The following is a 144179-nucleotide window of genomic DNA, read 5'->3' as shown; positions in this document are numbered from 1 at the left end:
TTGTCTCCTTGAGGTGCCAATAACTCTCCTTTGACTCTACAGAACTGTACAATTGGTGCAGATTTCACACCTGATGCTGCAGCTACTGACAGTGGGGTGTAAGCAAATCCCATCCCCAGTGATATGTCAGCACCATTATCAGCTCTCCCCTAGTCTTTACAGACATATTCTATCTCTTTCTGTGTTGAGTTTTTTTCAGGTGTGGTTTTAGATCTTCATTCAAGCTACAAGCATGAATTCTGAAATAAAAGAAGGTCAATGACCTCTGGGGGCTCTCTGCAGAGATAAACACATACACTAATAATGATTTGCCTGCTTCCAATTGCATTTTAAAACGTGTTAACTTAATGAATTGTTTTATCTTTTCTCATTTTTTTCCATTAAAATGCTGTGTGACATAAAATCAAATACACTTTAGAAAAAAAATATCTTATAATAGTCCTGATGACTGACCAGTTATTCATAAACTCATTGTACTTGACTCATGTTAGAGGTTTTCCTTTTGGGAATCTAATCCTACTTATTCTTGGGATCAGTGTCAGATCAGTACATTTAGAAATATCCCATACAATAACAAATGTTCATCCATGCCTCTGAAATGTTCTTTTTTATACAAACCATATTAAAAATCAATATTAACAGTTAAGACTCTTCTCTATTTAGGTAGATATTTCAAATTATTTAATTTCATTTTTGGTAGTTTAAATTTTTGTCAGCCATTAAAGCAAAAAATTAACATCTATAGATAATATAGATAATAGGTAATATAGATAATATAGTCTCCATACAGGACATTATTACATTATATTCTTTGATATATAATAAAATCATCAAACTTATTTTTTGCCTTTTTGCTAACATCTCTGACATTTTTATCTACAATTAAGCATACTATTGCGTTTCCCCCTTTTTAAAGGGCTTTAGAAACTCCTTTTTTTTTTCCTGTTTAGAAATACATGAAATTTCCTATTCAAAGGTTTTCTTATGTCCTTTTTCTTCCTTTCTTAATCTTTTCAAATTCCTTCATTTTAGTTTATATTCTTTCCTCTTCTTCATTATTAATATTCCTGTCTTAATGAATCAGAAATGAACTTCAGGCAGGCACCTTAAAAAATGAAACTATCTATTTGGTCTTCAGAAACACAATGTAATGCAGAAGATCTTTCCCATCACCTCATTCCTAACTCCCAGACACCCAGTTTTTGCCTATCAGGTACTGTAGTAAAGTTCTGCAGCTTGTGCCATCTGCTACTTGACTGGATATTTTGCTATTAAGATTCAGAATGGTGCTCAGTCCCTTTTTTGCTGGGGAAAAAAAATTGGTTTTAGCACACCCTGGATCTAACTGCTTTTTAATTCCAGATATATCCAAGTGGATACAAGCATCCTAAGACTTCCTAAACTTTCTCACTGAGTTGGAAGATGGCAATGGTCTTACAGTAGTGCACGCTAAATTTTTGAGGTTCAGAAAACCTTCCTCCCATTTTTGATCTCTGCATAAGTTTTTGAATCCAAATAAGACTCAGAATAGTTTCAGTTCCAGACAATAAATTATGAGGAAGTTCCTAAATTTTAGGTTTGTATGGGATGAAGTGGGAGATTTGAGGAACTTGAATGCCAAGAGAAGTAGAGTAAGACAAATACTTGCCTAGAATATTTAGTTGTTCAAGACTATGAAACCCAGAGTCAAGTAAAATAAATTATAAGAAAAAACAGAAAAATAGAATATTCATTTTAAACATTTTAAGCTACAGCTCTTCACTTAATAGAAACAATTCACTTTTTGACAGTCTATGGAATCTTGCTTGCACATAGTTCTGAATCTAACACCAGGAAAAAAACAGCAAAGTGGACAGATGTTCCCCAAGAAATTACTGAATTGAAGCACAACTGTGAGATTTACTGTGCTCAGAGTAGTTTCTACATTGAATGTCTTCCAGATCCATTTGAAGTGAATGGTCTCAAAGAATAAATTAGATAATTTAAAGCTCCCTAATCTACTGCAGGGGGGAAAAGAAACAAACCCAACAAAACAAAACAGAATAAGCATACTAAGTTACAAAGCTCAAAACATCCATTGGATGAAACGAGTAGGGAAAAGTAACACTTCTTCTTACACAGGTTCTGGTGAATTATTGTGAGGTTAGTTATTTTCTAATTATTTACTGGCATGAAAAATGGACAGGAATTAACCATCATCATACAGAGGTCCATAAGGGGCAGCAGCCTCCACTTCCTAATCAATTTTAAGAAAAACATGATAATTTTATGAGGAGAATACATGACATGGTTTCAAATCATGCATGTTAACAGTGTACATAACCCAAAATAATTTGAATGCTTCTAGGAGTTCCACAAGCTCCATGACAAGGACTAAGTGACTCTTCTCTGCCTTCTGGGGCTGCTTCACCACAACTCAAGACATCTCATATCTGTAGCCATGATAAAGTTACATAATGCCAGAAATGTAAACATGGAAAACAAGTTAGTATTCCTCTTTTTTATATACCAGGTCTCTTGAAATGTTGCTGATTAAAGCAATAACTCAGCTGAACCAAAATAATAACAGATGTACTGTAAGTGTTCCCAGACCTAAACACCTTGGAAGGTCTGAGATCATATTTATTAAAACTGATCCCTATCTTAAGCAGTTTTGACACATATTCTTGGCCTTGGTGGTAAGCAAATAAGTCCTTTGAAGCATTCTGAAGCAGGCAAACAAGGATCTGTCATATAGGGCTCTTTTGACCTTATATTTTTGCACAAATTTCTCCAACTTAGTTAAAGTCATGAGGATTTTTCAAGTGATGCTTCATGGAGCTGACATTTTAAAGCAACAACCTGTCTGTCTGGGCATGTGTGTGTATAAAATGGAAGACAGCACCTACATATTCAAAAGTCATTGGAAGTAAACTGGAGGTGACATATCATCAAAAAACTATAGAAGTGTTCTCTACTGATCAGATTCAAATATATTTTCAATCTATTTCCTTTCTTCTTTATCCTGATTATTACTAAACCAGTAGATGAGCAAACAATCTTTTCTAATTCAGTATATTGTTTTAGTTCAGCATAGGCAGGCATACCCACTACTGCAATATGACAGGGTGAAGATGATGAAAGCCATCTGCTTCCAAAGGTTATGGTTCAGAATTTCACTCAAAATGTTGTGCAATGGTTCCAATTACAGATGCTGATATTCATATGCCAGTGGCATAAAGAACATGAAAAGGCAGTCTCACCAGATCTGTCCAGAAACAGGTTCATCATAACTTCCCAGATTTTTGCAGACAACCCCAAAATCACAGCTGGCCACATCTTAGGCCACCCAAGACATTTCCACACCACCAGCTGGTATTTATATGTTCCAAGGCATTGATTTTTCACTGTGGCTTTACAGTTCTGTTAACCTATCTGAGGCCTTAGGGAAAGAAATGGTTGAGAATAAATCTTTAGGACCAAAAAAAAAAAAAAAACAATATAGATCGAATAACTATTTATATTTAAGGCAATAAGCTGGTACTTTGTTTAGTATTTGTACACAATAAAATGTTTTAATTAAAAAAAAAAAAAACTAGCAGAAAGTACAAGATGGTTAAGGAATGAGCAGGGTGAACTTATAATGATATGTAATGATATGGCATTCAGCTCAGCAGGATGGTTCTTATGTCCTTTCCTGAAAAAAAATTGATTACTATCCACCAAGAATGTGCACTTTCTGTGACGTTGTACACACCCTTTTTAACTCTTATCTTCCACCTTCCTTAATAATCCTGTTTTCTTGCCCTGTTCATTCTTTCTTCTTAGCTTCATTAGACTGAGTTCCTTGTGCTTGGGAGCTTCTTTGGAGTTATAGAACAAATGAGACAAACAGGGTTGTGATGTTGCCTTCCAATAGCAGAGAATAAACTCTCCTGCCAGTGGCAGATTATCATCCCTTGTTTTTCACCCTTGCAGGGCACATGATGAAGTGTTCTATGACAAGCACAGAGTGAAGAAAATCCACACTTCCTCCCACTGCCCTCTGGCTTAGCATGCAACCCGTCTCTGTCTCTAGAGTCCCAATACAGCAAAATTTTGTATTGAATAGCTGCAATTTCTTTATAATTCAAAGATAAAATTCAAAGGTTTCTGCCCATAGGTTTCTAGCTTTTCTCTTTAAAAGCCCAAGGCTGCAGATTAGGTGAAGCCAAATCTTAGTCTAAGGCTTGCTTTTTATATGTATTTCCATATACATATAGTGGGGCAGAGCTGCCTTGCTTACAGGCCTTCCTTCAGAGGCATTCACATAATTTTCCTCTCTTCATCAGCTGAAGAGGAAAATTGGTTTCACATCTGGGCAAGGCTGTCTCACTAGGGGCCTACAGCTCATCCCCAAGTTAAGCACCTTACTTATGGTCACTGGACCTCACCCAAAATCACTTCAGTCAGTCAGGAACAGACAGCTCCAAAGGAGCTGCAAGTATCACTGATGCATGTGAAGTACATCAGAGAATAAAAGTGAAATTAATCTTCCAATTAAAGCCTATATAATGGCTTGGTTCAGGAGGGAAATTAGACACCATTGCAGACAGCACACTAGGAGTTCATGGTCCTCCCCCCAAAAAACCTAACAGCATTCAGGTGCTACAGAAGTATGGAGGAGAGGATGGAAACAGCACAGAAACATGATAATGCCTTTGCATATGTAAAGGACAGAGCTTACTTCAGATACTTCTTGGAGCACCAGACACTGTCCCATAAAACAATATGATAGACTTGGTGAGAGATCACAGAAAAATAACAGAAGTGGAAACGTGGTCTTGTGAATAGAATTTGGAAAGACAGAGGATTTTCCCCTCATGCAAGAAGAAATGAGAAGCAAAATGAAAATATTTTACAGATTAATGTTATCATATAAAACAGCACAGGGAAAGTAGATCAGGGGCTTCCACTCACTTTGGAAGGAAAAACAACAAGGCACTCACTGAAATTAAAAGGTGGGCAAGTCAAAACTGATAAAAGGAAATACCTTTTTATATTACGTGTAATTAAATTGTGGAACTCATTGCCAAAGGAAGTTGTTGAGACCAAAAGCTTCACCAGATTCATCAAGAGATTGGATATTATATCAATATCATAGATATCCAGAGTTATCATAATTAAAGAAAATAAAACTTTTGGAAGAGATATTAAACCTAGTGCTTCAGGGCTTAAACTAGTTTCTCCCAGTTAGTGAATAGGATCAGGAGAGCTCTCTGGAGGCAGATTATTCTGCCTCTGCCTCCTGCAGGGTTCTTCTGTCATTCTTTATAGCATCTATTTCTGCTTGTACCAGATTGAGTAACAGACAAAATGGTTCTCCAGTCTGATTTAGTCAAGGATTCCTCTACCCTTACACTCCTCTGCAAGGAAGGTCTACCTAGAAGGGAGTGCGGATATGTGCTAAACCTTTCTGTGAAAGCACAGGATGGGGTCACAGTTTGATTCTTAGTCACATGATTGCATGTTTGCAGGGATTGGTTTTTTCCTGATGTTAGTGTGAGGTTTGCCCAGCACTCCCGAATTTGTTATTCCAAACAAAGATGCAAAACACCCTTCAGAGACAGGTAAAGAAGTTTTATTTAACAGAAAGATAATCCAGATGATAGATACCTCAACTTGCTCATGATGCCAAAATAACAATACCCATGAAAAGAATAAATCAGTACACAGGACACTCTAAAAAGAAGGCCATTAAAAAGATGACTCTTTTCCCTATTTCTTTTCACATTGGCTTAGTTTTGCTGAGTCTCAACACAAATTCTGATCCCTATCCTGGCATGGGGGTCTTGGAACCTGAGCACACATACAGATCATTTGTGAGATAAGAAACTCATAGTCTTCTTTCTCCAGAGAGATATCCTGTCCACTACATGTAGGTTAAACTTAAAAATCAGCTGCAGTGAGCTCCTTTAATCCAGGGCTCGCAAAAGGGAGATGCCACTATCATGACTTGAGAAGACATACAGCACTGGACTGCCAGTCAGTGGGAAAATACATCTTTTGCATTATTTCCATAGTACAAAACAGGGAGGAAAAATGTTTTGGAATTAATCCAGACATAATTTTTACCTCTTTTTGAACCAACAATAATTGACCTAGTTTTACTCCAAACAACAGCTGACCACTGCAAACATAAGAGGTCCTTAAAACCTGACTTTCCATCTCACCCACCCACCAAAGCTCTTTCTTTCTTTGGAGAACTAAATTGCCTCAGTATAAAGAATTCATACTAGCTTTAGTTCTAGAAATCTGATCCTACATTTTTTTCCCATGAAGAATAATTCCTTGATCTGCTATCTTTGGCACTTTTCCTAATCCTTACAAGCATTCATTATCTATTTTGTTTGGTTGGGTTTTGAGCTACATTTGGAGATATTACTGGCAAGCACTTGTAAATACACAGTAGCCTAGGTAACCCCTTCTTTTGTGTTTGCCTTCATGCACAGGGTTACTTTGAGCTACCTCTGCCAGTGTGGGTAGAAGTTAATAAAGTTTATAACTAGATATTTACTCCATTTGACCATCATTGAAAGTAATTTCTTTAAAAAGAGCTTACTGAAGATACAAATTGAAAGCACTACAAAGGTTTTTACCCTACTAGTTGCTATTTTTCCTATTCTTTCCCCAGCTCAGGCTTTTATACACAAATTTTTCATTATTTCATTCTGAAAGCATTCTGACCATGACAGCTAACCATAAAATTTTTTCTACCTACTTGTAAAATATGAACTTTTTAAAAAATTGATCAAAAGAATCAAGTTTTTGACAGTAGTGTCGTGACTAAAACATATTTCCAACTCTTCTTTGCTTAGTTTTAACTTTCAATGTCTTATTTAAGATTATATGAATACCACAGGAATTCAGATTTGTATTCTTTACTCCCTTATATCCCTATTTTCCCTTTTTTTATCACTTGGTTTAAACCTCCTCCACCCCTATACACTCTACTGAAACACAGGCACAGGAGACTAACACTGGGTGAAAATAGTGTATGGGAATGATTTCCGAACTTATTTCTCCCAAACAGTGAAATTCAAAATAATATGAGTGTGAAAACTATATTTGTGGTGATAAATAATAGCAGTAGCAATAGCAATGCAATTCTGCAGCTGAAAAAATATATTAATGTGTAGCTGTGCATGTACTTTAAATCTTGAATAGAAATTAATTTATACAGATTTCTCTGCAAGTCCCATGCTTGCTTTCTCTGACCCAAGTATTACTGTCAAAAATGCAAAACTTTATCCTGGAGTGATTTTTTTTTTAATAACTGACTCATAAGCCTGTGAATATAGGGGTATTTTTGATGGGAATGCTGACACAGCCCCATCTATTCTAGCTCAGACAGTGCTACCCAGTTTCTTGTGCATAAAACTCATATAAATGCAGTGATGACAAGCGCTTGTGTTTTCACAAGCCCTATAAAGTTCAGTTCAAACAAATACCTGTTATCAGGCTATTCAAGAAAAGGAATGTGGGAGGGGGGGTTGTTTTAATGTTTTACTTAGTTTTGAAGTGGTTGAATGGCTCATCAACCCACTGAGTAGTTTCCTTAATCATTTTCTTTTTAATTAATAGACTTGTGAACAACCACAACTGCCTTGTGGAAACACTAAACAGATGACTAACTTGGAGTGAGCAATCTACTCAATACAGTCTGCCTTAATTTGAGCCATACATGCTGAAAAATAAAAGCATGGCAAGTATGCAGGTTATTGTACAGCTTTGTGTCTGCTTTCAGTTAAAACAAGTCCCTGGTGAGCAGAAAGCAGCAATCATAAAACTGAGAGGGACATTTTAGATTTATTGCCACCTGTTAGCATGACTTTGAGCCGTGTAAGGGACTTGCATTATCAGCCAGGTTCGTGTCACAGTGCTGGTGCTGGTGGCCACCACAGCTGCAGAAAGAAATGGTCAAGTGTCAGCTCTGTGGACCAGGGCAGACATCAGCCTGATTACAGGAAAGATAGCACACTATCACTGTGTTCCTTCTGTCCTGCTTCTGGATAGGAACCATCTACTGGGGGTTCATTAGAAACCAGCCTCGAGGCAAGCCAGCTCTGTAAACTACAGCTGTCTAATTGGTTTTTCTTGTGTGCACTGTCTTTGCTTTTATAATGGGGAAAAGCAACACAGCCATTCTAATTAGATTGTTAAACATAATAGCTGAATGGCACAGCAGTAAAGAATTTGCCCTAGTCTTTGTAATTCCAGAATAAGGCACAGCAAAGATCCAGGATTTTTCCAGCCCATTTCCTCCATCATCATATCCAATGGTAATGAGACTGGGTGTTGGTTTTTTTTTTCCTTAAAATAATGCAAACGATTGTAGGCCTTGCTAAATTCCAAAATAAATGTCAAAACAGAATTCCAGGAGCAAACAGATCTCTCCCTTTATTCTGTTGTCTCTGCTTTCATTTGCTTCAAATGCTGGGGCGATGCACTAATTGGTGTCTTTGTTGGCAGTGAACACAGCGGGGAAAAAATGCACAGGCTTGGAAGATGAGCTCTCCCCTCTGCCCGAAGGTTGTCCCCCTCAGCCAATGCTGAAATGCACTGGTACAGTAGGGAAAGCTCAAAAATCACCATTTGCTGCACCTGTTTTGTGTATTAAGAAAGGAATTTGGTCTGTCAGTTCAGCACCTTTCATAGACTCTAAATTGATTCAGAAGGAATAAGAAAGCTTCACAAAGCCAGTTTTTTCTCACTGCCTTAGATTCAAAGTTCTTGATTCTTTTATAGATCCTTGCTGGTTTTCACATAAGGACTTTGTCAGCATGCTGAGCACATGCAGAAGGATGCAGAGAGGCCTCTGTTTCCATTTGCTTTCTATAGAGTAATTTAATGTATATCCTCACAGACATGATGTGGCTATTTGGAAGGATTCCTAATACTGTTGAAGCTTTTCTCTTTTTTAGAAATCATATTCTCTTTTCCTTTCACAGGGCTATCCTGGTGGAAGAGTCTGCATTAGGTCCATAGGATAAATGGCGTAGGGACCAAATAATCAAGTACCAAATAAATGTGCAATATGTATTGTTTCTAAGGTCTAACCCACTGACAACATGGCAGGGAAATGCCAGCATATTTTACCACAGTCTTCAAGTCATTCAGTGACTCTTTTGTCAGATACTCTTTTTGATTTCCTGGTTATGAAGTGGGAAAAGGAGAATGAGTTGCTATAATAACTAAGCATGAACTTCCCCATAAATGCTCTCTTTGAAAAGGTAAATTCTTCAGTACTCATATAAAAGAGGGGTTTTTATCTGGAATAGCACAGAAACTGATGTTTGAGATATATGAAAGATGTCATGGGAAATAGCAAACTATTCAATGTGCAACTGTAGTAAATAACAGCAAGAGGAACCAGCTGTGCATCTTTCATGTGGGTGTCTCAAAGGAAACAGAAAATGAATAACAAAAGATAAGTGCACTACACTAAGCATGTATTGCTCTCTACTGCCTTAAGCCTTCTGAGTCAAAATTAATTTGATTTCTACACAGTGGCACTTCCTTATCTCTCAGAGTTCTGCAGAATCTTCAGAGCCACAATTCTGGGAGAAATTGGTTGAACCTCATCTTGCACAGTCTCTTTCTACTATGTCATGGTCACATCGTCTTGCATCGCCAGAAGGGCTCACAGCAAATAAAACTCATTTTGTTTCCATAATTGGAGACTTTTCCCTTCTCTTTTAAAACATGAGTTACACTCTTATAAAACATGAGTTTATATCATATAACTCTTTTAGTTCTTGGGAAATTGCAATGTTTAGGTAATAACAGTAATTAGGTAAATAGTAAATAATGAAAAAATTTGGATTAATACACTAGAGCGTCCCAAAAAGCAAGTTCTTTTCTGTAAGAGATTATTTCTGAATATGAGAATGACAAGTAGGTACTTTCAAGAAATTGACATTAATTCCTTATCTGCCTTTCCCCTGGCTCATCCAACTGTGATATAAACATCGTTTTAATAAGTATATGTGAGTCTATCACAACTGTATTCACCAAACAAGATCTCTCCAGAATGGTAATACCTAATTCCAAAAATTAGTTTCTGAGATCTCCATTAAAGATCTTCTTCATAAAATAGATTTGAGAGATCTTCATTTGATGTTTTATACTGTTACATGATGTTGCTTATGGCTTTTTTCTGTTGAATTTTGGTTATCTCCAAGGATGGAGTGTTCAGAACATCTCAAGGCAATTTGCACCAGTGCTAGACAATCCACATGGTGAAATTTATTTCCTGATATCCAGTAAAGATTTTCTTGTTTTGTACTTTGTGTGCATATTCCTTCTCATGCTTTTGTTGAGCATCCCCAAGAGAAAACAGTATTAAGATCTGGCTTTGCTTTCTGTCCCTCAGACTGAGCAAATTAGGGTTTCTCAGATAGTCCTTGTGCATCAACGTCTTAGCAGATAATCCATCGCAGTAAGTCCGGGTGATAGACTGGACTCATTCCAGTACCTTGGGCTTTGTTTTGCCTTGGGGAGTTCAGACATACGCCTTCAGATGTACTCTCAGAGGTATGGAACAAAGAATTTGCTCTTGCCCCAGTCTGGAGACTCTTCTCTCACTAGCTCAAGTCACCCACCAGGACTCTTCTCTTTTCAGAGTTGCCACCCCCCCAGCCTGTCCTGTTGCATGGGACTGTTCTATACCATGTTGGAAGAATTTACACCTGCCCTTATTGAACTTCATAAGTTTTTTCTAAGCCCACTCTTCTAGTGCACTGATGTCTTAAGTGTGTTTCTTCCTCATTCTTGTCACTGCTTGGAAGAGAGAAACTTGCCTTTCCAGTAGTGTTTTTCATGGCTGCTGGGGAAAACCTTCTGTTAAAAGTAAGCAGAGTCTTCTCTCTAAAACCAGCTGGAGGTTCTTTCCAGGAGGTTCTGTAAGACCTTGTCCAGGAAAATCCCACCTCTCTGAAGCACGAACACATAGAAAAAGTTGAGGCAGCAACCAGGAGGACCTGTGTTGCCTGAGTATGATGCATTTGTTCTGCAGGGTCTGAGAGGAATGTGTCTTAGTGAGAGAGCAGGAAAATGAGATCTCTTCCCAAAATGGCCAAAATTGAGAGAGCCACACCCTGGAAGCTTTAGCATGAGGTATGAGACACTGCTAGACAAGAGAAATGAAGCTGGCACCCACTTTCACCTGTTTGGGTCAACATTCATCAGATGGGAGAAAAGTGTGTTTTAAACCATCAGCTGCTACTGAAGAATTCTTGTTGGCTGCCAAAGAATAGCATAATTTAGCAGTGAAACCTTTTTACAGTAGAGTATAAAGTAGTCAGACCAGAATGCTTCTTATGGAAAATGGAGTTGGTATAAGCAATCAACAAACAAATGCATTCTGCTCATTTATATTAGGTTTTATCCCAAAATTTTAATGAAAACTAAAAAAAAGGAGAGAGAGAAAGAGAAGTTTATCAAGACTGTTGTCCAGGACCTTGCAGCATCATGCTTTTTCATTAGAAAGTGCCAGTTCTCAAGACCAAATTACTTTATGGCACTGTGTCTGTTTTAACAAAATTCTGTAAGAGATTTTCTGTACTTAATGAGACAACAAATGAGAGGTCACCTGATACTGTAGTGAGAAAATATTTTTTCATAAGAGGCCCATGCAGAAGATACTACTCAGCCCTGATTCAGGTCCTTTCTTCTTGATCCAATGATATGAAGTGAAACAGGCCCAAAAGCAGACACAAACCCATTTGTTAGGGCACTCACCTACATTAAGTAGCTTTGATTCTTTACTGTGAATCAAACCAGACAAGAGCTTGGCTTTCCCCCAAAGGTTCTTCAGCAGATGCTTTAGGCAGAAGCCTACTGTTCTGGGTAAGATTCTCACAAATTCCAGAATTTCAAAGAGTGTTTCTACTTTACTTGTAAGTAAAATGTAACCATTGTTCTCTGGCCAGACCCAGACACAAATTCTGCCAAATTTATAGAAGACAACAAGGCTGGAATTCATCTCATTTAACCCCAAGCATGCTCTCAGACCATGGAAAGAATTAGGCTTTTCTGAGGTGTGATACATCTGGTCTTTCTTAGATACCTTAGGTGAGATTTCTCTTACCAGATGTTCTCACATCCGAGCTGGTCTCCCAAGTCAGTGGACCAAAAAAAGCAACTCTAGAGCACAGTTTGCTTCATTCTAATGTAAATGTCTAAAATTATCTAAAATTGTTAGTTTCTTCCCATTGACTATAAGCAGAATAAAGAAGAACAAATCAGGGTTAAACACCTTTCTCATAGATATTTGAAATTGGATGCAATGAATTCTATCCTAAGAGGAAAACTTTGTGTCCATTTTTGGAGTTATGGCTCATATCCAGCTTTAATGAAGAGAGGGTGAAAACAGGATTTAAGAGGAGTGTGGGGTTGATTTCTTGGCTTTTGCAGGCTTTGGAGGAAAACCTATACTGTGCTCTTTCTTAAGTTATGTGCTGAAACACATTTTCTATGTTGTCAAAGATTAAATAATTAGTAGAACACAGTCAAGATCAAAAGCCTGTTCCATGTCATAGCTAATTTGAGAGTTACCACAAATATGACAAATAGTGATTCCTGCTGGTCCAATACCTGCTGTAGCCAACCATGTGGATTCAGTGTGAAATGTAATACACTCACATTGTGTTTTAATGCAAGTTGTCATAAGGTGTTAATTTAAGAACTGAATATATTTTTACCACTCCTCATCTCCCAGTTACTATTAACATAAAAATGAATAATGGGCTTCTATTCTGAGCAGGAATAGTTAAACACCTGGCCAGTGACCTCTCAGACACCAGTTTCAAAAAAAGTGTATTCAATAAAAAGCTTTATGCTGACTCTATGCACAGCTTTATCAGAAAGTAGCCTAACAATACTATTACTGCATCTTGCCTGAGGGGGTGATATATTTTCCTTCTTTTGTTTTATTTTCTCTCATTTTCTTCTCTTTCTTTCTTTCTTTCTTTCTTTCTTTCTTTCTTTCTTTCTTTCTTTCTTTCTTCCTTCCTTCCTTCCTTCCTTCCTTCCTTCCTTCCTTCCTTCCTTCCTTCCTTCCTTCCTTCCTCTCTTTCCCTCTCTCTCTTTCTTCTTTTCTTTCTCGTTTCCCTCTCCTTCTTCATCTCTTTCTCTTTCTTCCTCTCCTTCCTTGGCATATTGAGGACATCCATCTATATATTCTGTAAGGATCAGTATCTTTGTTATGCAGCAAACAAAGAAAGCGACTGATATAGAGGAGAATCATTTGATTTGGCATTTTTCTTAGATTTGAAAAGCAGTAAGCAAGAACATTGTATTACTCTGATGCAATAAAGTTATTCATTCTGTGCCAGTAACATGCATCAATGCTTTGATATGCATAAGCTGAAACGTTCAGCCTCAAATTAACCTTTGTATCTTGCTGTGATCTATCCATCTTCCATCTTAACCACAGACATTATTTGTATGGAATACTGCTCCTACACACTTCCCTGTAAACACTTTTGAATCTACGTGCTACAAAATAGAGTCTTCAACTTCTACAGCCTGATTTGGAGGTTTCAGTTTCAGAGGGAGAACTGCCATAGTCTGATGGCCAGAAGTGAGATTTGTCTTAATTTCTACAGTCTTGTTAATCATCTTTGTATGCTGATTGTTTCGATGCACAAGTACCAACCAAGACAGGAAGATCTGAACCACAGGAATCACGAGTTCCACTACTGGGCACATCAAGCTACACTTGGCTTTGGACTATTCAAGGTGAGATTATTGCACTTAGTTTTTCAGAGGATGTCATATATCTTCTCTTTTTGCATAAAATTAAACTCTATCAAAAAAGTATCTCTTGTATCACCTAGCTGTTCATAGCTTTTTCTTCATCTTCTTCCTCCATTCCAAAGGTAGGTCTCTCCTTTATTCTATTTTTTTTAATCCATCTGTTGCTGTACCAGAACAATCTCATAACTGCCTTAAGCCTCTCTTTTCTCCCATATTCCTCAGATACTGTACTATTTATCATATAGTCTTGATATATGACCTCAAGATCTTCCCACAGACTCTCTTTTTACCTTTGTTCCAGCAATGATTTCAGCTAAAATTCTGTTTAGGAATTTTTAATTAAATATTTTTGGCATTTAACAGATATAACAAATCTTCTACTTTTCATCATATTGTCCCAGTAGTGATTGAATGTAGCAGAGTCAGACCTGCATGATGCAGGACATTATCTTTTATTAGCTGAACTGGAGAAAATATCAGATTTGGTTTGAATTTTGAAGGGCACTAAAGATGAAATAAGGCAACTTGCTTAAATGCCTTTTCTTCTTCTGCAGCAAAATTCAAAATATCTTACGTTTGTTAATAATTTGTTATGCTGCTTCAATCTGACCGTATGCCAGAGCATACAGACACAAGAAGAAGAGTGCCTGAAGGCCAAGAACATTTTTCTGGTCAAAATACCACAACTTAGTGGTTAGGGCACTTGCCTACAAGGCTGGAGGCCTTGATCAAGTCCCAGACTGATTTTTTTTTTCTCTCTCTCTGATTTACCAAAGAAAAAAATCAAAGACCTTATATCTGTTTGACCCTGGGACTGAGCCATTTGGAAACTTCAGTAAAGAAGAAAATGTTCACACATCTCAGAATAAGAATGGTTTTTGACATATCTCTTTTGCTATTTTTCTCTTTTGTACTTTAAAACTCTTCATGCATATTTATTTTTAAGCTGTGTCCTATTTGACATAAGTAAGATGTTCAACTTCCAGCACCTACAATGACAGCAAAACATTTTCTGCCTTCCCAGATAAGCTTCAGTCACCTCATTGTTTTCTCTCCTGTGAATGCAATGAATATTCAGGGTTTGGGGATTTCACTTTTACCTAGATGTCCTTTAGCTATCTTTCTTTAGTTCAGTGCTGGCCTTTAACTGAGGTCCAAAATGCATTGGACTTTACTGAGAGCTTTTGTCTGCTTTCAAATTTGATTATATTATTTTAAAGCACAATATCACAGAGGGTCCAGAGGAAGCTCCTCTACAGTCATTCCTTTTTTACCCTTTCATGTGTCTAGATTCACATCTCATTAAAAATGGATTTTCAATTCCAGTGGAGACAATGAAAGTAAAATCAAATTAGCTTTCAGTGAAGAGAATTTAGTATTGCTGCTGTGAAGGGCATGTAAACCATTATTTTCTTGGAGAGCAGGTTTGAAGATGCTGTCTCAGATCACAAAGCAAGAAAACTATGTACATGTCATAGCCTTCTGCAGAAAGTATGAACTTTCAAACTCCTGTCAATTAAAAAAAAACCCATGAATTTTATTTTGAAATCATAAGAATGATTAGTATTACTGGAGTAACCTGAGTTTTCCATCTTTTGTTCTAAGGATGTGACATTACTGTGAGAGAGATGCACGGGCATCCCAGAGGCAGGGAAAGGCCCCAGGGCATGGAGCTGATGAAAAAGCCTTTTCCACAGGAGGTGACAAGGACACTGCCCACAGCAAGAGGCTGTGTGGAAGGGTTGGGGTGGCCTAGGATAGCCCCCAGGGTTGTCCCTGTCCCCATCCCTGTCCCCATCCCAGCGGCAGAGGCAATGGGAGAGGCTCAGGAAAGGCTGGAGCAGCAAACCACTCCCCAGGCAGCAGGGCCCATAGCATATCCTCCATCCTGCTGCTTGGGATCAGCAGGTCCAGCTCAGAGCACACAGTGCAGCCCAGCACGCTGTGGTGAGTTCTTATCACCATTATTATTTTAGAGAAAACGCATAAACACACATGCACACACTTCATTACGAGTATCATTTAGCAATCTATTCTCAGACAAGATTTCTTCCTCATGTGTAAGATATTAGGTATGATTGTTTAAGGAAGTTCACTGGAGTTACTAAATAGTCTTGTCATATGCTTTTGGGGACATTTTTTTTCCCTAGGCCTATAATCACATATCAGAATTTACAGCATATACTACATTCAGTCTTGGCAAATAGGACTATGGGGAAGAAATTATAGTACAATAATTCATTTTTGTTTTCCCTCTTGTTTTTGTGATAGCACTGACACCAATTACAAAGGAAATATGACTTCAAGTAAGCATTTCTGTGGTTCAAAATGCTGTTTAAACACTTTCAGATCACCGTAGGGAATGTGTTTCCACAAGGATTTTGTTTGGGTGGTTATGTGTGAGTGTAAAAAAGCGTTTCTCTGTGAGAGTGGAAAGCCCATAGGGATGTTTTTTAGTGCATTAGGTTGGGATTTATCATAGCAAAACCTTGCTAAGAAGACTTAGTCTTTTGTTAATTCAAGCTAATCACTTGGTTTTATTTCACCAAATTTTGTAATACCAGTTTGTGGATAAATAGGGTCAGACTGAGGGCAGGAATTGTTTCTATTGTAAAATGTTTTTAAAAATATTAGAAATTGACCTAATAGCTTTAATTTCTCTCTGAACTCTGCCACTTAATTTTCAACATAAAGCTAAGTGTTTTCTAACAAAAAAAAAAAAAAATCCATTTCATCACATTAGAGGCTCCAACTCATCATCACACTTCTGTGTATTTGTTCACATGCATGTTTACTTTAGTGCTTCAATAACATGTGGTTTCCCTGATTCCTTCAGGCCACTACTCATCTTCCAGCTTGGAATTTGGGGTTTGAACAACACTTCTTTTCCCAAAAGACAAGATACATTTCTTTTCACATTATATTCAGCTCTAGTAACATCCATCGAAGCTGAGTCAGGAGGCTACGCTGTTGCTGTGTCTTGCACTCTGTTTCTGCCTGCACAAGTTACTGGATACAGGGACATGGTATCACAGTCCAGCAAAACAACATCTGCTAAAGTGAGTAGAATTACATCACTGCTGGTGGAGAAATTATTTTAAAATTCTTTGAAGTTGAAAAGTCATAGTCACGGGATAATTGATGCAGAATTCTAACAAATTACACAGAGTCCTCAATACCTTTTATTCTATGCCAAAAACTTTACCAAATACCCAACATGAGGTTAGAAACAGGTGTAAATGTGTCTGTTTTGCAAAGACAGATGAATACAAATCAGTGAAATCAGGAAGGTGGCCACTTCAGCCTGCAGAGCTTGGTTCAAATGGCAGAGGGTAGGCTCATACAGCTGTGTGCCCATGGTGATGTGCTGCCACATTAACCTGTGTGCACATTTGCCTCCCACAGAACTCTGCAGTTTGTGTCTGGGGGCTCCCAAGGCACACAGGATGCAAGCAGCCCTTTGCAGGTCTCGTGTTGTGCTTTCTGGTTTTGGAGTTATGTAAGAGTGCAGCTGAACTGGGCAGAGGACCCCAGAGCTGCACTTTGTGAGCCTCCAAACGCTGCTCACAGTCCTTGAGTCCTGGCAGACTGCAGCCTGACCACCCAGGCACTGAGGACTGCAGCACAGAGGGGAGCCACAAACACAGGCTCCAGCTGGAGATCCAGATAAGCTTGCAGCACAGAAGAAGGAGCTGTTCTCAGAACAGTCAAAGTGCTGAGGTCCAGAGACAGCACTTATCAACACTGCCCAAAAAAGCAGAATAATGCTCTTGTGTGCCATGAAGTTCAGATGATGTGTATCCAGCCTCCAACCTTTGTGTTTGTGTGTGTGTGTGTGTGTGTGTGTGTGTGTGTGTGTGTGTGTGCTCACATTGCATTACTTCATCTAATACCTGAGGGAAAGGATGCCAGAAATTATGTTTTATAATCCTCTTCTATATTAAAAAAAAATAAAAGTCAGAAAGGGAAAAGAAAAAAAGCCAGAAGTGTTGCTGTGGCTAGTGTTTACTGATCCCTGACATGTGTCCTTCCTAAAATAAAGGTTCTTAACAGTGGCCCTGGCTATGACAGGGTTATTGTAGAACCAGTCCACTATGAGCACCACAATAGACTAGAAGTTTTTCAGCTGCAATTTTCATTGTCAGATAAGCAAGGTTTAATATCAACAGAGCACAAAACCTTAGCACTTTTCTTGTACAATACCTTGTACAAAATCCCCAATCTTTCTTTATTTCTTGCACTGGAAAACATTTATTAAATTTAATCTTCCCTCATGTGGAGCAGCCACGATCTCAAGCTGGGAATTTAGGGTTTACAAAAAGTGCTGAGCCTTCAGGAAATATACAGCACAGTTTGCAAGAAAAACCTTTGGTCTTTCTAACTTTTAATATTCTCTTCTACTTAAATTTTTGCCTCCTTCATGTACTCATGAGGTTTCAGTACTTGTCTATTCCCAAAATTGCTCACCAGAAATCCAAGTATTTTGCCTAAATTGACTATCTTGGGTGGGGAAAGACTGGCATTTTCAAAAGATAACTGCCTACTGAAACAATGTCCCTTCAAGTGTAATGAATTCTTAATTAAGGTGCTTGCACTAAGGTCCTCAATTAGGGATCTTAAAGATCTTGATTAAGTTCTTTGCCCTTCTGTTACAAAAGAGTTTTAGGGAAAAAGTCACACATAGCATCAGGTGAGATGTTACTTTTCCACCTTTCTGCTGAGGTTGTGAGCAAACTTTCATAGTTTTTAAGTTTACACTGGCCAAATAATTCCTCAGACAATGCTTCTTTCGCTTATTCCTTCCACTTATATCTGAATTATTCACTGTGTTGCACTTTATAAACATTTACAGTTGATATGTTCTAGAGGGAACAAATAACAGTTTGCCTGCTATGAATGTGAGTTTGACTGCCAACTCCAATACCAGCAGCACAGAGAAAAAATTTCTTTACTTTCCCCTTCAGGATATTGCTGGGCAATAAGGCATGGGAAGAACATATTTCTGCTGAAAAGTAGTATTCAGTGCAGAAGCAATTCACATAGCAGAGGAACTTGAAGCTAAAAATTTTTGCTTAAGGAAAAGCTTTTATAACAAACTGTACAATAATTGTAGCTATTTTTTCCTCTAAATTTTTGTTGTCATTAAAAAATCCCTTCAATATTCTTTATATTAGAACTAATTTTGTCAAACAAGAAAGCCAAATGGAAAAAGAAAACTATAAAAAATATAACCCCTAAACAAAGAAGCAACTTGTGAAATTACAAAATTGTTGAAAATATTTAAATTTTGGCTTTAATATTGAAGGAGAAGAAAATCTGCATCAAAATTTCTTACCAGAAAGAAATTGCTCAAGATTCTTTGAAATGCTTTGAAGACTGACAAAACATGCGAAGCAGATCTGTGCACTAAGGATGACTGATGGTTTTTGGATTGAAACAGCTGCTTTTTGCTCAGTATCATAGCATTGCCATCTGGAATTATTAATCCGTAGGATCCCTTCACAGTTTTGACAAATGTAAGGGCAGATTCCCAGGCTAGAAAGCACCAATGTGTCTCTGCAGCCCATTGGGACAGCCTCAGTCTTATCCCTCAGAAGATCTTTCCATGTGGAATACTGAGGAAGAAATAAGCATCCTTGTGCCTGGATTATAATGAGACCACAGAGCAGCCAACACTCTGGGATTGTCTAAGGCATGGTGGGACACCTTCTAATTTCCCAGCAGACAAAGCTTAATTTTAAATCCCCACAGAATGGAATCAAGTCATATTCAGCATATACATTGTTTATCCTAACTCAGAATATATTTGTATATACAGCTTCCTGTTCATCTTGTCAGAGATGGTAGTGAGGACCAATACCAAGACCAAACTCAGACTGATCTGATCTCAGTGATTAATTCTTGAAGCATAAACCAATCTATAATGCAGGTCTTCTGAAAACTACCTTGTAACAAGCAGAGAACTTAACAGATATCACTATCATTACAAGCAGGACAGGTATAAACTCTTCCTAAGTTAATTCAGAGAACATCTTGGCTTGCATCCACTTCAGTCAGGCACTGCTTGCACAGGTGGAGCCAGACAGCTGCCTTTGCATCCCATGAAGAAATGTTTTCATGTAATGTTCTAAGTCCACTGAGTTCACAAAAGGAGTTTTCAAAACGTCTTCTAAGGCAGTGGATGTTTGCAGCACACAAGGATCATGGTGCTTGTTTTCTGTTTCAGTCTACGTGAAGTCACGCCTACGACGGTGTCACTGATCTTTCATTTGTTTTTAGCCCTTGTGCAGAGATACCAAAGCAGGACAGGTCTGTATACTGAGCTGTACATAAAGAGAAGGCAGCACTAGTTGAGATAGCACCTTCTCCAAGAGCAAAGAGAAAGGAAAAGCTTTCTTTCATCTCTATTTTTTTGTGCATCCCAGAACCTTGATGTTTTTATGGTCATGGACTTGGCCTAGGTGTTGAGTGGATATGCCAGTCCTGCAGGACAGGAGCACCTATTCCAGCTTTCAAACACAGTCAACGCAAATTTGACTCCATAGTACACCATGCTCCCTGAACTCCAGCTAATTCATCAGAAGCAAACTGTGGAAGCCTTGCACTGCCCTTGATGAAATGCTGGACACACAGCACAGCTGCCATCCTTGCACTCTCTGAGGATGCAGACACCAGCCTCTTGCTTGGATATTTAAGCTATTCCAAAGCACTAAAGCAGTGGGAAGGGCCTGGCCTCTGCAGACGAGAGACACCAGTAGCTGTGTTTTCTTTGACTCTGTACTGTCCCAGCAATGAGGCTGCTTGACAATTTGCTTCAGAACCACGTTTTTAACTAGATCCACTGGTTTTTAGTTTTTTTTTTTTGTTCTGAGAACACGACAGTATTCTAAAAACAAAATTTTGAAAATTGAAAATAAACTTCACAGAAATCTTCAAAATCTTGCTATTTTCTGCTGAGTAAATCAGTGAAAATAAGATTATCTTCACTTTGGTCTGTGACTTTAAAAGATGAAATCTGAAGTAGCAAATGATATAATCACTACCTGACCTCTCTGGAAAATGAGCTACCAGGAAGAAAAAGCTACTTATGAGCCACAAAGTCCCTGCTTAAACACTCTTGGGGAGTTTGGACAGAGAGAGGCCTTCAGGGCTTGGCTTTGGAACATACACACACACCTCCAGTAAGGAGAAAAAAATGGGGAAAAAGCGTGTGAATTTAATGTAAGTAATTACATTCAGTCTCACGTGTTTGAACATTTATTCTAATGTGAAAGGTTTTCTTGAAACAGAAAGTGACTACCTGGTGTGTTTTGGATCCTAACCCAAGGGAATACACCCCCTCCCATCACACAGTAAAATCACATCCCTGCTGTTAATGGCTCCCTGCACAAAGACTGAGCCTCTTGCACAGTCTCCTGTTGCACTGCAGGGAGAATTTGGGACTTGCACTCAAAAGCACATGAGTTCTGTTCCAGAATCATGATCCTTTTACAGCTGGCTGCTGCACTGATATAGTCACATTTGCTGTGTAACTGAAGTGTGCTGGAAAGCTTCCCCAGTTTGATTATCCCTTCCAGAGCTGTTGAAAGCATGCCTTTTTTTTTTTCTTTTTTTTTTTTTTTTTTTTTTTTTTTTTTTACCAAGTTATCTTGTTTAATCAGGACTAAGTAAACATATTACACACTAATAATAAAATCACTGGAAATTCTCTATTTAATCTCTGTGATTTTCTTTAAAGGGCTCAAAGACCAGCAGGATCTCTAATCTTATGATCAACAAAGTTACATCACCAGCAGCCTCTGTTTTATCTGTTTACAGATCAGGCTAAGGTTGTTAGAGGGTGGTGACATTAACTGTTCCTGTATCAGTAGATAGTGCAATTGCATTAGGCAGCCCAAACTTCACTGTCACCTCTGGCTGCAATTGCTTAGAGGAAACTCCAGGGATTATTTTTAACACCAAGTCATTGTTGTGGCTAAGTTTGGAGCAGTAGATCACAGAGTTGCCACTGAAGATGCCATAGGAGCCTTTGCTGAAGGCTCCAGTCATGCAGGAGAAGCACCCCAGCAGCAAATGCCTTTTGCCAGTGAATGACCGTCCTCTAGGCTAGGAACCCAGCATGGAGAGAGGAATTAGAGGCAAATGGTTCAGTCTGCTCCCCATTCCTTGGACATGATGCCCCTCCAGTCAAAACTTGTTTCCCCACCCTCACACTCTGCATGGTTCCAGGATAACCCTGGGTGCAGGCAGCAAGGATGCAGCTGGCATTGCAGGAAGCCAGCCCAGCCAGAAGGGACCCTGGGATGGGGCTGGTGCCATCCCAGCTGCTGCACAGCTGCAGCATCACCTTCCCTGCCCCTGCACAGGCTGTGACCTGGAAAGAGCTCAGCTGATTATCATCGTGCCTCCCACGCAACAGGGATGTGCTGCAAGGAGCAGTACTCCAGCCAGCCTCCCACAGCTCCTTGCTTGAAGTTAAAAGCCCCATCTAATCCTTAACAAACATGAATAAAAGTGCTGGGGAAGGAATTTTAATTGGCCAGCGCTGTAAATGCTTTGAAGGTGCTGTGTCATTATTGACTAACTTTCAGCACACCTGAGCCAGCCAGAGGGCAGCGATGTCAGTTTTCAACCCAGATATTACTGTCACTGTATCCTAGCACCCCACAGTTAAACTGCATCATCTCTTTGCATGGAACAGATTTGTTGTGCCTCACAGAGTCAATAAAACCTTGCCTTGCTCCTGCACTGAGTTTGCAGGGAGGGTTGGTGCTGGTTTCTTTTCCTACCTCTGCCTGGCACTGCTCCACCACCAGCACATGGCTCCCCCCCAGGCAATTCTGAGCACCCACAGGGTGCAGCAGTGCAGATAACCTCCCCCTCTATCCTCTTCTTCCCAGGACTCCCTGCCCTGAGCTGAGCTGAGCTCTTGTTTCTCCCCCGTGCAGATGCCAATGCAAAAAAAACTGAGGAACAAGGACAAGACAAGAAAGGTGAGTTCATTTTGACTAACATGAAATCAGAAGTCAACCAAATAGGAACCTGAAAGGATGCACACTGAGCCCAACAAAATGTTCCATATGGCACTTAGGCAGTAAGTGTGTGTCAGACAAGTGAAGTTAAATTCATGAAGAGCACTACACAGCCCCATCACAATGCTTTCCAGCAGACATGAGAACTGTTTTTGTATCCTCTGTTGAAGAAAGTCAGAAATTCTATATCTCCACCTTTTCAGGTGGCCTAACCACGAGATGTGGGGAGCTTTGCTCTTTTTTCCTTTAGAAAAGGTCCTTTTAATTAAAAATAAATGGCATCTGATATTTAGGTGTCTGATGCCCTTTGGCTCCTATCTTATTATATTAAAATATCAGGAATACTTCCATTGCAAAATAAAATGTATGATGCAGCTCAGAGGAAGAAACCTTGGAAGTGACAATTTTCACCTTCCAATAGGATGTACACAACTAAATCTAAAGTCTATGCACAAAAGTAGATGAAATATTATTTATGGAAATTCTGCTGACATTGATAACTAAAAACATCACTCCTTTACATTTTTGGTTTGCATTCTGCATTGCTCACGTGAAGGATCTTTTTAATGGCCACTTTTAAACATCCAGGAGACAAGATCAAGCTTTTATCACACTCATTAGCAGCTCCTGAAGAGTTTCTTTCAACCCCCATCAAAAAATTTCTTCTCTGCTTTTAAACCATGAGTTACAAATATTTGAGAATCGTTTTTACTCCCTTCTTCTGTCCTAGCTGTGTAGCCAGTGTCCATAAGTACATGTATCAGGGATAACCAGTGATAGAGAAAACTGCAGTAGGAGCAAGGCACTGCCTTGGCAGATGGACAGACATCCCCCCCATGGATGAGGGAAGGGTTCCAGCACCCCTGGCCCCACCAGTGATCTGTCACTGAGAGCAGGCCAGTCCACATGAGGGCTACAGCTCCAAAGCAGCACAAAAATAATTCTGCTCTTACAAATAAGTATTTTCATTTGTATATCCAGGTTCCAATGAGGGCTTTAGAAACATTAAGCCTGTTCCCACAGAGGTCAGTAAGATTTACATGTGCTGCCCTGAGACACTGAAATGCCTGAGTAAAAATAGACTGTTGAATGAGAGACCTTCCACAAATGAATTTTCTAATAGCTTTGATATTGTTGTCAGCACAGATTTCATGGATGAGCTGAAACTAGCCTGAACTTGCTGTGCCACCCAAGTTCATCAAAAACTGCAGGAGGAGCTTGGATGGGGAGGGTAGAAAGGCTCTAAAGGTGATTCCCACCACTTTTAAACCTAGACCTGTTATCCAGAACAGCCTCAGTGGTCTCTTTATGGTTTCCCATCATCTGGAAGAAATAATCTGAACCATCACAGTTCCCAGACATGAGACCACGCAAAATAGGTGAGAGACAAGTATACACAATCCAGTAACATCAGCCTGAGAAAGTTCAGGTTGGATGTTTCTTTCAGACAAGCACTTCACATGCATCATGACCTTCAGAGACTGTAAACTCTTATCCTATTGAGGTTATTGAAAAATCAAAGGCCAGTGTGCCAGCAGCTGCACAAGTGAGGAATGCCTAAGAAAATAAATACCAGTTAGAGTGCTATTTAATGCTGTTAACTGCAGTGGGTGGAGGCTGGAGGGCAGTAGCTTTTAGCAGGTTTTATTTGAAAGACTAACTCAGTGTGGTTGTCACGACAGTTGTCTTTGTGACTGAAGTTGTATTGCTAACAGATGGAAATCTGGCAGCTTTTTCTAATTTATGCAGATGCTTTGCAGAAGGAATTACCATCCTAAGTAATTCTAATATTAACCTTACACAAGCCTTTCTCCACTGTGTTAATAAACAAAATGTTTTAAGGCTGTTCTGCTCAAAACAGTCAAAATGCTCAACCATGCTTCCCTTTCAATCTCTTCTCTTGCAATTTAGCTCTAAAATTCTTTTGCATAAAGCCTCTTACTCAATTGAGAGCTGGATATGCAGCAAAAGCCAACCTAGTTCTCAAAATACCCATTTTAATTATAAAATTACCTACCAGGTTGTGTCTTCATTAATGAGCTAAGCTTGTGGACTGTCTTGTTCTTGAAAACTGGCATTCAGTACAATAGCTAAAAAGAATGATTTAACAAGAGAACTATCTAAATTGGCAATCATTTAAAAGGACTGAATAATATTCTTAATAGCTGTGTAACGTTTCATCTTTTTGCTTTGATTGGCACTTTTTAAATTGTTAACACTCTTTTCAAACTGGCAACATATTGCCTCATTCTAATCTGCAGTAAACCCTACAGTGTTACACACCAGTGCGAGTGCTAAACAGGCTCAGAAGCAGCACAGAGCTGAGACATTTTGAGGCATTTGGTTTTTTTATAGTAAGATGTTCTTTATAGTAGATTTTAGGAAATCAGGAGACCATATGCTTTTGTTTTGCCTCTTGACAGTTTGAAAACGTGGGTGATGTAGAGCTCATTGGTGAACGTTTATTTGTATAATCAATGCCCTGATCAGCTGAGTGAAAGGGATACTTGCTACTACAGCTGTAGCTCTTTGAGATTACTGATCATGTGCATCCACACTGCAGGTGACTAAAAACTCTAAAAAGAGCAAAACTCTTGAATTGGTTCCCTGTTTCCATGCATAAGACTTTGACCCTAAGTGACTGAAGGCAGTGATCATGTAACTCTGTAAGGAACAGACTTGAAAACATGACATTGAGACATGCAGACCATTGGAGAATTTCAGAAAATTAGTCAAAATTAGTTTTGATTTTTCTAAGAGTATCTGCATGAGCTGTCTTTTGGGTCTAAGCAATCTAACTTGAACCAAGGAACTTACCTTTCCTTAAATAATGCACTCACCCTAGAAAATAGATTCATTAGATCCTAAGCTTAGATGTCATACTCAGGAAGGTCAGATCTCTCCATGGAGGCTTTCATCAAATGCCTTTTTTCTTTGGCCATTTTCTTTACAGGACACCAGACACTTCCTTTTGGCCATCATTTCTGTCATTGACTTAGAAATTAGACACAAGTCAGTAAAGAGGATGACCATCTTTTTTTTTCAGTGTTTACAAAAAGCCTGAGTTGTCTGCAACCCAGAATTGTCTACCTTTTCAGACTGCAGTCAGGTGGCAGCTCCAACAGTGCAGTAGCCTTCTCAGCAGCCCCAAAGCATGGACACACACCATGGGCAGAGAAGACAAATGAGTGTTTGTTGCAGTACAGGAAGCAAGTTTCCAGACATGTGGCTCAGGCTCCAGTGAAATGGCTTGTTTCCTGCCTGGAAATCTCAGGCAGCTGTTAGAGAGAGGAGAAAAGATGCTTCAGTGGGGTAAGTGAACTTACCTTCTGCTGCTTTTTGGCCCAAAGCATGACCTTGACTTCATATTAGTCTCTGTTCTTTTTCCCTAGCAATCAAGTGAAAAGAAGTCTGAAGTTGTGGTGACTAAATATATCCTGGAACTACTTGTAAGTAAAAAATCTCCAGCTCTCTCCTGAGGGATCCATATAATTTTTCTGGATTAGGTTTTTGAAGGCACCAGATCATTTGCTATTTCTAATTTATTTATACAGGCTTCTCTGTCAGGATGCTTCACCTGCAGAACATCCTGAAAAGGACAATTTTTCCCTTAAACCGCTCAAAGTTTTACAAAATTTTTACTCAAGCAGAAGCTTGAGTTCTACAAAAAGGATACATTGAGGTGGCAGAACAAGAGCTGTGTTCTAGGAAGGATGAAATAATGACTAGCAATGATGAAAAGGGATGAGGACTAACAATATCTCCCAATTCCTCTGACTGTCAAATGCCAACTCAGCAAAGGTTACAATCTCTGTTTGATCATAATCTTGTTTTTTTAGTACTGGGTCTCAGAGACTGCAGGCTTTCCAGAGTGGTTTAACAGTGGCCCAGCTTTGAATGGACATGAGAGAGTAAGCAGCCACTTCTAAAACTAAGGGCATTTTGAAATAGAAGGGTCTTTCAGTTGCTTGACAAACCTTATGAGAGTCCAGAGGCTTAGACAATATGTCAGGTGGGAAGAACCATTGGTCCCAAACAGTTTTACAAGAAAATTAAACCATAAAACCCTGAATTCTGTGCATAAGTAATACTATGAAATTGAGTCTAGTAAGCATTTACGGCACTTTGGGCCTCTGGCTTCATGTGAACTAAGAAAGATCAAAGGCTGAGTGCCCTCAGGACTCAATCAGACCTTCAAGAGGGAGTCCAATATTCCTCCTAGTTGATGACTGCCTCACAGGGAACACTGAGCAGCTTGAAGAATAGGGCCCTAATGCATGTCTGGCACCCAGTTAACTTCTAGAGCAAGTAGTATTTTTTTAATCAGCATTTGTTACACTCCAGTATAAACCGCAGCTAAAAGAAATCTCATGCACCTGGTCTAAATCTTGGTCATTAATTAATAAGCCTGTCAGCCTTATCACAATAAGAGTTAACCTACTCTAGCTAACAAGTTACTGCTATTCATGTTTCTTGTATTTTTCCTTCAGTAAGCTATTTACCATACATTGCCCCTAAAAAATTCCATTACTTCCATAGATAGCAATAGTGCATGAAGTATGTCTCCAGCTGTTTTCAACTTTTGTGACCTCTGTAAACACTGAGCTTTGAAATTGCTTCTGTTAACTCCTATTGAGAATAAGTTAATTCCTCAGCTGACTGATTCTAAGTATTTTAAAGGCTGTGGTCTCAAGTGAGATTTACATTTCATATTTCATCTCAAAACAAAGCTAAAACTTTCCTATCTTTAGCTAGAAAGCTGTAAATCAGTACCATCTCTTTATAATGTTTGTACTATGACAGGGTTTATACCCCTATTAAAAAGACATATTTAAATTTGCAGTATACTAACTAATTTGCACTGCAAATTTCCACACTTAACTAAGTGCCCTGTCAGAGTAAGGCACCATATTTTCTCTTGATTCCACAAAGGGAAACTGCAAACTCACAGTGCTATATTCAAATAAACTTGCTGTAAATTTAAAAATCATGATAAATATCTGTCACACACATGCATTTCTCTCTTCAAACCCAAGAAATGGAGACTGACAGAAGCAAAATTATGAATCAAAAGCTATTCTTAGGGATAGTCAAAACACTAGACAGAGTTGCATATTCTGGTCTGTTCTTCTCCATAGTTTGACTAAGATGCATTCATTTGAAAAATCATACTTTCTACTTATTCTAAGATTCAGCAAAACGGGAATAGCCACTTTAGATCTGTGTGAACAGGTAATTAATAACACCAGCATTTCTACCTACAAACCAGATTTAAACTGATGCAATTCCTTGTGCTGATTCACATACAGAGGACAACAACTCTGCCTGTAAAGCCTTTCTGGGATGCTCTACTTGCTTTATGGGCAGAATCTACCCTTGCACAGTTCAGCCATGAAAGGATCTTCAGGTGGAACCATGGAACCATACAGGATTAGGTTTGGAAGGAGCCTTCATCATCATCTAGCTCAAAGCCCCCTGCCTTTTGCAGGGACACCTTCCACTTGCAGTTGCAAAAGTGTTTTCTTAGAAAACAATTCAGTGACTAGATTACTCATCTTCGACAAATGCTGAAAATGAAGGATTAATGACAATTATTTTCAGATAGAATTTTCCAAAGTCATTTTTTTCCTGTCTGAAATTGTTATTTTGTTTATTCAAGGTATTTGACATTCAGTGCTTCCAGTCCCAACCAGAATGACATTTAATGTCATGAGCTAACATTTTATAAGTTGAACAAAAATTGGCAATGGCTGAGATATTTCACATTAACCCATAGCAAAGAAGCACAGCATGATACCACACTGTTAATTCTGATTAAAAAGTTGCATTAGTTCTACTTTAACCATGTAACCCCAAGTCAGTAAACGGAGATAAGTAGACCCTAAATCGAGGTTAAAAAGGAAGATGGAAATGGTCATGCCAGCATAAATCTTAATGGATCTGTGGAACATAAAAAGTCACAACTTTTACCCAGAAATGGAAGAATTGACAGCATAATACATTTATTATAAAGCTGCTACTGTAAAGGGAGTGACACCACCACTTAGAGTCTCACCTTGTGGTGTTGAAGGAAATTTTTTTCTTAGGGACACTTGATAGGGACATGCAGCAGGACACTGCACTTAAAGCAACTCCAGTGTGGATCCAGCATCTCAAGCCCTTTATTCCTCAGTCTGAGACACACCTGGAAGAAGTTATCGCAGATCACATGCAAATACTTCTGGGGGATATAAACATAGGCTTTTTTATAGGGTGTTTTCCTTCCATATCATGTTAAACATTTTCCCAATTTGGAAAAGAACTTAGCACCCTCTTTTTCTTACTAGAAAGATTAATGGCTGGTGGATTCTTTTTCTCTGTACACCTAACTGCACAATTAGTCAGTTTGCCAGTAAGCCCTTCAATCAGGTAATAAGATAGTTAATAATATTAAAGCCCATTAACTCCCACCAATGTTAATCCCCTGTGTGTCAATTTAAAGGTCAGAAGCAATTTTCCACTGTTATTTTATTTGTACATTTGTATGTAAGGATACAGACCTACACAGTCCTGTACTTCTGAATAAAACATTTCTCTTCTTTCTTTGATCCAACCCTGTGTAAAACTAAGTAAATGCAAAACAAAGGTTTTATAGAATCACCATCACTTCAATAGTCTTCAGACAGTTTTTTTGCTCCTCCCCAATCAATTTTTTACAAAATCATTCATGTATGTATGTATGTATGTATGTATGTATGTATGTTTGTAGCTTATGGGGTTTTTTTTACAATCATTTTGTGGCTATTGACTGAGAAAAGCAGAAAATCAGGGGTCCCTGGCAATATAAAAACTGGCATTTAACCATGGCAGCATCAATTGAATCAACTGCCCTTGGGAGTCCTGTAAATTCATTCTGATGGTTGATCCTAATATAGAGAGCAGTTACACCTACTGCTGCTCATGCAATCTAGGAGAATGCCTTGCTAAATTTAGCACAATGTTTATTTCCCTGCTGTGCCTATATGTTCTGATTAACCTGCCTGTTGCCCTTCACCAACTCAGCAATCAGCTGAAGCAACTGAACTCTCTAGTGTGAGACAAACTTAACTGAAAGATTCTTTTTCAGCAGCTGTCAGCTGAAATAATTTGCAAAACTAATACATTTTTCCAATCCAGTTTGGAAATCTATGAATCACCCAACTTCTAATTTATTTTCTTTAGCAGAAGAGCTTAAAATTATAGTCTGTTCATCCCGTTTCCTCACCTGTTTATGTAAAGAACCTGGTATTTTCATGTACTTGTCATCTTCATAAAATGGTGACATTCTTGAAGGAATATAAGGAATTAAGTATTTCATATTCATGCACAGAATGGCAGTAACCTAAGCACCAGGGTCTGAGGCTACTCTGCGTCCTAGGACATCCTGACATTTCACACATCTTAGTCAAATGCATTTTAACCTTTCTAATCTATTCACTATCCCTTTCCTATATATCCCTTTCCTTCCCAATATCCCTGCTCCCTTTCCTGCTGGGAGTATCAATTAGAGCATCATTTTCAAGCTTAGAAAACTCATCTGAATTGAGATAGCTCCTTCCTGAGAAAGCAGTGTGAAAAATATTTTCTGCTGACTTCCATAAATCCTGGATCACATATAGAAACCATCAGATGGATAAAATACAGGTGCTGTTTGGGAGGATGTAGCAATAATATCAAGGAAGAGAAAAGCAGAAGCTAGTGCTAATTACTGGTATAAGTAACAGGAATCAAAAGTTGTGAGTATTATGGGCATTCAACAGCAGACGGAGCAGCAGCACTGTCTTTTCCACTGAAGATCTTCACTACGCCCTGAGCTAAACCAGTGACTTAAAAGTCACAGGCTCCACATACACTGCAGATTTCTGAGTCATTTGGACCCCTGTGTTTTTAGCACACCTGAAGGATCTCGTTTGGTTTGATACAGAGCCACCGGAAGGTGCTCCAAACAAAAGCATTAGGAATACTTTCAGCTGGCAATTATTTTTAATCAAGATTTAAAGGAATAAAGTTACTAATCTGATTTAAATAATAAAAGTAATTATTGTGAAGGTTTAGACAGGTAATGTTTGTGTGGGCCTCTAAGAAGAAGGATTTTTTCTTGCAAAGATTAAGGAACTAGCCCACATGCTGCCTATCACTACAAATGGAAATTTATCCTCCACATATTATATCTGCTTCTGCTGCATGACAATGCTATCAACATCTTGGTACATTTAATCTAGATTCTGACTACAGGCAGGTCCTTGCCAGCAAGGGCTGTAAACATAAAAAAGTCCTCCCCACCATGAGAAAAGAAACACACACACAGCTGTGCCAGAACAGATTTTCATTTGCAAGAATTGCCTGGCTGACTATGCAAAGAATATGGGATTTTCCTGGGGCATTCTTTGTAAGGAGTGAAGAGAAGCTGCTCTCAGGCAATGGCAGAGTGAAAGAATCCCCTGGCAAGGAACTTGTTAACACAGATGCTGAAGAAGCTCTGGCAAAGGCAGAGGGTCAGGGAAGAGGGGGTTGAGGTCAGAGCAAAGGAAAGGATTTTGTGAGCTCCATGGTGGTTTGACTGGGAGTTGTGGGAGATCAGGAGTAGGCAGCAGGAAGGAGGGCACAAATTTAAGGAGAGGAGGCTAGCTTATTCATGCATCAAAACCTCTATCTGGAAATGAGAGGGAGATGAACTTGGAGATGTGAAAAAAGAGCTGCTAAGGTAGAACAGGGGCCTGGATGAGAAAGGAGAAGTAAAATCAAAGAATGCTGCCATGGGTAATCATGTTACATACAGAGGATAAAACTGTTTCTGGGTTCATTCTCCCACAAACAGAGGACAGTGGAAATCCTTGGTCCTCTGCATATGGGCAAGTGTTAAGAGCAAAGTAATCTGCAAATGGCACAATCCTACACTGCTCTATGGGAGGAAGAAGTTGAATTTGGATAGGGCTACAGCCACCTTCCAGCTAGTGGACAGGAGTTAGTCTGGCAGAAATAAGCAGGAGCATGAGTAGGTGCTGCTCAATGTTGCAATAACCAGTTTTGAAGGTTTGGGGGGGTTTTTTTGCCCCTGTAGCTGTTTTGGGAGGTGTGTGACCACGCTCTGGGAAGCTAAGATCACGCACAACAAATGCCATCAAAAAATGTGTGGTGCTAACACAGCTGCTCATAGAGCTGTTGGGAACATGAAAATTGGAGACTTACCACTTTTAAACTGATACAGGTCCTTTCCTATTAGAAGTTTCCATTCTAAATTTTAACATTTATTTTAACAAAGTTGTGGTTAGAAGAAAGATCACAGTGATAATGTTTCTAAGGCTTACACAGGATGGAAATGGTTCGTTAAGACATGTTCTGTAACATTTATATCTTTAGGGTCATCACAAAATACTTTCAGAATTTTTGTGTGAGAAGTGCTATATTCAAACAAGCCCCAGAAGAAATTTGGCCTTTTAAGCTGAATTTCTGCCTCTGCATAGAGCTAATGTTGGAAAGAGGACCTACCTTGAATAAAATTCCGGGGTTTGTAGCCTTCTTTCCACTGAAATATTGACTAGAAGTCAAAAACTAGCTACTACAATTCTGCTAATTTACGTGAAGCTCAGCTTTTATTTTGGATCGTTTAGAAATGGTGATTTATGTTAATGGGTGTGTAAGGTGTGTGTTTCTGGCCTCCTGCTTGTTACAGAATGTATTTTTTATTTTTCAGCTTATAACTGAAAAAAAATTTAAAATTCTCATTCAAAGAAACTTGTGTTACCTTTCAGAGAATTAAAAAAAAGAAACAAGCAGAAAACACCAACCTCTCCTAAAACTTGGATGATTCTTTCCAACAACCTTTTGGAAGTTTTCCAGTCTCTCATTTTGTACCTCCTTGGCTGTGTGAAAATATAATTAATAAAACCCTGTCATCAGGAGCTTCCTATTAAATAATTTCACTGAGTTTTCTCTCCATTTAATTCTGTTTAGCTGAATGTTTACTGATGAGTCAATTAGCCACTGCTTTGTTTGTTCAACCTAATGTCATCACATCACCATGAGATCACCACAGCAAGCACTCATCAGCAGCAGCACTGTCATGTCATTGTCATGCAGGCTGGCCTCAGGCTGGCCACATCAGGGCTCTGGCTGGTCAGTGGCCTTGTGCCATGGGGAGCTCCTGTGGCAGGGGGACCAGAAAGCCCTTTGTCATTGGTGAGGATCACCCCCCCCTGTGGTGCAACCCTCAAGCAGGAAATAAGGAGGCAGACCACTTTGCAAAGGCAGCTGAGACAGCAAACCAAGGGGGGTGAGTTGGTGTCTGCAACTGGAACAGACCCTGTCGTGTTAAGATGGTAGTTACTGCAAGAAACATTTTTAAAGCAATGGAAATTATTAGGGAGAAAGGTAGTAGATGTAGCAGTGGATATCAATACAGCAGCCCAGAAAGTTTAAATTATATTGATATACCTGGTCAAGCACAACAGCATCAGATTAGTTTTCATGCATTCTGTATTTCTATCATAGACTCAGATATTCTTGAGCTGAACAGAAGATGGCAAATGCATGTCAGGGTCACTCAAACCTAGTGACTGAATTACTTCTTTAAGCACATCTGCCAGGCTATGTCTTCAGAGATTGTTTTCCCAAATATCTGTAAATGGACACAGTTCAGCTCAAGGTACACTTAGGTACATCAGCAAGTGGTATGTTTCAGAGGGGCTTTTTTGTTCATTGAAGGTAATATCCCTTCACAGATATGCTGAAAATCTAAATCGTTCTTGAAGAATGCCTATTGCCTTGCATGGTTTAAACAAGGAAGAGAAGTGGGCTCCTAACAAAGAAACTTAATCATGGGAGGCTGGATGTGACTGGAGCATAGGCTTGTGAGGTGCCTCTTAAAAAAATAGTTCCATTTTCCTCCTCTCTGCAAACCTCTTAAAACCTAGCAATCCATCCCCAGTTCCTAGCAAGGGCATAAGTACATAAACTGTTTCAGGGAGAAATAAAAATTTGTGCTGATAGCCACTCATAAAGGGTAAGGAAGCTAACAAGGACAGGTCAGTCCACAAATTCTGTGATTTAGGGAAGTGAGGAGAGAACCAACCCCTTGCACAGCACCCACTACATGTTTGTGTCCTCCATGTGGCACAGGCTCTAGGTCCTAATAATATTCTGGCACTGATGCTTATTAACAGTGCAATTTCAATAATCAGCATATTTTGTCAAATAATTGGTAGGCTGATGGTTATAAGAGGTGACACTGCCAATATCTCATAAAGGCTGAAAGAAATATTTCCCATTTCCACACTGCATAAACAAAGCATGCCAGACAACCTCAGGAATGCTAATGATCTCCAGTGCTTTAGTATATTAAGTATTCATCAATTGAGCACAGACCACAACAATGTTTTGAGAGTCCTTAAACACATGAGAAACACATGAGAAATGATGTAAAGTTTATATGAGCTCATATAATCTTAGTTGGTTACACAGCCAAGCACAAGATCACAGAAATAAGGTCATGTGTACCATATCTCTCCTACTAGAAGGTTGTGCCCTACATTATATTTGCTGGTGCCACATCCAGCCCAGAATTAATTGACTCAAGCAATGAGTCATCCCCTTCTTTCCCTATGGCATTATTCCCCAATCTAACAGATGACATTGTTGGGATTTCTTTTCCTTGATGATCAGACTTCACTGTCCTTAATTTCATCCCATTATATAATACCTCACACTTATGCTGTAACTGCCATCCAAAAGCTCTGCTAGTGTTAATTGAGTTTCATAACAGCCCCCCATGAAATAAGTAAGTTCTGAGTCAGAGATGCAGAAACCTGAGTTACTTGCCACAGGCCACATGTGGAATCATATCTAGCACAGCTGGGTCTCTGTCATTGACTGGGAGCTGTTTGCTTGCAATTTATGCAATAATCAAGAAATAAAAATGCTTTTCCAGGATGCAGCCTTATCTGCTCCTACCAGAGTCTATCTGCAGTGTGAAAACCAATTTACTTGTTCATTAATACTTGTGTTTTTTAAATATTCATGTGTGTATCTTTCCCTAGTCATAATTTTTTTACTGTTGATTTTTGCTCTATCTATAAATAAACCAAGCCTTTTATTATGTGACTCTTTTCTCATGACTCTCTGATCTGGACCTGTCTTTGCAGATTATGTACCTAGAAAGATCCTGTGTGGAGTTTATGGAGGTAAATCATGCTGTGCCTTAGCCTCCCAGGCTGTGACACAGTACAAGAGGCACAATCCAGCTGGCTGCCCCAGACTGTCAGCTGAGACACAGTAGCTCACTGTGCATGTGCTGTCACCCCATTGTGAAGCAAAGTGACATGGGCTCATGTGTGTCCCCATCCACTGACCTTGTTTTTTGGAGCAGTGCAGCAATGGATCTCGCTCTGTTTCCACATCTGAAGTGAAGGACCCTGACTAACAGCTGGGGGACAGGAACCTCTACAGGCCAGCACAGGCTTTCTGCCTGACAAACCCTTAATTTTCTGTAATTAATGCATTTGGGTTTAGAATACACAGTTAGAAATAGCATTTTATTGCATATATCACCCCAGCATCTCAGGTTTCTAATTGAAGCAACTCAGGCAATATTCTAGATCATAATACAAAAGCAGGCAAGAGCTAGATATCTTCTGGCTGATTTGAAAACTAATATATTGGTTGCAATTTGTCTTGCTCAACATAATTTCTTCCTAAGTATTTATCTTCAATTTGCTTACTAGATTTTGTGTGATATTTATCTGATAGCTGCTTTTCTAAATCAGATTTAATAATATTCCTCATATGTGGTTTTTACAGCACCTTCCTCTCAGATTATTTTGTATTATCTTTCTGCTATTCTCCCTGCTTTTGCTTCCATTTCTTAATTAATTGAATAGTACAGTGGAGATTCCTGCCACGTAAAATTGAAGATGCTTTAACATGGCAGAAATGAATGTTTTCAAAAACATACTAAGTGGTGAATGACAGTATTTCTTGTGTGTGTTCTGCTACATACACCATACAACATAATACACTCAAAAGATGTTTTAACAAGAAAGTTTTGATGCATTATCTTCCCTGAAATTATCCAGTACTCATCCTTTCTCCACCCTGCCAGCAAAAGCAAACCCAGAATAAGGAAAACTAGCAGTCCTCTCTTGCCTGAGCAAAACAGCCCTGGAAAAGGGGAAAAATATCTTTCTTTCCTGAGAAAGATGATGAAAGAGCTCAGGATATGAGCTAGTGGTTGTCTCACCTGCATAAAACAATGGGTGTTTCTGAGCTATTTACATAACTTTGAAATTACTTTCAAAAAGGCTCACAAAAACTGAGGGTAACATCTTGCATTAGCCAGCCCAGCAGCTCACAGATCTCACCAAAAAAATGTGCTATTTGTGCATAATTAAAGGATCTGCAAACTACCAGTCAAGATAAAAAGATCAAGGGCTATCATAAACCATGCTGCCTCATGGGATGAGCTCAGCAGCAGCAGAAAAAGTGTTTTCTTTCTGTGAGGATGACTTGCTCTGGTATGCCACAGGAGTTTGACAATCTTCTCTCCAGTAGTTCTACTTGAGGACACAATGGAGTCTTTTTTCTAGGACAGCTCTTGTGTCCAAAAATGCTATCAAAATTATTTGCCTCTCTGGTCTGATACTTAGCGAGGAACCACACAGAGCAGAGCTAGTGTGGAATTTTATTTATTTACTCCATGAGAAAGTGTTTATGGACCAACACTGAAGTTTTTTCATGGGAATATGTCAACTCAGATAAAGTTTTTGGCAGGGAACTTTCCTACTGTACAGAACCCAAGCTAGAAAGACCTGGGAAAGTGCAGAGGTCTCAAGCTGATGGAAACAGAGAATTCAGTATCTGTCGTGTCTATATGTTTTGCTTCAGAAAGCAGCTGTAATTAGCAGACCCAGCCATGTCACTTGCACCTATATTGTCATTTTTTAAGAAGATGTCAAAAGAAATTAACTTTTTTCCCCCCCTTTCCTTCTTATTTTCCTTCTGTGTGAAGGTTTTGGGATGATCAGAGTAGGGAACCTATACGAACAGCGAAGGCTACAAAATAGTTCTTGGTTTTTTTTCTGTTCCTAGTATTATTTCTTCTTAGGACCCTGTGCAGTCTCAGGGAATTTGGAAGCAAAACATAATGCTGATTAAAAGTCTTGAGCTCAAGTTCTATCCCAGTCTCATCATTTATAAACTGTTTTCATATCAATAAATAATCTTCCTAACTTGTTTACAGAGAAAGCAAGCAAACATTTTCCCTGCTAGTGTTATCCTTTCTGAGCAGTTTTTGTTTTGACTATTTTTGTAATATTTTCCATTCAATTGTGCTAATTGTTTAGGATTTAATGAACCTCCAAAAACTGGAATTTTTGTTCTAGTAAATACACAAAACCTTGAAAACTTTTCCTGGACTCTTAGTCTCATAAATCAGCAAAATTCAGGAGTGGGAAATTCAGGGAAATTCCACGTGTCCCACATTTATAGCCAGTTATCAGTTTCACTTATCTGTGCATTTTTTTTTTAGTCCATGTCAGCCAAGAGCACTTTGGGATTGCCCCCTCCCAACACTGGAGGAAATGCATTTGCTGCAGCTCATTATGACTGATCATAGTTAATCTCTAGTAATACTCTTCTGGAAAATTTTAGCTTCTCCATAAAAGTCAGACTTGGACATATTAAAAAGTAAAATCAGTGTGCAAGTCAAGGCTGGGAAGCACCAGGTGGGTGTCACTAAAGGTCATTCCTGCCCCTCTCCTACTGATTTGTGCCACACACACACAGGTGCAAAACAAAGCACGTGAGTGACAGTGCTTGTCATGCTAACCCAGCTGGATCCTGCAATCTCCAGCTACCTTGAACTCCCAGGGAAGCATTAAACTGCCTCAGCATGGGCTTCTCATGCCACTTCAGATGCTGCAGACTATCTGGCATGATCTTCAGCTGTGGCTTTAGACAGGTGTGCCTCTCCCATGGATGCCTAAGGCCCCTCTACCAGCTCTGTGTGGGTGGTTTAGCTACCTTAGAGCATTGAAAATGTTCTGAGCAGGCTGTATTTTGGCAATGGGCCCCTGATCCCTGTATTGCAAGCTGTGGAAAATGTGTTTTTTCACTCTTACAGGAATCCCCAGGTGTGAAAGGACCAGATTGAGGCAAAAAAATTCACCAGAGTCTGGTTTACTTCTGCAGCTGTGGCAGAGGTTTTTGTGCATTGAATTTCAGCAGGACACCCTTTGCTGTGAATGTCCTGGGGTGGCCATAACACCAGGGTAAGGGCCTTCCATCAGATTGCTTACTGTCCAGGGCTGTCTTTACATCACTGCCAAACTCTTCATCAGCTACTCTATAAGGCAAAAACACGCTCTGTGCTTACTGTGGGCTGGAAGTGCAGCCTGGGACATCTGTTCCTTGGGAGCTGATGCATCAGGGACTGCAGAGGGGTGTGGTCCACCATCCATGGAGCTGTCGGGGCTCCTCTGGGGACAAGAGTGCTGCACACCTCCCTGCAGCACCAGGAGAACAACTCCCCACTAAATCAACCTGCTGTCCAGACAGCAGAGCTCTGGGAGCCACAGGGGGAATTCTCACCTAGCAGGCTTTAAAGCAAAGGTACAATCCCAGCTCCTTTATTATCAAAGCAGGAATGGGCATAACATAAAGTTCTTCAGCTTTTAAAAAAAAAGGAAAAAGATACCAGAATGGCATTGACTCTTTCTTCCCCACACTTTCATCTGGGAGTTGAGTGCTTTGGAAAATCTGGCTAGTGTGTCAGTTCAGAATAAAAAAAAAAGAGTGGAGAACAAAAAAAGCCAAGCTTCCATGCTCATGATGTCCCTTAAGGGAGCTTAATTAAAGATGATAGTTAAAGAAAGGTAAGCAGTTAAGACCCTGCACCAGACAGGATATACTGAGCCAGACTACTCCATGCTTGTAAAGACAATGTTTGTCCCTTGCTCCCATCAGTCTTTCCTTCCTCAGATCCTGCACTCTGATGAAGGTGAGGGGTAAAGCAGGGGATGAGGCAGGCAGTGATGCCATTTCTTAAGTCCTGTTTCCTGGCTAATTGCTCTTCCAAAATTTTTATTTCACTCTGATTCTCTTTTCTGTCGTATCAGGAATCTGACCCAGAACTTGCCTGCCACTTACCAAAACTTAATAGCAAAGGAAAGAAAGAAAGAAATCCTGTGCAGACAGGGTCATGTTCCAGTGAACTCATTCTAAACATAACTTTTTCATTTCAACAATCCTGCTCTGGCAGCATCTGAATTCCCTGCCCAGCTGGTGGCTAAGGCTTAATGCCTCTATTCCCATCACTCTCCAGCCCTATAAAATAAAACCTCTATGGCATCCAGCTATGAGATAACAGTCTCCATGGGGCTGAGTCATAGGACTTTTCGTCTAGGGCTGAACAATTAACTTGCCATCATTCTTTTTTCCTCCTGCCATTCCTTTTCTCTACTCTCTGCTACAGAAATTTGGATTTATTCTCCATCTTCACACTGCTACACTGAATGTCTCAGGCCACCGTGTCAAACAGTTGCCTGTGGGTCCTCCATAACCATTATCCAGAGGGACCAGGCTACAACTATTCCTGACTGCTCAGGGAGGAGGATGAGCAGCCCACAGATGAAGAAATCCATCAACACAAGAGGCAGCAAGCAGCCTTGGAGATCTTGTTTAAAATAGATATTCTGTGCTTTGATTGATGCTAGTTTGGGGAGCTGCAGAATAGCATAATATGGCTGTGAGCTCATTACAGCTGATGGAGATGAAATTGTTTAGATCTGATGAAACTGGAAGTGAGGGGATGTGGCCCATTTCTTTTTGTGAAAAACTCTGCACTTTTTTGCCTTATCCATAAAGGAGCTGATATCTTAATTTTGGATTTACGAATCATTAACATACAGGGCACGGAGTCAAGACTATTCCTGGTGCAGGATTTTTGCATGACCTTGATAAGTTACTCTAATGGGACCATGCTGGCACTCAGCAGCTCTGAAAATCAGGCCACAGAGGTGCCTAAATATGGATGAGATGCCCATGTTTAAAATGCTGAATGTAACCACTTTGCCCTTCCTTTTCCCTACTTACAAGAAATCAAGCTAATAACATTTTATTGGGCTCAATACTTTGCTGAAGAAGAAAACTGCAGTGACTGGCATAAATTTCTAGCAATAGTGCATTAATTCATTTTTTAGAAGCCATTTAGGATGGTAAGATGAAGATGCTATAAAAATGCAAAATACCTCACAAAATTTTTCTTCTCTCTCCAGTTATATAGTTCATACTTGCAAATATATGTATCAGTATCTCACTAAATATAGAATCCACAAAGTGTTTCAAAGTAAATAGATTAATATTATCTTATTTACATGACAAAAAAAAGCATTAATGTCTGCAATACAAAAATGAATGAGAAACATATGGATGTTAGAGAGCAACTTCCATTTGGAAGATGTGCTCAGTCTCACACTAATGAAATGTCATAGGCTTTCTGAAAGTTATGAGCATAAGTTTCTGACACAGAAGGTTACTTTGCCTTGGACTTCCTATAATGGATAAAGATGAATTAATCACTGGAGTAGAAGTTGGTCGTTGCCTAGGAACCAATGATCATGACCTCATTGCATTCAGCATACCCAGACAAAGGATAGCCCCAAAGAGTACAGTGGATGTGATGCTTCAGAATGGCTACATCCAAAAATCTAAAGGAAACTCTGAACTGCATTAACTGAAAGAGAAATACTTTAAGGAAACTGTGCTTATATAACTTTCTACATATTTGTGCCAGTGGTGCCAATTTTTAAGGAACCTGCTGATGATTATAGTGTATCAAAGACACTTAGGAAGATACTTAATTTGAAAAAAGATTAAATAGACAATCAGGAATCTGGATAACTACAGTTTGACTAGTTTAATGTTATATACAAGCAAAGTAATGGAAAAGGTAGTATGTGCTTGAGAATTAACTGGTGTCAATTCAGTAGCTGCTGTAAAACAAACAAAAATGTAAACAGGTCATAGTCTTTCAGAATATAAATTCAGATGGCAAAGGTTATTTTAAAAAGTTATTTACTTGGGAATATTGTTAGCCATTCAAAGCAATAAAACATAATATTCTGATTTAAAATAGCAGTGTTCATCTCTGGGGCACTTATTTAATGGGTGTAAGAAATTACCAAATTACAGCTCTTTAGCACTGATAAGGAAAACTTGCTGAAAGGCTGTGTTACTAGTGGGATTATTAAAGGATTGTTACTATATCTTATACTGGTCAATGTTATTATATTAATTAGAAGCAATAACATCAAATTTGGTGCTCACCCACAGATCAATGCAGTAATAGACCAGAATATGACATTTATTTAGAGCAACATATTTGTTCAATAAACTGGGATCTACTGAAAGAAAATATACTCCAGTACAGAGCAGATGAATAAATCTCCTAACTGCTGCTAAAAGATGTTGCTATGACATTTGAACTCTCTGCACATTGCTGTTATTTGGAAAGTTATCACAGAGAAGGGATCAGATTTTAGTTTTCCTGTCTCTGTGCTCTGTCCCTAAAAGTCTCTGGTAAGAGAGTAGGCACTGGACTACAGTCCAATGAAATTTCCATTTCCTTCTATTTTGAACTGAAAATCATTTTTCTTTGGTCAAGGAACAAATATGGTTCAAGCAACAGCTAACTGGTTCAAATAAACAGGAGATCAGACTAGATTTCTAGCTGCTGTCTAGTCCTAAATCTCATAAACCACAAGCAGGCTAATGCACAAAATATTCAGTGAGGCAATATCTAAGCATTTTCTTCAGGATATTTGTTGTATTGGAGAAAGCAGTATCTTCACCCCAAAGGCTGATGCAAGGAGCTGTTATACTGCTGCATGGAACCAGTGTGTACCAATGACCTAGAATTTTCAAAATTTCTTTGAAATGCCCATATTTTGCTTTTCTTTTCACCAGCAATTGATAAAACTTATTTGGACATTTGAATCTTGAACGAAATATATTTAGTATGTGGAGTTGTCATTAAAAACTAGATACAAAAAATAGGAAATATTTCCTCCCCTGCTAAGTAAATTTGCACTACAATTTACTGGCTTTGTTTTTCTTTTTTTTTCTTCCCAACAACTACCCCTGTGAAAACACCTGTGAAGACAAGTCAGACAGAGCTGCATTAAATGTACATTAACAATATGTATTGCCAATTCTCAAATCTAGATTGTGTCAGGAAAGAACAGAAAGGAGGGTCTGAAAACCAAGGTTGAATACAAAAAAAATAGCCAAAATGGGCCAAGCCAGCATATGTAAGAGATCTACCTCACAGAAAATATAGTGGTAACACTGAAATTTTTTAAATAGTCAAAACAGGAAAAAAGAGTTCAACTTCAGTGTAATCATGCCACAGGAGTTTTCTGAATAGTTCTTGGATCAATTCTTGCAATGTTACTTAGAGTACTGTCAGAGCTTACTGGTCATCTTCCAGAGAGTCCACCAGCTGCCTGCTATCAACACTGCAGCACTCAGGCACTCATCTTTTCCTCTTCATTACAAATTTTGCTGCTACTGCTTTAAAATCTCCTTTCTCCTAAACAGCAGAGATCCTGGGTTTGTGCAGTTTTAAGAACAGCCATTCTATTAACAAGTACTTGACCTTTTACATACACTTACAATAATAGGAATTCTGAAGTATTTCAAATTAATTATTGTTAATTATTGCACTTTAAATATGTTAGTAAATATATATATAAAACTATGCTATGTTATATTTTGATTACTACATAATAGGACTAGGAAATAACATTTACATGAAACATGCATTCTCTGTGGAAGTGCAGCATTTGTTTTGCACTGTTTAAAATCATGCCACACTGCTGGAGCACACTGAGAACCTGGTGTTGAAAGTGGATAAAGGTGGAGATGTGACCAGAAGCCCTGAAGCACAGAAGAGAGAAATGGTTATAAAAAAAGGGGATGGGAAGGACCTCAAGAAATCTATTTGGATGCTCTCTGTCTCCTGCCCACCTTGTGCTTTGAGGAATCATTGGAAAGTTGAGCACCAAGGCTGCCAACACAAAGGTATATCTATATATACTGCCCACTGCACCCAGCTCATCTGTGCTTGGGGTCCCTGAGCAGTCATTGTGTGAAGGGAACCATGTTATTTCAGCACTTACATTCATAAGGCTAAAGAATTAAAAAAATAGTAGAGCACCACAACAGGAAACACACTGTGAACAAAATGCCAGTCATTTCTGTAAATTATTTATCAAATCCATCACTATATTGAAAGAGAAAAACAGAACTGAAAACCTGGATAACAGCAAAGACAATGCTTCTGATAGTAATTGTCAGTGGATAAATGCATATGCTGTGGATGAAGTCCTGCCTTCACTGACTGTGACAGCAGAATTTTTATCTTTTATTTTCATGACCCTAAATAGTTACTGAGTGCAAGTAAATGAGTCATAGATAACTACAGGGAGTTCAGAAAGGAATTGAAAGCTGAAAAAGAGAAAAGTAAGCAGGAAAGACACAAAAAAATGGTGTGGATTTTTACCAAGCTGTGTGTCTTCAGCCATAGCACCTAAACCATCCAAGGAAAGAAGTAGGCATCTTTTTCTTTTTTTTTTTTTCAGTGTAATTGCATTCTTATGTATCTATTTTATTCCATTGCCTTTCAAACACCCTGAGGCACACCATAGAGCTCCTACACACCAGCACACATTTTTGTGTCTGAATTGAGGACTTTTCATGCAAGTAAGTGATTCACACCCATGGAGCCCTGGAAAGAAGTCACAGAGAGGAGTGGATTCACAGGAGGAGTGTCTACAGCAGCATCTCTCCCCACCACCCCCCACCTGTCTGTGGCACCTACTGCTGCTGTGGTGCCACACCACAGTCATGGCCTCCTCATCCCCTCAGTCTGATCCCATAGATCCTACCTGGAATGAGGTGCTTCATCTCTTTACTCCACAGAAGTAAAAAAGATACACAGGTGATAGGTAATAATGCACTTGCTTTGTTCCAGCAAAAGCTCTTGCTCTACCTCAAACAGTCCTGCACTTTCCAATGTTCAGCTAATACATTTTCTACTTTTTCTTCAATAAAATCATTTTTTTCCTTACATTTAGCAAGAAAGCAAGGGAGGGGTGACCTTCCACAGTTGTGGCTTGCGAACATCACCTAAAAGAACTCAGTGGAGTTGCAAGTACAACCTGAAAATATATTTTTCTTACAAAAAAATCCTGTTTACAATAGTTTATGAACCACCCAGGCCATTGTCCAAGTAGAATGCTGTATTGATGAGGCAACCCTTATGTGAGGTAGTATAACCTTAGTGCTTTACACTTGAATGCTACTAAAAATATGTTGCACTGTCATCAGGGAAAAAAATAAAAAAAAAAGTAAGATTGCAATCATAGACTGGATAGTACTGAAAGCTGAGAATTAGGCAAGCAGTTACAGCACATTATTCTCTGGTGGTCCATGGTGCAGAGCTAAAAGGTTGTTGCCTGTTTGTCCAGCCCAGCACGCACAGGCTGCCTTCTCTCCCCTGCCCTCCCTCTGCCAGGCTCCTACAGCCTTTGAAACCCTGAAGCAGCTACAAGGGATGGTGTCAGGAAGCAGGGCACACGTGTCAAGCTCCACGAGCCCCTACAAAACCCTTGGAGCCACAGTCCTACCTGGCTCCCCCAGCAGACTGCAGATGGGCAGCAGTCCAGGGAAGTGCCTGCTGCAGCGAGGTGATGCGTGCCGCTGTGTCACATTTTTGGAACGCAGTAGTAGCAGCTGAAAATAGTCAGAAGGCTCTAAGTATGTGCACAATCATCAGAAAGCAAGGAGAGAGAGCCTCCACTAATGAGAGAGAAGGTAAATAGAGCCTGAGAAACTGGAAACATTCTTTGGTTTGGCTTACAGCAGGGAAAGAAGAATCTTAAAAAGCATTGTGCAGAGCACGAAGAGAGGCCATTAATCACAGGAAATGCACTTCCTCAAGTACAGTAGGAACATGTGAGAGCCTGTCCTTTTCAGACCATTACTCAAAAGATTTCCAGAATTTTAGAATATGACAATCCTCAAGACCCAGGTGACATGACATGGCAGCAGAGTGACTGACTTGACTGTGGCAAAGAGCTTTGTTGCCTAAAGAAAGACATAGTTCCTAGGCTGTGGAAACCTTCCACAAATTTGACTCAGGTGTCCCACCTGGCTTGGCAACAATGGCCCTTCTCAAATACTCAGCTGTCCACTTGCATGGGAGAAGTGACCTGGGAGCATGCTGAACTGTACAAGGGTTTAAGTCCATTCTTGGCACTTTCCAAATGACCCATCGAGTCCTAGAACTGATATATCCTGCTATGGCAATTTTTAACAAAATTTTAGCAGTATTTCAGGATCAATGGGTAAATAGTCATGCCTTTATCAACATCTGAAAAGAGTAATTTATTTAAACTTCAGGAGTGTCTCTCTCTGCCTTGACTTTAGAACAAGAGCCAGGTACAGTATTTGTGTTTTACAACCAATGCTGGGCTGTAAACTGGGAATTCTGTATGTCTGTGGGAGCTGGGAAAAAAATATCTCTGCTGACAATCCTGTATCAGGGATTCACAGGTTTTAAAAAGTGACAATTTCATAAGAAGTAACACGGTTTAGTAGGAATACCAGTTCCTTATTTTTCAGCTTACCACATTTCATAATACCATCCATGCAAAGGACTTTGTACAAATTAAGTCTTCATAAAACCCCATTGAATTGAGGTAAATTCACTCTAAAGCAAAAATGCTTCACTGGATTCCCAAAAAGGTGTGAAAAAAAAAAACTCCAACAATATCAAGGAACAGGTCCAGAGTCTTTTCTCCTCTCTGGATTTGCCTCTAACTATAGGTAGCAATCATATTTGTTCCCCAAATTTTGGATGACATTTCTCTGTTCAAACTGCAACAGAGCAGTTCTGCTGGAAAGACAGTAGGAGGGAAAGTATTTCCAAGAAGCTGCACCATTAAGATGAGCCAGCTGCACAGTGCCTGGAGGTATGCTAGCAGCAGCTGGGGTTTTGTGGGTGACACCAGCCATAGGTGAGGCTCTCTGCTACCTTCCACAGCCCCATGGGTCTGTCCTGCCTGTGTGCTGCTGCCTCCCCTCCAGCACAGCCTTCTGTCCTGCCCAGCTGCCTTATTGAAGGTGAGGGAAACTACAGGGGAGAGCCATCAGCTGTGTATGAAACCCAAACATGCTTCTCCATGTTTATAGTGCCAACACCTTCATAAAACCCCAGGTACAGAGTGGATGGCAAAAGCTTGGGTTTGGAATGAGCAGCAGAGTTAAGGAAAGTGCTTTTTTAACTGCTGCCACAAACATTATTGACAGCTAAGTGACACTGGAAATACAGAAGGAGGGAAGGCACAGTGGAGCCCGTCAGTTTAACTCTTCATTGGAGCACCTTTAATGGGACTTTATGTTCAGCCACGTGAACTTTGAAATACCTAAGTTCAAATTTCACCTTCAGACTTCCCATCTGTTCTTATTTCATCCTCAGACTTTCCATCTGCTCCCATCTAGGCCTTCATAATGCCATGCCCAGTCAGACTGTATGGTTTTACCAGATGCTTCTGTCTTGGAAATTTTATGGCATATAAGAAACAATAAAAATTTATATTGTACATGTTACTTGTGCTAATTAATTCCATTGCACAACAATGTTTTTTAAATGATATTGTCCAGAAAGTCTGTTAAAATCTACTGTAGACAAGTATGGCAATATTTTATAGCTCCTAATGCCAGATGGGTTTGGAGTTCAGACATTTGTGCTAATGCATTTTGCACTTAGGTGCTGTGCTGGGAAAAATCGACTCCCAGGGACAAAGAGTTAACATTAAAATATTGGTGTTAGCTTGGGGTAGTGAAAGCAAGGTGGAGGTGTGTTTCTCTGTACTAATTTTTTTGCTGGAAATGAGTATATGATAAGCTGTTAGTGTGCAATTGTACAAATTTTATATAAAGTGAAAGATGTTATTTCATATTACGAATATGTAAATATTTTCATGTCTGGAAGAGCAAGAATGTGCTGGCTAACAACCAAAGATGTGCTGGATAAAATCTCCTCCACCTGTTCAGAGGGCCATTGTGCTAGAAAAAGATTGTTAAATAAGCAGCATTGAGTCCCACATCACAGAATAATTAGTGTACTAAAGAAGGAGTCACTATCCAAGGGCATTCCTGTAGCTTCTTACTTCAAATCACTGAATTCAAAGCCAAGAGATATTCTGAACTCTGAGTGCAAACAGTGGGTTACACAGTGGGGCTTGTTTTGGACAGGGTTTTTTTGTTTGCTTGTTTGTTCCACAAGACTGGGTAAATAAGGCTTCATGCCAAGCAAGAGTTTCCTTCCCTTGATTTTGCTCCCTCCCAAGCACTCTGCTGGCTGTGCCTCCTATACATGAGGAATCCAGAATGAGCCCAGGGATTTCACATTTGAACCCAAATGCTGTTAGATATCAGACAACAAGGGTTCACCCCCCCCCCAACAGCAAATTCAAAAGCAAACTCCTGAAAAAGGCTCTGTCATCTCCATCACCACAGGAAGCTCCCTGATGGCCAAACAGAATTTGTTTTTAAGTGGCAGCTCCATCAACATCACATCACGAGGGTTAAAAGGTGCAGAGCTGATGGGGAAATGGCTCTCAGCAACAAAAATTGAAAGAGCAGCTTGTCTCATTTTCCTCAGTAAAAGAGATGCTCTGGAAGGAGGACAGGGAAAGGACAGACTGCAGTATTTATTCAAGTGAACATAAAGCTTGGATATTATCTTGTCTAACAATTTTTGGAAGCTGACAAACAGTTACAATTGATGCTCAGAGATTAAAACAGGAAATTGTATCATTGTGAGAAAGGGCATTTACAATAATGCTGTGATTCAAGAATACTTTTGTGAATAGAAGAAATAAGCAGAGTTTCCTGCTATTTGTGCTTTTATAATATGTCATGCTTATAAATCCCCACACAGCTGTGGGTATTTGTCATGATAATCACAAATCTTCATACTTTACTCAAATTTTTGTGCATGCGATTTGTTCCTGTAAATGATGCCAACACTGCAATTATCCCTCTACTTTTTTTGTGTGTTATTTCACCTTTAAAGCAAACAATCTCATTTCTAGGGATAAAAGATGATACCTGTGTGAATTATTGACTAATTGTGATGCACAAGTAGAAACTACACAGATATAATAACATCTTACAAGCAACCCACAGACTAAAATCTGTTTTCATAAACTATTCAATGAATATTTATGCATAGAAAATATATTCATGAACAAGGGGGGAAAAAAGGCTAAATTTGCAATTAATATTTGTGGTGAATAATTTTGATTTATGAATGGGGACATTTTGTTCAAGGTTGCTAATTATCAGTTGGTTTGCGTGGCTGCGAAACAGATTATTCTAGCAAAAAATGAGAGAACAAGTGAATATTCAGTGCTTCCATAAGTTTTGAAGTTCTTTATTTTTTTTAACTTCTACAGCTTCTTTGATAACACCTGATTACCTAGTTGGAGGTTAGCATCTTTCTGAAACTGACATATTGTTTAAGAGATATTAATACGTTCATGATCCATAACTATTTTACTTGTTGTTTCAATAATAATGGTGCTGAATGACTCTGAGAATTAGTTGTAAGATATGTATCCTTTCTTTTTAGACAGGTTTGGGAACATGTCCCAGTTCCATGGTAGCCAAAATTGCTATCATTGTTGGCCAACCATGAAGCTGCAGCATGAGTTTGTGGTCAAACATAGGCATCCCTCACACTACAAATAAATTATTGCCAATTTGCCATGAGCATATTGTGGAATTAAGCCTAGAGAGAAGGTGGTGAAAATTTCATCAGATTAAGTGTACCATTGAGGCATCCAAAAAACAAGAGACAATGTGTTCCCAAAAGCAAAGAGTCTCCATACCAACAGCAAAGGGTCAGAGAAACCTGGTGTGTCCATTGCTGTGGGGTTGCTGCTTGTTAGCAGCAGAGTAATCTGGCTGGAAACCTAATAGAGAGGCTACTCCTTTTTCTTTTCTTTCTCTTTTCTTTTCTTTTCTTTTCTTTTCTTTTCTTTTCTTTTCTTTTCTTTTCTTTTCTTTTCTTTTCTTTTCTTTTCTTTTCTTTTCTTTTCTTTTCTTTTCTTTTCTTTTCTTTTCTTTTCTTTTCTTTTCTTTTCTTTTCTTTTCTTTTCTTTTCTTTCTTCTTTTCTTTCTCTTTTAAAAAAACAAAGGCAAGTTCTCAGTTTGGGGGCTTTCCTGGATGCCCAAAAATAGGCCTAAGTCCCAGTTTAACTGCATTTTGCCATAAAATCAGTAGAAGCCCTGTACCTCTGCCTTCCAGGTACCAACCAGATGCCCTCAGATTCCTGTCATCCTTTTTGCTAAAGGGTCATCCTCACAGTCCTTGCCATTTTCCTTCAGACTTTGCTAGGGGTTACATCTCTTTTACTCTCACCCTCACAGGTTTCCTCCCTCCAGCTCTATGGCAAGCAGCTGACACCTCTCTGTGCCCTCCTCCACCCCAAACCAAACAAGATTAAAAGAGCTGATTTTCTGACATGAGGCCTGGCTTTGTCCATGTATAGGAAGAAGATTGATATTTATACTCACGTCATAAAATCTTAAATTTTCCCACAGGAAATCAGAATCTTGGAAAGTACAGGCCCACAGTGACAATGCCTAAAATAAGTAATTCTGGTTTATTGTGTCTACTAGTTTCTCTGGTCTGAGCTTGAAAAAATGAAATTTGTGAATGCAAGGAGACACATGAGGGGAAGGAGACAGCTAGTGTGTTTGGATAGAACAGAAAGCAACCATGGTCCCTTTGGGGGTACCTGGCAGGAGTCCCACAGGTAGCAGAGCTCTCATGAAGCCTCCAGCCATCAACTGCAGGCAGTTCAGGTCCATGCCCAGAAAAGTGGGTTCATAACAGTTCATTGGTCAAAACAATGAAAAAACCCAAAACCAGAAACACTGATTTGATTACACTCTCTCAAGGCCATGAGAAACTTTGTCTTCATATTCAATGAAGATTCCTCCTGACAAAGCACCATTTGGCAGAACAAGACTGGGAGCACAATGAGAGACTGTGCTGATCATGCTGGTTGTGTGCTTGTGCTTGTGCTTCTCTTTTTCTCATTTGTGAAAATGTTAAGAAATGTAAACCTTTCTCTATCATAAGGCAAGAGGCATTCCACACTCTACAACTTCCTTGAACTTAATTTTCTTCCAGCCATATCTAATGATTATGGATCCTTGAAAATATTTTCAATGATTCCTCAATTACTCAGACAAGTCCTTTTGCTTGCTTTTCTGTAGCTTCTATAAAGCAGAAGAAAAATACACTCATATTTTTATATAGTTTTAATCCTTTTTCAATCTTTTGTTCTTTCCTCCAAGCTGTAATTATTCCCTTGGAAACACTCAGTTTAGAGAACATCTTGATCACTAACACAATGTCAATATAATATAGTACTTGATTCAAAATTAATCTAGCAGGAGATTTATCAACTCCAATTAGCCTTTACTGCATTTTTAATTCAGTACAAAGACTTTCCTGGAATCAAAAAAAACATCATAATTTCAATATTCCACATTGGTTTTCTGAGACTGAAGTGAAAAATGCATCAGCATTGTTTTTTGTAGCTACTGTATGTTGTATAAAGATGATGGAGAGGGTCTGGATGATGGCAAGTCTTTTACAACAAAATGCATTCTTGGTGGTGATGGTTTTGCTCCTGCTTTCTTTTTTATAAATGCAAGTAATTTACTTCTTTCCTTTTCCAGGAGGATTTTTACAGCTGTGGCTCCCTGAGGGATCTGAGTTCTGAGCATCCTTCAGCACTGACCACTTCCAGTCTGTCAGATAAATTCTTACAAGCTTTTTGGTCATTATGGACTTGTAGACCTGTGTTAGGCTTTCACTGGGAATTAACTACCTTGGTTTCATCAACTACAGTACAGATGACTTTCTCCTTCATTTCATGTTCTTATGTTTCTGAACTGCTTTAAATGTCTGTTATGAATAAATCATGATTATAGAAGTGTCCCAGGTAGATAATTGGTTGGGAGAAATTGTTAATTTGGCTGCTAAAGGGTCATCCTCACAGTCCTAGATTCATTCAAAATAAGCTATAATAAATAACTTTTTCTTATTGAAGAAAAAAAACATAAACATACCAAAATAACAACAAAAACACTCAAAACCACCACCAAAACCAAACAAGTCCTCACTCATTCAACCCAAGATAATAAATGACATTTAGAAGACTTACTTTCATATTTCTGAGGAGAGTGTTTTTTTTGCTTACTGGCCTCCCTGAGGGTTTAAATGAAAGCCCAGATGAACTTCCAGGCTTTCCTGGGAAGATTCAGACTGACATTTTTTAACCCTTCCAAGTCATTTCATAGGAAGAGGCTCCTCTGTCATCTCCTTACTTGATGTAATAATATTGTTTGCTACTAAGTGAGTTGAAGTCCACAAAGGACTTCACCCCAGAGTGGAGATGTGTATGTTCCATAACTGATGCCAATATTTACATGTATTTGTAAAGGAAGGGACAGCTGGGTCAATCCCTTCAGATCCATTAGACACACCACAGACACAAAAAGGGTAAATGCTGCTTCCCAAATTGTAGTTGCCCCCTCAGCTCCTAAGCAGTCTCTCCAGGAGCTCTTTTTAGGAATCACTTCTTCTGTAGAAGTTATACAGCCAATGGCAAGGTTTCAGTGCTGTTCCACCTCTAGATTCTAGAAATTATTTGAAGTCAATGTTAATAGTTCACATTCTGCAAGGGCAAGCTCTAGATGAGATGCCTGCTTTATTAAGAAGTCAAATTAACATAAAATGATTAAGTGAAATCATGCCTAAAATGAATTAACATGTTTTTTAGGGAAGGTAGAAAAGTGCAAAAAGCAGCAGTTCTGTAGTGGGTTGACCCAAACCAGATGCCAGGCACCCATCAAAGCCACTCACTCACTCCCCTCTGTAGCTGGACAGAGAAAACTTAACAGGATTAGTGAGTTGAGATAAGGAGCTGGAGATTGCTCATCAAATACCATCAAGGTACAGACATAACTTAGAGATACAAAGTAAATTTATTACCAACAAAATCAGAGCAGGATAATGAGAAGTAAAATAAGACCCTTAGAAATACCGTCTCCCTAACCCTCCCTCCTTCCAAGCCCTTCCTCCTATCCCAGCAGCTCAAGGAGGCAGGGAATGGGGACTGTGGTCAGTTTATCAGCTGAGGCTTCTCCTGCTGCTCAGGGAGAGGATTTGTTCCCCTGCTGCACTGTGGGGTCCCTCCCACAGGAAACAATCCTCCACAAACTTCTCCAGTGTGCCTCCATCTCACGAGCATCATTTCTCTGCAAACTGCTGCAGCATGGGTCACCCTTCACAGGGTGCAGTCCTCCAAGGAGAGGCTCCTACAGCCTGCAAGGACTCCTCTCTCCACAGGTCTCCCAGAGGAACACAGCCTCCTCCAGGCATCCACCTGCTCTGGCACGGGCACCTCCATGGTCTGCAGGTGGATCTCTGCATTCCTGTGGACTTCCATGGGCTGCAGGGCATAGCATCTTCACCATAATCTGCATCACAAGCTGCAGAGGAATCTTGGCTCCAATGAGGTACCTCTGGCATGGTAGAGAGGGCAAATTATTCCATGCTTTTTGGTATTATCACTAATAGCTCATTCCAATAAGCCAACACTACTGGTCTTTCCATGTGATTGACCCTTGACTTAGAAATGTAGCATTACTACCCAATCCAAGTGCACATTTAAGGCTACAAAGACCAGAAATTTGTTGCTATTCATCCCAGGATTAATAGGACATTACACCTGAGTGTAAGTAGAAACTCCTTCCTCCTGCTTGGTTCATGCATGCCTTTCTCCTTCTCATTCACAAATGAATAACTGTTCCCAGACGCTGACACTGGCACCTATTCCTGCCTCCACCTGTATTTTGGCAGGATTTATGTTCATAGAGTTATGTATTCAAAGGCTGTGTAACATTAGTCATAATTTTTTTATGCCATCTATTTGTTTTGCTCTATCCATGAGCCCTGCATATATTCCCTAACTATGCCCTCGTAGCTCTGTGAATTTTCAGACTTTTCCAAGAAACAGAGAATTTGGTTTCTGTGTTTGCTGAATGGCAAAATTCTTTCTTTCCCCAGAAGCTTTTCAGACTGCCATTGCTTGAGTCTTCAAGATATTTTTTTTCTCCCTCAGGACTCAGAAATTGCCTGCTGGAAGTTTCCTCTGATGCTTAGGGATGGGTAACTTCACTGAACCCAGATATCAAGTCCTAAGCCTCAGAGATCCTATTAATCCTTTTGTAGCTGAATAATAAATTCCTAGATGGCCTGAAGGACTTAGTGGAGGTACATGTTGCATCCAGAGCCTTGTGTCCAGAATGTTAACTAAGCTTTAGGGATGAGGGATAATCCCATTTCCAGAAAAGAGCCAATTTGTACACTCCACACAAATCTGGGGAGAGATTTGCAGGATTACTGTAGAAAGTCCAACCTTCATGACAATGTTTAAACTCAGCCTAAGAGCTCTGGCACTTCCCAAATTAGTTTTCACTAACTGCTGAGGCCCTTCTTAACTCCCTGTCTGTGTTGCACTCCTGCCTCAAATCCCTACTCCTGGTGCACCTTGACTTCTCACCTCAGTCCTGCCTTGAGTACTTCTTCAGTCATAGGAACTTTGCCCAGCCTGATCTCTAATATCATCAGAGAACCTAAACTCTCAAGGAAGTTCAGAAGTCCTTCTCCTGACCAGACAGGTAAAAACAAGATACATAAATTCCTCTTAATTCAGATATGAGCAAAGAAATCCCACATAAGTCTCCAGAGGATACTGATATATTAGATTGTTTGGATTCATTAAGATAGCATCAAATTTGGTATCAAAAAAATGGGTTGTTGACCTCTTGGTCAAGAAGTTCAATATTTCTTTCAGGCAATGAGTGGATTGAAATCCACAGCCTGAACCCACATCACAGGACTTGGAGGGTATCCAGCAACACGGCATGGCTATTGTAGGCTATGGCATTGCCTGCAATAAAACCATTCATTCTCACTTTCCTTCAGCTGAAGCTGAGCCACAGAACAGAAAATCTCAAGTCATAGCTGAGAAGAAAGGATGAAATAAAAAGCAAAGCAGAAAAGGGTTAATAACTTTCAAAGTAAGAATTGGATTCATAATCTTTCTTTGAATTTCTGAAGCCAAATAATCCACTCGATAGTTTAACTCCCTAATATTCATGAGGCTCATTTTCATTTGTGCTAATGTCCTCTACGTCCTCCATTAACAGTTCCTTTAAAACTTTTAAAAGTCCCTTTACATCCTTAAAGCAGTGTAAAAGAGCCATTCTATAAGTTAGTGTAGGCTGGAAACATTTTCCTTACTATTATTTATACAGTTTTGTGGGGTTTTCTTTGGTATGGAAATGAAATGAAGCCTTAATTGAATGTGTCCCCACAAGTCTTAAAACATTACTACTATAGGTGATGTTTTCCAAGAGCTGCTCTGTAGAATTATTCATGCCTCAGTCTTGTGGGGGACATGTAAGTTTTGCAAGTGAATGTGGATTATCAAACAGCATGCTTGGGCTTCCTCCAGGACTCCCATGAAACAAAAGCATTTCCCTAAAAGAAAGGGATGCCTGATTTTTCTCATGGGTTTCTTGTATACTTGGAAATTTTTACCAAAATATTGCATCACAGACTGCTTCATACTTCCATCTAGAGCATGCAGTGTGCAGGTCACTTCTCTCTAGAGAACTGGAAAAATGCATTTTCCCCAGCAGACCTTTGGGTATGAGGTCACTGTGCCCTTCACACAAGTCACAACCAGGGTGACTGCCAGCTCTGCATCCTGCTGAGGTCTTTTTAGACCAAGAATAACCCAACCCAGCTCCAATAACCAAACTCTAATCCAAAATGAAGTGCTGTACTAGTGGTTTTCAATTTCCTGTTATCTGAGGAAAGAGGTTCTGTGGCAAGCACTGTGTAAAACTTCTCTGGGAATCCGTTTTAAAGTGTTCTGATTGGTTGTATTGAAGCAAGCTGGTCTGGCTAAGTTTTCATCTTTAATGAGAAAAATTGGACCCACAGTAAATAATGGTTTGTAAGGGATCAAATAACAATTGCTTTAAAGGGACAATGTGGTGTTTACCTTCATGTAAAAACAATTCATCTGTAACTCTATTTCCTTCATTTTTCCTTCACTGAGCATATCCTGCAGCTCCAGGCACTGAAGTGTAGTGCACAAGAAGAAGGCAGGCTACCAACCATGCTAATTTAGAGGTCTTTCAAAAGCCAAACTGTCAAAGAAGGCCATCAATTTTGGTAGTATCTCAAATGCAATTTGTTGATTATTCTGAATTTCCTTCCCAAAGTAACCCATCTGAAAAGCAGGTCCTTTCATGTGGCTTAAAGCTATCTCAGAGTCTTCCCACTGATCTCTGTGGGGAAAATTTTTCAAATTACCAGTAATTCATAGAATTAAAACACTGCATTCTACTTCCAGCAATGTTTTGCAAGCCCTCTGACTTTCTTTGAACTAAATGCTCCTTAGGCTCCTGCTTTATTCTTCTGTCAGACCAACATGCCTGAGTGGCTCAGTGTATAACACAGCCAGTATCAAAAGAAGGTAAATGTCTACAATTGGACACAAATTGGAAATATGGGCTGGGGCTAAAATTCTACCCCACTTAGCTATAGAGAACAAACTGAGATGCAAAAATTAGGAGTGTGAGTACACAGGGCTGCCCATGGAGCCAGCAGGGACAGAAGGGCATTCCCTTCTGGATGCACAAAAACACCTCTGGCTTCTGGCTGGGAAAGGCTGCAGGACAATCCTGTGACTAACACAAGGTGCCTGGATCTGGCATGAAACTCAACCTGAGCCTGCAGTGAAATATGGCTGCTTCTCAGAAAGCTAAATACAAGGACTTTAAAAGAGATACTGACTCTAGGATCACACCCAGTGTTTGGAAGATTTTTGCACATCCATAGATTTGTATGGACTGCAATCACACACACTCCTGCTGGACCTCCATGTTATTGCCACACCTTTAGGGAAAAAACAGTGTAGGCTCACAGGCTGAAATCACTTAGCCTTAAGTTAGAATTGCTGCATATCTATCAAAAACCCTCCCCAAGACATGAATGTCATTAAGTAAAAAAAACAAAAGGTAAGTTGTTCAGTTCTTTCAAGGGTAAAGACAATGTAAGAATCTAAAAGATTCAAAATGTAAACATAGAGACCTATGTATCCCAACAGAGTGAATTAATTACTCCTATGTTTATTTTTTTCCCCTTAAAAATATGTGAAATCAAGTACCACTTCAAAAATCTGCACAAGGGTATAAGGGCCATTGTTTTAGACAAATTGCTGGAAAAAAATAATTCTATTTGCAGGGTCATGGGTGCTGTTACAAGAGCTTAGGGGCAGCAAATACTTCTTGTCAACTTGCAGCAATTTTTTCTGTTACTTTTCCTAAAAGCTGCCCATGCTGTCTGTTTTACAAATTACTCTGAAATTTCAAAAGACCACACACTTGGCTTCTCCATTATTTTTTTCCCAGGAGCCCCTAAAAGGGCGAGGAACCTTGTTAGAATAATTTCTTTCCAGAACAGAGTTTAAACTGGAATTCCACTGCAGAAATGCTATTTTGTTCTGGCCAGAATCCATAAGTTCCATCTTCACATTAGAAGTTTATCATCTTGCTTAAGCTGGAATTGTGTCCAGCTGGGGAGTCGCCATTCATCCCTTCATCATCTTGCTAAATATTCAGAGAATGAATTCTAACAGCTAAAAATGTGTGTCTTATGATATGCAGCTTGAATTTATAGTAACACTATCTGCACACTAATAAGGAATTTGCAAGCTATAAAGATGATTATCTTTGTCCTTAAAGATGAACGTCATTAACCAGGCCAGTTCCACATTAGCAATGATATGCTAAGCAGCCACTAATTTTAGGATTGCCAATATTTTCCCTACCCTTTTTTTTTTCAGCAAATGCAAAAAAGCTCAAAAATTTAAAATAAAATTGAGATTAAGATAGAAAGTGACATAATAACTATTATGTCTCGAAATAATAATTACTATTTAGTCCATAAATTTTCAAAAAACCCTAGATGTAAGGCTATTATTCCACTAAAATAGTTGAAGTAGAAAGTCCTGAATAACCTTATTGTCTTTGCCTGAAAATGGATTAAAAAAAATATAATAAAAAAAAAACTTTAGGAAATTACTCTTTTGATCTTAATAACATGTAAATTTTCATCTGATCCCTGCTGACAGTTCTCTGCAGTCTAATCCACTCCTCAGTTCAAACTCCTTCATTTCTGTATGAAAAAAGACATTGTTCTCTACAGCCTTAAGAACTTCCTCATGCAAAAGTTTTTGAGGAGACATTGCAGTCATGATTTTAGAGACTGTTTACAAGGGTAGTCCTTTGGGACCAGTCACTTCACTCTAAGTAGCAGAAGGGGTATAGTACTTTTGACCTGATCCTCCAAGAAAAAATTACAATCTGCTTAATCAGGTCTCACTTTCAAATTCAAATTTTAATTGCTAATTATTCACCCTTTTTGCTTGAGGTTAATTAAATCAGCCATGCATTTGAAGGAGTCAAAATTTCAAAATGTGCTAGTGAACAGAGAAACCAAGGTATGGGATTCGAGTCACAGATTTGTTTTATAACTGGCTGAATGTGAGTGGTTAATCTGCCACCAGTCATGACCTCTGCTTTTCTCAAATTCTTGACAGCCTTCAAGCAATAAGCACAAAGCCTGGACACCTCAGACACCTTAGCAAGAGTCAGAAATCTCAGAGGAGGTGGCTGTCCTTCCTGGCCATCTGTTTCTCTCATCATGAACGCTCATGTTCTTTTATCTGCATCACCTTCTTATCTGAGCCTCCAGCAGTCAGCACTGCAGCCCACTGTGGTTCCTTCCAAACCAGTCAAAGACTGTTTATCACTGTGCTTGCCCAGGACAGTATGCTTTATTTTATAGACCAAAGGTAGATTCAATCTGGCCATACATTTTCTTTAAAAGTCAACCCCTTCGGTGCAGTAAAAGACATGAGGTTTGATGTTCTTGGCTATGAAAAACTTGCCTTTTGCCAAAGTTGCATTGTCTGAAGTCTCAAAGCAGGAGTTATCATGTTATTTGAGATGAAGGTCAGAGTAATTTGTGATGCTTGGGCATGACACATGTAATTTTACACTTTATCTGTAGGTGTGATACTGGATTCTGCCAGAGTAGGCACCTGGTATCAATGTTCATTCTGGCAATAGTTCAGCAAAACTCACAACTCCCAAGAAAAACCTTAGGTTACTGTATAGAAAATTAACTCAAAGTGTCTAGAGATAGGCTAACATTAGAACTGCATAACCTACCCAGCAATTTGTGGGTGACAAGGAAATAGAGGGATGTATTGCTCTTGGTTTTTTTTGCATTTGGGGTGATGTGACAAATGTGACTGCTATGTATTTCTGTCTCTGTCTTAACAATTGTTTGCAGAAATTTTCTCATACTTAGGTTTTAATGCAGTGTTTATCCTAGGGAACATTAAATAAAACTTCATTTGGCTCTTGGGAGGTACTTTTCCTGTTATCTGCCTGCCATAGCTATTTGCTCCTGGCAAAGAGATCCTTGAAGAAAAGGAAGTCTTTCATCACAATTTTAGTGGCCTGAGAATTGCAGCAGTCTCCAAATGACTGATGTTTCTGTGGGCAGGCCAGGCACTGAGCATCAGGGGAGATCATTATTTTAAATCAGTGCAGAGAAGGCCATTTCTAGTGTCAGTACTAGGATGACTCATTTAAAATCATTCCTGAAGCTACTGTGGAACAAGTTTATCAGGCTGGTATCCTTGATCCTGATTATTAGCATGCCAGTGCGTGCTCCTCACAGAGAGCAAATGCAGAATCTGGTCCATTTTTCAAGCTGTATTTCCAGAACTGAAAAAATCCATTATAGAAACTGTCACTAGTTTAATGCTGGGTCAGTGAATAAAAACTGCCAGGCAGCCTCACATTTCCATTGCAGGTTATGAACCTTGTTGTCCCCACACCAGTATTTTTCAAACAGCAGCTGTTATACAAAACCAGGAGTGTTATGTTCCACATAAACGGAGGTGACTGATTTCACAGCAGTTCTCTATTTACAAACAACTATAAAAGATAGACAACCCAGGATTTATCAGGCCACAGTCAGAGCACTAACCATAGCAGCATTGTTTCACATCTTTGAATTTATAGACAGGCCAGGGTAATGAGAGAGTCAGTGATTCATTTTATCCACTAAATAAAAGAAGTATGTTCCAGCTGTCATAACTTGCCATTAACAAAAGCACCTGTGCTTTGAACTACATAATCAATAACACGCCCTGTTTTGGAACAGGTTTTTATGTTTTTCATGCATAAGGGATTCTTTTCTTACTTTATACCTTTATTTCTTGTGCTTTACCAAATCAAGAAGAACCGTTCAACCACTAGAATTGTGAATCTGAATCTACCTCTGTTTGTTCCACTGCCACAAATGTCACTTTGGAAGTTCAAAGCCATCATCTCAGCAACTGAAGCTTCAGTATCATTTAGTATACTGAATAAAATTCAAGAGCTTCCCTTGCAATATGACTTAAGTGGTATCTCTAAAGCTATGTGTTGAGAAAGCTCTTGGTAATCCTGTCTGCAAATACCCCCAATAGAGTCCTCATAAGCCAGATGTATGTCCTGTTACCTCTTCCTGCAACTATTGCAACTGCAGCAGCTTCTCCTACAAAAGATGTCATAAGAAGACTCAACACCCCATTTTACAGATCAGAATGAAGCAACACAATCTGGCTGCAGAATTTTGAAGCTCTGTAGAAAATTTGCAACACGGATTGAAAAATTCCACAATTGCAAAATGTCACTGGGTAATATTTGAATATTAAACAAATTTGAAAAAGTTATGTATGTCCACGTACACTTGTTTTAAGATAGACAGAAAGAGGGAGAGGCAGAAAAAACATGCTGTAATTGTTTGCAAATTCCTACAGATGTTTATTCATTTTCTCTGGTTGAAACTCTATTTGGTATGTGATCAAAAGCAACTATATAAAGGAGTTTGCCTTCTTTAAGAGCATTCTTTCCATTAGCAAAAGTATTAGAAGACAAGCCAAAGAGAGGATTTCTGAATGGAAATCTTGTTGACAGTTGTGGTAATGCAGACTCCAGTTGGCTATTTTTCCATGTGGTTGCTGGGCAGGGATTTTTGTTTACGGTTCTGGTTGATCACATTTTCATGTTCTCTGCAGTCTTTGACAGACAGCTTCAAACTGGAGAAGCACAGCACTAATCCAAGAACATGTTAATATTCTCAGTTACCACAACCTTAACTGCTTTCAGGAATTATTATGCTTCCCAGTTTACAAACAATACAAAATGTCCATAACAGCTATTATCAAAGTCAGCTGCAAACTTCCCAGCAGCTCTACTCAACTGGGTATCTGGAAAGCAAAACTTTGGCTTTGCAGAGCAGTGGAATAATGCAAGAGTTCCTCAGAGAAGGCCTAGCACCACAAAACCCCACAATGTTATGGTTAAATATGCTTTTGTAGAAGTAGCCTGACTCACATGACTTATCCCCATCTCAGAGATGCAGAGGTTGGAGTAAAAACATTAGATCATCTAGTCTACCTCTTTAATTCAAACCATAGAAACTCATCCAGTTACTTCTGTATAGAAATCAGATGCTTTGGCCTGCCAAGAAAAGTCTGAAAAGGTACTGGGCTATGATTTGTGAAGAATCAGTAATTTTTGCCAGTCAAGTAATTTACCTATAACTTTTTCATTATACCCTTTGATGAAACTGAATTTTGCTTGGTCATTACACAAGTGAAATTCTGGAAAAAAAAGTCTCTTGCTGGCAGCAGTGGTAATTTTACCAACCTCATTCAATTCAACCTGTACATCTCCAGAAGAAAAATACCAGAAATGTTGTGCAAATAACCCTGTGACAGTTATAAAAGCAAGTATTTTTTCCAGAAATTTATGAAAGAATAGAGAAAAACTATAAATAAAATATCATAATATCATACAAACATTTACATTGTGATCACTAAGGATCCAGAAAATAGCCTTTGGATCGATACATTAAGGTTGTTTCAAAATTGTTATATGGAAGGTGATAGGAAGGACATAGGGCACTTTGTCTACATTTTCTTATGAAATGTAATCCACAGAATTACAATTGTCTGAAAAGCAACCAAATGCTCCAATGAAATATATAGCTAAAGATCTATATACAAGTAAGTGCTTGGTCATACTCAAGCTTAAAGGCCTTTGGATGGTACATCAGGGCTCTTTTAATTTAATTTTTTGTGGTTTTAGTTGTTGTACCACACTAGTTCTGGATGGTGCAAACACACTTATGCAGAGGTTTGAATTACTGAAGATGCCACCTGTGCCACCTGTGACAGTCGTGTTTGTAGCAGTGGTGCAGAAAAAGTCATTCTCACTCATTAGCTGCATTTGTGGTGAATAAATCTGCTCTGCTGCTCCTGCACAGGCAGATCTTGTGCCTCACAGATGTTAGTGGCAGGTGCTCAGTTCAAGACTGAATTTTGCTTAAATCCCTCCCTTTTTTTTTTTTCTTCTTCTTCCAATAAGTCTTGGCCTCTATCAACTAACTTACCATATTTAAATAAAGGGAAATTCTTTAACTCCTAACTAAATAAACAATCCATCTCAAATTTTTTCCCTGCCCAAATCTGCAATTTTAGGGATGTATTTACTCTCAATGAGACATGAAATTTTCTTTCTCAGCTTTCTTTTTTAGACTTCCCCTCTCTTACAATTCTTGGAAGAGGAATTACACTCAGTTGCACTCAGCCCTTCTCTCAGTGCCTGCCAAGAAAAGACAAATCAAGTCATCAGTAACACACACAAAGATACAGTGATGATTCCAGAATATAACACATATCTTTATTGGTTAATGACTTCTTGGAAATTTACTGACATAGACCTTCAGAATAATCAGTATTTCACATAACAGCTGTAACAGCAAGTCCCAGAAGTTCACATAACTTGCAGCCAAAGATCACCAGAGCAGAAGGAGCTTTTCCCCTCCATTTTCCACCTGATAACTCAGGCTGCATCTGTCCTCGACATTCAATGGTTTTCTTTTATTTAGTTCCTTTCAATGGTAGAATTATATTTTTCTTACTATGTAATATCAAAATAATTTCTTTTAAGGAGGTTTTTTCCCCTGGCAAATCCTTTTCCATGAAGATTACCAAAATAAAGTAGAAACTAAAAGACATAGAATAATCTCTTATCAGCAATAGTTATGTAAACAGGAAGTGGCTATCTTCTCTTTACAAGTCTTGGGATGAATAAAGGGAGATGGATACTCTCTATGTTTTCCCTTTCTTCAAATACCAGACTTTTAAGTCCTTAGTAAACAGGGTGATACTGCAACTCTGATGGAGAGGATAAAATTTTACAGTTCATGCTTAGAACTTTATGTCTAGGGATATGGAGTTGATTTGCATTTCTTTAAAGGCATGTGATCAGCATTGAAGAGTGCAGATGTTAATGATAATAGAAATCAAGCAGACTCTTTCTGGAAAGGATAAAAACTTTTGTCTGCAGTTGTCTGATGTTCTGGATGACTGTTGATTCACTCTTTGTGCCATTCATCTAACTAATTGATTGTTTCAAGCACACTTGCAAGTTTTTTGTATTTCACAGAAATATTCGTCAAGGATATTTGCTGGCAAAGTATAAATTAAGCTGGTAACTAAAAATGGAGTGAGAACACAGTATCTGTGAATGGGCATAACACATCTGGTGAAAATGTGCTACAGCTAGATATGTCAATAGTCCTTTTTAAACATTTTTTTTAAATGTACTCTGGAATTTATATATGCATCCACCAATTAGCCATCTACCTGTAGGTGCAATGTCATTGGCAAGAATGAATTAAAAACTGGCAGTTGATATTAAAAATATATAAACTGTTGTGTCCTTTTACATCAAGAAAGAAAAAGGGATTGGGAGTGGGAAAAAAATGTCTTCGTATTCTAGGTGTTAATTATTCTGCTAAACCAGAAGCTGAATCCTGATGAAGTCTATGAAAAATAATGGGGCTGTCAGCTCTCCAGGAAGGATATTCCACCTCTGTGCCTTTGATATGGGCTTTATTTAAGGGCGTGCAACAAGACACATGTCACTTGTAGTGACAAAGGACTTCCTAGTGTCACCCTTCTTACAGAAAGCTTCTCAGAAATACCTGCAATTTGCTTTGCTAGTCTTTTACTGAGCCTGCTCATAGATTGTCATCGTTTTCAGAATAGGATGTTTCATAGAAGTCTTACATTTCACAAATCAGCCTGGTGAACCTTAAGTTCACCTTAAGTAAAATGAATTATGTAGAGGAAAACTCTAAGGTTAGTCTTTAAATCCTTGGTTTAATTGTTACATGGTATACTATGGGACAACCAGATTTTCAGATGGCATTTTTTACAGCAGGATTTAAACCAAATGGGGACACAAGTCCCATTGAATGGAAGCAATAAAAACCAGCAGGTTTTTATCTAAGGTGGAACTAACCAGACCTGATATGCTGCTGTCTTCTCCCAACTACTACTGTAACCACTACAGTAGAGAGTCAAAAGCTTCTCTCCAGAGCTGCAGAATGTATTCAGTTATTCTATACTGGGAGATGAGAGGGTTTAACAAGTTGTCATTAGTATCCCCAATACATATAGATTATGGAGGGACTGACAGGTGGAGGATCCTCTTTGCTGAAGCCTTGCTCACTCTGGAAAACCATGAATTTGGGGATGGACACCAATGGTCACCAAAGGTGAATACCTGGCCATGGCACTGAAATCCACACTGCACTCATGGGCAACTACTACCACCTCAGGGTTACAGCACAATGTGATACATCCTGAATATCCAATGCTCTTGCAAGTGAAATTTCTGCATTTTCTGAAATTTCTGCAGATCCCCACATCCCAATGAGTTATAAAGATCAAATGGTAAAACAACCACTCACATAGTAGAATGTATTTATGAAATGCTAGTGAAACTCCTAGATTCACAGCAGAAGAGGGGAAGATAAAATGTGTTTAGTGCTTAGGAAGTTGTTAACTATTTGGGTTGGGTGATGGGGTTCTTTTGGCACTTTCCATTCCCTGTGTGTAAAAGCTGATTCAACCCCAGGAATGCTTAATGTTATTTCACATGAGAGATAAACTTAAATACTAAGTTGTGAGCCTCTGAAAGATGAATAAGAGATGGAGATGAAGGGATGGAAAGCAAAATGAGTAGAAGATAAAAGAAAATGGCAAAGATGGAAGTTTTTTTTTTTTAATTTGCCATGAAGAGCAAAGCAGAGAAAAACTGCAGGAATGCTGACTTGCCAGATGACCTGTTGTAAGAAGATATCAGGAGTTAGACTTCAATGGTCCTTGCAGGTCCCTTCCAACTCAGGATATTCTATGACCTTCAAATCTCTAACCTAATCTAGCTGTTTTGGATCATCAACATACTGGCAGCCATACAGCCCATTAGCACTGATAGACAGTTTCTTGTGTCTGGGCTAACAGCTGGGTAAATGAAATGCCCTGATCCATCTTAAACCTCCTGGAATAACCCAGGGTGCTGGGGTTGGCTGTCATGGTCTGCCTATGAAGCAATCTAGCCTGCATACAATTTCAAGGGGTGTGGTGAAAATCACAAAAAATCCTATCTCTAACACTTTTATTTTGCTCTAAGGCAAATTGTTTGCAAAAACTTTCCTTTTGATTCCTGTTATCCAAATAACTCCAGCTTAAATTGGAACTCAGCTATTAATCTGATAATGACATGGCTGAGACAAATTCTCTGACAATTGATCTCAAGTGACATACGAGGCTTTACTTTACCTCATTGTCTGCATTCCTTTCCAGACAGGAGTTCTGTCAGTATTTAACACACACACAAAACCCCCTCAAATGTAAGTATTAAGATGATTACTATGTACCTGGAAATATCCTTTAATTTTAATTTTGTTTTATTTTATTTTTAGCTTCAAAGCTTTCCCAGGAATGAACACCTGTCTTTCACAGCATTACAAGAAATAGTCGGGTACCTCAAATGCTTTGTTGTGTCAAGTCCTCTAATAGGGACACTGTGAGTATAAGTCACATTTTAATTAATGATCAAAGCAAAGGACACCTGTAAATTTTGGTTCAGTTTCTTCAGTTCTTTGATATCAGGTTTATCCATTAGAAAAGGACTCCTTTGATGCATATCCTGCTGACATAAGGTATCTTTCATGCCTAGATGCCATGGAGCTTTACAAATACTGAATTGAACAAGGTGAACAGAATACTATGTTTTTGCCCCATTACATCCATCAGTTAAAATCTTATCTCTAAAAGCAGCAAAACTCCCCATCCTGGGCAGTCCTCTTTTATTCCCATTACTCTGATTTCTTCTCATGATTTTAGAAGGTGCCATTAGGAAGTCTTGTTGGGGTCTGGCCCTCAGAGATAGTGACAGATCTGTGTAAGCCTCAAAGCCTGTTCAGCACCCAAATGAGCACAAAGATGCTGTTGGGGAAGGAAAGGACAAAATACTGCCAGCCCCTGAAATGCCTCCCCACTTCCACTGCAAAAAAAAAAACACAAAACAAAAAAAAAAAAAAAAAAACAAAAAAAAAAAAATAAAAAAAAAAAAAAATAAAAAAACAACTGGTGGGACTCCCCAGCTCAAATCTCCAGTCATTCCCAGGAGAAGCAAGAGGGACAAAGTAATTGCTCAGCCTACCCCACTAGCTCAGGCTCTGCAAGAATTGGGGCAGGGGTGGCAAAGGGTGACTGGTCCTTGTGAAATAAAGTAATAATGGCAGAAATATCACACGGCTTCACCTAAAAGATTAGTTTGAATGTTATTGATCATTTGTCATGGGGCTTTCTTACCCAAAAAGGTGGTATGTGGCAGAGATCTGTGTGAGATGCAGTATTAAGTCCAGATCACATCAGCAGCACAGCTACCCAAATAAAGCCAGAGTCAAATCTCTTCCCCAGAAAATACCTAAGTCCTGTATGTAAGAAGTCCTACAGTTCCAAAAATGCTCAGCATTTTAGGTGCCTGACTTTTGGAAAGCCTATTTTAATCTATGTCTAAACACTTGGAGAAGGTCATGCAATGATTTAAAATGTATATATATTGATGGCAATTATATGGATTCTTTGCCCAACTTTGCCTAGCCAAAACCAGATAATTAGCCTAAGTTATTCAGGTTTCTTCTACAGTCAAACACGAGCAACAGATACCTTTATAGTGCAATGCCCTCTGTCATGGGAAATGATTCATGCTCCAGAAGTGCCTGACTTTATACAGCTGGATCTATTTTGCCTGCATTTAGTCCTCATCTACTTCTTTAAGCTGAATTTCAAAGGAAACTACACTCCAAAAGTTCCTGAGTAAAATGTTTATCTTCTAGAAATGAGTGGGGATTTTTTAGCTTTCCTATATGAAAACAAATGTGTAAATTTTTAGTAGAGAAAATATTTGACTAATGTGCTAGCAAATCCATCAAAATAACTTCACACAAAATGACTGCTGGAAAGACAAAGATTGCCAGAAATACTCCCTCTCACACTATGCAGACTTTATAAGCTGTTTTGAATGATCTGGAGGGTCAAAGTGAAATACTAAATTCTCAGAAACTGCACTATGAAATCAAACATAAAACTTCTGATTTTTCAGTGTAAGAAAACCATCAAATCAGACCTGAAGCAATACAGGAATATCTTATGCCTGAGACATCATCCACTTGGCTATACATATATTTCTGCCTACAAGGGAAGGAAAGAATGCACTTTAAAAGAAGTAGAGGACAGAAAAAGAAAATTGGAATATGTCTCTACATGCCATATTTGGGAGAGGGGGAAATAACCTTGCAATATGTCTTTAGAAAATATCTTCTGCATTCTCTTTCCTTAACTGAAAGATAGAGGATGGAACATTTCTATGTCTAGACCCTCCCTCCTGCAGTACAGCAAGGCTTTGTAGTCATCATCTACCTTGCCTGTGTCCCTGTGGATGTAAGAAATTATCATTATCCTTCTTTCAGGATGGGGAACTGTAACACAGGAAAGATTTCAGCATCTTCCTTGAAGTAAAAGAAAGCCCAGAGCTAAGTCAGGAGCTGAGCCCTGCTCTGTCCCATGGTGATCCAGTAACCTGCTCACCAGACCATCATTTCTATTCGTCCTGCCCTACCCTGAGTTTCATAGCCAATAAATTGTGCCTGGTCTTTTGCCAGGGCCTCCAGTAACGTTCTGCATTGTTGCTGTCATTAGTCCAACAGACTACAGACAACACTTTGTAGATATTTCTTCTTTTGTTGGTAAAGCTGCACCTCTGACCAGAGTGGGCTTAATACCTAATATAAAGCAGCTCAGGAATTTTTCCATGAATCTTTTGGAAAAAATGATTTGTTATAACCCAACATTTTCCTTACAATCTTTCCACTTTCAATACAAGATTTCAGCATAGGTGTTTTTTAACTTTAAGAAGAAACTGCTTTTCAGAGATATTGCTTGATTCAGAGGCTGATGGTTAGAGCACCCTTCCAGGGTGCCATAGGCTTGGTTTTTATCCCTGGCCTGCCTCATACAAAATAGGTGTTACAGCCTCCATGAGCTACTGACAATTTTGGCATGACGGTCTTCTACTTCTGGGTAAAAATTCTTGAGATTCAGGTTTATCAAAAGAGAATAAGGAAATGTTTCTAAATACAAGAAACCAATTAGCAGAGTGCTGGCTAATAAGGTTCCCTTATCTCTGCCTCCACAACAGAGCAGGTTTAATCTTGGTCTGTAAAACATTTATTCTGGGCTTAAATAGCTCCTCTTCAGGGAGAATAATAGAGTTGGTAAAGACACCCATACTGTCAATTTGATTTATTCTCTGTTTTGCTGGAAACCCCTGATCTCCCAATTTTCTGCACTGCATATATGATAGTCCACACCCAGGCTCTGATTTGCAGTCACCAATTAGTTATTTTGGCCACAAAATAACCACGGCAGGGAAGAGAGATTACTTTGCTGCAGGGCTGCTCACTACCAGCAGTAGGGATGCCATTGTGCCAAGCTTCTTTTTCCTGGCACAGTGCAGAAGGGGCCAGTCCTACGACAGTATCCCAGCAGGATTCACAGTCCTCACCTCTCACTCAGAGGTCATTTCCTCAGCAGCCTCCTGCAAAATCCCTGCTGTACAATCAGAGGCTCACAAGCAGCTCTCTGGCTGTTCAGCTACCTATCTTACTGGCTCTAATCCAGTTCTAAAAATGAATAAACAAAGGAAAAAGCCAAGATTTATCAGAGGAGAGAATGGGAGCAAGGTCCCAGAAGAGACTCAGACACTTTGTGTAGACCACAAAGGAGTGTAAATACACCCAGTATTTCTATCTAACAGTATTTCTATCTGGAGGCATAGGAGTAACACTCAGAGGCAAGGGCTCAGCTCTCTGCTGTTGCAGGCACCATGGGTGACCTCTTCTCATCTGCAATGTGTACACAAACATTATTCCACCCAGACTGACAGCAGACTCTCTACAGCTACAAGCAGTGTGTTTGCACAGATGAGCTTCAACCCTTGGAGGGTGCCTCCAGCTGCTGCTGCTGTCCCAAGCTATGAGGAGTCTGGAAATGAATGGATAGTCTGAACTAATCTCAGTCAAAACCAAAACACTAGCTTTTAAGGGGTTTAGTTCTGAAATAAAGCCCTGCCCAATTTGGAATGATGGGACGGGAGCACGAGGACTGGAGAGAGCAGTGTAGGAGTTTTTTCTTGTTAATTGTTTTAGTGAACTAGTTGTGACTCCCTCATGATGCAAGGCAGACCTGACAGACATGCAGTTTATCAGCCACACCTCAGATAACAGAGGAGGTGTTGTTAATTGAAACAAAACGATTTTGTACAACATTAATAGCCTCAGAAGATTTGCATCAGCCCTTCATTGATCTAGGTAAGGAGGCAGAGCTGAGCAATGCTGCATTTAACACAGTGGAAGCAGAGGTACTGATGTAAATGTGTACATTGGATCATAGCAATGGATTAATATGTGCCACTGCACTGAAAAAAATAACTTTGCAGTGGAAGTGGAGGTATTAAAAATATAGTTTATATTTCTGCCCTACATTGTCTTCAACAATCAAAATCGATTACATTTTGTGACAAAATTGTGCACTGACTATTCCAATACAGAAAGTAAATACCAGTGTATATGTACCATCTCAACCATGAGGTGCCCTCCCCACCCTTGTGTCGACATCCTACAGGGAAATGGACTGGACAAACACTCATCAGGAACATACTGTTGATTCAATAATTCAAAATCCATCTGATCTTGCTCCTTCAGGGGCAAAGGACAAGCACAGAACTGCAGTGTCTACAAGACCAACAACACTCCCAGTTTTCCAGCTCCCTTAATCCTGATTTCTGGCAGTACAGTATGCACTGGTTGTTGCACCTCCCCTCCCTCATGGGAGATCCTGCATGGTTGGATCTTCCACCAGATTTGCAAGCAGCACATTAACAGCTGGGGAAGAGTCTGTATTTCCTCTGATTTACTTGAAGAATCTTGGTAAAATCAGTGGCATAGAGACAGTGAAAGCCCAGAAGAATGGCTCAAGTCTTCAATCACGTGTTTCAATGCACATCCCTGTAAGAACAGGCCTTCAAAGTCAACCATCCATATCTGGCCCTCTGAATTTGAATGTTATTTATAAATATCCATGTCATTCCTACAAGCAGGATAAAATTTTAGTTAAACTGAAAACAAACAGAAACTTCAGTCCTAAAATAAAGAGAAAAAAAAAGATTAAGTGCATTCCCAGATATCTGAAATATAAGAGATTCCTGAGATTCTCTCAGAGAGGCATGTTACACAATCCAGAAGTGTTATACTATCCAGAAGGGCTGATATTCAGCCTATATCCTGTCTCAAAGTTGTTTGTTGAAGCCATTTCTGAAAATAGTTCTGCCACAGACATTACACAATGGGCAACTGTGGTACTGCAGCTCACTAAATATGATTCAACTGGACAGCAGCCCTTTTGCATTCTTTGTGGAGTGCTGCTTTGCTGCCTTCTTTGTCAGGAGGGGAAAAATCACCTGTAATATGGGATGAAAATCTGCATGGTTTTTTAGGGCCAGGCTGGTCCTTTCTAGAGGGCTGGAATCATGTGTCAAAACTTTCTATATCGGCGAAGAAAATCTTTTTCCTCTCTCCTTAGTAAGACACTGGGAGTACCTCCATATTAGCCCTTTTATTTTTCCCCTCTTTAGTCCTCTTCATTTATATCAAAAATCCAATTTTTCAACAGTAAAACTGAGTACAAGTAATGAGGCAGAGATCCAGGAGGAAGAGTTTTACATAAGTGTCATTGAAATATAGTGCAGACTCTGATCTGAAACTGTAAAGGTCAATCTTTAAATAACCAGGTCTTTTGGGATCTGACCTATCCAAGAGCATTTTAGCTTTGACTGGACTTTCTTGTTCAAATTCAGTTCTCTGGAAATAGTGCTGTGTCCAAAGAGTACATCAGCATGGCAGGGCTATTCTTAGAAAAACAAGTCAAAATCTGCTTGTCTCAATACTCCTCACACTGTCACCAAAACCAAGGACTGCAGCTGTGGATGCTGTTTCCATTGTGCAGTACTGCAGCACAGCTGGCATTTCATTCTCTACACCCTATGATTTAGTCTAACCACATTCAAGACAGGAGGAAGTAATACAATTCCCTGAGCCCTCCCACTCTCAAAACACATAAGTTGTTATCCTGCATCAAACTCTTGAAACACCAAAGCTGGTAGTTGACCACTAATTTTCCTATTGCCCACAAGAAATAGTTTCATGTTAACCCTGACTTGGATCCTTCCAGGTCCTGATAAAATCTGGGAATGAAAAGAATTGACATGAATGTGCAGGAGGTGAGAGGACAAAGAGGGGAGTGGCACAATGGAGTGTTGAGGGCCTCAAGACATTGGAAGTGGAGGATGCAGCAAGTGAGCAGCTCTAGGGATGCCAGGTCACTCGTGCAGAACAGCAGGGAGCAGCATGGTATTCTAAAACTGACAATAGGGCAGTGGGGTGTAGAAGAGACTACAGGGTTGAAGAATTTTGCTGGGAAAAGGAAGGGGAGGTTAAACCCCAGCCCCAGGTTCTTCTGCCAGCACCACAGATGTGCCTAAGGAGTGATGCTCACAAGGTAAATGCAGCACAGCACATGGATGGGCTATAATTGCTCCTAGGCAGATTGTGGACTTAATTGCCCAGAAAATCATCCAAACATTCTCTGGATTGTTCACATCTCAAGTTCTAATGCTGAATGGCCCTTTTGTGCCTTCAACATGAAGGTAATGCATGAAGTCAGCTGATCATGTTGAAGATGAGGAGGGGCTGACTTCCACATCTGTATCTTATTCCACTGCACAGCCTCTATAGCCCCAGACAGAAGGAAACTAAAAGACTGTATCAGTGCAAAGCAGCATGCTTTGGTTTGTTCTATGACTAACACTTGATCCATAGATTTTGGAATAGCTGGAGTTTTTTGGATTAACTCAGAACTCACATACCTGCAAAATATATACTCATTTGCAGGGAGTCACTGGCCTTTCTGAAAAATATACCAATTTTTTTGCAAGGGTAATTTTATATCCAATACATCCTTGGTAGCATGTTTAACATGCATTATTTATAAAACCAGCCCTTAACTGTTATTTTTTTCTCTGTATATAAATATACAGAGAAATTATGCATACATAGTCCATGTAACATAGAACCCTTTTAAATGTTTGGAAGGGGAACAGTGTTATCACAGTGAGATCTTCCAAGGCATTAAGCTCCCAATACTATCACCATGGTTCAGCCATTACCAGACAGGATTTTAATATAATCCCATAAGAATTGCTATTTTATTATTGTCACAGTAAGAAAAGAAAAATTAAAAAAAAAGAAACACACTAGAAAACACATTTTGCAGAACTGTAGGTGAACTCCACAGAGAAAGATTTAAGGGTAATGAGTGCTTTCTTGACCTTCATTCAAGACTAAGACGTACTCAGCAATTCTTGTTGCTATTAAACTGCAAAACCTGAAGATGTGCATAATTTTAAAATAAATTAATAAAAATGTTAAGTGTTTTTAAAATTACAAAAATAGTCACAATTGCCATCATGCTTAGCTTGAGTGTGCAAGAACAATTAAAAGATAAACACTGATACAGCCACGTTGACTAAAGCAGAAAATGAGGAACAGTGATAGAGATAACTTACTCCAGAATGTTGTGAGAACTATCCTGATGTCCCCTGACTCTCACTTAATGTGCTAACCACTGAACCTCACTTTTTCACAAAGCTATAGCTTTAAATTCTTTGTGCACTTTAGAAGAACACAAAACCTCTATAAAATCATAGAGAATAAAGCAAATGTCAAAGTTCTGAGAAAAGTACCTCAAAGCATTTTATATTATCTCAGAGGGGAAACATTCTTGATGTCAAACAAGCGAGCTTTCTGTTGCCAGTGAATTTATATTTGACCATATCTGAAATAGAAGGGTTGTGCTGTGATTACAAACCTGAAAGTATTTCCAGTGGCTTGCAGTAAAGTGAAAATGGTCCCTCAGTTCTCCAGCCTAACACAGCAGTATGACATTGACACACCTTAAAACAAAGGCAGGGTTAAATACAACACTTTATAAAGCAGCTCTCAAATCTTCTAGTAGTGACATTTCAAAAACGAACAGAATATAATCTAACACAGGGGGCCAACACAAAGGAGGGTCATTGTGGAGAGTCCTATGCTTTCCCATGGTGACAGCAGGAAATTCACAGTTCCTCCTTTCCATTCAGGATTACTCAGCCACAGCCACAAGCCACTCACTTAGCTGTGTGCCAGGACAGTGCAGCTGCAAAAGGAAGGGGAAAGCTCAGCCAAGATGCTCTTCACAGGGCATTGAGAGGTATTTTAGACTCAGGAGTGTGGCCTTTTAGACCAGACAAAGCACAGAGGCAGCCTTTGCACACAGAGGCCAGCAGCAGACTCTGAAGGTTCCCTGGTACAGCAGCCGATGGAAAGTGAAGCATCACAAATGTCACCAACGCATCAGGACTTATTCTGATTATGATAGTTTATATTTGTTAATGTCATACATATAGTTTAACTGGGACCTGAAAAATATCAGAGCTGCATTATTCAGCTTGTTATTCAGTCAGACACATGCAAATAAAAGAAAAAGCATAAACATTTCGTGGATTTTTTTCTATGGCTACATCTCTCAGTCTGAGAAAGATCTTATTTTAATTGCATGCTAGAGAAGCAGTATTGTGGTGGAATTTCTAGAGCTTATGAATGGAACTGTGGTTGTTCACTGTGCCCAGCAAGCTGGAAGGACCCTTCAGGTCCCTTTGCCCAGGTCAGTTCAGCATAGTCACCATCCCCATTCCTCTTCTCCTTCACCTTCACATGATGTCTTGTCCCTCTGGAAACTTTTTGATTTCCTACTACCTGTTTCTCCTTGAACTCACAGTCAACTACTGTCCCATACACTTTTTCACTTATTTTAAGCTGTCACAGACACCAAGAACTGATTTATTTGAGGTACAGTTATACTTCTCCAGAAGAAATCTGGTTCTCAACAAACACTACAGATTCTCAACAATCTGTAGTGATGGTTCATTGCAAGTGAAGTAGTATCAAAAAGTGATATACCATAACATGGAAAGCAATTTGTTTCCCTAGGATAAACCATCTTAATACATACTTACTGTCATGGATTGATTAGGGTTGAGTGTAAAAACCAAGCTGGTATAAAAAATAGATAATGAAGATTGCTAGACCTTATAAAGCCTAATAAGAATTTTTACTAACCTCAGTTTGCTCCTGTAATGTTAGTGAAGGGTAATTGAGTATGAGAACTTGAACATAATCTATATCCTTTTCTATAATCACCTTGACCCAGAAGACAGCTGCACATGATGCAGAATGTGGACTAAAGCCAATATCTCTAAATAAGGCTTCCTGTTAAGTTGACTAAATCCAGTTCCAAGGAGTTAAACAAATTAGGTGCCAATTCCTGCAGATTCAAAGATAATAAACAATTAGCTGTATATATTTCAAGAGAGAATTTTGAAATGAATATGCATGTTGACTTTATCCTCCCAAATGAGTTAGCATGAAAACAATCTTTCTCACAGAAACACTGCTGAATCACTGACTTCAGAGAACATTTAAATCTTCTGGCAGGAACATAACATGGTTCCCTAAAATTATTTGGTTAAAGACAGCCAAGTGATAATACATACCACAAAATTTGCAATTTTTGTTATGATTCATGGTCCTCATCTTTTCAGGGCTTTTTCCCGAATAGGAAGCCAAGAGTAGAAAAAGCCAAGATATCATTTCAATTATATAAGTGAATCTATCAGATCAGATGCCAAAATACCCTGCTATGGACATACTGCCTGTTGCTGATCCTAAAAATAAGTATCTTGATATGTGTTTCAAGTCTAGGACTTATTGAAAACCTCTCAGGCAGTTTTTCCAAATTCTGAGCATGTTGTGTGCTTAGGGCACTGAACTCGTTGCAAGTATCCTCTAGAATTGTCTGATTTTCTCCAAAATAAAACTTCTGCATTATGATTCTGACACCCCTTTTGTATTTTGCTTTGCAAGCTCAGTATGGTTGAATGAAAGAATTGAAGCAGTGGGGTGTGTATTTTGAAACCTTGACCAGTGAGGCTCACAAGCATATTTTAAAATGGACAAGCAACATCATCTAACTTTCAGGTCAGGAACCTTTTTCTTCAGGCTTCTGCAGGAAGAAGTCTGTCTTTTTTTCTTCAGATTCAGGGTGTGGGAAATACTTAGGGAATGTGCATAGCTCCTGCTGCCACACATATATCTGATGCTTCATAATAAGATATATAAGTGTAGGCATATACGTGCATATAAAAATATATGAGTTAATCTTACATATTATACATACTCTTTAAATCTTCAGCATGTGACACATGCAGCTTTCTGTAGGCATGAGCAGGTGCTTCATTACAAACTGTGTTAAACTCTGTTCTTTTTTCTAGAAAAAAGAAGGCTCCACATAAACCCTGCAAACAAGGAGTGCACTAATATGATCTGTAATCATGATGTCACATTTATTTGATGTCACCATGCATCTCCCTCTGTGTTTAATCTGTCAGGTCCCCAGGATGGAGCGTGTCTGGATGTCCTGTGACAAGTGCTGTGTGCAGCAAGCCTCTGCAGCATCCTGCAGCTGGCGGGTGCTGTGACACACTGCTGTCATTTTCTGAAGTTGTGTGCCTCCATGGGAGACACAGGATGACATTCACTCCTCTCCTGTTACTCTCTAGACAGAGTCTTGACTTGTTAGCACACCCAAATGATTAAGTTCCACATCACATTTTTCTTTTGCTAGGATAGGCTGATGTAATGCATCTCTTAGTGCATGATGTTAGCTTGCATCACCCATAGCTCTTTTCTCAGTCTGTGACCCATTGCATCTGGCAAATTTCATTTACCATCACTGTATGCTCTCCAGGTAGCCCAAGTCCTGCTAATCACACAGTGATTAGTGTAGAGGAGGTGCTCCATTTGTAAAGGGAAGAGATCTTCATTTGTTGAAGAGAAGAGGTACTGTCCAAAACCAGCAATGTGATGATTGCCCTGGACACACTATAATTTATGTTATTACTGCCTGCCAGTGCCAGCTTTCCCAAGTGAGTGAGAGCACCTTCTTTTCATCCTTGCTGTTACACTAGATAACTCCCAGCTATTCTACCCCCACCCTCCAAAACTCTTCATAATACATTCAAACATGGAATGCAATAAAATAAGGTATCACAATATCTTTGGTTCAGTTTATCCTGTAATACATGCTGAAAATATTTCTTTTCCCTTTTATTATCACACAGGTTCAACTCTTTTTTAAAACATATTCCTTCATTCAAAATAATAGATATTGGGGCTGGTGGTTGCAAAAGCAATTTACTCTCAGTTCTCTATAAAATATTAGGTAAAATAAATATTTGTGCCTCCCTATTTAAGACCAGTCCTCTGCATGATTTACGCTGCACTAGTAATGCTGAGAGACAGTCACGGTCACCAAGGCCAGCTTCATTTCACTGCAGGATTTCCTGCATTTCTCATCAGATTTAAAATAGCTTGTGATAACCACACACTATGATTTCCATTGAAAATACTGACCTGTGGCCTATGCACAAAGTATTTTTTTACCAGGGTTGTGTGAGTATCAACTGTTCTTAAAGAAGAAGAAGATAGCTGGTGTCAGTAGAAAAAGCAAATGCTTAAGAGCAAGAAGAAAATGTAACTGGAGGGAGAGAGGAAAGGCGAGGAGGAAGGAGGGAAGGCAGCTGGCTCTGACATGGCCAGCTCTGGGGCTCAGCTGGAGGGTGGCTGTCCCGGTGGGACGTGCAGAGCTCCAGCCACGTTGGCACAGCAGGAGCCGTCCTGCTCCCGGCAGAGCTCCGCTGGGCTGACCCAGCCGTGACTCTGATCTGCCCACTTCAAAGGAGGAGGGCTCCTGCAGAAGGCAGCCTGAGATTCCTCAACTGTTTTTCACACAACAGATGAGCAGCTTTTGATAAACCAGAACATACAGTATAATTAGGCCTCAAACAGCATACACTAATTACCAGCACAGAATTATGCACATTGCTAATGAGAGTGCTGGAGAGGGGCACAGGGAGAGGAACTCTAGCAAGCACAGGCAATCTTCAGCAGCCACAGCCACCGTGCAGAGAGGCTGTGCCTGGAAACCTGGTGCTGCAGGGGGAAGGATGCTGAAGAAGACCAGGACACCTGACCTGTTTAAAACAAAATTTTATAGAGTTTAGGCATTGCTGCCACCAGGAAAAGGCAAGGGGAAAGGTGACCCACAACATCAGGCAGTGGAGGCAGCAGAGGATCCAGCTCTTTCCAACAACCTCCAGCTAAATCTGCAGGAGGTGGCAGGAGTGAATGCACTTGAGGATGAAGGCAAGGCACCTTCAGGGTAGCCTTTGCCAAGAGATACTGTGGTTTGCCGTGTGTTTGCCAGGCACACCACAGAGCCTGCTTGTCCCTGGAAATCAAAGTTTGGGACCTGTGAAGTGCCAGCACATGCACTGAAATGCATGTGAAAATAAAGGTGTATTCAGGGTTGTTCATATCCACCAGTACCTGATGGCTTCAGTTGAATATCACTGAATACCAGCTTGAGTGGAGGCTCTCAGATGGGTTCCAGACTGGCACAGGGACCCTCAAAAACATCCCAACGTATCAACCATAGAACAAAAAGGGTGAAGATCAGCAAAAATGGACCTGATCACAAAGTTTGTTCTCCAGAATCCCTGTGAATAGTGTTAGTCCACCCAGACTGGGCTTAAAGGGATCATCAGAAGGATCTACCTGGTGTCAGGAAACTCTATTGGTAGCAAAACCATTTGTCCAGCATGAGACACCACTGTGACCCCTTTATCACACCTGCCCCCTGTACTGGGGCCTGGGGTTACCCCCAGAAAGGCTTTTCCAACAGTTCAACTCTTTCAGATCCAGAACTAAACTGGTATTTCAGCTTGTTCTCAGCCTTACTCTCTTCCTTCCTTAACCAAAAACCCTTTCAGCTTTTCTGAGAGTCCATCTGCAGCCCATCCCGAGGGCAGCCAAGCATATCTGACTCCAGCAGTGGCATAAGCCCTACATGTGAATGTGTGGGTTTGGTTACCTCCTGTTATAACCCTCAGAAGTGGGTTTACCCACACAATGTGTGGAATGACACACAAAAACACCCACAGAGAAGATGGAGATCAAAGTTAGTAGTAGATTATCAGATTATACAAAGACTGTATTTCTGGAATATACAGGGAAATCAGTCACCTCTATGTTTTAATAGAGGACATGGAATTTGAGGCTATAATTCAGGAAATCCCATGTTACACTGCATATCTGGCAACCATAGTGCTATTCTAGGAAAAGCAAATTTTATGCTTGAGCATACTGCTGAGTTCTTCTGTGACGCTGAGTAAGTTGCTCTGAGCAGATTTTCCCTCATCCTGTGTTCCTTGATTTTGCATCCTTCCCATTCCCCTCAGGTTGCCTCCATCTCTTCATTGCTAGAGCACCAGAAGGAAAAACAGCAGGAGCAGAGGATATTAGACCCTGCTATTAGATGCTGTGCCATAGCCCTACATGGCAACAGGAGGAGAAATTACAGGGAAAGTTATGTTCATCTCCTTAGCCTTGGGACAGAGGATGCCCAGTGCAGATGGCACCTTCGGAAACCTCAGTGCCAGCTTCTGCCAGGTCACTGCTGAGCAAATAAGAACTAAGGTTTTAAGAAGCACATAATTCAGCCAAATCTGGCTGAATTACAGATAGGGAGAAAAATGCACACCATTTGTGATGAAATTTCCAAAAGACCTGAGGCTGAAGTCCCTACCCTCCATGGAAAATATAAGTGTGCTCAGGTCATTTGATGCAAGTAACTGAAAAATGGAATCCTGTAATGGAAAACCTTAAACAAAAGAGACTTTTATTTGCCTTGCCCTTAATTATATCAAAATAGAGACCTTACATGGTGCTTATTATTTGTACTTTAAATTGTGCTCAGTTTGTAAGTTACATTAATTTAGAGAGAGGGACAAATCTTTTCTGTGAAGTAGTGAAGTAACTTACACAAGATGCCATGTGAGGTTGATGACAAAACCAGACACACAAATGATAAGTGGAATCCTGCACTTAGGAAATATAATGGAGTTCTGCCACTGGTTTCCACAGGATCAGCCTTTCTACAGATGGTGGCACATTAATAGCCCAGATTAGATTTGCCCATCCATGTAATACAGCTCACTCTCACATGAAATGCAAAGACTTTTTTATCAGTATTCCTCAGTTCAAGATCACTTGGGATAAATAATGTTTATCCTTAACAGAAATGTCAAAGGGCATTTTGTCTAAGGATGTGGAATTATTCAGACTGGAATTTGGCCAGGTCATCACGGTTAATGTCCCACTTTCACCATGGAAAGACATTTCTTCTTATTTAATGCTGGGTCTGACAACTCCAAATCAGAGGAACTAGTTAAACCATTAAGGAAATGTCAAGCAAAACCTAGATTTTACCTTTATTAAAGGGAACCTGATACATTTTCAATATGTGCAAATGTTTTTCTTGAATTTAGAGGGAAAATATTCTCTTTTTTCAATGGAATTTGTCTGAGATTCTAAAAGAAGTGCTTCATGCATAGAAAGCCCATGGTACTATTACTTTGGTAAAATGGTACTATTACTTTGGCAGGAACCCAGAAGGTCTTTCTGGTTTGATCTTTAACTACTCCTGAGCCTATTAAATAACAGTTAAGCTCTATTCCTGGCTAGTTAAAATCTTGTACTTGATCAGGAGGTCTTTCTCGTGATAAGACCAAAAAAATGAGCAAGTAGTGAAATACCTCTTGGAATTTGTGGGTACCTTGAAAATACTTAGTAAACGCCTTATAACAAATCTGTCCAATATTGTAGTGTTTACTCATGTATGTGATACTTATGCAGAGGAAAGCATTAAAAGATACAGCCAAGAGTGCTGCAAGGTGCCCTCTCTAGACCACACAGACCTTTCTGATCTCTCCTATTGCTGTCACAGAGCCAGAAATACAAATTTGGCTTCCCCCATAAGAGAAGGCAGGGGGCACATGGAGCTCTGGGGAGCACCAATAAATAATATATATAAATAAGTATAAGTAAGTATAAAGTATAAATAATACCTCAATATTTGCACTGTCCTCCCAGTGCCAGGGACCTGCTCAGGAAGAACATACTCACTTGTGTCACTTGGCACAAACTCTCTCTCCACCAACAGGACTCCAGTGTAACAATCACAGAGAGGATCCTCTAGCAGGGAATCATTAGGGTGGCCCCAAGGACAGGATTTTCCTCCCATCCAAACCTACAGCTTGCAGCAGTACCCCATGGCCTGAGTCACCCAGGAAGTCCTGCAGGCACTCATGAATGTCATGCCCATCAGAGGAAGGCTAAATGAAGTAAACACTAACTCTCATGAGCCTAAGCTGTTCAAATAAGCTTGAAAAATATATTTTTAATGGCACTGGAATGAAATTTGAATAATTTTCTGTATTTGAATATCTTGATATATGCTGGAAGATATAATAAATGTATCCCTCAAAGATAAACCTGAGTTATTCTTTGATGTTATGTGAGGAAAATGAGAGGTCTAGATTAGCACTATTAGGGTTAAAGAAGAGATCATAGTATTAAAAAAAAAAAGAAATTAGAAGTGGCAAATTTACAGAACCATTTAATTTGTCTTCCCTATAATTATTTCTTGATATTGCCACAGATTATATGTAAACAAATAAAAAATCCTGGTACAGCATCAAGGCAAAAAATGACAAAATCAAAGAACCTTTTTATCCTTTCCAGTCCAAGGTCATCTTAAACCAGAAGAAACACTGCAGAAGTAAAGATTTCAGGGAAAAATTATTTTTCTTTGACATGAACATATCTGACAGCGTTAGGATGTAAATCCTGTTGCTGCCTTGGCAGAAGGTATTCCTCTCCACCTTTGCCAAATTTGAATTTTCATGGCCTAGAATACAAACCCTTTGCAGCCTGTGTTCTTCCAAGGAAATCCACCCTATCATCTCACACTACATAAGAGGACCTGCACTTTCTGCATAGCAAAGTCCTTTGTGGGCCCATGAAGATAATTGCTTTGCCCAATTTTATTAAAAACAGAATTTTCATTCAAAGAACATATGATTGACATTCAATGATCAAACATTATGAAACTATTTGCAGGAAAAAAACCTCAGCATAGAGAACCATGGGAAGATTATGTAAATAGTTTATTTTAAGGTGAGTCAGCTAATGTTATGACTAAGATCAATGGGGAAAATATGATTTTAAAAGAGCAAGATGGCTAGAGCCAAGAAGGGAATAGTATTCTTTTTTTACACATATAATAAGTGGCAAATTTAGTAATAATTTAATCTAATCATTAATGTAAAGATCTAATCACGATAATAATACATCAGTTTTTGCAAAGAGCTTATCAAGTTTTGCAATTCTGAAGAGGTCATGCTACATTGTTTTTATTATCCAAAGAAGATTTAGGTTGAGGTTGGAGGAGATTTCAGAAGGTCTGTTCAACCTGCTATTCAAAGGAGGGTCAAGACTGAATTCAGATCAGGCTGTTCAGGACTTTGTCAGCTGTCTGTAAACCTTCAAAGATGAGGGAATGTATCTCCCACCCCTCCTGCCCCTCCACCTTGTAACTTATTTTCAGTTCCAGAAATCCTCCCTTTCTCCTCTGTGCATCCCTGTGCATCCTCAGCTTTGTACCCTCAATGACCTTCCCAAAGGCAGTGGGAGCAGCTGCTGGGTCCCTCTGAAGCCATCTCTCCTGCAGGCTGAGCACACTCAGCTGACCCAGCCACTTTTCACAGATGTGTGATCCAAGATCCAAACAGCATCCCAGGTGCAATGCTGAATGCCTTCTCTACACCTCTGTGTACACATGCAGCCTGGAGGCTTTCTAGATTTCCTAAAAAACAATTAACTGACTACAAGATCCCAAAAGATCCATGAGGTTTCTCTTACTAATTTTCAACTACATTAAGCTATATGCAAGCAGATGAGCATTAAGTGTTGCAAAACAATCTCCCTATGTCACTCTTCTTCAGTCAAACTGCCTCCCACAGACAGTACAGTGTGCAGTTAAAAAATTCATCCAAAATATGCCTAAAGAAGTCATTCAGTGGAATAACTTTTGTCACCATAATAAAAGGACATCAGGGCATTTGCTGCACTGCATTAGGCCCTTTACCTCCCAATACTGCTGGCCAGTCTGTTCCTGCTTTCTCTAGCAGCAATTACTTCTGTGTCTTTGGATGCAGAAAGTCCATGCTATTCACTGTGGAAGAAATGAGCATGACTCACCTTCTCTTTCCATATCAAACAATAATTGAATTTTTCCATTCAACCTTTCTGGCCAGAGAAAAATTTTTCCTTATGTTCAGAAGTTTCCAACCATATGGAAGGACCATATCCACAGAAATTCAGCATCAGTTTCTCACAAATCCTGCTCAGTTTGTGAAAGTTATCAAAAGTAAGAGATAAGCTATTATCCTCTGTTAATGTTTCTCAAAATAAAAGTCAGAAAACCTGACTTCAGCTGCCACATTTCATTGAAAAATTCAAAAATAGATGTCAGCAGATTCTTCCATGTACAGCAGCCTAAATCAAGGTAGTTTATTTTACTATAAAATATATTCTAAAAATAATAATAAATGTCCAGTCAATTTGGCTTTTTGCAAAAGGCTGACTCCATCAAGATTAACATTATGTCATCGTCGTGTCTGATGGCCAAGTCTGCAGTGTATACAAGGTGTTTTGGACACAGATTTTCTGCTTGTCCTTACTTAAAGTGAAGTCTCATTATAGTTTATGATCTGTGATTTACAAGTTTGAGTTAAGATCAGTCTCAGCATATCATTTCTGATCCAGACTGGGTACTCTGGTTCTTGTGAGTCTCCTCTGACATGAGGCCAAGGTATGCAATCACTCATTACCTATGCCATCACCTCACTGGTGGATTGCTATGGAAGAAGTTGGCTCCCAGGATCAGAAGAAGAATCCTCTGCTTCAGGACACCATGGGGACCAGGGGCTCCCTGAGGCTCAGGAGAGCTGGGGGCTCCCAGGGTGGAGGCAGAGCCTGTGCTGCATTCCAGCCTTGCCCAGGGGAAGGGCAGGTGGGGGCAGCCAGGGGGGCTACGAGGGTCCTGAGCTGTGGGTGGGTGAGGGAAGCTCTGAGGGTGGCTGGGTAGGACTCATAGAGCTGACAGTGCCCTCTGGATCCTAACACTTTGATGCAATCAGTAAAGCTTTCCTGAAATTCAGCTGCTGTTTTCTCTTTTAATGAGCATCACTCAGGAGCCCAGAGATTAGGAAAGTCCCAGTGCCACGCCCAAAGCTATAAGTGATAAAAGATCATGGTGTCCAACACCGGATCTGTGCAGTTTTCAGATGGCAGGTGCTGATCTCATGAACTTTACCCACCCTGCATTTTGGCTGCTTCCATTTCTAAACAGCATCTTCCATGGCTGGCACTGGACTTCCTTTACTGACTCCTAAAAGAAAACATCTTGCATATATGTTATTCATTTCCTTCCCCGTCACACCTATGAGCATATAAGTAATTTCCTTCCTATCTAAGAAGAGAAAATGCAAATACACTTTTTTTACCCTCCAGAGAATTGGACTGCAGGATCTCTCCTGCACTGAAGACACCTATGCCATGATACCTCAGAGCTGATAGAGCTAATCTAACAATCTCTCAACCACCCTGCTCTGCAGAAAACATGGCAAGAGACTCTTCAGAGGTGTCACCAGGCTGCTTCCATTTCCACCAACACACAGACCTATTGAAGAACTATCAATGTGGGATTTTGGACAATTGACAGTGTTCATTCCTTCCTTCTCTAGCTACTCCCACAAGAGGATGTTTCCTCCTATGAACCATACTAAAGGCTGAGTCTCATCATCTTTATGACTACACTGCAATCCACAGTAGATGTCTATGTGAATCCAGAGAGCTGAGAATGGCATTCAGTTATCTCTTTGTTTAAAGCAAAACCAAAAGCAGTTGAGTGGAAGAGTTTCTGATACAGCAAGAAGTCAAGTTAAAAAAAGACTAATGAATTCACCAATGAAATTATTTTTGAATAACACCTACTTAGCTGTTCTTCCAGTTAGAGTGTAAATAGACTAAATTAATACAGACAAAATGGGATGAAGTGAAAGTTCTAACAGGATTTAACTCCACTGTGCATACTGACTGAATATGTGCTTCTGAGTGACCAGGATTAGTATTAGTCCTTGGAGAAAAAACGAGAATGTGATGTAATTTCAAAGCAAAGAAGGTATTGGGTCTGTTTACATATGATGATTTAGGCAGGAATAAGTCTGTCAGTACAGCGGCAATTATTAAGAGGCTGTCACACATGAGTTTTGAATGACTAGAACTGGGTTATTATTAGGTTCACAGAGTTCACCAATCCTTTAGTGTGAGAAACATAGCATAATGGAACCAGCAAGGACTGCTCTTCTGTGAGTTAGAGGTGGAAGTGAAGAAGATAAATTTTGAACTGTATAAAATTATACTGTTCCCATAAACAGTATATGAGAAGTAGTAATTTTGGTCTGGCAAGTTCCTCAATTGAATGTTAAATACTTAAAGTCACAAATGATTTTATTTACATCCCAATTTACCCAAATCCCCAGCTTCTGGGGAATTTGATATGTATGAATTTGTCTTTTGGTTTTATTTAGATGTCATTTGTAGCACTCTAACCCATGATATGCATAAGCAATAATTCTGACAGAGTGACCTTTCAGATTAAAGACATCTCTGGATTCCATGTATCTACATTGCACAGTTTCATCACAGAACTCCCACCGAATATTCAGGTTCCTGCAGTGAACCCTCGCTGAAATTCAAGTCAGTAATTTTTTAGATTCAAAATCTTCCCCATCAGCCAAGTATACAAAAGCTCCAGGTCATACAGAAATTCAGAGCTCAGGATTTAAATATTACTCCTTGGAAAGTTCCCCTTTGTTCTTGCTTCCATGGAAACTTATCTTCTTCTCAGCATCCCTGGAGTGAAATCTTGTAGCAGATGAGAGAAGAGTGGCAAGAATTAGGTCTGTATTCTAATAATACTGTCCCTGATTCTGCTGTTTTCTAAAAATCTGACTAAGAAGACTATTAGCTCCTCTAAACATATTAATATTTCATTTGGTCTTCTATCAACTACCCCTCTGTTGAGATTAGTATCTTTATTAATGTTTATCTTTCAGAAAAACAGCCAGTTTGAAACCCACTTATTTTGGTTTTTCACAGGGTCCAGCTGAGAGCCCTCCTCTCCACCAAAAAAGTAGGCAGTATTAACCCCCTTTGAGGGTGCTAGTGCATTGCCATTGGGATATCTCACAATTACTATTTTGGCAAGTGTTTTGGCTTCCAGTCTCTCACCAGCAGGTCCTTTTGCCTGTCACTCTTTGCTCCAGCCTCTGCAGTCTCACCTTTTTGAAGCGGACATGCCAAGATGGTCCAAGCTGTGCAATTAGCAGCAGCTAATTATTTAACACGTAGAGAAGTAAATTCATCTTGTCTTTCTTACTCAATCATCACATTACTGTTCATAAAGGGAAAACCCACACTACACCACACTGGAGCTTATTTTCATCTTAATCATCACTCTGTTCCAGAAATCCTAGCCAGGGTGGTGGGCTGTCAGGATATAATCTTCTTCCTGCAGTCCTCCTAATTCCCCTGCTTGCCACCATATCAAAGCACTTGTTCTGGCTGAATTTACTAGTGGATCCAAGCCATTCTAATGGACTGCAATCTGAAATAATTAAGAATCCTGTATCTTTGTGAAATTTATAAAATTTAGCAGGATTTCAGAGTCCTGACTAATGTCTCTGTTCTGTTACTGATAGATAACAGATTTTAATGCAAATGAGGAACCATTCTAATAATTTAATGGACTGATATTCTGCATAAAAAACAGACCATGATATAACTCCTGTATTGGACCACAAGTTTCTTCTCAGTTGAAGGTTTTCATTAATGGACTATCTGGCATACAGTTTGTTCAATTGTTCCAACATTTTCTTAGGATCCTGCTCTTAGCCTCACATTTTCTTAGACTCCAAATACTGTCTGACCACTATTTTGAATTTTTCTGTCTTCATATCTGAGTTGTTTGACATTATAGTTCTATGTTTATTGTGCACCCTCACATTTCATTTTAGAAATATCACATAATTCTTCATCAATGATTATCATATTAAAGACCACAAGTGAACAAAAAATAGAGGAAGAGGATGCAGTACATAGCAATGTTTATTGTTGATGGAAACACTGCTGAAGGAAAACCAATTTTCATGTATATAATTACCATTATATAAAACCATAAGGTTAGGCAAAAGCCATTTTCTGTCTCATGTTTAGACCAAAGCTCTGCAGCCCAATTTGCAGAAAACAGGATGTTTGTTTATAAGAGTAAGGTAAAAAATATTTCCCTTTTTTTTTTTTTAAGCTGCAAATGATTGTACTTGTTGTTTTAGGTATTTTTAAATGAAAAAAGTCTGAGATTTGGAGATGAAAGTGCATGTTTCTTAATTTAGTGTTTCAGTGTCAAGCCACAGGAACTGTCAGTATATTGTGGGAGTACTCCTGCACAACAGAAGTGAATGGAAACTTTGACTTTTATTTACATGCATGGAGGATCAAACACTTTGTGTAAAATCAAGACAGTGGTTGCTACCCCAGATCAGCAAAGAAGAGAAAGATCTGAAATAAGAGGCTGGCTACCTAACCATTCTGGCACTTTGACATCAATGCATCAACTAGAAAGAAATGTTATACCAGCTTACTGAAAAAAAACCTATCAACTAAAGCCCTGATACAAGAAGCATTAATTTAAATTCATTATTTAAGCATATGCTTAGTTTGAAACACAGGCCAGAAACCCTGTGGGCACTGATAAGGTTTAACCAGATACTTACAGGTCACTTAAAACCCAGGCTGGAATAAACTTCTGACTCAGAACAAACATTTCAAAGGGGAGTCTTTGTTCCAAAAACAGATTGAGAGTCACCTGCTTCAACCTTGGCAATCAGGAAGATAATGGGAGATTTCAAATTATTAAAGACAGAAAGGTTTATTTAAACCACAGCTACAATATATATGGACTGAACCATGAGACATGACAAAAAGAGAGCTTTGGAAAGCTTTCACAGATATGGCCCCCACCAGACTCTTCTCCAGGAGGCATTTCCAGAAGGAGATGCAGCAGCAAGAAGAGCTTTGGAGATGTAGTTTATCCCAGCAACAGAAGGTTCTGGCTCTGATTTTAACAGTTAAATGTCCTGATTATATTGATACAAAATATTTCTATGGCTCAGCTTTCAATTTTTCAATGTCATGGTTCAATCCCAGCCAGAAACTAAGCATCAAACTGCCACTCACCCACTCCTGCTCCCCACAGCAGGAATAAGAATTGGAAAAAGGAGCAAAACTTGTAGGTTGTGGTAAGAACAGCTTAATTATTGAAACAACAACAGCAATATCAACAAAATAACAGTAACAATAACAGCTATAATTAGAAGGAGAAAGACAGAGGAATAAGACCCCAGAAAGAGAAGTAATGCACAACATAATTCCTTGTCACCCACTGGCCAATCCCCAGCCTGTTCCCAGGCAGCAATCTGCCCCTCATAGGCAATTCACCTCTGTTTCCATACTGAACATGGTGTTCTAAGGTATGGAATATCCCTTTGGCCAGTTTGAGTCAGCTGTCCTGGACATGCTCCTTCCCATTTTCTTGTGCACCTGCTCTCTGGAAAACTGAAATGTCCTTGATTTTGAGTAAGCACTACTTAGCAACAACTACAACATAATGTGTTATCAACATTATTCTCATACTAAATCCAAAACACAGCACTGTGCCATCTACTAAGAAGAAACACCTGAAATCAGGACACTATGCCATAAATTCACTTTTTAAATAATACAAATATTTGTCTGGATTCCTTTTTTAGAAATGTGATGCATTTTCCCCATTGCCTTGTATTTCTAAATATTCTTCTTCCACCATTATCATTAAACAGTTACTGTACATATGAAGGCTTTCAACAATGTAATTGTCTGCAACCCACTCCCTAGTTAAACCAACTTCACTGTCTGCTGATCTCACACAGGCTCTTATACTGCCTTGCACCTGTAGTGCATCTGTTCACTTCCTAATTATATGTTAGTCAAAGCAAATTAATACCCTGGTGCATGGTTCATCCTCTTTGTCTTCCCAGGATGAAACTGTCTGGTGGGAGAAGTCCCTTTCAGTCATGATGCTCTGCTTAAATGTTTGTTTGACTGCTTGGCTTTTTATTTCCTAAGGTGGATGTTATTTTGGGTGGGGTTTATGTAATCTAAGTTCGGGCTTACAGCATAGGTATTTATGTGGGAGATAGTAAGGGAAGGTTCCCGTACTGGGCTGTGAAGAAAAGGATGCATTTTAGGGACACAGGTCATCCTACCCATAATAAGTACCTACACACTAATTTTAGTTGAAGATTTCATTGACCACTCTCTCTATTGATTAGAAGTGTGGCCAGTTCAGCAGCAGAAACAGATACTTGTACTAAGAGTCCACCCTTTGGTGTATATGAAGAAAACAAGGTCAGAAAACATACCCAATGCAGGAAGAAGAATGCAATTTGCCATAGTCCCTAATGCCAAAGGTGATCCTTCTGCCAGCATCCAGCAGGTTTCTGAGAGGCCTGCTTTTGTGTCCTGCCTAGAAAAAGTTGTGTGCTATGATTATTTCTCTCATTATGCCACAGGGATGAAGTTTGGATTCCAGTCCTTACCCCTCACCAGCTGATTCTTGGATGATTTGGCCTAAGTTCATTGAGCCTCTTTAAGGCACAGCCAAGACCCTCAGCTTAACCTGCTGCTCTCTAAAAATCGTATGTACAATGAAGGAAAGGGATCCATTTGCTCCCAAAGGCTCATGCTGGGGAAGAAGAGAGGTTCCTGCTTTACAAATTTCCTGTGGGCTGATGGATTTCTAAGAAGGAGGATCAGTGAACATCTATTTGTAGCTCACATTCCTCACTTGCTAGTTTAGGTTTTGATTTTGTCTAATTGCTAGCTTGCATTATTAGTACTTATCTCAGTATTCCCTACAGAGAATTAGTGCACCCCTGGTTATTTTGCTGTCTCTAATGTGTGCTTTTTTGGTACTGCCTGAGTTGGCAGAAATGTCATGCAAAGATGGCAAGTCCAAAATCTTCTCTTTTCTTCTTTGCTGCACTGCTTGTGGGGGATTGCCACTACATCAGCTTGTTGCCAACATCAAGAAATTCCTCCAACATGCATGAGATGTTTTGAATGTCCAATCTATTTAAATGCAAAAAATTAGAGGGAGGCAGAATAAGAGGAAGAACGATAACAAAATTTGACAGTATTTAATGGGCCATGGTAGCTGCACTCACTGTGGATATAAAACTTCCTTTTTTATCTGCTGGAGCAGGACTCATGCAGAGGTAAATACAGTGTTTTAAATAACACTGACATGCAGCAATCTCCAGGAAATATTTGTTTGTTTCTAAAAACAGAAACACATTAGGTGACACATGCACTTTTGGAAAATACTTCTGACACAAAATGTACAGAGTAGCAATTTAAGAGGCTTGAATTAAGACTTTCAGAGCTGGTAAAGCTTTCTGACCTTTTCTCCTGGACAAAAAGGAAGAAAAGATGGATTTGTTGAGATTTAGTGACAGAGTAACCTAGAGTACCTACCCAGAGTACCACATCTGAAGGTTATTCAGCATCCTACGTGAAGCACATGGAGGCAAAGGTGGCCAGTTACCCTTATTCAGAAAATCTGAGAAATAGCCTCAAATTTCTCCTTGCTCTGCAAAGGGTCATACTCTTTGTCATCTTTAGGTTGTGATGGCAACACTGAAAACTGCAGAGTAACCCAGCCTGGCCTCAGCTGGAAATTTGATGGGAACTGGCTTCTTTCCTCCTGAGGATACCAACCACATGTACCAACATACCCTATGGCCAGAACAATAGAAAGTTTGGTATTTCCAGTGGTGTCTACTGCTTGTAGTCTCAGCTGCAAGTCACAAGTAGACAAGCCAATGGAGAAGAAAATTAAAAATAATTTAAAAAAAAAAAACAAAAATCTAAAAGCAATACACAAAGTTATAGAAGCTTTCTCAAACCTCAGGAAAGGATTTGATGAAAGTGAAACTATTGTTTTGGTAATTCTTTTCTCTTGTCTATTCTCTGCTCTCTAATTGTTATATCTTTTCATGGAATGAACCCATGGCTGTGTCTGGAAAGTCTTTTTCCTGAAGTTTCTTGCCAAACCAATATTCTCTTCTAAGGCTGACAGGCTTTATGGAAAAGTGACCAGGTTGACTTGGGGGAAAGAAGGAGGTTTCTAAGATTAGAGGAAAAGAGAAAGAGAGCACAGACAGAAATGTGATGGGGTTTTGATCCAAAAATGCATTTTTCCATTCAAATACATTCTGAGAAAGTGCTTGGAAGGTTTTGTTTTCATTCCAGTATAGGAAAAATATCAATTCTTCAACATTCAAAGTTATCATGAAGTGGGACTGCTGTTCTCCAGCCAGCTCTAAATGCATCATTAATGGACTTACTTAAGTTTGTTCTCACTGCACAGGTGCAAAGTTGGCAAGACTCCACAGTCATTAGTGAGTTACCCCAGGCTAACACCTGGCTAAAAATGAGATTAAGGCCCACTGCCCTTAGATTTTCTCCAATGCATGGCACGTGTTAAAGCACACAGGGCCTCTCTCTTGTTTGCAAAACAGAAACCAAATATATACTGTGTACAACACCTCCTAACCTGTACCTAAACTTTAGGTGTATAAGGAACCTGTGCCCTGAAATAAAGTGCCAAATTTCCCTTATAGTCAGTGGAGAGAAGCATGTGTTTGTGAATGCTTCCAGAGGGCAAATCTGTCTGCCTCTGCCTGGAAATTTTGCAGGTTTTGTACTCTTTCCATTAACCTGTGAGAGAATTCAGACAGTAAACTTCAGAATAACTGTTTCATTGTGTGCCTAAAATTTATTCAGCATCAGTTCTTGCTCTCAGTAAATTGAACATCTACTATGCATCTGAGGGGAGAGGTACCTTTGCATAATATATCCATTAGTAACACTGCCATTAAAAGTATCACTGAAGTAAACAGCATAAAAGCAGTGTAAAAGGATGCAATCCCAAAGCCTGCATAACTGCTAAAGTTTGTTTTAGCACTGGACCTGTTTCAAAACTTCTGTAACTCATGATACCATGCCAGTGCCCACACCTCTGCCTAGGGTGGATTTATGTCATTAGCAAGAGGACATTGGGTTTACCATAATGCTAAAAAAGTCTCTGTAGCTTGCAAAAGTGTGTCCTTGATATTGATTGATGAACAATTAACTTGCATATCACAATTAAAAGAAGAAAATCCCTAAAGCTAGAGGAGTGGCAATTCCATGTTCTTTGGTTTTTTCTTGATTCAAGGAAGCTCCAGTGTCAGTAGGATCAGTAGACTAAATAATCAATAGAGATCTTCTAAAGTATATTTTTTTCTTTATGACCATAAATTTTTCAGAATTATTTACACAGTGGAAAAAACAAAACAAAACAAAACAAAACAAAAAAAAAAAACAAAAAAAAAAACAAAAAAAAAAAAAAAAAAAACCTTGATTGAAAGGAGATGCTTTCATATTAAAAACCATGAAAAATCCTATTGTTTCATGCCTACCTAGTCCACCTAGTGCAGAGTATCTGCATATTTCTTTATGTCTTCCAGGAGCCTGGACTGTTGAATAATGACCACAAGTCCATCATCTGGTTGACCTGACAGGTGATGCTTCTAAGAGATGTCCTCTATCAGTCAATAATGGTGATTTCTCCAGTAATGTTTGGTCAACATTCACCATAAAAATTTTCCTCTTTTACCTATATCCTGCCTCTCCCAGCAGAACCAGCTTAATCTATAAATAAAAATGCACAGACTCTGCAGTCCTTGAATATAAGTTGCCAGATGATTCCTTTTTTTCCCTTACCATCTTGGCTTTGTCAGAATTGTATTTAACCTGATAAGAATACTTTAAAATAATTGTATAAAGTTAAGTGCAATCCACTGTCAGCCTGTGTTACATGAGCCCCTACTGTGTGGCAAATGCAGGATGTTGAAACACACTAAATTATGAAGACAAGAAGCAGCATTAGCTAAACATTTGCTCCTTGGCACCATTTTCCTTGAGTTCTACTGGAAAATCAAGCTATTATAAATTTTTGCAAAGGGAATAATTAAATGAGTGGTCTTCATTTCTGTGGTTTATGAGTACTGAATATTTGTCTTTGCAAATGTATATTTTTAAATATTATTTTACTGTACAGCAACCTCTTCAGTTTCCAGCCTTTCCGCCTTTCACAGGCTGTCTCTGCTCCCTGCTCTTCTGCACCCCCTTTGCTTCCCCCCACAGACCCACAAGAGCTGCCACTTCTCTTCCTGGAAAGCTTCACTGCACAATCCTAGCAGCAGCAGGCAGGTGGATTGCTGGGCCAGGAGTTTTGCCTCCTGCTCTCTGCTTTTGATATTCTTGCTGCTACTGAAAACAGGAGCGTGTAAATACATGAGGTCACACACTCACCAAGGGTGAGTAGAAAGTAATTCTGCTACTTGATATTCTGCTGGGAAGGAATTTCAAGTGTGGTCCAACCAGGTTCTGCAATGTTTAGTCTATCTGATATTTTTGTTAATGATTTGGATAATGGAAAAGAGAGAAAATGTGTAGAATTTGCAGACGATGTCAAGCCAGAGGGAGCTGAAAGCTTTTAAGAGGTTAGGATTAGAATTGAAAGTGACCTTGATAAATTGGAGGCACTGTCTAAAATTAACCAAAAGAAATTGGTGAAGATAAATCTATTGCTCTATACTTAGGATGGAGAAGTAAAATGGTCGTAAAATTAAGACTAAAGGAACAGGCAACAACACAAGAAGGAAGTCACAGTGCAGGACAAATCAAATATGTATTTATAAACCAATGCTGATAAAAACAAAGGATAATTTAATTCTGTGTGATATTAGAAGCAATGCTGTACATGATGCAGGAGCAATACTTACTCTACATTATGTTACTGCAACTGTGTCCATTTTGGGGCACTGCACAGCAAAAAGCCCATGCAGATACACTGGAAAGCAGCCAAAGGGGGAGCAATGAAAATGATAAGAGGTTTAGAAAACTGGAACTGTGGGAAAAGGTTGAAGGAGGTTTGTTTAGTCTAGAAATGAGAAGAATGAACAGGGACATGATAACAGCCTTACAATACATAAAAGGTTATTCTGAAGAGGACAGCCATCAGTTTTTCCTTATGTCCACTCTCTGTTGTACAAGAAGAATTTAACTTACTTTACAGCAAGAAAGATTCTAGATAGATATAGGGAAAACCTCTCCAATAAGAGTTAAGTACTGGGACAATCTACGTTCAGAGGCTGCAGAATAGCAACAGAAAGTTGTTTAAACCAAAGGTGAGGGAAACATCTGTGGCCTTGTGATTTGTGGGTGCTCCAAACTGGACCAAATTTGAAGAGAGTTTCTCAGGGATAGCACAAGGCTCCCCTCTGGAAGCAGTGTGTGTTTCCTGAGAAAGCCCTGGCCTCTGGTACAAAGCAGGCAAATGCCAGCAATTGTCAGTGAAACCATTCAACCTTTTTCAAGAGAACTGTTTTCAAATGACCTTTTTCCTCTCAGCCTGTTCTAGGAAGCAGAGAAACACTTCAGATAAAACTTTTCTCAGAAAAAGGTTGCCTCCATCCCAGGCAAACACCTGACTAATTGCAGTCTGAATAGTTAATCTGGCAAATTATATGCAACAAAAAACAGGATCTTAAAATACAGAAGGTTAGGAAACCTTAATTATAGGTGGTGTTACCGAGCTCCACATGTAATTTTTATTACAGTATCAACCCAAAGATCTAGCCAAGGTCATCATCCTGAGAACTTGGTGAACGACGGGATGAAGGATATTAAAATACTTACATGTGCTAATAACTATCAATAAACTCACAACAATTTTTTGTCTTTAGAAGCTTGATAGACTGCCTCTTGATATGACCAGTCCTTTATTCTGGAAATGGGACTAGTTCATAAGCTTGCTTAGAAAATCTTGGTTTTTAATTAATTTCTTGTAGTGCTTTTCTTTGCCTCTTATTCCTGCTAGATCAGGATGAAATTTTAAAGACTGTCTTTATAAATTTAGGAGCTAGAAATATTCCCTTGAAATTAAAGGGAGGAAAAAAAAAGGAAAGGAGAAAAGAAAGAAAGCTGAGACCTTCACTAAAGCACCTGCCTTGAGGAGTTAAGACTTCAAGCAAAATGCTGTGAGACTCATAATAATAGTGTGAGAATTGGCAATCCTTCACCAGGGTATAATTTCCCTTTCTTCAAAACCCCCTTTTTACTAGCAAAGTGGTCACACTGTAAAGAAGAGTAGACCCCTAATATTAGGAATAGTCCACATGTAGGGTCACAGCTGAAGCGCCATTCCCCAGCTAAAGAATGGTTACAGTCACTGAAAAAATTACATAGAATCTTTCTTAGGATATTGGGGGGCTGTAATTAGAGGAAATATATCTCTGTGCACTAGAGAAAGCAAAAATGTGTAATTGTTTTACACAGTAAATTAGAAAGGGTAAAATTAGACAGGGGAGTAAGGAAAGATGTTGATTAAAGAGTAGAAAGAGACTGAACACATGGGGTATGCTTCATTTTGTATGTTTGAACTCTGGCTGTGAAAAGCCACTTAGTGCTGAAGGCTTGTTAGAGCTTGTCCCAGAGCAAGGCAGCAAACAGGAGTGAGTGGATTCCTGCATGGAGCAGCTGGCCAGGATGCAGCAGGTGCACACCTGACAGGGAACTGCACCTTCCAGCACAGAGCTGGGCATGGCAGCAAGGTCCCTGCAAGTGGCTAAAGCCCAACACTGACTTTTTTGGTCAGGCCCTAGCAAGGCTGCTTGCTTAAGATGGGCTGCTTCACAGAAGTGTTGTCAGACAAATATGGCCTTTACTTTTTGGGAATATTTTGCCCAACAAAGAGGAACAACGTGCCAGGCAGCATACAATGTATATCACCACAAGAGACTTCTGTTCAAACATCATGCCAGAATTTTGATCTAAGCCTTGCAGAAGTGATTGCTCTGCCAAGCCACTCCTTTCCTCTCAATATTCCTTTGTGAGCAAGGCATGTCCTGGAAGAAAAAGTGAAATGAAATTAAATTTGTTTTCTTGCCATGTTTGCAGAACATCCCTTGAAGACTAAGAGCTTTTTTTTTAACTAAAGTTATGTTTAGCGTGCTTAGAGCTACAATCATCAAAACTCATACCCACATGTTCCTCTGTAGTCAACAAAGTAGGATGAGCTCAAGGAAATCCAGCCTCCTTCTGAAGGGTACTTCTGCAGCCAACAGTCTTGAAGAAGAAGGTTACTGCCCTGCCAGCACAACCCATGCCAGGGGAATCAGAGGGCATTAAATCAAGTAATTTTGGAGTTTGATTCACCCTGGGCTCCAAGGGTTTTTATGCAAACTGCTCCTAGAACTCAAATACTTAACAAGGCGATAGAGAAAGTTCAGGAAAGTATTTGGTGTCTTGATCTGAGTGAGGTAGTCAGCTCCCCAGCTATGAGCAAAGGAATTTTCTTCAGCCAGAAAGATTTGCCTGTACTACAGAACCAGGGTTTGGGGTGGAATGAGGCCTTTTAATTGCCAGTCCTTGAAGAGGATCAAGTTCCTGGTATTTCACCAGAAGCATTTCATGGAGGAAGTTCTGGCACAAGATGGACATATAAGTGTTTTATATTAGGACACTTAGAGAATTTTGCAGTTGTCTGGTTTCCTATGTTCAGTGGCAAAAAGTTCAGAAGTCCAAGCCAAGCTCTTTACCCACATCTGGATGGAAAACATCATAGGACTGGTGGAGAGGATAAGAAGGAGCTACATGCTTCTTAAGAAAATGCCTAAATACCTAATTCCAGATGTGCAAATAAATCTTTGCTAGGATAGGAGGGTTTAAAATTAAAATAAGCTTTTAACAAACATTTTGGAGAACATGCTACTAGGGAACATGATGTCTTTTCTGGCCATTCTCAAGTTTCCAAGGCGTTGTATTATTTTTTTCTAAAAGTAAGTTTTCTAAGTGTTCTCAACACCTAAAAAATTTAAATATTTTGTATCTAAGTAGAGTGTCCCAAATGGGTAGAATAACAGAATATCTTCTAGCTCTACATGCTCTCCATGACTTCAAGCAATCCAATTGCTGCTAAAATTTTCAACATCATAGCTATCTTTGCTTGGTGATCAATTTTTCATATTTTATTCATAAGCAAAGACCTGGAAATTTGCCTGATTTCATACCACTCCTCTGGAATTCTCTCTCAAGTCAGTGTTGTGCCTTATGTGCATGCTAATGCTGTGGGGCTTGATCCATCTGCACAGGGAACTGTGTCTAATTCCTGGCCATACATCTTTAGTTCTATATTAATGTTGTCTAAGATTTATCAGCTGTTTGCATCATAAAAAATTACTTTTTGATAGGAGGTGAAATTTTTTTGGGAGTTCCTGCTATTGCAACACACCATGTTTTCATGCTAGCAACAATACTTGCCTCATAACCCACCCTTGCACTTGCATGTCTGTTGTGTAAGACTTTAGCTTAGGACATCTTGTATTGAGAGTTCTCTTCTGTACATGACTCAGTGCAACTCCCTAAGCATTTTGCAGCTATGAATCTTTTCTTATGTTAAGACTATATTACAGAGGCAACTATTTCTAAACTATCCCTGCAAGGTCAGTAAAACCTTCAGAGGTCTACTGAGATTCTTTAGTGCTTGCAGGTCACATCCATCTTTTCTCTCAATGAGCCACTTTATTTATTCCATGTTGTGTCTTAGAAAATTACCTTCAGTAATGCAGAAGATGCATAATGCACTGTGAAACCATGGGCACCTTTTGGGTTAAAGAAAACTTTCTGTATATGGTCATGAAAAAGTAGAGTGTCTTTTTCATCCTCTTCTCTTTGAGCAAAATTTTATTTCTTGTTTTTCAGCTTATGGACACATATCTGTTACAAGATTTCAGTAGAATATCTATATATAGTAAGACAGTAGATTTATATTTGGGGAAAAACATCTAAGACCAAGCAAATGTCAGAAAATTGCATATATTGATCATTCAGTATCCTCAGAAATATCAAATGCTTAACCTCCAGAAGCAAAAGATCAGAGCTTTGAGCATAAATTCACAAATTTATACAAATTGGTGTAGATTAATCAAACAGGACTAAAGCCACCTCTTGACCATTGAGGTTCCAGCTTCTGCCTTCACTCCTTGCATTCTCCAGACAGAGTGGGTATATCCTGTAAGAGTCAATGGAGAATTCTGCTGTTAACTTGTGATGAGATCCTCTTCAGCCTGTTTTAAACATGGGAAAAATTGGAACATGGAGAAGCCTCCAAAGCACCAAGTGGAGAAATTTCACCCTGAGCAGACAGCATGGGAACAGAAACATGGTTGTGTCCTGTTGATTCCTTCAGAAGCCCCCAGATGAAGAAGGTCAGAGGATGGGGCTAGTGACAGGAGGAAATACACAGTGAAGGAAAGGAAGATTTATAGTACTCAACTCAGAAAGAAAACAAGTAGCTTCAGAGCCCATGCTGACTGGTGAGACATCCAGGACATCTGGGTTTGCTTACATTTAAAATAATGGGCTTTCCAAGACCTGGAGCAGTCCAAGATCTCCAAAACAGAGAGTCTTACAGTACCTTCATTTTGACAAGCATGTAACTGCTGTGCAAGACTTGGACCTGCAACATAAGGACATCTTGCTTTTCAGAGCAGAGAACTGCAATATGACAAGGGTTAGATGTACATAAAATTAGCAATGGAAGTGAAAAGAAGTTTCATTCTATTCCACAAGTTCTTGTCTTAAAAGTTCTCTCACTTGTTTTGAGGGCATTACCTGCTGCACAGGATCTGGCCTCACCCCAGATCTCTCTGAAATTATCCAGACTTGATTTCAGTTACTTTGCATACCCTCCCTCCATTTTCCTTCTAGTGTGAGACTAAGACTTGAAATTACTTTGCTAATTAATGATGGGAATTAGCAACCATTGTGACAAAAAAGACCTGATTCTGTATGACATACCTGGGTGAGGTGTCTTCTATCTCATCCCTACAGCAAGAACAAGATGTAGAAAGGATGTAGTGATGTAGTAGGCTTTTAAATTTTCCCTTCTCTCAGTACAACATACAAGGAAAGTATTATATGATAATATTATATCATAATATTGTATCATTACATAGCTATATAATAATATTATATAATTATATACAGACCTGCCAAAGCTATGAATATTCCCTCCTCTACCTAGCTCCTGGGAAATTCCTCTAACTAGGAAAAAAAAAAAGGCAACAAAAACCCCTCAAAAAAATCCTGTTAGCATGCTACCATATTTCCCAGGGGCAGTGCTTCACTGCTGAGAAAGCATCAAGTCTTCCTCCTGCCTCCACAAGGACTGATTCCCCCTGCTCTCTCCTTGCATTCTGCATTAATGAAGGTGCCCTTCTGTTTGACTCCCTCGCTGCAGCCTCTCCACTCACCCGTCTGGCACTTGGCAGCAGCTTCAGGAGGGCTCTTCCCAGGGACATCTCGTGTTTATTCAAGTGTTGCTGTGCTGTGAGACTCAAGAAGCAGATCTGTTGCTTCCAGCTAAATCTGTTTATTTCCCAGCCCACAGCACCACATATTCCCATAAAAAAGGCAGGAAGGCAGATATCAAATTGAAAACGAGTCAAGGGACTCTTTGCTTTCTCATATTCCCTTTAGTTGCATGTGGCCTTTCTATTCAGGTAGCACACAGTGAGTTCAGATTTTGCAGAACCCATGTGAAAACAGCCTCTCATTTTCTCCATTCATTTGTGATCCATTTGCTTTTACCACAAGACTCTGATGAACTTAATGCATATCAAGAAAGTACAGATGTATGGAGGGAGGCCAGCCCTTGGACCTGCTAGCCCCAGAGACCCCAGCTGGTAATGAGCTGGTCCTCACCAACAGACTTAGGTGGGTGCAGATGGAGCAGAAGGAGCTGTAGGTGCATAGTGTGGTCCCATTTTCTGGAGGCTCTGCAGGAGAACAAACCCAGCCCACCACTGGCTGAGCAGCAGCTGCACCATGGGGCATGCAAAGGAAGGCTGCTTTTGGCTGCCCAGTGCAAACACTCTTGGGATACTTTTTGTTCTTCACAGGGTAGGAAACCACCTTCTGGAGAGTGGTTTATGTGCTGTGACATGCTGAAACACCAAAAAACAAAAAAAAATCTTAAAAAAAAAGTGCTGTAGGTGAAATTGTTCATGATGGCAAATATAGGAAATGAAGGTAATGCTTGGCATTCAGAGCAACCTACAAGAATAGCCAAAGATTATGGGTTTCTACACACATACAGTCCCAGGCTGACACATACAGTATGGATACAAGACAATAACAACAGAACTACCAGCATGAAAAATGGCAAAAACTAAAATAAAAATTTACTTTTATTAAAATCAAGCTTTGAAGGATGCTAGAAATCACTTCATTAGCTTTAAAAAAAAAACAACTGTAAGTTAAATAGGTGAAATTCAAAGCTTGCAATACTGAGCTACTCTGCATTGTGGGAATAGATGAATTAAAGATTTATGTAAATACATTAGAAAAGACAGACCAAAAGGAAAACAGCAAGAAGAGGGAATAGCCTGCAGTGCACACAGAGCAAGGCTACAAGCTGATTACAAAGAGGATTGTGATCATCAGAGAATGGAAGTCTGAAGCAGTCACTGGGCTGGAGAGCTTCATCCAGCAGCAAGGACCAGCATCCTGCTAGGGCTGTGCAAACAAAACATGGGTTATGATTTCTAGAACTGCCACTGAGACCATGATAAATTATCAGACAATTTGTGTAGGGCAACCCATAAGGAACACTTCCTACCCTATAATTACCTAAGCAAGGAGCTCTGAATATTAGATGTGGTATTGTGTACAGATATCAAATTGTCCAGTACAACAGGAAAGGGTGGTAAACCCATCCCTTACCTCCACACACAATTATTCAAAAATTAGAAAGTAACTAAGGATGCTTCATATTGGCCCAAGTGAACAGTGACATAGGAAAACCTTGATGTTGCAGACTGCAAAAATATAGCCAAATCAAAGAAAACAAATAAGCTTAGTGGTTGGTTCAGTACCCTCAAAGCAAATTAAAATGTTATTAGTATGATTAGCTAAAATAACTTGTCTTGAATCTAGGAACCAGATAAAACTATTTCTCAACACCAGCAAGGAATCTGGATGAATCTACATGTCTATGTGGGTTTTTTCTGTGACTTTCTTTTTGCATACAATAATAGACAGTGTATTATTCCAGATTATGAAAGTCTGCAACTCAATCAAATGAATATATCTTCTCCCAGATAGATGAAATAGAAATGCTATTTGTCCTCATTCTTTTATTTCCCAGGATGGCTATCATAATGCACTCATATTGCATACACCATATTGTATTCTTTATGTTCTTCAACCCTCCTGCTACCTGGAATCCACTACAGGCTACTGAGGACTGCACAGAATTGAATGTGAGAGCTGCTTTTTGCCATCTTTATTGGCAGGAAGAAAAAGTTCAAACATGCAGCTACACCAAGAACAGATAGACAGATTCACCCCACAGGTCAATCCAGCTTATTGCACAGATCCTGGAGCTGATGTAAAGGGAAGAGTAGGAAAACAAGGCATAGACTTGAAAACAAGACTTAGGATTTCCTTGGCTGGGAATGGATCAATCTCTAACAGCTCTTGGTAGACCTTTTACCCCAATGCATGTGCTCAGTTGTGTTTGAACCCATGTAAACCTTTAACAGCCATGGTACTTTTCATCACAATTCCACAGCTTAACTCTCTTTCTCAATGAAACCTTGTCCTTTTGTTTGCTTTGAAACTGCCCCTTCTAGTTTCATTTAATGATTCCTTGTCCTTATATTGTAAAAGAAAGCAAACATTTGCTACTTGCCTGTAGAATCTGCTTGGGTCTGTACTTTCAACATTGATCAGCAGCTTAGTATCCTCATTACTAAAAAGATCCATAAGCAATTGAAGAAAAGATATAACTCTGATTAATGAAGAAAAGCTCAATAAGAGAATATTTAGTATCAGGTCAGGACTAAAACTAAATTTGCTTCTACCCAAATTCCTCATAACTGAGGGAGAAGCAGTAACTCTTACCATGTCCTTAGAGGGCTCAGTTGCTATTGAACTCAGTATCTCCCAAGACTAAGATTTGAGGTGAAAAATGTTTTCCACCAGGCTCAACACCTGCAAGGTACAATTCTGTCTGACCATGGGCACGAGATCCTGGGCCATCAATCAGTAACAATTAGGGAGTTCTGGTCTGCAGGGAAAATGTTTTCTTGTATTTCTTGCTGTATTGGTAGTCAGGGACCACAATAAAGTAATATCTATGAGTGTTATAGTAGATACCTCTGTGTGTCATCTGATTTTCAATGAAAATAAGCAAATGAAAAGGAAAAACCTTAAAAGAAAAATACTTCTGTTATCTGAAAATAGTATTACACAAGTCTCGCTTTTTGGAAATTATCCATTCATTTTCTTCATAAACATTTACTAAGGAGAAAAGTATTTTATGAACATATGGCACTTGTCTCTGTTTTGGATGTAAAAACGTCTGGTATTTTGCTGACTTCATTTCATTGTGAGTCACTGTGTAGGTTTGTATAAACACCAGGGTATTTTCATCAATTAGAAATAACTGAGATTTTCAACATAACATTCCCATATTTACTTGCACTTGAATAGTTCTGCTAATACCCTAGACAATACACATATAGATGTCTTTACAGCACACACAGGATCCCTGTTCCTAAAAAATTCCAGACAAAGCCTGAGGACCTATGACTCTACCCTAGAACCCTGCTGTATCCATTAGCAAAAACCCTTCAAATTTTCCCTGTAAATGGGTGCTCTTCATCAGTTAGGATACTGTGGCCAGGAAATTTTTTTTTTTTTTAAATTACATTCTAATGGAAAAAAAATACTATCAAATGAGCAGATTGTTTCTTAAGATAGTTGCAGCACATACAGAATCTCATCTGGTTGTTTCAGGTAGTCTTTCATTATAATAAGCTCCTGCATGTTGTTGGTAACGACATACCCAGACTGAGCAAATCAATTGTCTTATCAATACTCCAAGAAATAGATTGATCCTGTCCCAGATTTGGAGTACTGCAGGAGAGAGAGGACACCAGAAATCCTGCCTGCCTCAGGAAACTTGTAAAAAGACTCACTTTAGTCATGATCCAAATTACTGGCACAACAGAGAGCCAAGACAGCAAACCCAAGCCACTGTGGTGGCATCCCTAGAAGTGACCAGGGGATGATCATACATGGAAGGACAAGAAATAGGTTAGAAGCAGAAAGTGCTTATGCTACTATTGAGGGCACTTTCATGGGAAATAGATGATGTAGGTTCAAATCCCTTTAGCAGAAAAGAGTGTCTATAGCTCAAGGCTCCTGGATAACTGCACTAGCCTCAAGCTAGCAGGAAAAACAGAAATAAAAGCTGTGCGAAGCTAGACCGTCCCATGGCTGCAATCACACTTGCCAGTCACCTTGATTCTGAGGGCCAAAGGAGAGCATCTTCCCTGATCTCGTCACAATGGGAACAGGCTCAACCTTTGCTGTTTGTCCTCCCACGAGGTGACACTAGATGGCAGCAATTGAAGTGGCAGCAGGAGATGCAGACCTTGCTGGCCCAGAAGGCACTCCAGCAACCGGATGGTCAAAAACAGGGGGAACACCTCTTCTGCCCTACCTGCCTACAGCTGCGAGGCTGTCACAGCACTCAGGCAACTCAGGAGATATAGACATGAAAATGAAATCTGTGCCTTGACTGTCCTGCTCATTGAACCTTCCCTAGCTGAAGGTGTCTCTGCTCATTGCTGGGGAGTTGGACTAGCTGAGTTTCAAAGGTCCCTTTCAAAGCAAATTTTACTGTGATTGCATGATCCTGTGATTCTATTTCTTCTCTACACTGACTTGCCCATATCTGGTTGGCCCATTTTATGTCTGAGGCCTCTTAGCCTGCATTGAAATGGTAATTTATCCCAGAGTGATATGATAGAAGTTATCAACCAGTCTATTGTTATGTTTGCTTCTTTGGAGTCAAATGGGTTAAGTGTTGGATGGCATTATGGAAATACTCACAGAAATGGCTTTGTTAGTAAGGAAAACAGAGTCAAGAAGCATGGTAATAGATGGATAATGCCACAACTGCTGTTCTGACAATTAACTTCTGAAGGAAACCAACAGAGAGAAAAGCTGAGACTCCCCAATACATGAACAGTGCCAATATAGCATATGTTCCTCTTGCTTTATTAAGACAAGGCTTCACTGCCAGCAAAATCACAGGCTATTCAAAGATTAACAAAGATGTATCAAAAGACAGTGACCAGCAACAGCATTAGTACTGCCTTTGAAATATTCATGTGCTTCCTGTCCTCCACATGCCAGTTTTGTTCTATATCTTTGCCACAGTTAAAGCTGTCTCCACTGCTTCATTACACCTGCCAAGTTCTGAAAATGTGTTTGGGGCTTAATCTGGGTATCAAGCCATCAGCATGAGAAAAGAGCACAGCACTTAACACAGTAATTGAGATTCTGACTTTGAGCTGCTGAAAACAAAATCCAGTGCTTAGTCACTGATGGGAACTGCAGGCATTTTAGTCAAGACCTTGAAACTCAATTGCTGGCTGCAACTTCTGTTGCTGCAGTGTGGGGTAGTCACCTAAAGATAAGTGCCTTATACGACAGCCAAACCATTTACATCTTTGAGCAGTTCTGGCAGTGGCCTAGCTGTCTGCCTGCCAAGCAGCAGGGAAGGAGAAGGGAGGGGTGGAGACTGAATTGTCACTGTGCATAAGCATACACGAGATGGAAGCAGTGGCAGGTGACTCAAGATTACAGAGACACTGTCTGCATGTGCAGGAACAGGGGTTTGGGAGCCAAAGAAAACGAGAAGCTGAACTTCAGGAGAGACATAAATGGTGACTAAAAGGGCTTTTACAGGTGTATGGGCAGCTAAAGGAAAACTAGGAAAAATGCAGTCCTGCTGCTGAAGAGGGCAGGAGACCTGGAGGCAAAGAACCTGGAGGTTCTCAATGACTTCTACACATTCATCTTTACCAATTAGAGCAGCCTTCAGCAATTCCAGGCCATGAGACCAGAAGGACAGTCTGGAGCAAGGAAGACTTATCCAGAGTAGAGAAGAATCAGATTAGGAAATACAAACAAGAACATGAGACTTGACAGGACAAACACACACGTGAGGAGACACCTGGCCAGTGTCACCAGAAGGTCAATCTCAAATGTCTTTGAAAGGTCATGACAAGCAGCAAAAGATCCTGACAGCTGAAGAGAGCTCATGTGACTTCTGTCTTCAAGAAGGGCAAGGAGATCTGTGATACCACAGCCCAGCCAGCCTCACCTCAGTCCTTGGGAAGATGAGGGATCAAATCCTTCTGGAAGCCATCTACAAACATGAAGAGCAAAATGGTGATTAGAAGCAGTCAGCACTACAAAGGGGAAAACATGCCTGACCAACCTGAAAGCCTTGTATGATGAAATGACTGGCTTGGTGGATCAGGGGAAAGCAGTGAAGGTTTTCAATCTTGATTTTACCAAGTGTTTCAACACTGTCTCACATAACATCTTAATTGACAAAGTGAAACACTGGCTGGATGAGTGTGAGATGGGTGAAAAACTGGCTGAACTGCCATGCTCAAACATTTGTGATGTCTGGCATGAAGTCCAGGTGGAGGCTGGTCACTAGTGGAACACCTCAGGGCTACTGGGGCCCATAGGGTTTGGTGTCTTCATTTATGGCCTGGATCACAGGACACAATGTACGTTCTGTAAGTTTTCAGACAACACTAAACTGAGAGGAGTGGCTGATGTACCAGATGAAGATGAGATGCTGCCATTTAGAGGGATCTTGCAGGGTGGAGAAATGAACCAACAGTAGTATCATGAAGTTCAACAAAGAGAAACCCCGAGTCCTGGCCCTAATACAAGTGGGGTCTGACCATCTGGAAAGCAGCTTTGTAGAAAAAGGTCTGGGCACCCTGGTGCCATGGAGTTGAACATGAGCCAGCACTGTGTCCTTGAAGCCAGCAGCATCTTGCTTTGCATTAGGAAAATGTTGTCAGCAGTCTGAGGGAGGTCACCCTTTCCCTTCTCTCAGCGTGGGTGAGACTCAGCAGGAATGCTGGATCCAAGCCTGGGCTCCCAGCACAAAAGAGTCCCTTAGATACTGGAGTGGCTCCAGGGAAGGACCACAGAGATGATTAAGGCACAGGAGCATCTGTCACATGAGGAGAGGATGGTAGAGCTGGGACTGCTTAGGAAAGAAAAACTTGGAGGAGCTTGTCAGTGACAGGGGAGGTGAAGTAGATGGAGCCAGGCTCTTCTCAGCAGCATCCAGTGTCCAGACTTGCTTCCCAGAAAGGCTATAGAGACTCCATCCTTGGAAATATCCAAAACCCAAGTGGACACAGTCCTGGACAGCCTCCTGTGACCCTGTTCTGGCCAGAGGAGTCAGACTAGGTGATCCCCAGAAATCCCAACCAACATCAACCATTCTGTGAATGTGTGAATCTGTGATTCTGTGTCAAACAACTTAGTCATCAGATGTTCCTCATTGCCTTCTGCACTGCAGAGTCCACCCAAAACCTGCAAGACAAGCATTGACAGGCTAAAGCTATTCCTGCAAAGGTGCAAACAGTTATCACACAAGGGAATTGTCTTCCCCTTATTCTGCATGTCTGATTTGTTCATGTTGTGGTCATTGCACCAATTAGAGAAGGCCCAACAAGCCTGTGCATCATTTTTCAAACAGGAGCAAGAAACAAAAAATCATCTTCACAGTTCAGGGACAAAGCATCTTTTTGGCAACTCCGTGGGGAGATGGTTTTGGCTCACTCTCTCATTTCCTCAGCAGTACAAGACACCGTAGGATCAAGAAAATTACAGGAAAAGATTAGCAGGCACCTTCTGTCCTACTGCCTTAGGACATCTTGTGTTCCATGGAAGCCCTACATATATGACTTTTTAAAGGAATAATTGTGGTTCTGAGAAAACAATTACTAAAAATTTGCTAAAAATAATAGAAAATTGAGATTAGTCTGAATTTGGAGCTCTCTGCCAGTAAAATATGTTTCGGTGTGAATAAACATTTGCTAAACTGACAGAACCTATGGGCAAAATTAATTATCACCTACACTGTGGTATTAGTGACAGAGAGCATCTTGGTGATGACACTGTGCTACCTGGGGCTGACAGGGTCAGTGGTGCCAATTGACACAATTCCATCAGAAGCTGCTGCTGCTCCTAAAATACTAGGAATGCTGTGAATGCATGAAAACCTCACTGAAAGTGTCCAAACCTTGCAACCACTGGGGGAAACTTTTTCTGAAAGTTCAACAGTCTAAGTGGCAACAGTAGTCCATGATTTCAGCCTAATTCATATCATTTGAACATGAGACCAGTAGGGTTCCTTGTAGTTCCTCCTCTCAGGCATAGAAATCATCCATCTCTGCCATTGTAGGGCTCAATCATCTGAGCAAGGCCACTGTCTTCTTTTTTTTTTTCCTGACTGTCAGAAAAGGGCTGTTCTTTACCAACAGAGAGGTGGAATTTTATACATGAAACAAGGAGGTCAAAGTATTGAGAAACCTCTTCTTACCATAGCTCAAAGTAATTTTTTCCTTAAATCAGTGTCTGTTGTCACACACTGTCTCCATTTATAAAGTTATTATCATTTTTGCTAATAAATACTCTGTAAGATTTAGTAGCAATGTCAGTGGCTTCGTTTGTTACAACTACAAAGATTTTCAGCTTTTTGTAAACTCTTAACTCATGATACCTTGTTCAACTTCTTAAGCTTTTAATAAATATCAGGCTGTGCTAAAAATACTGTTTGTCAGATGACATTTTAAAAAATGTTTTGGATGGAGCTCTCAAATCCTATTGAAATGTTTTGAGAATCTTTCTGACTGCCGATGCACTATGAACAGCAGGAGACCTTGCTGACCCCACCAGAGATTAATGGGTTGGAATTTGTGCCTTTCTGAGGAATGGAAGACGTCAACGCTAAAAGTTCCCTTACCCCACAGATAGCTGGTCCCAGTCCTGTTGTTTTTTCCAGTCTTCAGAAAAATCCTTGGCAAGAACTATCATTTTTCCAGTCATCAAATTTCCAAGAATCTTCTCTTCACATCTCTCTCTTTTTCTTTGATGGACTCTCTCACCGTAGTAAATGCAGACCTCTTGCAGGAATGTGGGCCAGACGTGTGTGCAAGCCAAATGGCTTGTGCCTGCAACAGCAGCAAATGGACAATGAAATCCAGCAACCAGATTAAATTAAAAAGGATGTTTTTTTTAAATATAGAAATGTTTCTCACTTCTTAATTGATTTGATTCAACTGTGCAATTAGTTTTGGCCCATTGGATGGCCATCTGATCATGTAGGGACACCATGCCCAGTGCCACCTTTTACACATTTGAAATTGAATTGCCAAAACTGACAGCACTGCAGACAAATTTTCACAATTTAACCTAAGACAGAAGAGGCAGGTGAATTTTTTTTCTTTTTTTCTCAATCTAGATATACCAAAAAGCATGTTTCCTTTAACGGATCATCTGACTTCTGGTGAATGAGCGAGTTGTTTTTGCTCTTTGCTGCTTTGCTTATTCACACTAACATTGACCTATTACTAGGTTCTTTCAATAGTATTGTTCCTGTTCAAATGGTAGAGTTTGGGGTGTTTGGTTGTCTCACAGGTGAGAGACTGATTTATAAAATTAGACACACATTTTTAGTTTAAAGCCCATCAAAATGTCATCAAAACCTTTGATTTTAAACAAGCTGCACTGTACGAACTCTTACACTTGAAAACACATCCAAGTGCTTTAATAGTTAAGATACCTCATTTGGGATGCACAGAATTACAGCTGTATTCTAATTTTCAGATATACTCACTAATTAATTTTGAGCTGTATTATTATTTTCAAATGTTTCCATTTCTATGATGCTATCCTGTCTCTGGCAAATAGAGAAATGGAAAATTATCTGTCTTCTATGGGCAGTTGTATCTTGCCAAACACCCAAAAATTAGAAACACTAGTATTTAGGGAATGTGAAGAACTCTAAGGAATAGTTCATGGATTCCTTAAGTTCTAGGCCTCATATTTACATCTTAGTCCAGACTACTAAAAATCATGGATTTCCATATATGAAGAAAATTACAGTCAGTCAACAATAACTTCAAAAAATAAATGAGATGGAGTAATACAGAATAGTTAGAATGACCTTGGTTCTGGTAAAGATTATGGAGAAATCCTCACAAGAATCATTTTTAGGAAGGAAGGGAAGGTGGCTGGGAGAAACCAGCATAAATTTACCTGTGACAAACTGCCTGGTCAACCTAGTTGACCTCTACAACTGGAGGACTGGTTTTGCCTCAACATCAGCAGGGCTGTTGACATAGTGCCTTGGTTTGAAAAGACAGGTGTCTGCTAAGGAAGTCAGGAGCCTCCCTTGAAAAGGAAAATGTAAGCTCCCTCCCTCTGAATTATTATTATTTTGAAATTAAGGGGCTCTCATGCAAAGATATGGGAATAGGAATAACAGTTCTTTACCAGGAAAATTAAAATAAAATGCAATACTGAAAAAACATTGACAGAGTCAGAATACAACCTGACACTCTGTTGGTCAGGGTGTCTGATTAAACCATGGCTGCAGTTCTGCCAGACAGATTGCTTCTGTTGAAGCAATGATCCTGTAGAAGGGTATAGTCTTCCTTTGAAGGTCCAGTGGTGGTATAGATGGGCCTGATCTTCCTCTGGAAATCTAGTGCTAAAAGGCTGCTCTGGGGTTCCAAATTTCAGATTTTTTTAATCTAGGTAGGAAAGGCATGGCTCCTCCTCCTGGGTGGAGCATCTTACAATGGGATGATGTAATTTTATCAGTCATGCAGTGGGACTCAATGGCCCATTAACAGAAGGTACTTTCCTGGACAAAAGATGGGTCTTGGAAGAGAAAAAGAAAGCTGCCCCACCTGGTTCTAACAGCTGGCCTATTAATAGAGGATATCCCCTCAATTTATAAGGGATGAGTCATGGAACAGATAAGGAGCGCTGCACCATCTGGTTTCAACAGATGCTGACAGAATACATACTGCTGGTCACATCTTGCATTGCAAACTAAGACACACAGTCCCTTGTGGCACCACCCCTGGAGACAAACTGGGCAGACATCTGGGCAGATTCCAAGATGGGTGACAGGCTTGCTAGGCTGGCAGGCTTAGAGAGCTACAGTCAGCTTTGCAGGGATGACATTGAAGAGCAATATTCCTCAGAGACATGTGCTAGAGCTGACACTGACCTGATGCAGGAGAACAGCCTGAAGACAGCAGCTCTGAAAGGAAGTGCTGGGCTGGTCCTGGACAACAAGTTAATATGAACAATCAGTGCATCTTTCAAAGACTAATCATGCATTGGCTGCATTTGCAAGTGGTAGCAAGAAGAGTAGAGGAAGAGGTTGCCCACTCTATTTGGCACTTTCGTGTCTCCATCTGGAGTACTGAGCCCATTTAACTAAGTCATTTAACTGATCCCATTTATGAGAGAGATTTTGTCCAGCTAGGAATGTCTCCAGCAGAGCTGTGGGGACTAGAGCAGATGATATTTGATGAGGTAAGTCTTTCAACCAGGAGAAGACTAAGGAGGGGTCTAATTGCTGTCTTGAACTACAACACAGTGGGAAGCTGTAGAGAAGACTCACAGTCTTCTTAGAGAAGCATGGGAAGGGACAAGAAGGAAAAGTAAAAGGCTGCAAGGGAAAATCTGACCAGGTCTGGTAAGGGTGGTGCAAAACTGGGAAAGGGGCTCAGAGATGCTGCAGGCATCTCCATCCTTTGAGGTATTTAAAATACATCTGGACTCTAGCAATCAGACCTAGCTGTAAGTTAGAATCATTGAATCATAGAATACCTCAAATAGGAAGGGACCCATAAGGATTGGTCTAGTCCAATTCCCTCTTCCTCTCAGAACTATCTAAAAGAAAACCATCTGATTAAGAGCACTGTCCAGACATTCTTTGAAATCTGATAGTCTTGGTATTGTGACTGCTTCCCCAGGGAGCCTGTTCCACTGCCTGACCACCCTCTTTGTGAAGAACCTTTTCCTAATATTCAAACTGAACTTCCCTTGACACAGCTTCATTCAATTTCCTCATACCCTTGTTAGCCCTGACTTGAGCAGAAGTTTTGCCTGGATGACCTCCAAGGTCCCTTTCAACTGCAGTTATCCTGTGTCCATGTCTCTAAGAATAATTTAGGTCCTGTTTCTCACAGTGAGCTAAGGAACAACAGTTGTCGCAGCCACTACCCCAAAGACTATTAAGACACAGGATCTAACATCTTCCTATCTATAGAAATGCTTCTCTAGTCATATTTGAAAATACATCTCCTTTACTGGTCTTGGAAAACATCCAAAATCCAGTTTTAACATCCTAACTGGGAAGGACTGGAAGAAAGAATTCGTCAGGGTAGAAGGAAGGAGCCTGGGATGCCACAAAACCACTAAAATGAATTTTTCACTTTCCTGGTCTCACACAAAAGAGATTGTAAGTGTGGTGGAGTTTGGTAAGCATGGGCTGCCCCTGGACCCAGGGTCTAGCACACCAACCATGCCACAAGCAGCCCCTTCTGCGAAGCCACCCACCCACAGCCGCCAGCAGGCGATTTAGGTCAACCCAGCCCCTTTCCACCATCGCTGTGCTTGCTCCCAACGCAATAAATAGAAAGGCTATTTTGTCAAGCCCAGCTGTTTTTGTTCAAGAACTTCTCAGAGGAAGCCTGAGTGCGTAAACAGGAAAGCAGGGGCTGTTTTTGCTTCACCCATCTATAGCCGGTGCACGCGGGTTGACATCAGGCGAGGGCCAGCTGCACTGAATGCACCCAACAATTTGCTCCCTAGGCAGCAGCAACAGCACCAGCATCACAGCAGGCACAGCTGGAGGGAGGTGCAGACAAACACAGCACCTGTGCCCACCCTGGATGCCCCCCAGGCCCCCATCCTCCCTGGGGGCAACAGAAAGGCAAAGGGGGCCTGGAGGATCATCCTCGCTCCAGAAATTCACAAAAGAGATTTTTTTTTTTCCCCTGCAAGAGTGCTGGCCTCTTAGCGCAGCTTGCTGATCATGGGGGGCCTCACCACAGTCCCCCAGGACCCTCATGCTTGTGTGATGTGCCCAGCAAGCACTGGGCACCTATTTTTAGCCCTTGTGGACTGGAATTGCAGGCTGCACTGCAGATCTCCTTGCAGAAACACTGGTGGGAAGGAAAAGCAGCATCACACTGTAATTTTGTCTCTAGTGATGGGGTTTTCTTCCTAAATCCTGAGTATCAGTTTCATTCACTACTTCAGGCTACAAGAAATGTGCTTCACCTACAGCTATAACATCTTCTCTCCTGCCTATATGTCACCATACAATAAAACATGCAGCAGTTTTATAGTCACTGTAGAGTTATTACAAGACATATGTGTACAGAGCACACTGGTTTATATGACCACCCAAGCGATTAATAAAAGTGGTTGCCTGCTAAAAGTGATCTTTAGCTAAAGGTTGAACAAAATTGGTCTGGAAACCTTGAGAATAATTTAGAGGGGTTGCTTAAATCACAGAGACACAAAGTCTGCAGGAGGTGGATCTGCATGTAGCTTTCATCATTAGTGTTTTTTCTCTCTCCATGGTCTCAACACCTTTAAATAGAACAACCTACCAAATAATATTTATGTTAATTTGTTTATTTGCTGCCATAGAAAAAAAACAACAGCAACAACAGTGCTAAGGGAACAAGTGTGAATAGTAGTGAAGAAGTGCCTTGGTTATGAGTAATTTCTGTCTCTATTTTAAACATACTGAGCAAATTCTGCTCAGTTACACCAGCCTAAATTGAAGAAAATTGAATTCCATGAGAATCAGTGACAAAATTTAGCCCACAACTTCAAATTGACACTTCAGAAAAGAACAAAATCTAGTTATTAATTTTATAAATTACTTTCAGCATATTTTACATATTACTTGCACAATTTTCCTTGCATGTAACTTAGTTATATGCATAAATTGAACATAAATTAATTTCCTTACATGTTTTGCTACCTCTTAATAACTTGAAAGCCACAACAGTAGTGATCTTAACTTACATCAGAGAGTAAAAATGGCTGTTAGATCTGTGACAGAATAGATAGGACATGCAGACACAGCAAGTCTCCTCTGCCAGGACAGTAACACCTTATGTTTGGTTCTTATTGTACAAATCAGGTTGTAGTGTAGAGTACAGCCAGAGCCCTCAGAAAAACAGATTTACTCCATGGTTTTCTAGATCCTCAGTTCACTATAAATAGAAGCATACTAAGACTGTTTGGGAGACATTATTTGTTCTGCATATATCCTATCATTAACAGGGCTTACTCATTTTCAACCCTGTCTCTAATCTGGAAAAGATAAAAAAATGAGTAAACAGTAAATTTAGGCTAGAAACTTCTCTGCTGTCGACCAGCTGAGTCCATGTCATACTGCCTCCCAGTCAATGCCCAGCTGCCTTTTTTAAACTCTCCTTCCTGCTTCAATTCCATAGAGTTCATCTGCCAGGCATGAAGTCATATACAATGCCCAGAGAGCCACTAGATAGACTTCAGCATTTACTAACTTTAGTTAAACTCACCAGAGACCACTAGAAAGACTTGTACAGTACTAACATAAGTCTTGGGTATTTGATCCAGGGTTTAATGTTACAGTTTCCAGCAAACACAAAGGTTTTGGGGGTTACTGTTCTAGTAAAAAGGCAAAAATTTCTGACAATGTAAATTGAATAGCTGACAATAGACATTGAATTTTCCAAATTAGTTTGAATTTGTTGAATTCATATGACAGAAATAAGCAGCCTCAGACATCTTCTTCTTAGGTCTTCAAGTGGTGCAAATCAAATATAAACTACACAAATTAAATGGAGTTACTCGGAGTTACTTCAAATGAGATTAGAGCCTCACTCTGCATCTTTTGCAAGCAGTTCTTCAACACCCCACTAGTACATAAAGGCGATGGCTCTGGCCATTCATATTGACATCCAGAGAGCCTCTGACAGATGCCTTGGATACCTTTCAGGGGAACTGCTACTACATGGTTATCTCAAGTCATGATAGAGTGATTTAACAAATTTTCATTTTAACCATGTGCAGGTGTCAGAGTGCAGAAAAACAAAGAAAGTGAACAAGTCTATGCCTGCCATCAAGTCCATCCTTTCTAGCCTCCCTCTGCATCAGCCATTCAGAAGCACAGTTATGGAGCCCCTTCTCATCCCAGCACAGGGGAACATACTGCAGTGGCCAAATTCCCACTGTCCTTTCATTCAAAATAACATGATACAACAAGATTTCAGGAGCGACTGCCTTTCTCTAACCCTAATGCAAGACATTGCCTTTTTGGTCTAAGTATGAAAGGGAGGAAGAAAGTATCATTTTACTGTGAAAAGTCAATATTTCATTTTAAAAAGAAGAGTGGTGAGGCCAATCAATAGGTCTTGCCTGGTGCATTTTTATGGAAGAAATGAATTTGTTTAGGAGAAGTTGGGATGTTGAGTGGTGAAACCACAGACTAAGAAAAGGGACTTCAGGACAGAGCCTCTTGTTCCTTCAGCCTGTAAATTTTAAGATTTCATAAAATCATGTCCCTCCAGTTCATACCTAGGTAAATAAGAACACAGTGGCACATGGCAGGAGACAGAGTCAGCTCCTCTATTCATGCACGCTGAAATTTGGGGCAGTTTAGTTGTCAGCTCATGCACTGGGGAACGAGAGTCATATGGATTTTCTGGGTCTGGGAATAAGAGAGTCACTAGTGTGAAAACAAAGGAAGACATGGTAAAAAGCTAGAAGCTACTCAGAGAGTCCTGAGGTACCTGTTTTCAGAAAACAATCAATTCTGCCATGCAAGGAAAGAATTAAAAAGCTCCCCAGAGCTTCATTGCAGCGTTCAGTACTGTTCCTCATGTTACCCACTACAAATAAAATGTGAACTCAATAGGCCTATGTAAGGCATATTCAAAGTCCCTTTTCCCTTTCCTTTTAGCTTTCTCTTTCATGTCTTCTTTCTTTGATTTCTGAATGAAATTTCTGCCTTGCCTTTGTGGTCAACCATGCCAGCCATCGAATGATCCCTTGAGAAAGACTCTTTTCAAGAGTTAGTAATCATGTGCAAAGAATTTTGGTCATAAATACTTCAGGGATATTGTCAAGAATAAAATCCAACAAAAATAGGCAAGTTAAAAAAAAAAAACAGAAGTAGGAGTAGTCCAACAGAGCCAGCTGCACTTCCTCCTGTCACACAGTCCTTTATGTATTCTTCTGCACAAGAAAATTTAGAGGATCCCTGCTCATATCCTCAAGCAATACAAGTCTTTCTATGTTAATGGACATGATAAAAATGACATTTTAAAGACATATATAATTCATCTTTCATTAAGTTTTATCAGTACTACAACTACCAAAGAGATTTAAGAGACAATCTCTAGCTAGCAAACACCCCTGACTTAAGCCTACACTTGCAGTTTCTGAAACTAATATATACTTTCTCTATCTGTGGTGAAAAGGCATCTCCATCTTCACTGTAAAGGAGACCATAGCTTTGAAGATCAACACAGCATATGTTGTGCCCATATGAATGATAACAAAATCAAATGCTCAGCTAACCTTTGCTAGTAGTCTGTTGTTCTGTGCCTCACCCATCAGTCTGAACTCTGACAGCATCCTTAAACCATCCCTTCCTCTCTACCATATAGGTTGTGGGATTCATTTTCATGGATAGCTTTTTATTGTCATCATCCTACAGCCACTTCAGCAGCAGGTGTGGCCCTGCCTGGGGAAAACACAGCATGGTCAGGTAGAAGCAAGTGCTTTTTGGGAATTCAGTCAGCCTCATCAAGTCCGATGTAGTAACTGCCAGAGGCCAAAAACACAGAGATGTTACATCTTGTTTAATGTTTGCTACCTATGAAAGACAATTTTTGGCAGCAGAGGTTCCTAAGGAAAGAGAAGACAGTCTCTAAGACCCTCTAAGAAAATATTCAGTGTCATTTTGTAAACAAATATTATTTCAATTATTTCATTATTTCTGTTAGATTTTTGGCTTTGTATCAGTTTACAGAGACTCCCAAAGTATCCCCAAGAAATTTTGGAGAGGTGAATTTATGTGAAGCTTTCTCTATAGCTGTGGTTCCCTCTGCCACTAACAGATGAAGCAGAGATTTTTCCCTTTCACCACACACAAAGTTCTGGCTAAAATATGTACCTAAATAAAGCAGCCCTGCACCCTTGTTTTTCTCTCTTGTCTATTGTTATGCTGGAGCAGAAGTTCACTACTCCTGTCAAAGCTCCAGTGGTACACCAGGACTGAAGTCATATGGGGAGAAATAACATGTTTACTACATGTTACAGGCAACACCTGTGCTCAGCAGTGGGGTCTGTACCAGGCTTTGGCTGTGGCAAAGCAGGCAGCCACTACATGAGAACTGACAGCTGGAGGGCAAAGAGCTCCTTTCCCACAACCAGGAGTACCAGGTGAACTGAGTTTCTCTTACATTTCTAAGGAAATAGCCGTATTTAATGATCATAATATCCTTGCAAGCAGTCTGGGAGACCAAAGGAAATCAAGATCCAAAAGACAAGTTTATAACATCCAACTTGTTTGCAGTGAATCTGGTTCATACATCAAAATCTGAAGTCAGAGCAAAGCACTCAGCAACTACTGCACTGCTCAAACTAGCAAATTTATTTTCTCAAGGTTTGGACAAGTAAATAGATGCTCTTATTACATGTTTATATATGAATCATTTGATATGATTTATTGGTTTGTTTTGTCATTAAAAACTGCAGGCTCCGAGTAGCTCTCAACTTCTGTTGTATGTGTTAAATTTTATCAGTCACATGCATTTTAATTTGGCTCTATTAATGGCTCCAGCTTCTTGAGTTTGAATAGACCATGGGGAATAATGCAAGGATCTATTTAAGTCTACAGACATTTTCTATTTTGGCAAAGATATAACTGACAGTAAATAAATATCATGCCATATTTTAGATTCATGATTCTGGATGACCTTACAGAGCTCAACTAAATAGGAAGTAAGAGAAATCAACAGCCAACATAAAGAATGTACAAAGATGAGCATAATACCATTGAACTGCTACTAAATGGAAGTGTGCCTCTATTAGGCTAACTTGAACAGCTATTTGATCATTTCTTCCTTTTCATATTTGAGACCAAAATTAGTTGCAGTTGGATTAATACCAGACCCAGGGCCAGCTTCTTGAAACGATTCCTGATATTCATGCACGATACAGAAATTGGGCTATTTCTGCATTTTTAATGTATTTCAGTTACTAATATTTGAAGCATTTTTCCTATTAGGCCAGTCCATGGTCATGACATGGTCATAGATGCATGAGATAAAATGCTGCTTTGGTCTTTGAAAACCTTGTTGTGACAGGGGACCTAATTTTTCTGCAGCCCATCCACCTACCAGTCTATGGTTATTTCCACAGAGGTCTCACAGCAGCCTTTAAAACATGGGAGAGTATGAAACTCTGAATAAAAACCTTGTTCATAATGTAAAGATAACTAAATCAAATTTGGTTCATCTCTTCAAAATTTGCCTCACCTGCTGGTAAAGCAAAAGTTGTTACAAGATAGAAGTCTTACCTCTTTTCAGGCCACTTTAATGGCCCACTAGTGGAGGAATAACTGATTTAAAGATTTATTCTTGTAAGTTTGGATGTATGAAGCAGCATATTAGATGGGATGTGGCAGGATGAATTTACTCTTTTTGTTATTTTTCCCATTTCCCATTTTGTTCATATCATCACCAAGAATACGTAAGACTTTCCCTTATTAGGAACTGGGACAACTTTTGCTGGTAGTGCTCCAATTAATGTTATTTTTATCTCTAAAATTGCTAGAATTTCTTAGAAATTCTGTGTGGGATGATATTAGCTTATTTGGCCCATACTTTTAAACTGTTTGTTGGTTTTTCTGACGAAAATATGCAGGCCACCCCACTATCTATTGCATTAGAGCTGAGCTCACTGCCCTTGATCCAGAAGACCTCAGAACCAACACAGGCTACCCACAGGAGCTGCCCAGATCAGGCATCACTGCTGTCACTGATGGTGCCACACAGCTCCTCTCCCACAACAGAGGGAGCTGTGGAGATACCTGAGCAAACAAAACTCAGCTCTCAGTTCAATGAGATTGCCCCATGATAAATGCAGGGGCCACTTAGACCTTTCTTGTGTTTGGCTCTCCCCTGCATGTCCTTTGTTCTTTTTCTCACCTTAGAGGTATTTTACAGCACCCATTGATAAGTCATACTGCAGAGAAAATCAGAGTGTTTAGTTGCATTCCTAAGAGCTGAAGCTCTTGAATACAAATCAAGAGTTAAACCTGCAGTAGGTACAAATTGATATATCTCCATTAATTCCTTTGGATCTATGCCACTACTCTGGTTTTCATCAGGATATCTAGTGGGAAAATTTTCAGATGGGTTGTTTTTTAATACTAAGACATAGCAAAAAAGTCCAGCCATAGATCTTTTCCATGGAACAGTCTTCATTTTGAAACACAGATTGTCAGCTTACTTTTAAAAAAACTAATATAACAGCCTTTAAGTTCACTCACAGGTTACTTTTTTTTTTTTGCCTCTGTGGTTTTGGGTCATTGGGTTGTATTTTTATTTGTGGGACTATTTTAGAAATCTCATCATTCATATATATCCACACTTTCAAAAATCACTCTGTTGTTCTAAAGGAACTTGCTTTCAAAATAAAGAGCTCATCCACATGTCCTGTCCTTGTGCTGGAGTTCCTGGAGTGGAAATCAGAGCTGCAGCCAGTATACTTTAAAGCTTTTTTCACTTAACAGACCACTTAGTTTACACAAATTGCATACTTGCTGGTTTCACCTGTCCAAATTGCAGAAACAAACAGCTACAAAAGAGCCAAAGTAAAATCCGAGCATGCATTCAGAAGATGAATGGCACCAAAAGTAGCTGTTTGTGGATAGAGAGCATTTACACTTGCATTCAGTGCAGAGTTATCAATGTGACAGCTTCCTTTTGTTACTGCTATGTATTGGCTTTGATTACAAACCACTGCAGAGCTGAAGGCTAAGAAAAACTTCCACATTTCCCAAATTATTTCTGGGATACGTGAAGGTGAAAAGGTCAGATTCTGCTGCACAGCACACCCACCAGCCTGACACCAGGGAGGCAGCTCCTCTGTGGGAGAGCAGGCTGGCCAGAGCCTGACACACTGAGATTTTAAAAGAATCTTTTTCACTGGTTGCACCAGCTCACCTAAGATGAGACAAGCAAAAGGGGGAAAAGTTCTGTTTATACTGGGTAAAATCTCCCAGTTGGGTAGTCATGGTTTGAGTGCTACAGGAGATCTTTTTAATAGCAAGTGTGGATTTTGCCACTAACTATATACTTCCTATATCTCTGCTCCCATGAAGCTGCATCTCCTCCCCAGCCTCAAAAGACCACGAGTTCTTCCTCCATCACCTCATTTCAAATATTCCTTTCCTGCTGTAAATGTGGCTATCAAAGCAATTCCACAGTAGATGTGCAATCAGCACCCAGGGGAACAATACAGCTCAGGAACCCTTTCCAATACTACATGTGCAGCTTACTCAATCACACTGATTTTATTTTTTTTGTTTTTCCTCCTCCCTGCCTTTCCCCAGGTTCTCTCCCTTCACATTCACTGCAGAACAGCAGACTTTCTACAATAAAGCAGGAAGAAAACTGAGTCCATCACTAAATGTAAGCACTGGCTTTATTCCTTCTGCCACTGGACCCCATATGTGCTTTGCTTTTCATGCTCTCATGTAACGGAGGGTTCAGGTGTTTCTGATGCTGCTGCCAGGCACTAAAAGCAGAGTGATACAAATGTGAGGCAAAAAGGATCCTTCGATCCCTGACTGCAATTGCAGATAAAGCTGGGAATTCTCCAGCACACACCAAGCAGCTGCTGCTGTGAACAGGCTCCAGGGATGTACTTTGGTGCATTCTTGGCCTGACTTAGTGCCTCATTCTAACTCAGTTTTCAACCACAGTCATCCTTGTGCTGGCTCATTATTGCAGCACTATAAAAATAAAATGTTTGGGCAGAACTGAAACTTCCTCCTAGCTGCCACTCTCATTTGCATAGCAGGCTATTATCCTGTATAAAGGCTGGCAGTTGTTTCCATCCTATGGCTCCTCTGATTTTCCTGTCAGATTATGTTTCCCTCTAATGCCCTTTGTGTACCTCTAGTACAATTAACAGTGTGGTTACTTGATCTCTGAATAGCAAAAGTCATATTCAACTCAGCAGGAGTCAAGCAAGAGAAGCATAACATCAGGCCTTGATCCGGTTAATTGGCTTGCTAAATCAGATAACACTGAATTATCATATTAACAATGTTCCTAGGTATTTTTCTTGCATTTTTTATTGTAACAGGTAGGAAAATATATGTTTCATGTGATTAAAAAATGTGTGGGTATTTATGCAGTTAAAGGGAATGAATTAGACATGTGTTTTAATTTAGATATTAAAGGCTTTTCAGCATTTAATGAAGTGAGTTGCATCTGCTCTTGACACAGATATTTTTGTTTTGTTTTGTTTTCTTTGAAATTCCTAATAAAATGGATGGGAAAAGAAACCATTACAAGCAAGACATTGCACTCCTCAAAACTATACATCTCTCTAACTTGTGAAAATGTGGATATTTCATTTCAATCTTGCTCAGCAAAACACTTCCAAAACACAATCATTCTTAAATGCTAAACCACTGATTCTAGCCACTCAAGTAAAGGCCATCTGACCAAAGTATTAAGGAAAACTAATTCTTTAATCTTTATTTGGTGTTTACATTACAGCTCTGGGCCTTAATGGCATTTTTGAGGAAACTGATACCTTCCAAAATCATCTTTAAGCAAATAACAAACAAAAAACTTCTGCAAACAGAAACTAAAATTAGAGGTTTGATGAGAGCATGTGCAGCAACTGTGACACACTTCTGTAATATACAACCTTTTAGGAATATACTATCTTTTAGGAATATACAGTCTTTTAGGAGCAGCTCTCAATGTTTCCCAAGCTGTACAAGCCATCCTGCCAAAGGACAGGGAAGTACCTGGGTGCATGTGTTGGAAGACACTCACACCACCTTACTCTGACCAGAACTGGACAACTGAGATCCAGCCTTGGGTCAGCCCATCCATTCTTGATTAGGATTTTTGTCAATGTCCTCAATAACATCATGACTTTGATCTTCCAAAGATGCTGCAATATGCTAACATTTTAATTTTGTTATCCTTGTAGGTCCAGAACAAGTGACATCTTACATATTATTCACATTGTCTTGGGCAGTGTATATCTATGAATAAATACAGCAATGAAAGTGTTTAAAAAATCCTGTATTGAGGAAATCCGGAGCTAACTGGTTTTCACAGTGATCAGACTGTAAAGGAATTAACTGCATTTAAAAAGAGAAATATTGATGAGAGTTCAAGCAAGATATAGTCTGAGATTTTTGGCCCGGGCTACTTTTGTTTTCAAATAATTGTCTTTGCTTCCCAGAGCAGGTGAGGAATAGGAATGTGGAGAAGAGTGATCAAATTTCATCAAAAAAAACCTGAGGAATAAAAGCTGCCATTACATTAATCCTCATCTTCAGAAAAATTCCACTTCATGTCAGCAGTTGGTAAAAGGAGTAGGCAAAAGGTGACAACAGGATAATCTGCCCTTTCCATGTCCCTAAACCTTATGAAAAACCCACTGTCATTTTCTCTGTCAAGATTTAAACTTTTAACCCTTCAGCTAATGTACAGGAGTTACACTCTGCTCAAAGGAGAAAATCTGCTTTCCCCAACTGGAAGTTGTCTTGGCACCCTGTCACCATCCTGGTGACCACTTGTATCAGTGATTGCACTCATTCACATCTTTTACTTGCAGGTAAAACCTCTGAGTGTCTGGCCCAGAGTCAATTCTCTTTTGTCTTGGTGGGAAGACTTCTGTCAGCCCTCCAAAGGTCAGGCACCTCATCCAAGTACATGGCCCAGGCACATGTGACAAGGTTCTTCCCACCCCAGCCCAAATGACTAAGCTGACTGAATTCCAGAGGGATGTCCATCTTTGCACTGGTTATAGAGCAGGCTAGACCACTAGCTTAAACCAGACTTGCAGCTTTTTGACACCTAATGCTAGAGGAAATGGATCCTACCTCCCTGAGTTGTGTGGTCTCCAGACAGGCTCCAGCTGCTCTAGCTCATTTCTTCTGGAGTGTCCTGGCCACTGCTGGCCAGAGCAGATTGTACCTACATCACTGAGAAGATGCCATGGCATTATAGACCAATGTGGCAGCAGAAGCACCTGCCTATTGAGCCATGCTTGAAGCAATCTTTGTCAATCCATGCTCCCTTTTTAGGCTGTTTTTATGCAAAATGTACATCAGAGTAACTTTAACACCTTCATTAATCTTATCTGAGGTGTGGAGTTTACTCCTGACCTTTAGTAAAAGGAGATACAGCCAACAAATTTTTGAGAGAGAAGGTCAGCTGAGCCTGTTTTCATGCAAGTCATATCTATAAAATCTCTACTAAAAGAGAGTAGTCACTGACTTGAAAGCCATCTGATTCTTAAACAATATTCCAATCCAGACAAACTGATCTTTGAATTGGACCTTTTGCAAAATCAGCCCTGCCATTGAGGTACATCTGGTGAGCATGAAGTCAGATTATTTTTTTTCTGTACGTGAGTATTCCAGTAAGTTTGCAGATGAACTCTAAGCTCTGGAGCAGTTTAAAAGCTGTAGACTGAATACGCTCTTTTCAGTCCCTGCCAAGCACCAGCTCACTTCAGGATTAACACATACACAGTGTTCAAAACGTAGCATGTGTCTGAAAGGACAGTTCACTGCAGTCCTCAGACCACAGCAGTGCCATGACAGACCTTCCCCTTACCCCTAAACTTGCCCACAATGAAGCACAAGTGAAAAAGACTGAGAACAGAGTGAGCCAGGACCTGTTCTCTAGACCCTTCCCAGAGACAATAGAGGGAGATAAGCTCTGCTCTGGGGTAACAAATCTTGGATGGGACAGGGTGGAATGGGACTAACCACCTTCTGCAAGTGCCTATTCACTGTTCTTTGTGCAGAGATTGAAGGCAACTATTTCAGGAGAGACCTCTGACTCTTAGATGGCTAAGGTCTGTCAAGATGAAACCCATCCATCCCTGGACAGGAGAAGCTCACATTCCTGTTTTTTCAGCAAGCTTGTTTGTCTTTGCCCTGAAATGAACTCCCATTAATCTCAGAGTAAGTTGTGGCTGAGAAGTAGTTTGTGAATCTGTTTTTCATCTTTGCCACCTTTCAGCTCTCATTTACAATCTTCCAGCTCAGCCTGGGTGCCTGGCCATGGCCATGTGCATAGGCATCCTACCAGGCATGCCAGGACTCTTCCCAAGAGAGGGAATTTAGCCACCAAGCTGTGTAGACACAGCCTTTGGCATCTCACTGGAAAAAGGGCAAGACAGACTTTATATTCTTGGAATGGCCTTGCTTCCTTACAAGAATACCTCTATTTGTACTTATTTTCTGAGGTTTTTTCATTCTGGAAGGTTGTTCTCTCTGTTTTTATTCACTCCTGAGAAAGAGAAGAGAAACAAATGCCATAGGGCTAGGACATGAAGGAGCACATGTAATTTGGCAAAAACTGTCTGAGTGCTGAACCCAAGCATTGCTGGAATCATAATATTTGCTAAATTTCATAATCAAGGCAATACCCCAAGCTCTATTTTTCTGCATTTCATTCATCCTGGCTATTAATAGCCTATATGACACCCTTATGATCAAATAAATCTGACCACTGTGGAGAAGCCCGTGGAAGTGGCTTGGTTGTGCTGTGTGTGGGCTGGGTTTATGAGCAGGTTTCGAGGAAGCTGTCCAGGGGTTTCACCACCCTCCAGGGAGAGTCTTGCACAGCAGTTTTCAGGGTAGGAGGGAAGGAAGGGGAGTGAGACCCCCTCTGTGGTGGCAATATCTCTGGCCAGAATGAGCCCAGCACCTTTGCTGTCCAGCCCTGGTGATAAAATACCTGGCCATGGGGAGCAGTCTCTACCCCTGAGTGAGAATTTCACTCTTTGTTTGCAATTTTATTTGATTTTGAAGCAGTGAAAGAGTAAGACAAGCTGGTAAATAAAATCTCGAGTTGCTTATTCAGTTTTTACTTCTTTTCATTTTGTCTCCTAGAAACTAAGGGCAAGCTAGTCTGCTAAGGCTTGGATAATTAGGCTTTTACAATTATTTCTTTTTCTTAGCAACAGAGTACATGGCAAAGGATTAATAATATTCCTTGTTAAGGTTCAAAAAATTATTCTTTTTCTGCAGTTAAGCAAGGCACTCTTTTTAAAATCATTTTACCTATGAAATTGTTAATGGAATTAAAAAATATTCTGTGCTGTGCCTTCTCCCAAGAGACCTTGGCTAAGTACTACTTCAGATAGTGGTAAAACATACAAGTAAGTTGCTAAAGAGACTACCCCAGCACTGAATTTACTGCAAAACAAACAAAAGTGACATAAGCAAATAGGTGAACTCTTGAAAAGGGCCCCAGCAGGGCAAGGATTTGAGGTTTTTTCATTGGTTTCTGTTCAGAAAGTTTAAGTTTAAGTTCAGAAAGCTTAATTTCTCAGCAAAAAACTAGCAGTGCATGGGCAGGCAGCAGCAACTAGGCATGTTAACAAAATAAGCAATTTTAAACCATTCAGTCAAGCTAGCCAAGGGGAGTGGATGAAAAAGGCATTTTTAAAAGCTGTTCTGTGCACTTAAAGTGTCTTTTTTCATTCCTCTGGTCTTCAGATTCCATCCAGGACACGTCTTTGCATGTCAGCAAAATCTAGATGAAATCTCAAAGACTGAAATTCTCTGCTGGGGGTTTGGGAGGAACTTGAGTGGTCATAAACCTTGAATGGGCTGCTACACAGGAGGAATTTCATTCACAGAGTTCCTTTGCCATTTTATTAAGTATTTTTTATTTACTTTTTGTAACTATATCTTCTGCCTGCACCATGAAACCTCTTAGCAACTTTTCAACAATGGATCTTCTGTATAATGTGCTTTTTAAAGCTTCCTGAAATGAACTCTTCATACTGTATATATTAGATAACTAATATTGTACTACAACTCTTTTGACTGCATGTTTTTCAAGGCTGCACAGGAGTTCATTCTTCCTATGCATCTCATTGGAACCTATCTCAGAACAATCCATCATGTGCAGATCAGCAAGGTTGTCATGAATGAAGAAATAAGAGTTTTAAATTGCAGTCCTAGCACCTGAGAAATACACTGGCTTTAAGACTTAGCAGGATGTTTGCATTCCTGTCATGAAACCCTGAACATCCATTTAAGTGTAGGGCTCTGTGTGAAATGCAGCATTCTGTGGGATTACCTGTATGGATCACAGCATGCTGATGTATGGGTGAAGTGGCATTTGCTTTGTACCTTTTATGTTAGACTTGACCCTGGAATTTTACCACCTGAAGTGTATTTTATTTGCAGTTCAGATGAGCAGTGCTCATGTGCTGTAAGCAGCAAGTTGAATTGTGAGTTCATAAAGGCAAAAGTGTGTGTGCTGTAGTGCTGCTCTGTGCAGATGGGCTTGGCTGGACTGGCTGCATTTCCTCAGGATGATCTGGCTACACTCACTACCTATGTGAATGTCAAAGAAAAAATCTAATTTCCTATTGTGATCTAAAGCTAGATATTTCTGTGGCATGAAAGTGATCTATCAAATATAATCCTGTGTATGACTTCCTTTAAAATCTCCACCTTTAGAAGTGGTTTCTATGGGAAGTATTTGAAGGTCTCATGTGTAGGTATTTCAGATGAAATTAAGGAAAAATATTCATCCATGCACATGAAAAAAACAAAGGTAAAATGGGGGCTTGTGGAAATCTCCAAGAAATGGGATTCCTTCTCTTATTACCTTTTCATTATATTCTGGAGTGGGTTTCTAAAGGCTGCCACAACCAGCAGGCTCAGCAACAACAATAGTTGAGCACCTTGGGTAGGGGATTATGCCATGTTCAAATAGTTTTGGATACATTCTGCTCAGCTGCTTTCTTGGCATTTGCTGATATTAACAATGTCCTTTTCGAGATTTCCTCATTGTTCTTCAGTCCCACACTTTTAATGTCCTTGTTCCAGATGCAAGACAAAGCATGTCTTGAATTTGGCAGAGTAGAATCCAGTAGCTGTTTTTCCTTTAGAATGTTTTCTCTAGCTCCAGCATGGAGAAGGCAGTATAGAATCCCATTCTGTTTCAAACTGAATCTAGCTTTTCTTTCTCATAATTATGTACTTATTTCTGCCATCACACAAAACCCAGTATAAAAGTAGATGCTGCTAAAAATCATCACTCCAAACACTGCTTCATTACAGTAGCAGGCAGACAATTTGTACCAGCAGAAGGACTCAGATATGTTGATTAGTGTTATAAATGATGGCAAATATTTACACAAACAATCATAAACTCAGGATATATCTGTAATATTTTTTGCTTGACATTTTTCTCTCCTTTATATGTACTCTCCCACTGTCTAAAACACTTCCACTTACTCCTCATGGATTTTAGGATCCTGTTCTAACCTGTTTCCTTTGCACTTTTTGAAGAGGGTTAAATTTCATCCACTTCATGTAGTATGCTTTGACACTTCAGCTACAATAAGAGATGGAAAATAGGCAATGCATATTCACAGCTCCTGAAACAAAAGAAAGCAGCAAAAGACATTAGAATTGCAAAACGTGGCAAGGAAAAAACACACTTTTCCCCCAAGGGAAAGAAGCACTATTTTTATCTTTGTGTGGAAGAAGGTGATGCTGCAGTCACCTAGCACATTAGTAAGATTAAATGTTGATGATATTACTTTCTGTCAGCCTTGAGAAGGTGAAAAAGGCACCTGGCAGTTACATGAAGAATGCAGAATGGTGGCAATAAAAACATCTATATAGCTGCCACCCCTAGTTTGGAAGCCTGCTGGAAAAATTCAGGAGTCTTTTACACTAGGTTTCTCTTCAGCTGTACTCTGCTCTATTACAAATTCATAAACCTTGTTGTTGAGATAGCTCCTGATTATTTGCACTCCTGTAACTGGAACCCACAAATGTGCATTCACAGTATTACCTAAACAAGAACTGGTGAAGCCGCCCAAAATGATAAAGGAGCCAAAAGCCATTGTTGAAACATTTGGGGGATAACCAGATTCTGAGAATATTCTTAAAACTTTGTTCTGATTTTTATGTTAGGCCACACAGAAAATAAGAAATTATAAAGATATATCAAAGTGATTGCATTGTGCAAAATGAGAATAAACTAGAACATGTCTGAAAAATACTCTTTTCCTTATGCTACATTATTAATATCTAAAAATAAACACTTGTTTATTCGGATTTGATGATAACATTGACTCACCCACCACGCAGCAAACCAAAGATTTCTCTAATGTGTTTGTTTTGAAGAACTAACTTGCAAAACAAGGAGTCCTTTTAGTGGCAATAACATTTTATAATGGCAGAAGGGCTGTCATTTTTCAGGCTGGGAACACAAAATAGCACTTCATGTTTACCATGCTCATAGTCATCCATCTAAGTACCCTGGAGTGGAAGACTTGAAAGGCTTTACATATAAGCTGCCTCATATGGCATCGCACATGTTTCCTCATCTGATATAAATAGCTCCTGGTTGTTCTTTTCTCCACTTGGCTTCACCTCTTCTGAGGTCAGGTATTGTGCTGATCTCGTGCATGGTGAGGGAGGTCAGCCATGGCCATTTGGAGATGCACAGGCTGACTCAGAGCATGAATCACACTATAAAGAAGACAGCCTGTCCCTCAGCCTTCATGAAAAATCCTCACTAATTTCAGTGAAGCTTCTTGTTAACAGCAGGCACTTTAGAAAGATGCAACTGGACTAGGCTTGTGGCTTCTATTGAGAGTACATCTCCTTAAGGCAGATATGTCCCCTTAAGATATGTCAGCTCAGGTCCATATTTCCTTAAGATATGTCCCTGAGGTGCCTGGTGTTATGATTTAGCTGTATAGCCCTGTACCTCCAAATATTTCATTTCTTCCCTGTGAGAACTAGCAGAAGTAAATAAACTGAGGTAATAAAAAGATGGTCACTAGACTCCTTTAACCCCTCCCAGACCAAATGGCTAAAATGGCCAGCTGTATCTGTAGTGCATTTGTCCCATGATGTAGGATAATGCACAGGAAACACCAAATACACCGGAAAGCAAAGGAAATATTTGGAGATACAATCAACCTGAGATCAGGAGAGATGGATTCAGATCCTGACTTTGCCATAGGAATCTTCTGTGACATCAGATAAATCACACAATCCCTGTGCTCCAGTTTCTAGACATCAAGGTGCCACATCAGGAGGTTCATAGAGCACAAGGTGGTCTGTGGTCTCCCATTAACATCCAAGTGCCCTCAGCTCACACACACTGCAAGAACCATTGCACTTGAGTTAAGCTCTGCTTTTTTCTCTTGCTCTCTGCTAGTTTTGTTCAGCAGCAGGTCCATCTGAGCAGTGGTCAGCCCCTCCTACATGCAGCACCAAGGCAAGATCTTGCAGGCACCATCATGAGCAGCCAAGAGGATGTGCTAAAGGGCCCATCTAAGGCTGTGCTGTGATGTAGGCACACACAAGGGCCATGTGGGAGGCTGGTGGAGTGCCAAGTTGCTGGGCCACTGCCTGTCTCAGGGTGGCCATAACAGTGTTGACGACAGAGCAGCACAGTGGAGTAGGTTCTGCAGCCAGGCTGATGTCCCTACACAAGCACAGCTACATCAGTGTCACTAGGTGTTAGCACCAGACAGCAGATCCCTTCTCCTGGCTCAGTGCTAAGGTAGGGAAGCAGTGAAGTGAGAAAGTGAGAGCAGCTGCCCCAAGCCTGCAGGTTTGCAGAGGCATTGGCCAAAGCACTTTCCCCAGGAAAGCTGCAGCCCTGAGTGCTCAGAAGAGGGGGGTGAGCACACACACCCCCAGCTCAGGGGCCTGGGCTTGCCTACACGGTGCCAGCAAATGGGTGGGAGTGAAATTCAATTGTTCAACACCACAATCATCTCATTCAGACAGAAAACCAGCCTGCAGACTAATCCTCCTCAGGGACTAGTTATGAGGAAAGTTTCAGCTCATAATGTTGTCATTTTAGTTACACACATGAAGACAAGAAAAGGAATAGCTTGATTTGAAGTGTTCAGCACCTGCAGCTCCTGTGGACTTGACTGGTATTTCTACTTGACAATTCTGAAAACAAGACCAATCCTTTCACAGCAGAAAAGGGTTCCTTTTTCCTTCCTAGTAAGCAAAATTCACATATAATTCATACAGAAACAAGGGGGGAAAAAAGTTTAGGGCTGAAATCAGGCAGATAAATTTTCAGCCCAAAATTGCAGTTATCAGCACACAGAGATACAGATAATTGCAGAAGTCTCCACTTACACTGCAATAAGGTGTTCCACCACAGTACAAAAAAAGAAATTATACAACTATGATTATTACTATAAGAAGCTATTGCAGCTTCAGTAAGTGATTACTCTAGTTAGAAGACTGTTAAAGGCTCATTTTAACTTCATCTCCTCACTAGTCTCCCTGGGATTTCTTGCTTTGTTATTCTTTCAAACAAGTGTAAACTTGGGAGTTTTTCTTTTACAGACCCTAATGTTCAACTCAATTTTTGTATCTCTAAAAAACAGCAACTTCTGATTTAAACAGCTCTGAGCAGGCACTCATAATTGAATTCCACTACAATTTTTGAATAAAACCACAGATAGGCTGTTTGTTTTTTCAAGCTAAAATTAGTTCTAGCCACCAATACAAATGGTCTGCATTCATGGAGGTTTCTGTAGTGGGCTGGCCACAGCACCCACATGGTGCCAGATACAAACCTAAACTAGTAATTTGGAAGGATTTCAACATCAGCCTTCCCGATTTCCCTGTCTAGGGGCTTTTTGAGTAATTAAAGATTACCCAGCTCTTGCTGGAGGCCACCAATGCATTAGCTAGAGTCAACACCAAGCTTTGGAAAAGTGTGGCTGCCTGTGTTTAGTCCCTAAGTTGTGACAGAGGGTCAGAGCTCATGGTAGGGAAGAAGCAGCTGGCACTCGCAGGTGCCACTGGAGAGATTTTGGAGCTGCTTCAGGAGAGGATCACAAACAAACTGGGAAAATGCCAGAGGAGCCTTTCAGAAAATGTTGCAAATTTTATTAGAAATTCTTCCCTCTGAGAGCAGTTTTCAGTACTAATTTACCAAAACTGAAGGCCGTCCTAAAGCAAGGTCTGGTACTCCTTGTTACTACCATGAGAGATGTGGGCAACTCAGTATAATGTGTGTTTGAGTTTGCAGATGATCTCCAGGCTTCATGCATGTTAAACAGTAAGCATTCAAAAATATCTACAATAATAGGGAAAAGGGATTGTAAAAGAATAGAAATGTTCCAGAAGGTACAAAGTCAATGACCAATAGCAAATTCCTCAAGAGTGAGAGCCTGATGAGCAAAAGTAGTTTAAACAAAGGTTCCTCAGAAGGACATCTCCAGCCTACAGTAGATCACAAGGTGAACATTAGCATGTTGATGTAAAAAGAAAAATAAAAAAACTCTGGAAATATATGGTAAAATTATGTGTAAGACCTTAATTAATCTTCTGCAGTCCTCAGGAAAAAAAAAATGTTCTTGTGAGAATATAACTCTCTTTTCATAGAGGTATAAGCTCCTACCCATTTGGACTTCTGCAGTGAAGGACATATTGACATGTCATGAGATGCACTTTCTGTCCAGGGTAGGGCATTATGCCTGTTCCTACTTCAGTTCATTGGCAGCTCCCAGAACACTAGCAGGAGGTTGTCTTGTCTGGCTGCAGAAGAGACTCAGTTGCTATGGATAACCAATACTCAGCTGCCCAATGCTGGAAACATTAGTGCCAGGTCTAATAATAATAATGCCTAAATAGTCTGTTAACACAAGCCATTAATAACTACTTGGAAAACAGAGTCAGCTCATAAATTATACTTAAGTAGAAATAGGTTTTATTTGAAGCTCCTACAATTTACAAGAGATAATGAGAGCTCTGTTCCCAACCACTTTACAGACTCTGGATTTTCATCCTTCACCAGTGTCTTTTGTATTCTATTTATTTCTATTTTTCTGTAAGAACCACAAGAAAAGGGTGCTTATGTGAGATAAGGCACCAAAAGTCTAAAATCTAGGTGGTTTTCTGCCCTGCAGTGAATGCTAAGTGTGGGCTAATTTTCAATAGACTGCTCAGCAAGACCAAATTTATGCAAAAAAAAAGAAAAAAATTGCTGCTGCTATAAGAGTTTTTTTACAGAGTCCTGAGTTGCTCTCTCCTCCCCTTTCAAATGCATGCATGTAGCTCCTGAAAGTTAAGACACCAAGAGACATTGCCCTTTGTTAAATCCCAAAGTGTCATGTGTGCATGTAAACCTGAATACAAACGATACCTGAGAGCAAATTGTGAACTCTAACTCAGGGAAACCCCACAGTATATTAATTTCATGTGATGGGATAGTAGAGAAACTTAATGAGCTTCTACTGGAAGAGTAGGAACCCCATTTAATCCTAGGCTGGGCGAATGTCCTGCTCTGCCATGTACCAAACCCAGCAGCCACAGTCTGGAGAGAGGCAGTAGCAAACATCACAGGAAGGTACAATTAATCTTTCTTTAAGTATCTATGAAGCAAAATGCCAAAGAGAACATTCCTTCCTAGCCCTAAACATATTTGTATAACTTTTAAGACTTTAAAACACCTGAAATCCAGAAACTGTACTAACAGGGAAACATTCCTGGTATGATAGTTTTTAAGCGTTTAGTGTTATGCAAAGATGACAACATTCTAGAATTATTTTTACAAGTATGTAGAGGTGATTACCACTTACTTAAGTCTACAGGATTTTTCCACAATGGGATCTTTGGCTGAGAAAATCAATTCCAAAGTCCAAAGTTTGTAACAAGCGATTAAACAAAACTGTGCAATGTTACTGTGAGACTGGTGACTAGTGTTGGCATTAAGATCATCAATGATAAATCCATCTTTAACATGTTCAAAAACTCTTAAAGAAAGTGGATCAATTATTATTTTTCAAATCTTTGTAAAAATATTAATATTTCTACAGAGTATTTTTTTGTTGTTGATTTATCATTTATTTCTGGTAAAATCCCTTAGGTACAAAAATGTAAATATTTACCTAGCTAAAAGTGCTTTTACTAAGTCTCTTTTCAGGGATAAAAAAAGGAGGAAAAAAACAACAAAACAGCTATTGTTTGTTATATAAAAGTAGGAAGTACAGAGAAATATTCAACAAACAGGTTTCAGTCACCCCAGTGCAGCCCAGTGGATTTAGCATAAAAACTTTAGTTAGGAGCTGCCAGGAGATATTTCACTGCATTTGTGTGACATTCTTTAACTGGTTTTCATACATTCCAGTTTCATGTAAATATATCCATGTAGAGCTAATGCTGTGGTAAAAGTAAATGTTTGAGACTCTGCAAAGATTAAAGGGATACCGTTAACCTCACTCTTGCCTTTAGCTGGAATATTTCCTGATTTTTTTTGATACTTTAATGTATATTTTTTCTATTATTTAAAAGCACAAATAATTTAAATGGCTCTTTTTCAGGCAATTTGTTGCCATTTGTATGCTAGAAGCCACAGGCATATTATTGGATCTGAGTAGCCGTGACATTGTGATACTGAGAGTCTTAAAATAAAGGAGAAAGGAATAAAATTACCCCTTGAACCTCATTTCAATTCAAAAGAGAAAAAAAAATCCCAGGGCTGTTAACACAAATAGTATGTGCAAATATGCATAAGACAACAGCCCCTTGGTAACATTTTTCCCACAGGAGGGAATTCCTGCAAAATTGTAGGCTATGTGCAGATACTTTATTTTCTAAACAAAAATTGCATTGTGCCAAAAGACATATACATTTCAACCACTATTAGGGTGTAATTAAATTATGTTAGTTATCTTTGTTTGTAATACAAGGAACAAGATTTCTGTTGAAAGCACAAGGCGCTCCTAAGTTAATATCCTTTCATCTCACTAAGTGTCACACTGTAGGTGGTCTGCAGTGCTTTCTTTATAGAGAACTTTTCACAGGATTTGCTTAATTCAATGCTACTTTTTAGCTTTTGGGTCAAGTGAAAAAAATAGCAGGAAAGCCACAAGAGGACAAATTCCCCTTTCATTTAGCCCATGTAAATCCTATTGAATGGGGAAAGCAGGACAAAGGCTGAATACTGTGCCTTTGACATAAGGAGAAATACAAATATTTCATGAACAGGGCAACAAATGTCTTTGAAAGTTCCAACAAAGTAACAATTTCTGTAAAACTGCAAAGCCCATTATTTCCTATTCATTGAAAACATATGTTGATGCTGTTGCATATCAGAAACTATCAGAAGTCATTTGGTTTCCTATTTCTAAGACTAAGAGAGTAGCTAACTTTTTAACCAATTGTTATGAACATCTGGTGAGCTGTACCTTTAATAGTTTATAGACAAATTCTTGCTTTAAAGGCAAATGGGAAAATGTTATGCTTTCTTCTCCCTATAAATGCAGTATTTCCTCAGCCCCAGTAGAACTCCTTTGCCTTGCTTGCTCACTGTTTCCATGCTGCTGGTGGACATGGATATTATACATAAGTCTTTAAAGAGAAAAAAAAGATTGGTTTTCTAGGACAAACTCTTCCTCTCCCACTCTTCACTTCCCACCTCCCTGTTTCTCTTGCACCTCCTCTTGTAACATTTGGCTGCCTCAGCTCATTTGCCCAGGATGCAACACAGCAGAGTTGACAGCTTGCACTGCACAGCTATTAACACAAAGTCGTCCATGCATTAAGAAGAAAACTAATGCCATGCCAAACACTTCCAGTGTAAAATGTGAAACTGCTTTTATTTAAGGAGGGGCCACTGATCTTTATATACTCAGAGGACATAAATGCTAAGAAATGTTATCCAGGTCTCTCTTACTGTATTAAATGTTGGAAAGCCTTTTACAATATTTGATTTAGTTCATAAATCTCATTCCAGAGCCAAGGATTTTCATATCAGATGACCCTAATGTGGTTTCAAAACTCACCTGCTGACTCTAACACACAGAATTTGAATTTCTCGGAGGTTTATATAATGAACTGAGGTGTGCTGAAGTTGCAGCCGCCAAACATTCAGAGCAACATTTTTAATTGCCAATAATGTAACTGAACTAGGTTATCAAGAAATAATCCAAGACACCTAGATGAGTTTTTGTAATGACCAAGGCCAAAAGTGCCAGGAGGTTTGAAATGTCAGGTCCCTCCCAATGAGAGGAGCTGCCCCTGCAGGTCACTGCAGCAGTGCTGGGAAGCTCATCAGGAAGCAGCACACAGACAGCAAGGGGCAGAGCACACACTGTACTCCATCAGTATGACAGATAACCCAGAAAAGAGTAGGGGAAGGCAAATCCACAAAGAGAAAAGTGGATTTTGTTCAGTGATTATCCAGTAACAGAAAGAAAAAGATTCTGAGGAAAGACGTTAAAAATTATTCCTAAGCAGGGAAGTGCAAGTGGCACCAAATCCATGTTTAGCTGCAATATGAGAAACAACCAGAGGATGTGGTTAGCAAAGACAGACGTTACATAGAAGGATGAGGCAACGATTGTCTAAATAGAGCAAAAGAACTCACGGCTCCAGAAGGCCCAGCACACCCCGAGTGGCACCATAACCCAAAGCTTCAGCAATCACCTCAGATGTGTCAGAAAGACAACTTGCCCTTGGAACCATCTGAAACAGGTATGCATGAAGCAATAGTAATTACAGATGAGAATCCATGGACTTACCACATCTCATAAAAATACGCGTAGATTTGTGGTTTGCAGAAGTATGTGTTTGATATATTTGAATGCAAAAACAAGGAAAATTTAAAAACAACAGGATATTACGTCATAGGTACCTTAATATGAGAGGAAGAACTTGGAAGAGATGGTTCATCAGAGAAGTAAAGCATTCAACAGATGATGCCAAGGAGGGCCAAGTGTTTCATGCCTGGTTGATTTTTGTTATCATAAAATGGCAAGCATGACTACAAATGCAGAATTTTTTAAAAATATTAAAATAAAGAATGAGAAGTATTCAGGTAACTTGTAAATCAATGGGCCCTGTGAAAGTTACCAAGACATGTCTGGCAACTTGGTTCATACAAATCCTGAAACATTATTGGTTATCTTTGGAAAGATGTAGAGTACTGGTGACATAGCAGGAGACTGGAAAAGGACAAATGAGATGCTCCTTTTTCAAACAGATGTAAACAGGAACCTGGGCAATAATAGGCCGGTTCAACTCTTAAGTCCTCTTTCAGTAATGGAACAAATAATTTCCTTAAAATATATCAAAGAAAGAAAAAAGAGTTTAAATAAAAAAAGAGAGAGAACATGGTAGCAGCAAGTGTATTTGGAAAATTTCAATTCTGCAACACTGATCTAGCTTCCTGCAAGAACTGGCAAACCTGTTCTGTGGATGAGGGAGGGACCATGGGGCAAGACAAATAGTAAATACCATACAACTTAACATTAGTTAACATATGTTACTTAGTTACTAAGTATGTTACTTAGTATATTACTACAAAGTGTATTACTAAGTAGTTAACTTAGCAAAGTTTTTGACACTGCTTATTATGACACTCATAAGTAAGCTCAGAACTTTTGTACGTGCTGTAGTTCACAACCAGATCCAGAACCAGACACAGAGAAATTTTTGGTGGTTCACTGTCAAAAAAAAGGTGTACACTATTATCATATATCTTCCTGAATTACTTGTGGAATGGAGTAAACATGCATTGCTATATGCATATGCATATGCATATGCATATACATATACATATACATATACATATACATATACATATACATAGACAACAAAGAAATACATTGATATATTAATATGTATCTTTTGCATCTGAATTAGCTGGTGGTAACAACAGCTGTGAAAAGCCAGAAACTCAATTAGGCATGAGACTACAGTCCAGAATGATTTTTTCAGAAACTCAATACAGATTGCAAAAGATCAGCATGAGATTAAATATGTTTTATAGGTAGGTAGAAATAATAAGTTATATAAGTACAAATAAAGAATGAAAGGAAAGCATGGTTATGGGAATTTAAAAGCAGTGCACAAGTCACCATGCTGAATTTCTACCAAATCCCAAACCTCATACTGGCTCAAGGGGTCACTCTTGGCATCTGAAGTCATTCTCCCACACTTGGCATTGGAAAGGCCAAGACAAGTCTATGCCCAGTTTGGGGGATCACTTTTCAAGGAAAATATGAGCTTTTAGTTAGATTGTGATTAGAGTTCTGTCCACAAAAAGTGGAAGAATCAGTGCTACTTTTTCTGAGGGAGTTCTGAGCATCATAAATTTCCACACAGGAAATTCTCAAAGAAGTCTTTAGTTACAGATCATTAATAGCTAAAATAGATTACTTTGAAAGGTTGCATTATCCTGTCACTAGAATTACTCAGCCTGTGGAAGAAGTATCTGCAGGAGAAAATTAAGTGAATTAGTGCTGGCTTTGAGCAAGTGGATGGACTAACTGATGTGCTAACATTTTGCTGAATGGAATGCATGACATCCATGGAGAATGGACTGATTTGCTACTACAGCATCACCGCCTGGGATTTTGTATCAAGGTTCGACAGTAGCTATTTGCATGGAATTTGTATCTTCTGCTTTATCTGTGAGCATTTGATCTCATCCAACAGTTGATTGGCCCATTCCTTGGCATTTTTTCCTCTGGTACATCTGTATAGGATGTAGACAATGTTACGGACTCCCTTGTTCATGGAAGAGCAAAGTCTTTTCTGCCTTTTTCAACCCCTTCCAAAAGAAGTCTGAAAAACAAAGTATGGAATCCAAAGCATCCCCTGCAGGGCTTGGGAGCAGCTGTCTGGTCCTCAGGCTTCCAAAGGAAGGCAGCCCTGACTGATGTGCCCTGAGAGTGGTTGGTGGCTCCATGGTCAGCACTCACTGCTGTCCTGCCTCCCTCTCTCCTTCTTGCTTGAGTTTGTCCACCAGCTTCATTCCTGCCCAACATGCAATGAGTTCCTTGGGGTGAAGCTGTTTTTTCTTCTCTTTGTTCACACACTTGTTATCAGGCTCCTGAGAGAAATCCCCAGGCACTAAAATTAATTCATTATTGCTGGTGATAATGCTATTAAAATTTGCTGTTTACAATTACTCACATGTAGTAATTACATGCATTCTTTTTTTCCATTTGTTCAAAATATACATTGGGAGAGAGAGAGGCAACGTTTAATCTCTTCTAAATAACTGATTTGCAAGGTTATTTCAGATTTTCAGATATGAAATATTGTGTTCCTTCTACATGAAGTACAACATTCATTTGGGGAAGGCAGAGATAAAGGAGGGGATAAGGCTTATGTCATTTGTTGTCTTTCTTAAGTCTTCAGTGAACTCTTGTAGGGAAATATTACTCTACTTGTTATTCTTATAGCAGACAGATATTAATTCCTATCTTGCATCCACCTGCTTATCTACCACATTACAGAGGGGTCCTGCCCACATTTAATCAACTGGTTAAATGCCAGTTTAATTCTTCTATGCTGTAGGCCACAAGAAATGTGTTCAAAGGACAGCCCCTCATATACACACCACAGTATAAACATTTTAATGAAAGAGAATTTTTTGTAGGAGGGGAAAAAAGTTCCTTTGCTTTGAAAATAATGAATAAGCTCTCACTGAAATGAACCTTTTATGTATACCTTTATATTTCTGATCTGGCAGCTTTGAAGAGCTGATATCATCAGTTTTAGAACCTGGAATCTGGCCACTATTCTCTGAAATATGCTTTACAATGGAAAAGACCATTTGCAAGCAAGTAAAACAATACAGAGAAAAAAATTCAGGTCCTTTTTAAAGCAGATTTTTTGTTCCTTCGCAACCTTTCTGCCTGACATACAAAATATTCTGTCTCTTACTTACCATGCCACTGTCCTGCTACTCTCCTGCTGCATTAGGATACTAGAGCTACTGATGGCAGAGCTTAACTGCAATTTTACTTTTCCTTTGGAAGGTGTTTGTGTAATTCCCACTGCATGATGTTGTGCAGTTGTTCTTGACAGAGCTTACACTGCACCTGCCCTACTACATTTCTGCAGTTCCTCTAGCATAAAAGCACAAAGGCAGCCTGGTGTAAGTTTGACTGCACTAGAACCATGTCATTGCCTCACTACATGGACCTGGGGGGCAGCTTTCCCAGATTAGGGGCCCCACCACCCTCCAGCCACCACTTGCACTGATAGTCCCTGCTGGTCCCTGGCTGATTGAAAAGAGTCAGCCTGACCCTTCACCTGCAGATCCCCAAAGCTCCTCCTCCTGTGAGAGCTCTCCCTCCACTGCCTCAGAGCTTGTCATCCCAAAACTGCTCCAGGTGAAACTGGGACCTTTAAACACAAAACCAGGTTTAAACCATCCAAAAATGCACCACAAACTGAACTGCCACACAGGTTTAAACCACCCAAGTGTTTAAAGGCTATTTTCTTTAATGAAAAATTCCAAAACAATTTCCTTCTCTTTTTATAATCATCTCACAGTTTTCAAAAGAGCAGAGTCTGTGTCAAAATATGCTCTGGATAGTCTTGTAACAGGAACTCATTTTGAGGTTCCTGAGTTGTGAAAGGCACAGATCCTTTTCTGTACATAATGGTCAGACTTGTGTCAGAAGACAGAAGTTTTCAAAAGTAGTGTTTAACTCTTCTGTGGAGCAAACAGGAGACAAAAATTGGACCAGATGTCTGTGAGTAAAATCACAAAAAGATGAGGAAAGACTTCTGGGGTAATCCAAAGACACACTTCTTACTCCAGCAGAGCACATCCTTCAGTGAATCTCAAAGGTTCTGGGACATGGATTGTCCACCCCTGCTGATGAAAACTGAGGAGTACTGAAGGGCTCCTCTACTTTCCACTGGAGCTTGTGCAAGTGGAGGGTCAGGCAGTCTGGAGCACAGCTCTTCTGAGCTCACACTCTGGTTGTCCCACTCTCAGCCTTCCTCCCACTTACACCAAGGGGGAGGGAACAGCAGGCAGAGGTGGCTTCCTGAATTCTGTAGATCAGAGTCACCATTAATATTCTCTTGATTTGTAATTAAATGCAGCATCCAGCCTGAAGCAGCAGGGTGTCCTTGAGTTTCAGGCCCAGAGGGGTTGTTTTGTCTGACCAAAATGTGAAGACAGTCACTAACACACTATATAGGGTTTACAGCCATACCCTAAAGCAGTACAGGATTTGAAAAATATGAAAGCCAAAATTCTAAGGTATCAATTCTAAGGTAACTTCCTCCAGCTTGCAACTGCTTGGGCATTTTTCCTTCCACCTCCCATGGATAACTCATAGCAGGGACACTTTGGCTGTGCTCAGCTCCCCATTGCTCCTTGTGGGAGGATTATGGCCTTTGCTGGTTTGCTATGTGCAACTCTACATAAGGTGGCTTACAGCACCCAGGCAAGAGATAAAATGACCTGTGGTGCATCAAAGTCTGCTGGGCAGCCACCAGTGTTTTGCTTCAGCCAGAATTCAGTGGTATTAATTCACTTATTTGAAGATCCCATCTGCATCTTCATGTGAGACCAAATGATCCTCTCAGCTGCAGTAATGCAGATTATGACATTAATAGAGAAGCAGTGAACAACACGATGTGGTTCCTGTGTTAATGGCAATCTTGTTGGCCATTCTTAGTCTCTGACTCCCAGTGTCTCTGGTCTCTGCAAAGAAGAAAGGCAGAGCAGCCCAAAAGGCAGCCCTTAAAAGCAGGGGCTAGGTGGGCACAGTCCTCCTCACAAACATGGTCTAAGCAGACATGGTCAGTCTCTCAAGCAGAGAAGACATAGCTGAAAAACTGGAAGGATCTGCACGAAAGCCTATGACAAGCTGAGCTGCCTTAAAACATTTGCTGTGATTTTCCAAAAAGAGAAGTTTAAAAATACCTTTACAATTCTGGTTATTAGGGCTCTGATTCCATTGTTCCATTGGCCTCATTCAAACACCTTCTTCTCCAAATCTCAACTAAAATTGCTTTTCATTTAATATAACTTAATTATTTTCCTTTTTTTTTTTTTTTTTCTGAGCAAAAGTCTGCACTTTTTACGCTTGCTTTACAAGGCAAATTTGGCATACAATTAGGTTGCATATCCTGATGTCAGCTTATTGAAGGCAGGTGCACACTTTAATATATATGGGCACAGGGACCCCCTTCCAGACTATAAAATAACACTGGGCATGTCCTCATGTGTAATATCTCTAATTTTTTTCTATTCATGAACCTAAAAATATGAGCTGCTCGTTTGCCTATACACATTACAAGTGAGTGTGAAGAGGCAGGCACCATATTTCTACATTTCACAAAGATGGTGTTCAATTAGCTCCATTAACATTTATTTCTAGCATATTGTCTTTATATGACAGTAATGTGAAAAGGAAATGTTGCTGTGATGTTGCACTTTCATTTCTAACATGAGAATCATGATAGAAAATACTCCATGGCAAAACAGCTTCAGCCAGCCCAACTGCCATCCTTTTGCTTAATCTGGAAAGAGGTGATCCAGCATGTTGTCAAACAAAAATCCTTCACTTTTTATTTAGCATTCTTATAGAATTAATAACATATAATAGTGAGTAAAGGAGAAAAATTATTCTGTCTGTAATGAAATAAACATCATCCACATGATAATATTCTCAGAGATCTATTGTTTGGTGTAGTTTTTTATTTTGATAGATCTTCACCAAAATGAGATGACCTGTGACTATTAGAAGTGCATTTTCAAAGTAAAAAAAAAAAATAACAGATATTAAATGGTTTATATAATTTCATTCCCATTTTCTTGTGTTCATTCAAACATTTCTAAAGGCCAAATCTATGCAGGCAGCAACCCCATTTAGCTGACATTGTGGCTGTGCCCTGTGCCAGTCCATCTCCTGGTTACCTGGGCATGCTGGAGTATGGAGCTCTTTGTTTCTGAGGCACTCAGAAACTCACTGTTCTTTTCTGTGAAAAAACAATATTCAAGGATAATGGAAAGAAACCCCATGTAGGGCTCATCTCAGCATAAGATCAGGTTGCAGCTGGAAATAAGAAGTTCCCCAAGCTCAGATATGTCTGAAGATATTCAGCAACATATTTTTCACTGATTCTCAGGGCATCTAAATACATTTGTGAGCCTGTAAGGGTCCCATCACCAGTAACTGAAAAAGGCCAGGGGCGCATCCTTGGGAACCACAACTCAGTTTTCCAATCTGCTAAATTGCTAGCAAGGTCTCTGATATGGATCCAGCCTGTGCCACCTAGCTGTCCCCAAAACTCCCCTGCATTTGGGAGGGAATGTGAGTCAGGACCATATCCAGGAGGAAGAAAGAAAGCAGCTCTCATGGCATGGAGAAGAGAGCAGAACCACATCTGCTCCTGCCCTTTGGTGAAGGTATTCTCAGGCCAAGAGGGCAGCCTGAGGAATTTGGGGGATGTGTTCAAAAATGGATCCAGTATTTGTGGAGGTTTTGATTCCTTTTTTTTTTTTTTTTTTTTTTTTTTTAATAACTGAGGGTATATTTGAGTGCTATTGGATGTGACTGACCAATAAACCCCTACACTGGAATAAAGCTCAGAGATGGGCAAGGGCATTATGCCCATGAAGCTCACAGAACAACACAAAGCTGACTTTATCTCAACACAAAGGGGGCCTGAGGGGATCTTTGTCTTCAATAAATACCTATCAGCACTTGAGTGGATCAACCAGTGGTGTAAATGTCTCTCTGAGTTATCTAGACCTTTATGAGGGGAGTCAGCTTGATGCTGAGTATAAAAACAACTAACAAAAGCATTTTGAAGACAACAGGGGACTTGAAGTGGCTTCAACACATTCATCCCTTCCCAGAAACTGGGGATGTCCAGAATCATGACAGTGAGTCATGGAGTCACATATCATAGAATACCTCAAGTTGTAAGGGATCCATAAAAATAATCTACCCTAATTCCCTGCTCCTCACAGAGCTGCCAAAAACTAAACCATATGATGAAGAGGACTGTCCAGACACTCCTTAAACTCTTTTCCAGGGACTGTCCACCATCCCAATGGAGAAATTTTATCCTTATGTTCAACTTTCCCCAGCACATCTAGTGCATTTAGCCTGTTATAGAGATCAGTGATGGGAATCACATTGGTATTGTGGCTGAACTTTGAATTGCAATTTCTATCATTTCCTAAATGTGACATATCTATTGTGTTTTCAGAATATTTTGCATCATTCTATTAAAGCAGAAGTCCTGTTTAATATAAAAAGAACTAATTTGACATTAAGCATAATTCCCTCCATGTGGAATATCTAAAAGAAGCTGGTCAGAGAGTATTGGACTCTTCCAGGAAGATCACATCTTTTCTTCCAGCACCAAAGACTGCAGTACCATGAGCACCCTCTCTGAATTGTGGGTTTACCTGTATCAGCTGCCAAGATGCAGGCATTCCTTAATCCTTAAGTCATACTAAATGGGGACCTGGACTTCTAAGTCCCCAATGCACAAATACAAGTCATATATACAATCTTTGATTCATCATCTCTCAATCCTAGTCAGTTTGCCTATGGTGACACCCATGCCATGATGTCTTCTGGTTCAGATGGTAAATACTTTTTACTCATTTAGGAGGTTAATTTTCCCCTTCACAAATCCAAACCTGGACAGTGCATTTCTCTTAACTCATGGATAATTAGGACAGCCCATTATAAAGACTTGTACTTTTTGAAAAGCACAGGACTATACACAGCAGACCTGCCTTGGATCCCTTTGAGGCTCCTAATCTGGCCTAAAATTCACATTTGAGCACAGACATACATCCACTCAGCATGGGCAGATGGTGAACTTGGGCTTTAGTCAGAGCTCAGACCAACTCCTCAGTCAAACTTATCTATGCTTACCATGCCATTACATCAAAACCAATTAACTTCTGCAGAAGAATTTCATCCCATTCTTCAAAGATTTGAAGGTCATCTGGAGACTGAAACCAGGCAAAACAGTATCAAAGGATCACAGAATCATCAAGGTTGAAAGAGATCTTCAAGATGATTTAATCCAGTGATTAACTCAGCACCACCATAATCATCCCTGAAACATATTCCCAGGTGCCACATACAGACATACCTTGAGCCCTTCAGACATGGTAAATCCACCACCTGCTGAGCAGCTTGTTCCAAAGCCTAACAACTCTTTCAGTGACCTTTCAGTGACAATATTTTTTTCTGTTAATTAATCCAAACTATGGCTCTCCTGCTTGCATATAATTCATGCAGGGAACACCACTAGGTTTCATCTCCTGTTTCATTACTATCACGTTTGATGGGAATGTTCTACTCAAAATTTGTTATACTCATCTTTATTTTTTTACAGTCTTCTTTTCCTGCATCATTTTTTTTCCCTGATAACAGAATGGGTAATGTGTAAACAATTTGTTAGCTGTTCCAGTACTAAAAGTTCTCCCAGATTTGTAAGTGTAACAAAAGGAATAGCAAAGACAGAGAAAGTAGAAATGCTTTTTTTAACTATCTACCAGAGGCTGACCAAATCAAGAATGGAAAACCTCTTGGTGTGTACATGCAAAACTCATGTGACAGAAGTTGCATCCTTGATCTCTTACCACTGGTGCAAAATGTAGAAAATATTTTGTAGACAAGGCTATCTTGTAATTATCTGTGCTCCTTAGGCATGTTAGAAACTTGTGCTCTAAAATCCTATTAATTCTTTATTTTAAATTTTGTACTATGCAGGAAAATGCATTAAAGTACAATTCTACTCCAAGAAATTACTGTAAAATCACCACCTTTTTCACTCTGTTTATCCTTCCCATGCACAAATACAGAGACCTCTCTTCTTCCCATAGTTATAGTGGAAGATTTTTTTCTATGTTTTATTCACTTATCACTGGAGCAGTCATACTGGTAAGATATTTATATATCATTAACAGCATTACAAAGCCAAGCACAAGCTCCCACAGAGTAGGAAGATACAAGTACGAAATGGAGACAATGGGGTGGCACAACCCAAGTATCTGAAAGAAGAGTTTTGCCTGAGCAACATTTGTCCCGAAGCTGAGGAGGATCAAGACAGTAGGACTAGTTTAGCTTTCACTCCCCTTGTTGAGTTTACAGCTCTGAACATCAGAGACAGCAGAGAGAACTTGTCTCTTTACAAACTGGGAAGTTTTTGAATTAGAAATGTGTGAGTTACAGTAATAAAAAATGCCAAGAAATCCCTCTAATCATTTTTCTCGTCAAAGCTGAACACTCAAAAATTAGTCCTGAGACTCTCTTTGTCACCAAAACTCTCTCTGCTTCCAGAGGTGATCCCATTTCTGAGCCCAGTAGAAGTTTCAGACAACAATTTCATGGGCAGCTGACCTGGTGCAACATCTCATTTCCACTACAAAAAAAGGCATTTCACTCCTCCTCTCCGGGCAAACTCCTCCCTTAGCTGACTTACTTTCCCCCAGGATGGCTGGTTCAGGAAGGGCCTGATGAGCTAGCACAATGTAAACAGCTAGAAGATGACCAGGAGTGATAGAGGAGGGTGGAGGAAGGAGGGACCTTTCATTTTCAGCAGCAATAAGCTGTAATAGCATTCACTACCTCTCAGGGAACCACAGCCTAAATTAGATGTGAAGAACTGGGCAGTGCCTATCTTTTTCCATTGTCTCTGAGCAGATCCTGGAGCACTGACTTGGCTCAGACATCCAGATTTTAGACAGCTGCCCTCAGGTGAGATCTATCCCCTTCAGCAGTAGTTCATCTGCTTTGATTTTATCACATTTCAGCCAGGGACATCTTGGGTCCTTTTCAATCTGTACTCAGTGACACTGCAGTGATGAAGAAAAGGGTGAAATATAAGCAAATATTTACAGAGAAACTTGAGATTTTAGCCAAAGTTTGGAGCACTCTGAGAGCAATGCAGGCATCCTGAGGGGGATACATACTGTGAAGTTGAATCTATTTACACTTTTTTCTATTTTAATTTCTATTTTTATGGCAAACTAAATTCCATACATTAAGCAGAGTTGGACAAGACCAGAGAAATAAGTTCATTGTTTCAAAGTAGGAGAAGGCTGTGAAGTCTCAGGAAAGAAGAGTGGCAGAGTGTGTGGTAGGGTCAGATGTTCCACAGTATTTATGCACTGAAAGCAGGTCAAACAATGCAAGAGATGAGAAATCATCCTTTTGACTGCTGCCTT

Source organism: Oenanthe melanoleuca, chromosome 1, assembly GCF_029582105.1.
Source record: "Oenanthe melanoleuca isolate GR-GAL-2019-014 chromosome 1, OMel1.0, whole genome shotgun sequence".
NCBI lineage: Eukaryota > Metazoa > Chordata > Aves > Passeriformes > Muscicapidae > Oenanthe > Oenanthe melanoleuca.
This window is presented reverse-complemented; position numbering follows the sequence as displayed.